This window comes from Chaetodon trifascialis, chromosome 20, assembly GCF_039877785.1.
Source record: "Chaetodon trifascialis isolate fChaTrf1 chromosome 20, fChaTrf1.hap1, whole genome shotgun sequence".
NCBI classification, from domain to species: Eukaryota; Metazoa; Chordata; class Actinopteri; order Chaetodontiformes; family Chaetodontidae; genus Chaetodon; species Chaetodon trifascialis.
The window spans coordinates 2065488-2204387 of record NC_092075.1 but is presented as its reverse complement, the minus strand read 5'-3'; the positions used below and the strand labels follow the sequence as shown (position 1 = coordinate 2204387).

The 138900-nt window shown below is 45.0% G+C and overlaps 11 protein-coding genes and 1 long non-coding RNA gene across 18 annotated transcripts in view; 3 read left to right on the top strand and 9 right to left on the bottom strand.

Annotated features, from left to right (window-relative positions):
- zswim6 (zinc finger, SWIM-type containing 6) overlaps positions 1–35371 on the bottom strand; it is a 36156-nt gene extending 785 nt beyond the window's left edge. Inside the window, exons 1-14 of the mRNA XM_070989124.1 lie at positions 34860–35371; positions 15253–15609; positions 13571–13719; positions 13335–13485; positions 11720–11899; positions 10929–11105; positions 10674–10820; positions 9838–9984; positions 8080–8340; positions 6167–6302; positions 4394–4551; positions 3536–3699; positions 3364–3445; positions 1–1779 (exon numbers count right to left, since the gene is read on the bottom strand). The exon at positions 1–1779 is cut by the window's left edge and continues 785 nt beyond it. Of these exons, the coding sequence (XP_070845225.1) occupies positions 917–1779; positions 3364–3445; positions 3536–3699; positions 4394–4551; positions 6167–6302; positions 8080–8340; positions 9838–9984; positions 10674–10820; positions 10929–11105; positions 11720–11899; positions 13335–13485; positions 13571–13719; positions 15253–15609; positions 34860–35286 (3399 nt within the window). The 5' untranslated portion in view covers positions 35287–35371 and the 3' untranslated portion in view covers positions 1–916. The remainder of the gene's footprint in view (positions 1780–3363; positions 3446–3535; positions 3700–4393; positions 4552–6166; positions 6303–8079; positions 8341–9837; positions 9985–10673; positions 10821–10928; positions 11106–11719; positions 11900–13334; positions 13486–13570; positions 13720–15252; positions 15610–34859) is intronic.
- Positions 35372–56325: 20954 nt separating this feature from the next.
- Positions 56326–74308, bottom strand: LOC139348716 (aryl hydrocarbon receptor-like). The gene is made up of 11 exons (XM_070989016.1): positions 74018–74308; positions 71134–71312; positions 63575–63681; positions 63403–63492; positions 62421–62541; positions 61383–61522; positions 61068–61270; positions 60835–60944; positions 60590–60731; positions 59021–60494; positions 56326–57948 (listed from the first exon to the last, which is right to left on the bottom strand). Exons 1-11 carry the CDS (start codon positions 74074–74076, stop codon positions 57853–57855), a joined length of 2721 nt encoding a protein of 906 aa, XP_070845117.1. The 5' UTR covers positions 74077–74308; the 3' UTR covers positions 56326–57852.
- A 1267-nt stretch (positions 74309–75575) lies between these two features.
- Positions 75576–80444, bottom strand: mat2al (methionine adenosyltransferase II, alpha-like). Its single transcript, XM_070988990.1, has 9 exons — positions 80082–80444; positions 79086–79163; positions 78458–78580; positions 78246–78358; positions 77570–77713; positions 77160–77378; positions 76870–77052; positions 76172–76305; positions 75576–76080 (listed from the first exon to the last, which is right to left on the bottom strand). Exons 1-9 carry the CDS (start codon positions 80155–80157, stop codon positions 75978–75980), a joined length of 1173 nt encoding a protein of 390 aa, XP_070845091.1. The 5' UTR covers positions 80158–80444; the 3' UTR covers positions 75576–75977.
- A 2651-nt stretch (positions 80445–83095) lies between these two features.
- Positions 83096–85027, top strand: LOC139348370 (vesicle-associated membrane protein 8). 2 transcript variants are annotated; one of them, XM_070988389.1, is made up of 3 exons: positions 83096–83166; positions 83896–84066; positions 84562–85027. In XM_070988389.1, the coding sequence occupies exons 1-3, from the start codon at positions 83164–83166 to the stop codon at positions 84697–84699; spliced, it is 312 nt and encodes a 103-aa protein (XP_070844490.1). In that variant the 5' UTR covers positions 83096–83163; the 3' UTR covers positions 84700–85027. The 2 variants fall into 2 exon arrangements, with proteins under 2 accessions (XP_070844490.1, XP_070844489.1); XM_070988388.1 differs by lacking the exon at positions 83096–83166 and adding an exon at positions 83495–83547 and having other exon boundaries at positions 84562–84739.
- Positions 85018–89623, bottom strand: hnrnpd (heterogeneous nuclear ribonucleoprotein D). Of its 3 annotated transcripts, XR_011603400.1 has the most exons (9): positions 89075–89578; positions 88737–88905; positions 88018–88179; positions 87791–87922; positions 87601–87700; positions 86921–87076; positions 86739–86832; positions 86292–86393; positions 85018–85494 (listed from the first exon to the last, which is right to left on the bottom strand). XR_011603400.1 is itself a non-coding variant. In XM_070988385.1 (8 exons), the coding sequence occupies exons 1-7, from the start codon at positions 89239–89241 to the stop codon at positions 86765–86767; spliced, it is 954 nt and encodes a 317-aa protein (XP_070844486.1). In that variant the 5' UTR covers positions 89242–89623; the 3' UTR covers positions 85018–85494; positions 86739–86764. The 3 variants fall into 3 exon arrangements, 2 of the variants coding, with proteins under 2 accessions (XP_070844486.1, XP_070844487.1); XM_070988385.1 differs by lacking the exon at positions 86292–86393 and having other exon boundaries at positions 89075–89623; XM_070988386.1 differs by having other exon boundaries at positions 85018–86393.
- Positions 89624–89786: 163 nt separating this feature from the next.
- On the top strand, positions 89787–94081 carry enoph1 (enolase-phosphatase 1). The gene is made up of 6 exons (XM_070988387.1): positions 89787–89939; positions 90755–90856; positions 91243–91445; positions 92268–92400; positions 92503–92626; positions 93082–94081. Exons 1-6 carry the CDS (start codon positions 89856–89858, stop codon positions 93219–93221), a joined length of 786 nt encoding a protein of 261 aa, XP_070844488.1. The 5' UTR covers positions 89787–89855; the 3' UTR covers positions 93222–94081.
- Positions 94082–94936: 855 nt separating this feature from the next.
- Positions 94937–98755, bottom strand: tmem150c (transmembrane protein 150C). 2 transcript variants are annotated; one of them, XM_070988949.1, is made up of 8 exons: positions 98530–98755; positions 98109–98272; positions 97389–97442; positions 97274–97309; positions 97111–97178; positions 96512–96639; positions 96235–96412; positions 94937–95705 (listed from the first exon to the last, which is right to left on the bottom strand). In XM_070988949.1, the coding sequence occupies exons 2-8, from the start codon at positions 98267–98269 to the stop codon at positions 95470–95472; spliced, it is 861 nt and encodes a 286-aa protein (XP_070845050.1). In that variant the 5' UTR covers positions 98270–98272; positions 98530–98755; the 3' UTR covers positions 94937–95469. The 2 variants fall into 2 exon arrangements, with proteins under 2 accessions (XP_070845050.1, XP_070845049.1); XM_070988948.1 differs by having other exon boundaries at positions 98517–98632.
- A 995-nt stretch (positions 98756–99750) lies between these two features.
- Positions 99751–113234, bottom strand: sec31a (SEC31 homolog A, COPII coat complex component). 3 transcript variants are annotated; one of them, XM_070988913.1, is made up of 28 exons: positions 113056–113234; positions 111623–111702; positions 111134–111257; positions 110843–111041; positions 110659–110754; positions 110305–110445; positions 110055–110197; positions 109746–109845; positions 109469–109630; positions 108928–109080; positions 108610–108840; positions 108425–108499; positions 108279–108320; positions 107816–108058; positions 107243–107357; positions 106975–107153; positions 106769–106895; positions 106521–106666; positions 106256–106429; positions 105792–106025; positions 105181–105282; positions 104103–104205; positions 103205–103525; positions 102493–102548; positions 102174–102422; positions 101903–102022; positions 101741–101812; positions 99751–101499 (listed from the first exon to the last, which is right to left on the bottom strand). In XM_070988913.1, exons 2-28 carry the CDS (start codon positions 111699–111701, stop codon positions 101320–101322), a joined length of 3966 nt encoding a protein of 1321 aa, XP_070845014.1. In that variant the 5' UTR covers position 111702; positions 113056–113234; the 3' UTR covers positions 99751–101319. The 3 variants fall into 3 exon arrangements, with proteins under 3 accessions (XP_070845014.1, XP_070845016.1, XP_070845015.1); XM_070988915.1 differs by lacking the exon at positions 103205–103525; XM_070988914.1 differs by lacking the exon at positions 105181–105282.
- A 530-nt stretch (positions 113235–113764) lies between these two features.
- On the bottom strand, positions 113765–115322 carry LOC139349066 (uncharacterized). Its single transcript, XR_011603432.1, has 3 exons — positions 115004–115322; positions 114544–114591; positions 113765–114339 (listed from the first exon to the last, which is right to left on the bottom strand). It is a non-coding gene; the product is annotated as an uncharacterized lncRNA (long non-coding RNA).
- A 378-nt stretch (positions 115323–115700) lies between these two features.
- Positions 115701–125113, bottom strand: lin54 (lin-54 DREAM MuvB core complex component). The gene is made up of 14 exons (XM_070988908.1): positions 124997–125113; positions 122378–123153; positions 121364–121475; positions 121141–121271; positions 120477–120632; positions 119633–119834; positions 119472–119545; positions 119193–119387; positions 118991–119082; positions 118767–118838; positions 118482–118584; positions 118259–118396; positions 117957–118159; positions 115701–117614 (listed from the first exon to the last, which is right to left on the bottom strand). The coding sequence occupies exons 2-14, from the start codon at positions 123131–123133 to the stop codon at positions 117413–117415; spliced, it is 2436 nt and encodes an 811-aa protein (XP_070845009.1). The 5' UTR covers positions 123134–123153; positions 124997–125113; the 3' UTR covers positions 115701–117412.
- Positions 125114–126243: 1130 nt separating this feature from the next.
- cops4 (COP9 constitutive photomorphogenic homolog subunit 4 (Arabidopsis)) lies at positions 126244–131543 on the top strand. Its single transcript, XM_070988910.1, has 10 exons — positions 126244–126356; positions 126948–127027; positions 127129–127280; positions 127399–127502; positions 127587–127740; positions 127890–128040; positions 128126–128296; positions 128540–128655; positions 128900–128984; positions 129476–131543. The coding sequence occupies exons 1-10, from the start codon at positions 126283–126285 to the stop codon at positions 129607–129609; spliced, it is 1221 nt and encodes a 406-aa protein (XP_070845011.1). The 5' UTR covers positions 126244–126282; the 3' UTR covers positions 129610–131543.
- Positions 131544–135005: 3462 nt separating this feature from the next.
- LOC139349060 (placenta-specific gene 8 protein-like) lies at positions 135006–136572 on the bottom strand. Its single transcript, XM_070989528.1, has 4 exons — positions 136494–136572; positions 136262–136359; positions 136051–136175; positions 135006–135110 (listed from the first exon to the last, which is right to left on the bottom strand). Exons 2-4 carry the CDS (start codon positions 136344–136346, stop codon positions 135006–135008), a joined length of 315 nt encoding a protein of 104 aa, XP_070845629.1. The 5' UTR covers positions 136347–136359; positions 136494–136572.
- Positions 136573–138900: the final 2328 nt, after the last annotated feature.

The window sequence follows — 138900 nt, the reverse complement described above, 5'->3', positions numbered from 1 at the left end:
ATACATTTTTTTTTTCAATATTCAGACATATACTTTCATATATACAGGACAATAAAATGCTTTTGTTCTCTTTTTTTGTCAGCTTTTTTAAGAGAAATCCCTGAGAATGCATGTTGACAGTTCCCACAAGAGCAAGCACTGTGACAGTTTGTGTTTCTGAGACAAACGTGTCCAGAAAATAAGCGTACTGGATGTTTGAGACAACACTGCAAAGCCGGAACAATCAGCCTGAAGGCGGCAGAACGAAATACGGACCCAGGAAATGAATTCTGATTGTGAATTTGGAGTTTTTCTTTCACTTCACCAAGCAGACGGGTGAGGACCTGGAGGGGAAAGAGTAAAGCTGGATCCTTAAAAAGAGGTACTTGTCACTTCAGATGGAGTTGCTCCTTTTGGTTTAAAGCCATTTGTCTTCTCTTTGAGGCTGTGAACGTTAGCTGAGGGAAGTAGGAGGAGTGCAAGGTGGACATTTTGCCACTGGACAGTACAGTTTATACTCAGTGTAAAACTCTTACTCTCGCTTTCATACATAAAGGGAAACGTCCAGGACTCGACAGTTCTCTCCTTCTCTGAACTTAATGGTTTTATACACATCAACACCAGCTGTTGCTTTTATGGTTTACAGTGTTTTTCTCCTTCTTCTTCAGTTTCAAACTTGTCCGTCTGCGCTCATGCTCGGCCACAATCAAAAGAAATATTCACTGTGAATGTATGCAACTTTTTCCGCATCGCAGTACAATTACTTGCCTCTGGTGAATTGCGTTCATCACGTTCGATCCCGCGGTGCCAAATTATAGAATAAGATTTGCATGAGCGCTGTTTTAGGAGGATTTTTGCTTCAAGTCAGAGAGGATAACAAAAGGAGACTCAAGTTAAAAAAAAAAAAAAATGGTGGATTTGGTCATTTGATCCTCTTTCAACCAAACCTCTCTCGAACGAGCATCATGAGTTTCTTCTTGCCCTTGTATATCTGTTTCAGGTTGTCTATGAACTGCGTGAACTGGATGTGTCCGTCGTGCGCCATCAGAAACGTCTCTCTGGCTTTACTGAGGAACTCGATGAACTCGCTGTAGTGGCGCGGGCTGATGTGCGTCAGCCGGGAGTGCGTCGTGTTGATGTAGGCCCCGATCGTGGCGTCCAGCAGCTGCCTGAGCGGAGCCTTGTCCAGAGGCATCAGCTTCCCAGAGTTCCTGCGACTGTGCAGCGCCACCATGCCCGGCGTCGTTAATGTGCACCGCCGCAAAATGTCCGACAAGACGGTGGCACATTTCACGCTCTTCACCACCAGGGGGATGACAGACGCCAGTTCGTTTTTCCCCAGCGAGTGGCTGAGAGCGCACGCCCAGAGCACGTCGTTGATCGCCGGGTGTGTGTCTTGGTTGTAGCTGAGGTTCAGGTGAGTCATGGCTAATGTTGCTAGTTTGTACGCCCTCATAGGGTAACCGCGGTGCTCCATGTAGCGTGCGATTGTAAACAGCTGCGTGTAGTTCATTCCCGTGGCGGCTGAGTCCAGTACAATCTGATAGGCTGTCTCAAAGGCAATGTGGTCCTTCTCGCAGAGCGTCAGAGCTGAGAGGGCACAGTTTTGGGGGTCCTTCATGGCACACTGCAGGGCCAGGGTGCGGGCGGAGTTGGCCAGGTTCTCCTGCTGATGGCAGTCCAGATGCAGGCGAACGATGGTGCTGTTGGACATGACGGTGCTCGCCACGACGCTGGTGGCTTCGGTGGGGGTGAAGAGGGTGAACCAGCTCTGCATGATGCTGTCCAGCGCAAACACACCTGGACAGAGAGGACAGGAAGGTTAGTGTCAGGTTTAGATCTCATGATGGAAAGTCTTGTGTCTTGGTGTTCCTCAGGGTTCAATCTTAGGTCCTTTGATTCTTGACGTGGCCTTACATTATATGAACCCTGATGAAACACCACTGCTGAATCCATAAACAATAAGTCTGGTAACAATATAAACAATAAACTACACTAAAGCACCAAATGTGTATTGACATACACCTGAAAATAGCCTCCAACAATTGCACAATTTTCTCCTAAGAACTGTTTGAATGTGAGCGAGTGTCTGGACAGGTTGGAAAAAACTGGGAAAACAGGAAAATGTCACCGGCCTTATCCTTTAATAAATAAATAAAATAAATCAACATGCTGAATAAAAATACTCCTTTTAGACTCTGAAGACTTTAAAATCAATCCACATCTAACGTTAACTTCAATCCTGAACTGTTGAACTCAAAGTCAGTGAGATGAAGTTCAACAAAGTGCATCACTGGTCTTTGGCCTTTTACCGTCTAATTGGAGAGTCTGTTTCTAATTCTCTGATATTCTACGGCCTGGCCTCACACTACATCACCAACTGGCGTCCTCTCAATGCATCCATTCAAACTGAGCTCACAGAAACAGGGACTCCAGTCACTCCCCCACATTCACAAGAAATCATCTGGGAGGAGGGTTTCCCCCTGTGAGCTCCGTCCCTCTGGACACCGCTTCCTGTCTACTTCAGGGAAATCAGCCGCTGGGGTTCAGTATTCAAACCAAACATGAGGCCCACTTAATCAGTCAGGAGCCTACAATCTTCCATAATTAGTGCCCTGCCAGTCATTCCTTCCCCCTGCCTGCCGAGAGCTCTCCAAAATACACTTTTAAGGTCTTGTGAAGTTCATTAAACCCCGCCCCTGAACAGGAGACGTCCAATCATATCTTAGAGAGATGTTCAGTGCCTCAGTAAGTAACTAATTACATTTACTCGAGTACTGTACTGAAGGACATTTCTAGGTACTTCTATTTTTCATGAAAAGTTTCAATTGATGCTACTTTATACTTTTACTTGACTACATTGGCAAATTGGGAAATACTGTACTTAATACTAGACTACATTTATTTGACAGCATTAGTTACTGATGAAAAACATCAATTTATAAAATATGGTGCATTGTAATAAATTAAACTTCCAAATGTGCACATACCACATGGAAATACTTCTTAAAACTGTAAAGATTTGTTTGCTCTAATGTAAGCTGCAACCGTTAGCTGCACGGCTAACTAGCTTACTTTATGTCCCACAGCCATGACCTAACTTTATTTCCAAAGCCAAATAGCATAGAATTAGCAATCTACAGGATTATGTGAAGTCTCGATCAGGGCGGATACACGTTAAGCTAGCTTCAGAGTTTAGGCTAGCATCGCAGTTTATATGATGTCTCAAGCAATCAAGGGCATGTTAGCTTGGCTGCTTGCTTTTGTTTTGGTTTTTTTTGTGTGAAATCAAGGACCAAAGTGGTAAATCTGCCGCCGTTAGCGCTGTTAGCTGCACACACGTCACACGAGGTTCGTTTTCTTTCGTGGGAAAAGCCAACTCACCAGCCTCAGTCGCACAAGTGACCAGCCATCGCACCATCTCTCTCCTCCGCCAGTTCAAGGTAGACAGCGTCATTCTCATCACCTGTAAGAGAAACACGATGCTGGCTCTGAATCTTCATGATGTGAGATGTGTGTTTCTGTGTGTGTGTGTTTCTGTGTGTGTGTTGTGTACCTGAAGACCCAGCTCCAGGGACACTTTGAGCAGCGTGATGTCTGGCAGGCTGTCCATGAGGGTGGCGATTTTGAAGGCATCCTGGGCCAGTTTGAAGATGTGGGATGCGGAGTGGATGTTCTTCTGGATGGACTCTAACACTGTTTCCAGCCTGCGAGCATCGCCTGGAGACACAACAGACCAGCAGAGAGTCATTCTCCTCTCCCAGTGCAAGCTCAGCTTTTCTCTACACGACTGATATTTAACAGGATCGTTAAATCTCCGTCTGTAGCTTCTTCTGAATCTCTATAGTTTGGAGTTTAGTTTCGTTCATAACTTTCAGAATTTCACCGATCAGTCGGATCACAGCTTCCACTTCCTGCTTCTGCTCCTTCACAATGAAAACCTTCCATGCTTTTATTGTGAAGCAGCTGTTTGTAAGCTGCTTTCATCACTGGAGCTCAAGAAACTTTATTAGCAAAGTTACTCTTCAATAAAAACTGGTCAAATGAGCTGCTCTTAAAAAGCATCCAGTTCAGCTTCATGAAAAAAGGCCTTAGAGGGTATTAAAAAGTCTTTGATGTCATTTATGAAAGTCTAAATTCTTCTTACTTAAAATGTGCTTTATAAATAATTATAGGCCTTTTGTTGCCACTGGTTTTCTGTCGTTCTTTGGCTGCTTTAATGGTGAAAAAGGTAATTAAGTGTATTCCATGTGGTTTTAAAAAGGCCTGGGAGTGAATTTGGTGAACGCTGCAGGAACTCGTCTCGTCTCCGCTCAGCTCGGCTAACCTCCACCCAAAAACAGGAGCTGGATTTTAATCGTCCTTCGAGTGTTTGAACAGCTATAAACGCTTTTGCTGGTGAATGTGTGAGTACCTTTAGCAGCAGTGAGCATGGTGGAGGCCAGTTCACACTGTTGGGTCTCTATGTGGCTGAGAGTGAACCAGCGGGGGAGGCGGTTGGGCACCACGGACACTATATGGTGAGGCCGAGACAAGTCACCGGAGGGGGCGGTGGACTCCAGGACCGGCAACCTGAGCGCAGAGAAAACAAAACTTTATTAGTCCTTTATTGGACGTAAACACAGAACAGCTGATCCGTCCACTCAGAGGAACGTTTCATGAAGGTAAAGAAGTTATGGAGGTGCAGCGTTCCTTTTATAGCATCAATCAATAGTTTTCATCCACACCTCGACTCAGGTGGATCTTCGCCTCAGGCCACGAGCGCCGAGAATAAGGATGAGTTTAAAAATAACAGCTCGATCCCTTTTCCCCCAAACGCTCTCCTGTTACAGCTGCTCTGAGTCCACGTTTCTGCACTCTAATATTCCTGCTTTGTGATTCCAGTCTGGTATTAAAAAGATATAAAGATTTACATATCATAAAAATCAAAGGGGTTTAATTTGGGCGAGAGGAAATAAAGTTTCGTAACACCCGTGGCGGTCAGGGAGGAAACCAACAGCACGTATTTATTATTCACACATTTTATAAAACTCGTTTTCAGCAGTGCTGAATTATTTAGTGAATATTCCAGCAAAAGGAGGTTTTGTCATTAAACAGTGCCCCAGATAGCTCCTAAATCTGCCTCTCCTTTCCTTCTCTGTCTCAGGATCCATCACACGCAAACCAAACGAGACTTAAAGAGAGCAGAGCAGCGCTTAGGTCCAGACCAAAGCGGGGCAGTAACTTCCTGTCGCTCTTTATTTCTCCTCCTCCTCTCGTCACCGACAGAGCGTTGGAGTCAGTCCTCCGTCCAGACTGAAACAGACCCTACAACCCTAAAATGATGCTTTTCCAAGAGCGAGTAAATCTTAAAGGAGCTTTGACAAAACTGTGTGGCAGCAAAGTTAACGCGGCTTTTCTCTTCCTGTTGTCATCGACTCGTGTTCGTGCTGGTTCTGTCTGATTCTGTCGCAGTCGTAAAATCGTGGTTTGTTGTGGATGTCTGGACTAAAACATCAGACATGAACACAGCGCAGGTTTCATCTACCTGTTAGAGCAACAGTAAGAGTTCAGGCTGACATCAGGAAGAGGACAGCTTCCTGTTTCCTCTCCGTCTGCGTCACTGATGGATTAACAGTTCGGCCTCGAGCCACTCGCAGGTATCCACCGATTTCATCATTTAACGTTAAGAGAGAGAAACGCCGCTGCCTGCTTTACAGCGTCTGAAGACGTCAAGTTTAATTCCTGCCTGCTCACATGCTTCATGGAAAGAGTTCATTCATGTGTTCATCCACACTGACGGCATGAACGCATGAAAACACAGAGATTACCACCGTGCATGTCTGAATCAGGATACTTCTATCCCATCGCACAACGAGGTGAATAAAATCGAAACAGACAATAAGAAATATCTTTGAGAATATGTAAAAATACATACACTGTACTACAATATAAGTCAAACATAAATAATAAACAATATTAACAATAGCCATATTAAGGCTACAGTAATAATAGTATATAGTAGCATATAAGAATAATAATACTAGCAGCTGTAGTAGTAGTAGAATAATGCAGTATAACCATGCAGAATAAATAATATAACAACAATAATATAATAATATATAAAATAATATAACATATATGCCACAGTAGTATAGGTGTGGTGGGACAGATCACTGTTTAAATGAGGTGGGGGGGGTCGACTCACCGCATGGCCCTCAGTGCAATTTTGTACGCCAGTTCGGCATCATGAGGTAGCAGAGAGGTGAAGAGATACTTGGCGAAGGTGTGCATGGGGACGCTCTCCCTGTAGACCAGCTCCCCCAGACCGCTGTAAGGACCAGCTGGAAGAGAGACAGACACCAGTTCAGGCTCTGCAGCGTCAACCTGAAGGGATTCACTGCAAAAACACAGATTTCAGCGAGCGGCGCCGAGTTCGTCTGCTCACACGTGACTGGACGGCGACCTTGTGCGTGAGATTATTTCCCAGCCTGTTTGATATCGCTGCTGAAACACAGGCTGGTCTGAACAGTTTGACTCAGAGCGATGATCGCTCTGTTAGTCAGCCGCCGAACACGCTTTGAACGGCGTCACAGAACGTCCAGAAACACCACGAGAGGACGAGTCCACCAGCAAGACGATCCTTCATGTGTCAGCTCAAAGCTCATTGGTTCCTCCTGAAATCCATCTTGTTGTTTCAAATAGACTAAATGTCCTCAAACAGCTGCAGATTTTTAGCAAACATTAGCGATTAAACGTTGTTTCCCTCAGCAGAAAAACATATTGTTATCATTTAGATTACAGTGAAATCTGAAGTGTTCATGGTGCACGGGGGGAGCAGAGCGGCATTAAAAACGCACTTTGGGTCTTATAAAGATTACATTTTCCTCAATTTTGCGTTTTCTTATTTAAAGGAAAATGAGTCATTGGGAGGAAACGGTGAATCTGTTGGGACTATTTTCCGCAGCGGATTAATTATTCGGTGCTCTGGTGAGTGTTTCCTGGCAGCTTTCTTCTTCTTCTCAAATGTAAGGCACATGCATAGTATTGAACATACAGCGGGCAGATTCCAGTACGTAAGACTGAAGTGGGGATGTTGCTACAAAGGCTGCTTTTCATGACAAATGCGGTCTATAATCAAGCATCAGAGGCTTAAAGGATCAGTGTGGTGCTGGTCTGGATGTTTCTGATGTGCTGTCAATAAAAAACTAAACTGAACCTTTTCCCTTGATCAGATAAGAGCAGCGACTTCCTCCGCGTTACGATGACTGCCAAACAGAGGCGGCAGAAAACACGCGTGAGGCGGAGCAGCTCTGTCATTAGTGGGTTTGAAGTGAACCACGATGAGCCACATCTTACACACACACATTCACACAACGTCAGCAAACACACTGACACTGCAAACAATACACTCACACAACTGTGAACGCACAAGTGCAAACATTCGAAGTGTAAATGTACACAAGCGGCACAGAACGCACACTAAAGTACACAGAGCTAACACAACAGCGCACACGTAGCGTAACAGACAGTTAAAGCACAAAGAGCCGGCGGTGGCTGAAGGGAACCTTCCTGTGGGGATAATGTGCTGTTCACGGGTTCAGTGGGGGTTAAGCAACAGAAATGTTTAAAAAGTTTGACATTTTGTCAATACGAAGCTGGAGTCAGGAGATGTTAGCTTAGCTTAGCACAAAGACTGGAAACAGCTAGCGTGGCTCTGTCCAAAGCTCACAAAATCCACCTAGCACCAAAAATACTTTGGTTTATGAGCAAATACCTGCAAATTAACGACATTCCCATCAGCCCCATTTGCACTTGGTGCTAATTACCAACTTTAGCATGCTAACACGCTAAACTAACATGATGAATACAGTAAACATTACACATGCAGAACATTAGCATTTAGCACAAGAGTACAGCTGCTAGCATGGCTGAAAACTCTCAGGCCTGTTGTCATGCTGTGCTGTTAGAGTGAGTTCAGAAGGAAAATATCTAATAATTAATTTCAGTATCGATTAATCGTTTCATGTGTGAAATGTCTGACCAACAGCTCAAACCCAAAGGAATTAAAATGAAAATCACACAACACGAAGAAACCTCACATCTGGGAATCAGACTCACCCTCCAGAAGGAAGACGGCTTGTTTCCGGAAGATCTTCACCAGCGCGTCGTCCAGGTCGACTTCCTGAAGCCTGGTCAGCAGCTGGTCTTCACTGCGACACACTTTCTCCTGGGCGTAGAGGCCGTCCGGCATCACCCTCTGCTGCCCTAAACCAATCAGAGCCATCTCCACGGCCAGCGACACGAACGACTCTCCCTCCTTCAGGAAACGCTGCGCCGGGAAAACGGGATGCTCCGTCCTCCTTCCTGAAGCCGGCGAGCCTGTGGGGGACGCAGAGAGACAGGGGGAGACAGGGTGAGGAATGACTGCGGGAGGAAAATGTTCCCTTTAGGCCGAGTATTGATAAATCTATTGATCTATTTGTCCATTCTGGTGTTCTTTTTCAGGGAGGGTGATCTCCTGAGGACGGTAATCATGTGTTTTAATGGCTTAATGATGTCTTGGCAGAACTCACAGCTCGTCCCAGGGGGGTTACCAGTCCCTCGTGAATACACACACACACACACACACACACGTATAAATAACAGAGTGCTCGGAGTGTTAATTGAAAACTTTTGCTCCACTTTTCCGCGCTGCGGCGTCATCGTTCGCCTCCTCTCGAGCAGAAACAAACGGTGAGCGAGACCAGACGTCACCGTCTTTTCTGGCTGAAGTCTGCTGAAATTCGTCTCGCTGAGCCCCCCCTGCATAATTAATGCGTTTTAATTGGAGTGTTTTTCCTGCTGCATTTCTTATTCATGAGCTGTTATTGGAGGATGACTGGAGGCCAATCAGCACGTCTGTGTCATCACTGCTGATTGCGACCTGAGGGCCTGCAGCTCTGACAGGAAGACGCAATCACTGCAGTGTGAACGTCTGAGATCGGAAAATGTGTGTTTGTCTGCGCTAACTGTCAGTGGTGGAAAGTACCCAAGTACACTTACAGTACTGTTACTTGAGTCTTCCCATTTACTGCTTCTTACTTCAGTACATTTCAGAGAGAAACTGCTCTGTTTCTGCTCCAGATGCTTAAGATTTCACAATAAAACACACAATAGACTTAGAAAATAAACAGTCTGTTGAGCAGCAGCTAACACGAGGCGATGCAGTGAAAAGAGCAGCCTGAGGAGGCTGTGGTGGATGAAAGGGTCAAACACACGATTTTGATGTGAAACCAAAAGCTCCTTTTTTAAGACTTTTTGTTTTCAGTTTTCAGTCACACTTTGGTAAAAAAAGCACTGCTTTGGTAGCTTTAGGAGACGGTTATAGTCTGGGTGCAGATGGCACGTCGCTGCTCACAGCGTCTGCCTCAAATAAAACCTTTTTGACTTCTACAACCTTACAGGAAAATAGTGTGAGTTCGGGGCTTTCTGCGTGTTTGAGATAATTTATTTCAGCTTCATCAACGAGATGAAGTTTGATTTGAAAACCAGCTTAAAGCCCAAAGAGGTGAAATCATCCGATATGTCAAAGAAACAGCAGAGAGGAGAGAAAGGTTTGTGCATCAGACTCTTCTTCTCTTTGGCACTCACGATTTATGGGGTGGCCCTCTGGAGGGACTCGACCCCCCTGTTGGGAACCACTGGACTAAAGTAGCTCACTGTCTATGAAGCAGTTTGAACTGGTTCCACCCCGAGCAGCCGGAAACACACGATCATCCATCAGGCTCATTTTCTGCACAACTTTTACTTCAACAGGGGTTTGAATGCAGGACTTGTACTTGTAATGCAGTATTTCCAGCGTGTTGTACTGGTACTTTCACTTAAGTATTCCTGTACCTGAGAAGTCGAGCAGGGCCGCAGCCCCGTCCTCGCTGCCCCGCCCCGCCTCCATGAGGGTGCTGAACAGTGTGCTGATGGGGTCCAGAGGGTGGCCCACCCAGCCCTCCAGGTTTGTGACCGACGTGACGCCTTTATGGAGCAGCTCTGCAGTAACACACACACACACACACACACACACACACACACACACACACACACACACACACACACACACACACACACACACACACACAGTGCAGGGTTAAAAGTTAAATTTAAGATGAAGATTTATGAAGAGCCTCCTGAACAACAATTGCATCTCAGTTTACAGACGTTTAACGTCTCCCGAATCACCAAACATGTCAGATATTATGTGCAGTACTGAGTCTGGGTGAGCGGTTTTTCTCCGTTTGTGTCTTCTCTTAATGTCTTTTTTCTGTTTTTCAGCTCTTAGCACAGACTTATTTTCCGTTTTCCTTCATTTTTTCGTTTTGCTCCCTGAAAACGTCTGAAGAGGCACATTCAGGAAAGGATATGAGCGGTTTCAGCTCCGACTATAAATAAGCTCTAACTGGATTTTCTGTGGCTGACAGAAGTGTCCAGGATGAAATCATGAAAATGTGGACGTTTATGACCCAATATTCAATGTTTTGTCTTGTCTGGTGGGAAATGTGGCTCCTGGCTGCTCGTTCTCAGTTATTTCTGTGCAGTTTTGAATGAAAAACGTTTTTCTAAGGAAACTCAAGCGATTCATGCTTTTCATTCTCAAATGGCCTTAAAATATTTTATGAGGCCAAATACATTAAAAAAATCAAAATAAAAGCAGAAGACAACAGGCTGAAGGACACACTGACCTTTTCTGTGAGCTTGGAAGAACTCGAGCTGCTTCTGCTGTTGCCTCCGCAGCGTGTTGACCACAGCGATGGCCAGCCTGAGCGCTTCCTTGGGGTAACCATGTGACCTCAGGGCGTCCACTCGGGCGCATGCGGTGGGGACGTGTTCTGCAGGAGGACAGACGGAAAGAAGAGAAGACACTTAGATGTCCACCTTCTGTTTCTTACTCGTGTTATCAGGCCTTGCCTTCAAACCGTGTGCTCCTGCTGTCTCACCGCGCCACAGGGGCCACCCGTGGCCGTCGAAGAGGGAGCTGTCGTGGTTGTCATGGTAACAGTAGTTGGCGTAGTGGTCCTCGGTGATGATGTGCTGCAGGTGGGGGTCCTGCCAGTGCAGGTCGCAGGCCTCGATCGCCCGTGTGAACACCGTCCGGTGAGGCCGAGTCAGCGAATCTGCGAGAGACAATGTCAGATGCCGCGTGAGGTGAAAGACACAGGTGCATGCTGGGAAGATAGCTCACAGAGGCTAGTACTTTAAAACCTTTAGATTGCTGTTGTGGGGGGGGGCAGCTGTCTGATAGGGGGGTCCGACTTCAGAAACCTGCACTGTAGCAGGTTTGAAAAATGTCGATAACGCAACAAACGCAGGGCCATTACAGACAAAACAGCAGCAGTAATAAGAGCCCCCGTCTCCTCATTCGAAACGGTTTTATTAGCACCCGACAGAAACATTCACGTGTCTGGATTTTCTCTGATTTAGTGGAAAAAGCTGCAGGACCTCAACTGTGTTATTAGGCTCATTCTATTAGCCACACTAAAAAGGTAATAAGGCTTGCAGGCACAGAGATTGAAGGAGGGAGAGTTGATTAAAAGAGAGGGGGGAGGGGGGAGAAGGAAGACTTAACAGTGTTAATGCAGGAGGAGGAGGAGGAGGAGGAGGAGGAGGAGGAGGAGGAGATGCTGCAGGAGAGGAGAAAAAGAAACCTGACGAGAAAGGATGTGATGTAGGAGAGGATTCTGGGATTAATAAAGGGAGGAGATGTCTCCTCGTCCGGGTGTCATCTCACCTGGGTTGCCAGGAGGACCCTGGGGCAGAGCGTTGGTCAGATTGGTCAGCTCGCTGCCATGGTTACCGTCCTCCAAGGGGCAGACGTCCACGCCGTTCCACCTGCGAAGCTGTCGGAGCCAGAAGCCCTTCTGCTCGGGTTTGTAGTGGGGGTTCAGCACAATGCACATCCACAGGGCCCCTGCAGAGACACGTCCAGAGACATAAAGACACTCGCACTCTGTCCTCCTGCAGCAGAGATGTCACGATCAGCGAGGCCAAGATCCACAAACGCAGCTCATCATCGCCTCTTAAATATCCAGTGATGGCCTGGTCTCCAGCCCCAAACTCACACATATTCACTTCACTGTGAAGTCAAGTTGAGACGCTGGAACCAGAAAATGTTTGGACAAATTTCTGTTGATCAGTGAATGGACTCTGTGACACAGGTGAGCCGTCAGCCCTGCTCTAAGCATCAATCCCAACCTGGTCTCAGCGATGCGAAGCAGCTTTTGAATGGTGGATAAATATGATAGAAATAAAAGTCTGAACACCATTTCTAATTAGACATGACAGGAGACAGGTCTGTATTGTCTTTATTGTTGTCCAGGAGTCAAAGGAGACGTCTCCAACTGTCTTATTCCGTCCCTCCGACTGTCCGACACCGAGGGAGATTCAGTTAGCGCTCGAAAACAAAGAACAGCAGTTGTTGCAGCTCTTTAAAGACGCGAGTGAAAGTGAGCAGAGATCACCTGAACCGAAGACTGTGGACGCAGAGACGGAGGAACAATGAGCGTCATGAGGGACAAATGGGGGATGACAGATGACAAAATGAAGCAGGAGAAGAAAAGAAAGGAAGTGAAGTGAGAAGAAAAGGGAGGAGAGGTGAGAGGAGGGAAGGGGGAAATGGGGGAGGGAGGCTGAGGGTGGGGGAGGGGACAGGAGGAGCGAGGCTTTATCCTCCGTCTCTTTGTTAGGGCTGCTTCAAGGACAACAGCGAGGAGGGAAAACAGAGCGCCGAGGAGAGTGATGTCAGACGCGAGTGACGAAATGCAGAGCAAGAATCCGCACAGTGGGGGGCGAGGGGGGGTTATGGGTGAAGACACGAGACACAACAGAGGAGGAAGAGGGTGGAGAAGAAGAGCTGGAGCCTACAGGCTGCTGTTGTTTACATGTTGCATCACTGTGAAGCGTTTTAAAGGGGTGGCGTTCACTGACGGCGTTTCAGGCCGTTTGATCTTCATCTGAGAGCGAAGGCGCGTCTGCACCGCTGCCATTGCGCACGTGAAACGCCAGCAAACAGAACAGGTCTCAGTTTCTGTTCATGAGAGGACGGCCAGCGTCGCTGTCCAACCATCGATCAACTTCAGCATCAATTAATCGTCCCATTATGTCCTCAATTAATCAATTAATTGCAAAGTCTTTAAAAACGTGAAAAAGGCCCGTCACAATTTCCATGGCAACATTTAAGAAATAATGGCGGCGGCGGTGTAGTAAAGTGTAGTTACACACTCTTTGAAGCAGATCTGTGTGTGTGCGTGCGTGCGTGCGTGCGTGCGTGCGTGCGTGCGTGCGTGCGTGCGTGCGTGCGTGCGTGCGTGCGTGCGTGCGTGCGTGCGTGCGTGCGTGCGTGGTACCTAGCTCATCCCACAGCTGCCTGTATTTGTCCGTGATGGTGGTCCCCTGTTGCCTCCACAGCGTCAGTCTGGGGTCGCCCATGAACTGCTCTGTGATCAGCGTCAACATGCGAGCTCCATTGGAGTCCCTCATCTTCAGCATCTCTCTCACCTGCAGAGACCGCGGGGCATTGTGGGTAAGCGTCACCGTACAGTGGCGTGATGCGTTCGGTGTGTGTGGGAAACGCTTCGGTTACCTTGCTGAACAGTAAATTGAGCTGCTTCCCCGCGCCGTGGTACCCGCCCTGGGAGAGGAAGAGCTTGACCTGTTCCTGAACCTGCTCCTCGTCCAGATGCCAGCAGTTCTCGTCGTCCACGCTGGCGCCCGCCGTCGGATCCGGAGCTCCTGCGCCGAGTGAAACGAATCAGTCAGCAGCTGATTACAAGAGCTTCACCGAACTGAACTGATTTTCAATGATTGGTTCACGTTCAGCGTAGGAAGAAGTACTCAGATCATTTACTACTGCAAAAGTATCAATCGCACAGTGTACAAATACTCTGTTACAAGTAAAAATTTAATTGCTTTTAAAATCTTTCTGAAGTAAAAGTACTCATTATTCAGCATATTATAAAGGAGGGTCATAATTATTGATGCTGTAATGTTGCAGCTGGTAAAAAAAGGCTAATTTAAATTTATTCATATTCCTCCAGAGTATCAAAGTTCTTCTAATCTTAATCTGAAGTTATGGAAGAAATGCATCAGATTCCTGCTGAAACGTACTTGCGTGAAGGTACAGGCTGGCCCTTAAATAGAAATCAGTGTTTTCAGGGACACGCGCTTACCTCAGCATAACGTTCACCTTTTTACATTATTACATTACTGCAGTGCTGGTTTGAGCTTAAACACTGATCAATACCACAAACTCTGCAAAATCAGCAGCAATAACCAGCCTGGAGCAGCGAAGAGGACGTCAGCGCTGAACACGAGGATTAAATCCATGAGATACACGAGAGTACTGAGGAGGAACAGCCGAAGTACAACCTGATGCAGAGGACACAAACAGCAGGTCCTCGCAAAGCAAATCCCCCTCAGACAGACACAATATTTACATGTACACACTCACTGAACTAGAGTCACAATCAGATTTAAGTCGCTGAATTGTTTGTCTGTGTACATGTACACAAAGTGAACGAGGAATACTGCATGTACTGTGACACAAAGTGCTCCAGGTTACCACGACACAGCAGAGTAGCACATATTCTACTACAAAACAGATCCCAAAATACTACCATTTACAACATATTCAAGTATCCAAAAGTAGCTGAGCGTGCCATGAAATACTACAAATGAGCACAGCCTACTGTACTACATGTACTCATTAGATTGTACAGGTGTTCCTAATAAAGTGGCCACTGAGTCCTCGTATTACAGGACATTCACGTTGTGAAACTTCATGTTTCTGTTCATGAACACACAAAACAACAAACTCCTCACAAACTTTTCCTCAGTTCATGCATATTCCTGCTGTCAAACACAGTGTGTGTGTGTGTGTGTGTGTGTGTGTGTGTGTGTGTGTGTGTGTGTGTGTGTGTGTGTGTGTGTGTGTGTGTGTGTGTGTGTGACGACAGTGTTTCCCTCCTGTTCTCCCTAAACAGCTTGTTTTTCCTGCGTCGTCTCCCAGGATGGCAGCGTCCAGCTGGACCTGCACCGGTGCGAGATGGAGGAAATCTCGCACAGGTACCTGCTTTGACGTGTGTGTGCGTGTGTGCGCGTGTGTGCGCGTGTGTGCGCGTGTGTGCGCGTGTGTGGCGTGTGTGTGCGTGTGTGTGCGTGTCTGTTTGTTGGTGCCTGTATTGCATGCATGTTAAAGCAGGGAGTTCAGCCTGTTCTGCCACTGAAACCCAAAATAACGACCCTGATCAGAGGCCTTGAACTCACCGTGAACCTGGTTGATCTCAGAGTTCTGGGACAGGATCTCGTCGGCCAGCTTCTGCGCTGTCGGCAGCACCTCGGTGTGATGCACGGTGATCAGGTACTGGACAAACTTCTGCAGCTGATCTCTGTTCATCTGGAATAGAGTCTCTGAGATGGGCAGGCGCAGTTTGACCTGCTCGGGCTTCCGTACTCGGTACAGCGAGAGCGCCACCACGTGGGCGCAGTAGAAGATGTCCTTGTTGCCGCAGCTGCACGTGACCGCTGTGATTTTGCAGCGGTCGAAGCTGACGCTCACGTTGCAGACCAGCTCGGGCTCTGAGGTCGTGGCGGGTTCCCTGACCGTGCCGCTGAGGTGAAACCCTGCGGAAAACACAGAAAACATTCGCCATCAGTCGTCCAAGTAGCTGCGCTGTGTAGCGTTCGTAAAAAATGAACTAAAACTGCTTCATTCAAAACAACAACAACAGATTTCTGACCTGACATGGCATCACATACATACAAATAGCAGATAAGAAGCAGTATTAGCATCAATAGTTCGGCCATGAGCGTCGGCTCTTTTAGCTCTGCTTTGGGTCTCCACCAGCTCCTCAGGGAAATATCTGCCTCTAAAATCTTCCCCATGTCCACCAGCCTGTTTCCAGCTGTGTCCGTCTGCTGTGTGGTGCTGAGCAGGTCGTGTGTGGTGGGTTTTTAGGTTTTTCTTGCGAATCAACAAAAACAATCAGCTGAAAGTCACTAAAACGCTCCGCAGAGCTGATAAATCTCTCTAGGATCATCACAATGAGGGATCCAGGATACCCAGATATTGATTATAGCCTCTTGAAATGCCCAAAAACTTCTGCCTTTGCGACTTTTTCCTGGCTGACTCTTTAAAAAACATCGGGTCAGATCCTCGCTGGCAATGTGGTTCAACTTAACTTGCGGTCAGGAAAAAGAAAGAGTGAGAGATGAGTGGAGGAGCAGGGAGTGAGCGCGAAGACCCGGAAATTCTCATTTCCTTTTCATTTCCCTTCCACAACACCTCCGGTGCTTACCTTACCCTGAACACCTCCACCCTCTGACGGACTGACGGGGTCACTTCGCCGCAGGCAGAGAGCTGCTGTTCAACACTGAACCTTCGACCTCTGACAGGATAAAACCTGAACGCGTCGGCGTGTTCAGGGAAGCTGATTTTAACATGGACGTGACCTTAAAGTCACCTCTTGAACTCTTGAAGGTTGCGTATGGGAGTCTCTGACTGGAAACTGCAAACCTTTCTGGTTTGAGGAGGAGGATACCACCCATGACCAGGCAAGAGCGCTTTCCACTGAACAGAAACCCATGACGAGCACATGCAGCAGCAGCCTGTGAACGCAGCGCGTTAAATACTGTGTCAAAGCAGATGAGGCGGAGCAGACCGACTCGTGTTGGCAGAAGATGACTGTGCAGCAAATACTTCATGACCGAACTTCTTCTGTGATGACGAGAAGCAGGCCGATGATGTGACTCTGTGGTTTCCAGTGAAAACAGAGCTGATGCATACAGAGTTTATCGTGTGTGTTTGTACATTTAGCTCCATCAGTCTGTGCTGATTCAGTTCAACAGCTCTTTGATTTCAGTATAAGTCGCAACAGTGTAACAACACTCTGTTACGAGTAAGTAAGTGTTGAGTAAAAGTCCCGTATTTAGACACATTACGCATTTCAGGATAACATGTGTATCATTGGATTTTAATTACTGATATATTAATGTGTCCATCACTTTAACATGTATCTGTATGCTTCATATACCGCTTAGTGAAATCATAATTTATTTTGAGATTCAGTGACTCAAAGATGCTGATACACGACCTCAGCAGCAGCAGTACCACCTGAGAAAGGGGTCACCTGACCGAGCGTGAGGCAGACGGTGACACATGACGGACAACATCATCAGATGAGCCAAAGAGAACGGAAAACCCAGCGTGGAGTTCAAATATGGACACCTCTGATACGTGTCATACCTCCTCTCTTATTTCCTGTCGACTATCAAACACAAGCAAAAATAATGCTGCTGCTGACATTTCCTGTATCTAATTGCTTGTGACACCAGAGGCTCAACTGGGCCTCCGGTTTCAGCATTTGCAGCCGTGTCTTCAGCACGTCCACATCAGAGATGAAGGCACGTGAGCGCGGTGAAAAGAACCCGCAGAGAGGCTGCAAACTCAGACTGTGGCGCTCATCTTTTCACGTTATGTAAGTCTGACTAACAGCTCGATATGTGCACAAAACACTATCAGCGCCATCCACCCCGGAGCATCAGCGGGGAGGTTTGATTTCCACTCTGCTCAGATGTTCTCATGCATGTGACACACACCGCAGAGCTGACACACATCGCCCCCGAACACTGCAAACAGAGTGGGCGTTTGTCGGTGCGTGGTGGGCCCGTGTGATACAGAGCTGACCAAAAACAAAAGAGTCAGTGGGACGACGAGAGTATCAGAGCGAAACTAGTGCAGAGACAAAGAAAACAGGTCTTAGTGCTGCTTTTCCTGCTGAGCAGACGCGCAAACACGCTGGATCACACTTACCGCCGAGTCCACATCCTGCCCTTCAAACACAGAGAGGTGCGGCGCTCTCTGTTACGCAGCCCTGCCCTGGTCATGCCTGGCCCACAGCTGAACTACTGACGTAACAGAAAGAGAGAGAGTGACTCGAGGAGGAGGAGGAGACCGCTGCGCTGCTGGAAAAATCGGTATGCCCTCAGCTGAGTGTGTGTGCACATGCAGGAGTGTATGCTTGGCGGCGAGCCAAAGCCCTGAGCTCAGCATTCTGTAATGCACTTCCTCTCCCTGTGTCTGCGCTTCACAGCTTGCATAATACAGCTCTGTGCACCGCATGGCAACCAAACTTAACCCCTTCACTGCCGACGCAGCGTGAAAACAGGGTTTCTGCAGCTGAGAGTCAAAGCAAAGTCCACACAGAGTGCAGTTTCATCCCGTGCATCAGTCATACCGTCCAAAGCGTGGAAGCGTGACGGGAAAGCAGCGAGGACGGCAGCACAGTCACTCCAACAGTGACAGAATTAGTTGAACATTTTGGGAAATATTTGCTTTCTTGCCAAGAGTTAGATGAAGATCACTCTCATGTTCATTTATTAAATATGAGGCTGCACCCAGGAGATGCTTAGCTTAGCTTAGCTTAGCTTAGCATAAAGACAGGAACAGCTGAGCTGGCAGGAAGCAGTGCAGAACATGGCAACCGTGAAACAACAAACTAGATATAATGTGTTAATTCGTGAGCTTTACAGGTGCTGGTAGGTGGATTTTGTTACCTTTGGACAGAACCAGGCTAGCTGTTCCACCTGCATCCAATTTTTGTGCTAAGCTAAGCTAAACATCTGCACATGTGAGTTGCATCGATCTTCTCATGTAACTCTCAGATCTGCGGCAGGACGTGCATTAAACTCCAAAAAAAGGATTCATCAGCCTTTATGCCACCGTTAAGATATTTGTAAATCAAAGTAAAGACTTTTGAACACCGTCTAAAGCTGCTATATGCAGTATGTTTCATACTTATCGAAGAGCAGCAGATAACCTGAACACACCCGCCTGGAAGCTGAGGTTTAACACTTCACTCCCAATTAAGCCTGAGGTCGACGACTTAAGGCGTCTCTATAGGATTCGGGGGGGGGGGGGGGGGGTTTAGTGGTTGAAAACAAGGCCGGGACGTTAGCCTGTGAAAGAGCAGCAGCTCAGCTCCCTACAGAGCTCCACCTATGAGACCTTGGTGCCAGAGGCTGTATTCAGCGTTGCCCACCGAAGCTGTGGCTGCAGGGGGTCACTCTGAGCTATGTGGCCAAAGCCTTCATTTAACAGCACACAAAGGCCAGATAGACCAACCAACCCCCCCCCACACACACACACACTCCATTACCCACAGGCATACACACCAGTCAGCCACTCAGGCAGCTCAGCCTCCAAAGCTGGCCAATCAGGCGTAAGGGAGAGCTTCTCAGCCAAGGTGTACTGTGTGTATTGTGTGTGTACTTTTGATGACAATGGGGAACCTAATCTCTCCCCCGTGGAGATGCAGATGCACCTCTGTGGCTGCAGGAAGGAGAAGTAAACAACCCATCAATACTGACGGTGCGTTGATTACCATCTGCCCTTAATGACTGGTTTCAGATCAGCTTCCCATCACACTTACGCAGGTTTATGGTGTAGCTGCTGATGCTAATGGTTTCCTGTGATCCTGACACTGGCACCATCAGAAGAGACAAGAGCCAGGCTAAAACATATTTCTGAGCACTGATTGGATCGTCCATCGCCACGGCAGCTAATACTGATTATGTAAAGAGGATAGCCAGGTAGCAAGCTGCTAACAATTAGCAACCAACGGCAAGCCCATCAAGCTTTGGATTTCTCCACATGAGGCTGTAGTAAGAGAAATATTCTGTATCTGTGTGATTATCTGCTTTAATGTAAGCTGCAAACATTAGCAAGCTAAGCTAACTAGCTTACTGTCTGCAGTAGCACCTAACCCAGCTTTAAGGTCAAGATGCTGCTTCATCAGGGCTAACGCTAGCAGCTCCGCTCTGATCTTTATTAGCACAAGGGGAAGTTTAAGCTACACTGTGCTATAAAAACACTTCGGAGGGGTTCCCCATTTTTAAAAAAGTCAGCTAGACATATTAAAAAGTTAACTGAAGATGGCCATTGGTGTTAGCTAGCTAGCTATCTAGGTAGCTAACCCTGTAACAGGTGCTGCTTCAGACGGCAAAAAAATCAACGTTTGTAGACGAGAGAGGAGAAGCTTTCTTTTATCTGTTTCTGTTTTAATTTGATTTCAAATAAAAGTGACTTTGGAGTGTAAAATCTGCCACCGTTACCCTGTAAACTGAGGGGGGTGGGAGCTTAGCGTCAGCTCAACTGGGTACGACAGCCAGAAGCCCACAAGGTAATGTGTTGAGGGAAAGTGGGGTTGAAAAGTGTGTGTGTGTGTGTGTGTGTGTGTGTGTGTGTGTGTGTGTGTGTGTGTGTGTGTGTGTGTGTGTGTGTGTGTGTGTGTGGGGAGGACCTCCATGCGAGCTCAGAATGAGGTCAATGAGGTCAACAGCTCATTACGGTATGAACGTGCTAATCGATGTGCCATTCGCTCGCACACACCGGTGACCGTAAATCTGCCGCCATCTGAACTCATAATTCAGCCGCTTATCTGATTCTCGCTTCTGCTTTTGAAGCACAGCTCTAGAAATAGCAAACCACACTGAAATACTACAAGGAGGAAGGAGTCGCCCTCCACCGAGCCAAATGAAATTCCTCAACTCTGTCAGAAAAACAAGAGCGTCTCGTCACGACTCCTCCGGCGGACGCCGCTGAAGCTGCTGCTTCACGGTGTCCATTTCGCCGTCCAATAAAAACGGGACCTCGGCTGAAATTTATGTCTAATTGCTGCCATTCTGGCTCCAATGAGGGTTGTCTGGTCTGCGGAGAGCGCCGGGAGGAAACTGGAAACTCTGAAAAGAGCCACTGCACTAAAAGAACGGCCGCCGGCGGGCGAGCGAGCGAGCAAGGACCTCTCAGCGGTTTTTATCAGAGCAGACAGCGATGGCCGCACGCGAATCAATTACTAAAACAACTATGAAAGCACTCAGAGATGTTGCGCTCGCTAATGCTCGCATGTAATGTGATTTGCGGACTGTGAAGGCGGCGTCACGTGAGGCAGAGTGGAAGCTGAGTTCGTGCGAGCTGTAAATCACAATCATGATGCCTTTCACTGAATTATTGAGCACTGGACTTTATTATTGATTAATCTGCTGCCGATTTCCTGGTTTATGCGATTAATTGTTTGCTGTATAAAACGTCCAAAAACAGTGAAAAATGCCTTTAATGTCTCACAGGCCCAGCGTGCCGTCTTCAAATGTTTTGTCTGACCAAAACTCAAATATATTCAGTTCACCATCACAGGAAAATCCTCATATTTGCAAAGTTAAAACCGAGCGATCGATTGATCGCTGAAGCTCTTTGCAAGTCTGTAAAACAATGTTTGTACTGTACCTGCAGCTGGCCCCTTTGTAGCATCAAAAGTATACTCAACATGGATTAAAATGCTTTAAATTTGAATAAATTATTCTTTATTCATCACTGATTTAGCGAGGACTCTTTAATGCTGCTTGAAGGCGGCTGTGAGGACGTGAGAAGCAGTTTAAAGTTGGCGAATTGAACAAATTGCTGGAGAAGATGTATTTTAAAAGGTCTGAGGTGAAGGTCAGGTGTTAACATATTCAAAAAACAGAAACTTACAGTTTATTAGGAACATAAACGAATGCAGTCTAATAGAACAATCGTGCGTCCTTCGTGCAGGTTTTAGTGTTCAGTCTTTGTTTAATCTTCACAGACAGCTCTTGTTTTATCAGCTGTGTTTATCGAGGACGGCGTGCCATCACGTCCTGCATGTATACAATATACACTGCAGACTTTTATCATGACAGCCGATTCTACACAAACCAGCACAAACCAGCTGACACTCGTCGAGCCTGTAGCTCTCGGGGGCCTCTGGAGCTCTGGGGCCCCCGGGGAAATTACCCTCGATAATTCAGCCGAGGCTTTAAAGGACTGTTGAAACAAACAGATACAGAACATACATGAGACATCGCTGTGTGGACACATGGACGGACACGCCGCTCAGACACAGGCCTCGTCTTGTCCTCGCAGCCAGCGGTGGAGGAAGTATCCAGAGGCTGTACTTCAGTAAACCACACTGTGAAAGTACTGCATTACAAGACAAAGTCCTACAAGTACTACTCAAGTGATCAGCAAAATGTACCTGAAGTTAGACAGTGAAGGTACTTCAAAGCTGAGAATGACCCCGTGTGCTCGAGTCAACGCTGCATGAACTCACGGTTCACATTCGGGCCCTGACAGAAGCTGCTCCTCCGCGGAGGATGACGGTCAGACGAACATGCGACCTCGCCGGCGTTTTGACGTCAGCGTGTCTTTGCTAAGACAAATAACGGCCATCGGAGGGTTCACATTCACGTTCTAAAGGGACAGAAGAGGATTTTCCACCGTTTAAAAGCATTTGTTTGAGTGCTGTCTGTTCCCGACGTGCTCGCCTCTGAGGACCATCAGCGGGCCAGCCACTGCCTCTCCTCACCGAATGCATTTGTTCCCACTCCTGAGACTCGGCTCGGCGTCCTCAGAGATCCTCGCGGCGCTGCGCTGCTGCTGCTGCTGCTAATGAGCACAGGAATCCCACAAAGACATAAATAAAATCAAATAAAAGCTTTTAGCGTGCTGATCTGACTGCAGTTTGTTCAGTGCTGTTGTCCAGCATGAGAGCGCCGTTCGCTGTTGATGACAATATTCTCTGAATCACGGCTGTGGTCCAATGAAAGGATCGATACCACTCTGCCGTGTTTACATCGTATGAAGACAGTTAGCTTAGCTTAGCATAAAGACTGGAACAAGGGGGAAACAGCTAGCCTGGCCCAGCGCTGTTATGGTTTTACTGCTGTACTGTTTTCTTCTATCCAAGGAAGCCAAAAATGTTGAAAATATTACTTTAAATGGCTACAAAATAGGGATTAAATGAGGATTAAACGGTGCTTTTGAGACCTCTGGAAGCTGAATAAAAAACAGAAAGTATGCTCAATCCTCTTAAATTATTTACATCACGTCTTTGATCGCATCAGCGAAGACGCTGACAAGAATAAGCAGAAAGTTAAAGGAAGAAACGAAAGTGAAAAGAGGAAAAACTCGATGTGGGAACAAACAGCGTTCGGAGACGCCGGGTCTCGACGTCGTGGTGGTGCAACTCCAGCTGTTTCTGCGTTTGGTTTTCCCGTTAATGTCCATTTCCCTCCACTGGATCGCTCGCCGTGTCCTGAGACTGCCGCCTCTTTGCACTCACAGGTTTGGGTTCACCAGCAGGTGACTCACATATCTCAGATGTCAGCGTCCATAAATGCACGAATAATCCCTGCAGCAGTTACGATTCCTAAACAACAGAAATAGACCTAAACGCTCTAATGTTTAGCATTCGCTGTCCAGGGTGGGCGACGATCTTAAAGCGGCTGTAACAGGTATTTTTATTGTAACAGTGTCTGTCCGATAATGTGGATGACAGAGCTCTGCGGTCAGTTTCAGCCCTCTGACGAGCTTTAAGGCCACAGCGTCACTGTTTTGGTTCAGTCTCAGTACACGACATGCTCAGCAGACACAGTTCGAGCCAAGCAGGTGAACATAAAGCAGAGTTCATCCTTAAATTCATCAGGTTGCTCCGTAACTGCTGGACGTGTAAATAAATAAGCAGCTGTTTGCTAACATGCTCATTACTGCAGGTTTAAATGTGCGTCTGCCACAGAGGACCGTGGTGCGCTTCATCTCGTCAGGAAGTAAAATGTGACACGAAACGACCGAAACACAAAACGAGTGAGAGCGAAAACCTGCAGGGACGAGCAAAGTCTGCAAATCTGCATGTGTCCAAACACACACACACACACACAAACACACCTGCTGCAGACTGCAGCGCACAACAACAACAGCTCCTCTTTACGAGCACCAGTGTGACCTTTGACCTCTGAACCTACAGCAGTTGCTTCCTTGAGGTGAAAAGCAGCCCGTGAGGGCGACACGAGGGCGTGCACATTCTGAATCAAACCGGGGACAAAAATGAAGCTTAGGTGTGTGTTTTCACTTCTTTTTTAAATGTGAGAAACATCTGGAGCTGAAGAAGCTCGATGAGCTTCAGGCTGAAGCTCCACGCGACGTCTGAACGGTGGAAATGACTTTACAGCAGCTGTGGTACTAAAACCCAAACAGACACGACTGAGCCGGCCCTTTCCAGTCAGTGTATTTTCATATCTTCACGTTTTCACACTGCGTTTGCATACAGACATATATAAACACAAGTGAGAGCAGAGATGTCAGAAAGCGAGAACCAAAAGATTACACTTCCCTCGTGCATCTCGCTGAATTATCAAGAGCTGGTTTTGTTCTTCGTGTGCTCACCAGGCTAAAACCATTCTGTTCATTCTCGTCCAACTATCATCAGGAAACGGAAATGACGAGATCGCAGGGCGTGAGGCGTCTCGTTCGGTCTGACTGACGGTCCAAACCCTGAAGCAACACGTCTTGAGCAGCTCTGGGTCGCTGCACTGCGGGTTTCTCTCATGTTAAACCTCCCTCTGTGTTTCCTGCACTGCACATTGGACTTCTGCATTTCTGTAACGTCGCCGCCTCGGACACAAGTCTGATCCGCCTTTTTCTCACCTCCAATGTTTTCGGAAACTGACCTTAGTCTAATGTTTAACTGTCATAAGTTTGTGACTAGGCTGCGCTGCCTGAAACCAGAAAACGCCCAATCCCCAGGACGTCCCCCGCCAGCCAGAGCATTTAGCGATCCGGTGCGGCCCAGTGCATTCTGGTTGTTGTAGGTTTTCTACTTTTTGAGGGAAAAATCAGTCCAGTTTTAGGTAAAGACCACATTCAAAAGACCACTGAGAGGCTGGAAACATCAGACATTCAGCGTTCTGTGCTTAAAAGTGAAGCCGTCGAACAGCGAGTGACTAACTTTCCTTTGATCCTCTCACAGACGAATCGTCTGATCGCTGATTCAGGATCAGCTCGCTGTCAGCAGGCCTGTTTGCTCTGGTTCAGGACTGCTCTGACGAGCTTCAGGTATGGTTACAACAAGTTTAGGCTTTTGTCAAATCACCATCAAAACAAGTGTGCATGTCTCTGCTGTGTGTGTGTGTGTGTGTGTGTGTGTGTGTGTGTGTGTGTGTGTGTGTGTGTGTGTGTGTGTGTGTGTGGAACAACTAGCCCAGCAACATTATCTGGGCTTGTCTTTGTCAGCCGACTAAAGCAGCCGTTTAACTGTCGGCGTAACGTCATAACGGCGTGCCTCTAAGAGGAAGGAATACTTTCCTACAGCGTCACGGGGTGGGGGTGGGGGTGCGGCGGGGGGGGGGGTCGCTGTCAAAACAGGATGCAGGTCACACTGCATCACAGCGGCGCATCAAAGCGGAGCCACAAGCCCTCAGCCTCCTTTCTGTTCAGGTTGCTCAACGTCTGTGGGGGGAGAAAGTCTCTGAGTCGACAGACGAAGACAAACGACTGAAGTCTTTCTCAATCCTGCTTCGACTCCTCATCAGTCTGCTCCGCACGCAGTCATTCTGGCTCCCGTCGCCTCACGTTTTCGGCCTGTTCCTGCCAACCAGCCCCGCTCGTCGCTGCATCTCATTCACCAGCTGGAGCCGCCTCCCTGCTCGGCTGCCGTGTGATTGGCTGCGCCGCCTCGCAGCGGCTGAGCGCCTCACACGTACGAAACACGGGGATGATCACGATTCACCAGCAGGCAGCTCAAACGTACTGATATTAATCTTCCTCTCTCACCCTCATCAGCACTCGTCAGGTTTATCGGGCGACCCTTCGGAGGGGCCCGACCCCCAGGTTGGGCTCCACCTGCAGCAGCTCCAGCACTAAAATGCTGCTCCAACATACCATTCATCAGTCAAAGTACTTCTACTTTTGGTACTTTAAGCACAATTGACTGATAACACCTGGTTTGAATGGCGGGCCGTCCTCTCAGCATCACGTTCATCAGACTGCGTTAAAGCCCGTCGATGTGCTTTTCAGGGAAATCCCGTTTCAATCACACGGACTGACTTTAGTCATAATGAACAGATGAAAACAATGAGTCAACCTGCAGCTGCATGCCAGGCATACCCCGGAAACATACCGGATGGGTTTGCAGGGCTTGTGGTAGCTTGTGTCATCCCTGAGGTGTGTGTGTGTGTGTCTTGTGGAGTTACCGTACTGGTTTTTGAAAGCAACAAAGAGTCAAGATGAATCATACGTGATTATGTGCTATTAAACAGAATCCTGCAGATTATTTTCTGCATTAAAGGCCGTCCACTGATTCAAATACATAAAGGTCAGTTTGCTGCTCGTGGAGCAACACCAACACTTTTATCAGGTCTTCTGTGGCTCTGGTGGGAGGAAAGTCTGAGAAAAGACCCCCTGAAGACGTCACTGGGGTTATCTAAGTCAGACCTGAGGCTTCACGCATCGATAGAAAGCCTGCGTTATCAACAGCAGCGTAGCGTTTAGAAGACGAGGGCGTTTAAAGGGCAGCGAGGTCTAAAAGTTAAAGCAATCATACGGAACGTGGACGGTTCAGGAAGTCAAAACCTGGATTTTTCAACGTGCAACTAAGTAAAACTTGTGGTCGTCACATAAACCAAAACGACCACGATGGTGATCAACCAATATGAGCTTGAAAGGTGACAGAAACGATTCATTGATTATCAAAGCAGCCTCTGATTGATCTCAGAACTTTCTATTGCTGGTGAAATTATAAAGTTTCGAGTAAACTGAGGACGTTTTCACATTTGGCAACAAAGACCAACGAAGGCACCAGTTTGCCTGGAAGTGTTGAGACAATGAAATCATGATCAAACAGATTCAGGAGGCACCTGAACACCTGGTTTTGCTTGTCTAAACTTCAACACGGCACGGAGAACGATATCATTTGCTTGTTATTACAGATGCAGATGCAAGCGCAAAGGTGCAGCGTGCAGAGGCTGAATGATAAAGTGAAAGCAGATCCTCACGCGAGGAGCTGAGGCCGAGGGCAGGAAGTGAACGGATGCAGGTCCCGTGACAACATTAAAGGGGGAAGTCTGCACGCGTCGGTTTGTCGGTGCGTTCCCATTACACAGTCTGCGCTCCTGGTAGATTTGGCTAAGCAAACACTATGATGATTTCCCTCCCTGGGCTTTAACAAGCTCGGGCACATAGATCCTGGGAGCAGATGGCAGCAGTGTTATCTGGCAGAGCAGGTTCACGTGCAGGAGGGCGGCGTGTTTGAAGCCCAGTTCTGAGTTTTTGGTGGGAGAAAATCTATTTGAATGAACAATGCAAGGAGGTTAAAACTGCTGCTATTATTATTATTATTTCTTAAATGTTTCACTCGAGTTGCTGCGTTTCCGTTGTCTGAGGAGAGCAAAGCAGAGGAGGGCCATCAGTCTTCATTAAGCATGCTCCGGCTGTGAGCTGAGCTAACGGCCCCTGATGGATGACACCTTTAAGTTCCCATTAAAAGGTAAGCATTGCTCATAAGCAGCTTCTGATTTACAGTCTGGCTCGAAGCGCTAAGCCGCCTGCTCCGCAGAGACCGAGCTCGGGCTTCTCCTTCGCTCTGCGCCCGCCACAAATACTGACACTCCTGCCTTTTATTCACGACCACGTGAGGATCGAGAACAGGCAGATTGGCGAGCTGTTATGAACCAGAGTGGTCCGTCTGCAGGAGACAGCGGAGGTGAGGGGAGCTCCTCTCTGGAGACCCCCCCCCACGAGGCCCAGGGGCCCCATGAGACGAGGGCAGCGACAGGCTTTGACCTGCCGAGACGACGTGTGGCTGAATAAAACTCCCCAGACACCCCCAAGAAAAGACCCCCTCACCATTTAAGAGGCACTTGATCAATTAGCTGATCTATAAAAACATGATCAGCAACTGTTTTCATGACTCATTAATCAAATCACTCCCGAACACGACGCAGAGATAACGAGGATTTGCTTTGTTTACTCTTCATCGTGACAGCAAACCTGAACCAGGTTACAGCAGCAGCAGTTTGGAGCAGATTTTTCACTAATTTCTAACATTTTATGGAGTTGATCAGTAGAGCAACGGTCAAACTAATGAAACCTGGGATCAATAGTGAGTCCAGCTCGAGGTGCATCCACACTAGTTGTTTCTATCAGCATTATGTGGCATTTGAGGAGGAATGAGACGAGTAAGACGAGGACAAAATGGGCTAAATGGAGCTGATTGAGGGCAGATGGAGGTAAACCAGTTACTCCCCTCCTCCATCTGCCTCTCTGCTCCGCCGCCTCTCCTCTCCCTCCAGTTGAAGGTTAATGATGAAGGAATACGGCAGAGGAATACAGATCAGGGAGACGTGGTCAGATGTGGGAAGAGCGCTAACCAACCAAGGCCTTAAAGGACGAGGTCGGCGGTCTTCAGTTTCATAGCTGATCCAGCAAAAAAGACAAAAAGGGACGATAAATTCGTCCACCTGAGATTTGAGTCCTCGGGGTCTTAGAGCTCCACTGCTGTCCAAAAACTGTCCAAAAACTGCTCCTTCACCACCATGAACTCACCCACTGAAGCTTATCATCCTGCTGCCCAGAACACCAAATGAGGATTAATCTGCCGCAGAAAGTAGTCCCTGACAAAAGCACCGTTTCCTCCTGTTTGAGTCATGCTTGATAAAACTTAGAGTGAGCAGCTGGCAGTGAGGTCATACATTTGAGAGACGCACGAAAAAAAAACACTTTCTGGTCTTTTTGTGGCATTTGTTGATTTAAAAAAAACCTTCTCCTTTAAAGGTTTTACCCCTGATTGAAAAATTAAATGTGTGTGTGTCCATGTGTGTGTGTTGTTTGTACATCTGTGTCCTGACTTCTTCTTCCCCGCGGAAGCAGAAACGAAAAAGCGAGCGACATTCCTCGTGGTGTTTGACACTGACCTGGAAAATACCTGGGCAGAACTCCAAGACTTCAACCAGCAGAGAGGCTGAGAGAGGCTCGTCTGCAGCGCATTAACATCTCACGCCTCCTCGCTTCGCTCGAGTGTGGCCGCTGTTGTGTGAAACCATTTTTCAAAACGGCAGCTTCTCTGTGAAATCCAGCCGAGCGTTTGCTTCAAAGCACGCGCCCGATGCAGCTCCGATAAAAATTGATCTTGCATGGCAGAAGCATACTGAGGCGCGATGCATACACCATTAATGCTGATCAACAGCCCGCAAGCCTGAGTGTGTGTGCGTGTGTGTGTACGTGCATACTACTGCATCATTCAATAAGTGTGCGCCGATTCATTGATTCTTCATAAGATTGCAGATGAGGGAGCTCGCCGCCAGTAATCAGTGTATACAAGAGGCCTGAGGCTTCACGGATACGTGTGCATGAGCGATAGCGCTAACTGTGATCTGACACGCTTTCCTCAGCTGTAATTAAACACAGCGTGCTGAGTTTAGCAGTAAGTGTCTCCTGCGTCACAAAAACAAAGATTTACTTAAAGAAGCTATAATCAATATTTTTATTATGACGTGACAGCTGATCCTGCAGCTTCATGGAGCCAAGCGTCGCCGTCAGCAGCAAGAAAACTCCAGCGAACGCGACGGAGACCAGATATTTACTGTCCGAGCCGGTAGAGACCAAAACCAGAGCTAAAAGAGAGCGAATGCTGGGACTTCAATTCACCAGGTGACGAATAAATGATCGTGTTGCTCCGTTAGATGAGTACATCAAATTAAAAAGTGATGTCAGATTAAGTATAAAATGCTCAAATCGTTCTTTTGAATTCTCACAGAATTGCGATGCTGAATCTAAACGTCTCAGAAGGTTTCAAAAGACATAAAATTATCCATTATTTTACAGTTTTGTCTTCTTTCATACATCCTTAATCATCTCATGACCCCTAACGAGTTATCTGGTGACCTTTAGAGGGACCCAAACCCTACATTGGGAACCTCTGGACAAAACTAGCTAACTGTATAGAAATGTAAAATCGAATAATATAAAATTAAAAACATTATCGAAGTCACAGGAGCCAACAATTACGTTTACTTCTGATACTGTGAGTAAATGTGAGTTTAATTTCTGCGGCTCAGAATCTGTCAATCAAAACCATGAAAACACGCCGCTCCTCGCTGGAGGATCCTCACCGGACCAGAACGTCCTCTCCGGGGCAGAGACGGTGAGGTTTGTTCTGGACTCGTCCCGGCCAGATTTCACCGTCTGGTGGCAGCAAACCCGAACGCGGCGTCTGAGCGCAGACGGGCCGCCTCCTCTCTCACATGACCAAATGTGAGGAAAGCCACACGTGCTCAAGACTCGACAGACGAGCTGCGAGAATCCACTGCCCGCAGCGACGGCAGACCGCCGCCCCCCGTCGGCCCTCCATCTTTGAAGCGACGGGCCTGTGACAAACCTGCGAGCCCAGTCTCCAATTCAGCACTTCAGTGTACAAAATGACAGCGATGACGACGTAAACTCAGCTCAACTCCAACTGGTTCAGACAAAAGCAAAGTGAATGTCAGCTCGGACTTTTGAGACAAAAACAATCAGAGAGGGGCCTCTGAAGGGTGCACAGGTATGAGCCTCAGCGTCACCTAACAACCAGGTGACGCAGGTAACAAACACATTACAGCACGTTTCCCACCGCAGATAGAAACCACGCGTTTGCTCACGTTACTTTACACGTTCGATTATCTTCCGTCTGTGTTGAAGCTGTTGATGCGTGCAGAGGACCACACATAAACACTGCAGCCTGTACTTTGACGTGTCCCTGAAGCCTGTCCTTCAGCTCTGAGCCGTCCCTCAACACGACTGAGACAGACTGCTTCACGTCCACGCCGTGTTTACGCCCTCAGAGTCCGAGAGGCAGCCGTCAGCCGTCACTTCCTGTCTCTTAATCGGACCACAACACCGGAGTTTTGTCCTAATGAGAGCATCCAGGAAGTGCTATCATGACACGTTTTCAGTCATTCCAGCAGCGAAGCCGCTGGGACGTGATCTCTGTCAGTCAGCCGGTTCACCACTTTGGTGAACCACGTGCCCCTCAGGACGAACTGTAAAAGGGTCCCCTGACTGTTCCCTCTAGCGCCACCATCAGGAACACACTTGCTGGCAGAGTAAAGTCCAGCTGATTCGGACGTTTGCGTCCACACACACATCTCCTCTGGTGATGTCAGGGTAGCAGCGCGTGTGGATGTTTCTCATGTTTCATCAAGTGAACATTTTGACCTTTTTAACACCTTTCCATCGGCCTCCGCTGCACTTTGTGTTTAGTGCTTTGAGAACGTAAATGTTAGCATGCTAACAAGCTAAACTAAGACGGCTGCCATTGCAAACGTCTCAGCTGCTGTAGATCGGCTCGCTGGCGTCGCCGTGGACTCGTGTAACTTGTATTGCAGCACAATTACTGATGATCTTTTCATCTGTGGACAAACTGCTTTTCAGCCGGCCGTGCTCCTGAAAACGGCTCTGAATCACAAACAGATGTTATTAAAAGTGATAAATGACATCTTGCACCATGAAGCCGCTGAGGCTGAGGGAAGTTTCAGCTTCAGGCTCTTTGTTCAGCTGCTTCTAGAGGAAATCTCCTTCAAATAGTTGTTTCGCTTTGGGAAAATCTTGCTTTGTTTGTGGTGATCAAAGCTGGACATTTCCTCACAAACTGCCTAACATGCAGCTCTTTCCCTTCTTGCTTCACTGTTACTTGACTTTTTTCATCGTAACACATCCAGAAATCTGTGCTAATGTTTCTGCACACAGGAAGCATTTCTGCCTTCTGACCCTGAGTGCAAACTGGATTAGACAAAAGGCTTTCATGTTCTCAGCTGCTCCTCCACATGAACCTCGCTGCCAAATGACTTCACAGCAGAGGAGCTCGTCTTCCTCCGTGAGCGTAAAACGATAATGGAGGATGTTGAATCGGGCTCAATAAGAGACCGTCTGTCTGCGCTCTGCTGACTGAACCTCTGCTTTGTTTTGGATCCTGTAAAATACTTAAAGTTTGACTGAACGTATGCAACATGTCTGCTTAAGCTGCACCCAGCAGCACTCGTGTTGTAATTACTAAAAATATTTTACTGCTTGCACTCTTAAAACTGATTGCAAATACATTTAAAAACAGCAGATTAATCAGTGACGCTCTTTAATGTGCAGGGGCCGTGACTTTGACTTTCCTCTTTCAATTAGAAACTCAATTAAATGTTTTTAAGGGCAATTAAATCGCTGAACACAAGCACAGCAACAATTAATGAGCAACTCTGAAGAAATAATTTGTGTATCTGAACCGCAGGAAGCGGTCAAAACGCAAAATCTGCATTTGCTTCTTTTCCGTATCTTTAATGGTTGATTTTTCAGGTTGATGCACGCAAACAGGATTTTATTTATTTATTTTCATTATTAATTAATCTGAGGTTCATCCTCTTGATCGCTTGTTTGGCCCAGAACTTAAAAACATGCAGTTCATTAGAAAGTATGAGAAGGAAAAGGGGAAATTCTCACATTTGAGTGGGCGGGACCATCAAATTACTGCTTCACAAACAGCCTGAATGATTGACTGCTTGTTAAAACAGCGGCCTTGTCGACTGCTCATTCCAGCTCTTATTACTGTTTGGTATTGAACAGTCCAGAGTGCATCTGGAGCAGCGGCACACTTCACTTGTTTCTTCGGCGCCGGTCGTCCACCTCACAGCTCCATAACATCACCATCAGCGATGACATTAGCTACAACCAGGGGAATAAAGCGGCCCCCGAGTCTCGACCGGAGGAGCCGCGGCACTCGCTCTTGTGAGAAAAAATGGCTTCCTTTATCTTTGCGCTGATTAACAGTGAGGGTTTGTTGTGGAGCACGAGGGTCCACAGCGAATGTGTGCCAATTCATTTCCTCAAGGTCTGCTGCGAGAGAGCCTCCCTCCTCCGGTGCAGCCCACACATGGGGAGATTACATCTTTTATTTATCACTTCTTGGCTCTATTTTCCCAGCAAATTCCAAGCTGGGGTGCAATCAGCCAAGAAAGAAACCCTCCCAGTGTGTGTGTGTGTGTGTGTGTGTGTGTGTGTGTGTGTGTGTGTGTGTGTGTGTGTGTGTGTGTGTGTGTGTTTGTTAGCACTACTGTTATTCCTCTTTGTAAGCATGCAGATCGAGCCCCCTCGCTCTGTGGCAGAACAGCCCAGATTCTGCTTCTTCCCTGCAGAAACATTTCCCAATATCTGCGAATGCATGGGCCTCTGGTCTTGGCAGGACGGAGGCTGGTGTGTGCTGGGACTCTGTATTCCCCGTGGCCCTTCACAAAGCCCACATGAACCTCCTGCACTTAGGAGTGGGGGAAGAGGGACGAGTCATGCAGAAACTCAAGTGTTCAGATTGTATTACAATTCAAATTAACCATGCAGAGTAATGGGATTACGGCCCTCCGCGCTCCCTGGGAAGGTGTCCCGAGTGAGGTGAAGTCAGGGGCGACAGACGCCGCAACGCAATCAAAGCCTGACCACGCAGTGATGAAGGCTGTAAACTGAAGAGCCATCCTCAACCCAACGCCGCGTCTGCTTCCCTCGCAGCCAAAGAGCTCGGCCGGCTTCTCTTCCATCAGACGCACAAAAAGACACAAGCCTGAACCAATTGGCCGTGGACTGGTGTGAATCGCGGCCCTTTTAGAGGAATGGCTGCGCTCAATACGCTTCCTCCTTCCAAATCTCTTCTACTTAACAAGGGAGTGAAAAGACGCTTTTGTTTGCCTTCCTTTTGGAGGAGACGGGAAGCTTGAAAGACGCAAATGAACATGAAAATGGGAACAAAGTGCCAAACTCACAATAGGAATGCCGGGCATTTGATATGTGTGCCGGGTAATTAAAATCTCAAAGAGGGCCACGCTCTGAGCACGTAAAGATGGTCAGAAAATTACAACTGCGTGACGTAAATCGAGCATTACTGGGTCACTGGTTCAAAGTTGTGATGCACAAACAGCTGTCAGCTCAGCACATGTGCCTGTTCCTGTTTCACATCGCCTTTCAGTGGCTCAGAAACCAGCATGCACACTCTCATTTTTGCCATTTGGAAAGAGAGCACATGAATTCCTGTAATTATTCTGCACTCAAACGCCCCAGCAACACACAGTCAGCACACCAGATACCTCTCCACACACCTCTCTCTATAAAACAGTAATAACGTGAGCCTGTTTTGTGGCTCTGTGGTTTATCAGCTTCTCCTCACTTAAGATTTCTGCTGATCAAACTAAGCTGACAAAGACACAATGAAATTATTATCCAACCACATCTCAACTGTGAGAACAACTCATTCAAATGCAATGTGTGTCAGTTGAGACCCAGCCCAACACTGAGCACTTCCCTTATTACTCAATAGATTTATGCAATCGTTTAAAACTGATTTTAAAAGGCCCGGCTGTGTTTTCAGCAGCGCCTGAATGGCGAAAGTGTGAGGAATGTAGCGAGAAATTGCGATATTAAATAGGGAAAATGAGTTTTTATGCTTTTCTACGTCACATCAGGTCAATTAATTCGATATACCAAGAGGATTTAACACATATGAAGCACTTTAGGGCGCTTCGTGAAGCTACGGTAGCCTGCCAGTGCCACGACCTGACCTCAAAGCAGCACCAAAAATCTTCTGTGACAAGAAATTGAGTTTCACATTAGCTTAATTTATTGGCGCCCCTGAACGCAGCAGCAGAAATGGTGATTTATCCTGATTCTGTCAAAGTTTCTCCGTCAGGTCCGCTGGAAATGTGGGAATTCCTCTTTGTTAAAGCCACAGCTTGATTTTAAACGCAATGAGTGGGTTTTTCAGGCTTTGTACCCTTCATTTCACACTCAAACTGCCCCGAGCCAAACAGGATTTAAATGCCCCAGTCACACATTCCCATTCATGCAGGTTTAAAGCCCCATTGTCGGCTCTCGCCGGACCGCTTCACCCTTTGTTGTCGAACCCTGTCACTTTCATCACCGCACACTCACACAATCACTAAAACAGGTCGTGTCGTTGTTTTCTGGGTGATTCGTGGACAGATGTGACTGTATTTGTCCCCGGTGTCCCCGGTCCCGTCACAGCACTCACCGACTTGCAGTACGTTGTCCACGCAGCCGCTCTCCAGCAGAGCGATGCCCCGTCGGAACGGCAGCCGCGTCTCGTCGCTGCTCTCCCCGCTACTTCCGATCTCCTCCCCGCCGGTGTTGAACGACGAGTACATGCAGATCTCCCGCTCGCTTCTCGGGAAAGACCAGTACACGATCCGTCTCTGAACGGGCTCCGGGATCCGCTCGAAACGCTCCTCTACCCTTTGAAACGGCCACTTCTCCGCGACTTTCCTCGCCGCGATGTCCAGGAGAGATTCCGGGTTCTGGGTTTTGCTCGATTCGCCCTGGGTGGAAGCCGAGCCGCCGCACGGCGTCCCCGCGGCCCGCTGGCCTTGCCTACATGTTGCGCTGTAGCCCGGTCTACAGCAGAGCCGCTTGGCTGGGGGCTGCTGTACGCGCTCCGCCATGATAGCTCCGCTTTAACGGCGACGGAGGAAGTCAACGCACCATATGAACGGGATGGGAAGGGAAGAGGTTACCCACGGCTCGATTGTTGGCCGTGTATGGCCAAATGATCCTTTTATGGAAACATGGGGCAGGGCTTCTCCCAGCTTGTCAAACCCCTTTGTTGACAAATGAAGACAAGGCGGGGTCTGTCCGGCTAGCTCCGCGCTAACTAACGCCACAAACCGGAGGGCGGAATTCCCGCTCGGCCGCTAATCCTTTGTGAGTCACGTTTGAGACCGGCGTGGAAAGGGGGAAGGTGTAATCAGGACTGTCTCCGCTCCTCGGCTGAGCTCTCGCCGGTGGGCGTTTACAGATATCACAGATGGGGAGACGGTGCCGCTTTGTTCGATGTTGAGGTAGCGCAGCCGGACTGAGGATGGGCGGTGATTGGCCTGTCAACACTGGAGCCTCGTGGTTTGGGGGGAGGGGGCAGTGAACGCAGCACCGCCCCGTGTGACGTTTAAAGGTCCGCTGGAATGTGGGTCCGTTTGAAGAAAACACAGCTCATTACGGGAAGTGCAGTACCGGATGGAAAAAGAAGTACTTTAGTACTTCACTTCTTTAAACTTCATGCGTGGAGCTAACTGTAGCTCACACCCCAAAGACTAGCCTTGATTTTGAAGTCTGAAGGGATTCTTTGTTTTAAAGGAATAATACCTTTTTTTGTCCAATGTCTCCACCCGGGCAGCTTTATGTTGTAATGTATATTCACTGCTTGCTCCTTATTGCCGATCAATAAAGCACAGGAGAGAAAAAAAAGATTAGTAACTCAGGTGACTTCCTGGAGTCTCCTCCTTAGCTCCTGTAAAAAGGTGAACCACCATTTTTAGACTTCGGTTTTTGTACAAATTCAACAAAACACTATTTCTAATTTAGAGACACTTATTTCTATCACACTTTTTTTATATATATACTTGTATATACTTACTGATTGTCTACCTCGTCTATTTTTTCTTACTGATGCTGCTGTAATTTGGAATTTCCCCTTGTGGGACTAATAAAGGTATATTGAATTGAATTGAAAATCTATCGTTACACAGAAACAGGCTGATCTACAAGCTAAGCTAATCATAAAACTGGTTGGTTAGCGCTGCTTAGCTTTGTTAGCTTGTATTCATATTTAATCTACAGGATGGTATCAGTCTTCTCTGGCTAGCTCATGTTTCGTAGGTACTTTGGAAAATAACGCAGTATAATACATAATGGTGGATGATGTACTTATAACAATAGTAACTGACTCGAGTAACTTCCTGATTTCCTGACGGCTTAGACCCAGTAGTCTGATGCACATCACCCCCACCTTAAAATGATGAACTGCCATTTTCAGACAATGCAGTGGTACCCTCTTAATGTCCTGTATTCAATCCGTAAAAGTACAAAATACTATGTTATCAAAGTATCAAGTGTAAAATTATACAGCAGAAGGCCCCCGGCAGTGTAATATCATTCAATGGGTGCAATATTATTCTATATTACACAATAAAATTATTATTACTCATCATATAAAGCAACATTTTAATACTGAAGGTTGAGGTGAAGCTACATTCATCTACTCTGTGTACTGTTGGGTACTTTCATGTATAATAATGCATCACATTAACTGATCGTATGTTTGTATGAAAGATTTTTAAGTGTAAGGTGAGTGTAGCCGTCAGATAACTCAGCAAAGTGAAAAGCAGAAAGTAGCGTACTATATGTTTAAAGTGGCAGAAAATGAAAACACACAAGTCAAATACTTCACAACTGTACTTAAACACAGTACTTAGCCCAGTGACTTGTAAAAGATTACAACACAGACGGTCTAAAGTGGCCTTGCATTGTGTCTTTGAGTCTGGTTTCTCCTCCATGAACAGTGTCACTGCAGGCCAACAGGACGGGGTTCACTTTGGATAATAGGCATGTTATTTTTTCAGGTGCCTTCAGGGCCCAACTGCTGGATTTCTGTTTTGCCAGCTGCTTAATTGCATTCACCTGGAGTCCCAGGTGTAAACTGGTCCCAGAAGAGATTCCTCCAGTTGAAACAATGGATCCAGTATGGAAACATTTTGCACCGTTTTTCAGTTTCAACTGTTGCGTGTGACACAAAGAAGCAGTTATTTGCTCTCTGAGAGGTAATTAACACTTTTTACTGCGCTGAGCATTATGAAATACAATTCTGAAACTCGTGTCAATAGTTATGACTTTTCCAGAGAAGGCCTTCATTTTGGAAAATATTGATTTTCTGGAGGAGAGTCAGAAGAGAGGGTCAACAAATACTGAAGGACAAAGACTGGACACAGAGCCAGGCTAACTGTTTCCCTCTGTTTCCAGTCTTTATGCTAAGCTAAGCTAACCAGCTGTATTTCTCAAAATATTGATCCATTCTATCAAATAACAAGAATAACATGAATGAATTGAATTTTGAAGTATGCTTTTCTGATTATACTTACATACTTTTAGTTCTGTAACATTTTCAGTGCAGGACTTTTACTTGTAATGTAGTATTTCTACAGATAAGATAAGATAAGATAAGATAAGATAAGATAAGATAAGATAAGATAAGATAAGATAAGATAAGATAAGACTTTATTGATCTGACTCTGGGGAAATTAAGTCATTACATTCAGCTAGTATTAAAACAGCAAAACCTGCAAAACCAGAAGCACAGAACAGATAAATAGTCTAAAGATACAGAATAAAAAAATCAGCCATGTGTATTTCCAGCTGAACTGCAAACCTTCATTTCATCTCACATCGCATCCACACAGTAATACTTTGTTTACTTCAAATGGTCTCAGTTGTGGTATTTTGTCGCTGGGTGATAAAACAACTTTGAGTCCTGACAGCCTCAGCCAAAGATGTCTGATACCTCCTTTTGATCAGCACCGGGGGAACATTTCAGCCGTTTTTTAAACAGTTTATTCATGCATAAACACGCTGTTTGTCACTGTAATGACTTTATCTGTCGTCCTTCTTTTTCCAGTTACAGTACCACCTGCTGCTCCTGCACGACAGACTTATCAGCAGCCTCATTTCAGCACACTCGCTTCATGCTGTGGAAATGATTCAGGCCCCCTGGTTGAAAATCTTTACTATTGTCTCATTTCGCTGTGCAGACAGTGTGGCTGAGGCGCAGTAATGACTGAGCCTCTTCACTCAGCATGGCGTTAGCAGTGGGTGGGCTGAGCGAGGAGGATGGCAGTATAGACACACGCGACGCTCAGTATTAGTAGTAGTATTACATTTAGATTTCAGAAGCTCGATATGTTAAGACGGTTCTTATCTCTTCTTCGCTGAGAGCTCAAACGTTTCATCAGGACACCTCGTTTGTTTCTCGCATGCTGCTCTGTCTCCTCATTGTTTCAGCCCTGCTAGCAGTGAGGATGAACTGCCATGACATGTTCTTTAGTTCATGTTCCCCAGAGGATGAATCCCGCTGACTCTGGTGATCCCTGAGCTCTGCTCCAGTGTCACCTTGACGATGATGCTATTTGGGATTTGAGTCTCACAATCTGCTGGATGGATTGTCTTGAAATCTGGTTCAGACGTTCATGTTCGCCTCAGGATGAACTGTAATAACTTATCTGACTTTCCATCGAGCGCCATCATAAGGCCAACTGTGTTGAATACACTCTGCACTGTAGGTCAGAGTGCAGTATTCTGACCGTGACATAAAGCAGTGGTTCTTTGCTTTCTGACCGCTAATTAACGCGACATGCACAACCGTACCGGAGAGGACATCGCCACCTGCTGGCCACCCTTTTCCAGCGCCGCTGGTTTTGCCTGCTTGGACGCCCGCTGATGTATTAAAACAGTTTCAACAACACATAAAAAAAACGTCTGAAACAAAACCGAGCGACAAGAAATGAACTGCTGTTTTACCAATTTCCTGCTTTAATGCTAATTTCTCATCAAAACTTCATAGATGCAACTCAAACATAAATAAAAACGCTGTACAGTAGCTGTTTTCAGGTTATTGATACAGAGCTGCTTTTTAAACCCCACTGACATGTTTTTTCTTTTGTTCACACCACATGAACTGTACGTGGCACATCTACAAATTTCATAAGATAAGATAAGAAAAAACTTTTTTAATCCCACTCAGGGGAAATTAGGTTGTTACAGAAAGCAAAGAATAAAAAAGACATAGAAAAGAACAAAAAAGACAATAAAATCAACTATATATATATATGTGTGTGTACATTATATACAAGGGTATAAGAATACTATTGCCATTGCCACGTTGCATAGCACGAGTCAGATAAATGCAGTGCTTTGTAGACTTAGACTGAGACAGTTTCTTTATTGATCCCAATTTGGGAAATTATTTTGTTGCAGTAGCAATTAAACATACAGCAAACACAGGATGTACACACAATTATTTAGAAAAAGTAACAAAAAATAGAAACAGGAATAAAAAATAACAATAAAAATATAACTAAGTAAAACTAAATATAGTTATATAATATGCATTATAATATATAATACATATTATATAATATCATATAATAAAAATACAATATAACTAAGTATATGAACAGCATTTACAGCAAAAAACTATTACACAGTAGAAAAATATGTAATATTGCACAAAATATTTGCACAGATGTAACTGATATGACTGAATGTTAACATAAATAAGTAGACATAACATGAACAGCAGTCTTGACGTGACTTGAACTGGACGTGCTCGTGTACCTGGATTGATTGCACCTTGCTGAATAAAGCCCAGGCAGCATTTCTTACAGCACACAGCGTCGTATGTTAAAGACTGTTCAGGTATTCAGACATAAAGAGAGTCCCATTAACATGATTTCTATGGATGGACTCTCTCTGCTCGGCTAAGATGGCTAGCACTGGTGATAATGACACTCTGGCTCACTCCTGGGGATAATCACACACACACGCACGCACACACACACACACACAACACAAACCATACTATCCTTTCACGCTGGGCTCATTTGCATTCTCATCAGTATGCATGAAATTTCTCGCTGAACTTTAATACCCTAACTGCTGCATAATACACTCTAATGAGCATAAAAGTGAGCATGACAATTAAAACTTGCATTAATCACTAAACGCTGAGGGGTGGGGACGTGGGGATGAGATGGGAGAGAGGGGAGGGAGGCTGTGGGAGGATACTGAGGGCTGGGGGATGAGGAGCACTCCAGAGAGGATGGGGGGGAAGAGAAAAGAAAGTGGAGTGAAGAATGAAGAAAGGACGGGTAGTAAAGAGCATGAAAAAGGAGGAGGGGAGGAGGAAGAGGAGCGAGGTGAGAGCTCTTATGTTTAAGTGTGGAGGAGCTGGCAGGGCATCATCAGCAGATGAATGATGTGTTTGTAGCCCTTCCTGTTAGCGCTCCTTCTGCTTCTCCTTCATCCTCTCCTCACTTTCTCCCTTTGTTCCTCTTCCTCCTCAAAGACTGACGGGGAGTATCCTCCTCAAAGGGGATTATGTTCCCCGCTAATGAAAACCAAGCACTTCTTTGCACCTTTACCTTCCCCCCACCGCGCTCCTTCCCTTCTTCGACACAGATGATTTGGGGGTTATGAATATTCAGACCTGTGATCTCATTTGGACGTCTCACACATCTGATCCGTCGCCCGAAAACAACACAGCCGAGCTCAGCTGTGAATTAGATTCTCCTCTCCGGATTCCAGATTTCTGCAGCTCGTGTGAGAGGAGCTGCAGTCTGAAAGAAAGCTGCTGATAAACGAGTACTTTTACTCAACGACTCAGATACTCGTGCTTTCATTTCATGCCACTTTTTACTCCATTACATTTGTCTGATGGATATGATTACTCATTGCTTTTCATAGAAAAGTAATAAACGTATGCTAAACTGCTCAAATAAATGACATCGTTGAAGATCAAACCAGCGCTTTCAAACCTTTTTCACTGTGACTCATTACAGAAGAAACTAGTCGTGGCTCCTTGCTGTGTTTCAGATGTCTTTGAGTTGTTCACATGACACATTTCCTCTCCAAACATCTCACATGGTTTCTTTTAAATAACGGTTCAACAACCGAAGACGTTAACTGGTTCAATGTTTTATACAAATTTTTAAAAATGAGGTAGAAATTAGACGAGAATATTTTAACCTGCCAGATGTTTGAGGAGGTGAACATCAGCTGACTGTTGAGTGGATCAGTTTTTAAATACAAGCTGAAATGATGTAGAAGACTATATCCTCCTGAGAGGCAGCCTATTCATTTGTGTCCTCTGTAGTGGACATTTGGTTTTGGTCTGTATCTTTTGACTCATTTGAGCTACTCAACTAAGTCCTGGTGTGCTCAGCAGAGGACATCCTGGCCTTTCCAATGACATGTGTTTGGGTGTGATGAGGGGAACTTTGTCTTCATGCCGAGACAAAGTGGAGACAGCAGCAACACGCAGATGTCAGGAAAAGAGAAAAGATGAGTCAAATATTGTTAAGATATTTGAATCCTAACCACTTGACCACCAGGGAAAATTATGCATTATTATTAACAATCTAATAATGTAAGATATAATAATATAATACTTCTGTACTTTTACTTCAAACACTGTAGAAACCCCACAAATACAAACACACACCTGAGCATGAATCACCTGCTGCCTACGATACTGTGCAATTTATTGTGTCCTTAAACATGTTAATTACAGCAATCAAACATCTCTCACACACACACTCACACACACACACACACACACACACACACACACACACACACACACACAGATTTAACATAGACGCATTTTGTCGCCACAAGTACAGAGAGTCTGCTCAATGTGACTGTGTAAACAGATTTATGTCCCCACAATGTGAGTAATACATTACACACACACACACACACACACACACACACACACACACACACACACACACACACACACACACACACACAGAGTTGTGTTTCCATCACTTCAGAAGACATTACTTTGACTTACAAGCAAAGTCTTCAGCCTAAAATTTAATGATTTGATTATGGGGACATGCATTTTGTCCTCATAAGGAAGGTCCCCACAATGTGAGTAATGCACACACACACACACACACACGCACGTACACACATACACACGCACACACACACACATACACAAACAGCCCATAATCTAATGACCGTTCTCATTGCAGAGTCGACATGTTTCTTACAGTGTTTGACCTACTTTGTCCTTCCTTTAGCCAGGCTGGGAAGTGTGTGTGTGCACGTTTGTGTGTGTGTGTGTGTGTGTGTGTGTGTGTGTGTGTGTGTGTGTGTGTGTGTGTGTGTGTGTGTGTGCATCAGGAGGATGCGTAATAAAAACTCCATCTGCATTTCCATAAATCAGAGAGGCAGGTTTGTTGTCACCCAGTTGAGGGGCCTGAGAGCAAGGCCCCAGGGCCTGCAGGGATTATAAGCCAGTCTGTGTGTGTGTGTTTGTGTGTGTGTGTGTGTGTGCGTGTGTGTGTGTGTGTGCATGCGTGTAACAGTACCCACAACTCATCGTCTGTGCCGCATACACTTAATGTTTAAAACATGGAGTATTTTCTCATATTTGGCCTCCTGTCTGTCTCCTCTCCTGCTTCTGTCCTCCACCTGCAGATCTCTGCTGCTCGCTCAGTCCTGCAGTTCTGTCCTCCTCTATGTCTCCTCAAAAAACACCAAGGACTTCAATGTGTATATTTCAGAATCAGCTTTACTGGCCAAGTACGTGTACGAACTCAATATACAGGACGGCAGAAAGAGACAAACAAAGCAGCACAAAGACCACTCGACGCATGCTAATATTGACCATATTTACCATCTTACTTCATTATGATAGCATGCTAATGCTAAAGCAAAGTGCAGAACAAATTAAAAGCCTGATGATGGCGCTCGAGGAAAAGCGCAATCAAGTGATTCACATTGAAGTACGTTTAAAAACCATCGCTCGTGTGCACATCCTGCGCCACTAATGCCCAAAATGCTGCATGTAAATGAGGTCCAGGTTAGACTGTAGAGATTTATCGACGTCGTTAACATTAATAAACATCAACACTGCCGAGCTCAATCGATCACAAGATTTTAAAAACCTGAACATTGACTTTGTGTGATTTTGCTCTCAGTCAATCAACACGAACTCTTCATTCATTTTGTTTAATGTGACTGGTCCTCGAACGCAGCAAACAGTCTGAACCAAAATCCTTAATAATTAATGCAAATATAACATTATTAATATGGTGAAAATGTAAGCTATGTAGCAGACATGATTTTTAAAATGAGCTGTCCAGATGAATAATGCATCGCATGAAGCTGGTTAATAAATGTTTTAATAATCTGTCCACTTTCAAAATCTATTAGCGTAACACACATGAACGCAGCTGAAAGCCTCTGTTCACATCACACACAGACAGAGTTTAGTTTTACTCATATTTGTACTTTCCGAAGAAATATCCAGCTGACTGAGAACATAATCTTCATCAGCACAGCTTAATTATTAATGCAAATGAGTTATATGCAAATATCACTTCTCGGAAACAGGGAGAACAAGGAAGTCACAGCTGGATGTTTAGTAAACACTGGACGAGGTTCGTGTCTGGAAACAAAACTGAACCTTTGAAGTAATTATGAAGTATTTCACAAGTACAATATGGGACCAAATTAAAATATACACAGTAAATACTCCTTTTCTTCCAAGCTTGTGACCTGAAAACTACATACTGCTGTACTTGGCACCGGTTAGCAGTGGTGGGAGTAACGCGTTACTCTGCTGCTGTAATTAAACACAAATTACTTTAGCAAATTAAATAACGTAATTACAGCTACTATAATTTAAATGGGTTCATGACTCATTACTTTTGTGTCCCGTGAAAACAGTGGACGGCAGCAGAGGACAGAAGACAAACGCAGCCTTGTCTTCGGATTTTACAACTCGGGGTCATTAAATAGAATAATTCATTATCTGCTGTAACAAAGCTCGTTAACACGGACATCTAGCATGTTCTTGGTGTTCTCCAATCAAATCCTGTTGTCAAATACAACTGGATACAAACGTAGCCAACAGGTGGGAGCGCTGCTCATTGCTGCCTCCTGGTGGTCGGGAGTGTTATTAACCGCTGTCGCTATATTAGCAGATAAAATCTAACAGCACAGTAACACAACTTACTTTCCCCAGTATATAATTACTTTTATATGAAGTAATTGGTGGTAATTCAGTTACTTTTGAGAGACGGAACTAGTAACACTGTTGGTGTGGTAATTTTGAACATATATGTTCTTCAGTAATAATAACAGCATCATAAAATGCCACCAGATGATTGGTACATGACAGAGTGCACATCCATGCAGATATGTCTCATATTACTCTGAGCCTGAAACATCATCTGCATCTGATTGAACTCTGGAGTTTAATTCTTGTTTTTTTTCCAGAACACTTGATAGAGTCAGATATTTCCCTCGGCAGCTGGTGGACACCAAAAGCGGAGCTAAAGGAGAAAGAATACTGGTGGCCAGAAACACGTCAGAGAGGCGTTCACAGCTTGCTGTGCTGTCCTGAAGAGGCTGAAAACATCAGTTAATGCAGGTTTAGAAAGGATTTTCTTCCCTCTCTGATTGTTGAATATTTAATGGTTGAGAAAAAGATTTGAATCCAAGTTGTCAGATGCTTTAAAGGCTTCAAACTTGTTCTTAATCCAAACTTCATAAAATTAGCTTATTCTTAGAGCTGGAACAGATAGTATTGAATCTATCCAAACATTACAGTTACATTTTTATACTTTTTAGTTCACTTAAATGGTTAAATATGTAAAATATTGTAGGACAGCCAGTTCTTCTTACAGTTTGGCTACATAATCAAATAATATCAGCAAACCTTTTTTTTTTTTTCTTTTCTTGATTAATCGATTAATTGTTTGGTCAGAAAATAGTGGGGAAAAAGTCCTGACTTATTAAAGGTGAAGATGAAACCCAAAGATATTCAGTTTGTAACCATTTAAAACAGAAAAGTTGAAAATTCTCACAAAAGAAAAGCTGGAAGCATTTTTGGAGGAAAACTGAATCCAATTTATCTCAACAAACTAATTGAATAATTGATTAATTGTTCCAGCTCGACTTCACGGTTCAACTCCAGAGCAGCTGTGCTTCTTAAAGATTCACCTCTTTGATTTGTCTTGGATTTCCTTATTCTGTGTGGAAATAGTAGGTTAAAAACAGGGACAGAGGATGGGATGGAGGGAGGAAAAAACTGACCCAGAACCTCTGGGCATGTCAAGCAGCAATTTAAATTAATTTGAGACTCAAATACGTCTCCGAGCCCATCATTTAACTCTCATTATCATTTATGTTCTTTTCAATTACACGTCGGAGTTTCAAACTGTTATCCAAGTGCAACCTCGTCTCCTAAAAGTTAATCAGAAAGTTTCAGAAGGAGCTTTTCCTGGTAAGTTTCCCGCCTGGTCTGTCGTCACCCTGCTCCTCGGAGGGCTCGCCGGAGACGGCGTGGGCGTTTTGAGTGTGTGCGCGTCCCACCTGATCTCATCCAGCGGGTTTGCTGTGGTGAAATTGATCCCTGTGGTGGATCCACTGACAGGCCCGAGGAGCCAGTGTTCAAATGAATTAGGAAGAGGAGAAGAAGACAGCGAGGGCTTTCTGTTTGTTCTGCCTCTAAATAATACAGCACGATGACAGCCAGCAAACAAAAGCGTTTGTGTAGCGAGGAGCGATACCGGGGATAGGATATAACACAGAGGAATGCTTAAATTACAGATGAGAATGGAAACATCTTTTTTGGTGTTTTGTTGTCTGTTAAACATTGATGGGAGCCAAACCAGCAGGGACGGAGGCAGCCAGTAAAGGACCAGTAAAGGAACTGGAAGCCTGTGAGCAGTAAACTGGAGCTCTGAGCTCCCAGATGGACACCCTTATTTTTAATATTTGCCAGCATAAAATATCTCCTAACTTTTTTCTTTAGCACTTAATTGCATTGCTTCGGGGTGAAAAAACAAATGACAGCCTTGTGATTGTATCCAAATTCCCTGAATGTGATTAAACATAAATGTGTAAAGTGTCGGCGGGGAGATTTAGCCCTGAATAATTGACAATGCTGTATTATATTGCTGTAGGAATTATTCTGCCTTAAAATGCTCATTTCAGTCTGCATGTGTTTTTTAACATTCATGCATCTGAAAAATAATTGAAGGGCCTGCGCACTGCTGAATATTTCATCCCCTCTGCCTCTTTTTCCAAATTTTCACAGGCTGAACGATGGCTTTTGCACCCAAAAAAAGAAGGATATGAATTTTTCAGGCATTTTAAATAATTAAGCCCAAAGTGTTTGGGGCGGCGAAGCCCTGATAAACTAATCTGAGACGGAGGAGAGAGAAAAAGGTCTGAAAGGGACATTAGAAATTTATTATTTTATCAGCAGCTATTTATTATTAACATAGAGAGATCCCATTAGCATTCATAGACAAAGGGACTCCTGGGAGGATGCCCTGTGGAGCTCAAGGTGATACATTAAAGGAGAAGTTAAAGCAGGGAAAGTATCCGCTTTTGCCACTGATCTGCATATCAGACGCCGTCTTTCAGTCAGCTGCATTTCCTCATTTTCTGAGGTGGATTTTGTGAGCGGATGGCAGATTCAGGACACGAAAACGGATCGTTCTGACTTCACAGTCTTGTGCTAAATACTTGATGTCAGGGTCTTGCAGGAAATGCAGCATCAGGGCTCGAGAGTAATTTTTCTGGCAGTGTGGGAGTTTCAGCGACCTGGGAGAGTTTTCCAGATATTAAAAATCCCTATAATCCATATTTTTAGCCACAATGGAGACGTTGCTGCAGTATTAAAAACGACTGATTGGGTTGTCACGATGATGATTTTGTGGTCATTGTTTTTGATGGATTGCTATTAAAGTTCACGCCCTCCTCAGGATGAATTGTAAACTTTTTATATCCATTACTTTGGTTTACCAAATATCTGCAAAACCAACAACATGTGTTCAGAGCTAATAAGCAACTGTTTGCATTTTAGCATTGTCATTGAGAGCATGTTAGCATGTAGCTCATAGCACCACAGTGCTAGTATCATAGAGCCGCTAGCGTTGACGTCTTGTTTAAAATAAGGCAGCGAATGAACCAGGAAATGTTTGCTGATCGTCTTTTAAACTCGCTAACATGTTCTTTCTTTCTTATTTCACCTCACATAAGCTACATGCTAACAAATCTTTGAACAGCTATCCACACCCCAGTTTCAGTTTCAACAGCTGTACTTTGTGTTTAGTGCTAATTAGCAAATATTAGCATGCTAAACTAACATGGTAAATATTATAGGTGCTTAACATTAGCACGTTAACATTGTCACTGAGGGCATGTTAGCATAGTGATAGCATGCTAACCAGCTAAGCTAGCATGGTAAACATTACACCTGCCGAGCATCAGAGTATCAGAGCAAGGTGATGCAGGTTAAAGAGCAAAGGTTGCAGGCTCCATGTTGCACACTGCCATGTTTCTACAGTAACCCAGAAAGGACAAACCCAACAGAGGGCCTTTTGCAATTTTAGCCACCGTAGGGGAGAGTGAGGGGTGTTCATTTGGTTGCAGTCTGCAGCCTCACTGCTGTCCTTTAACCCTTCATGCTGGGATATGAATCCATAATTGAACAAATATGACAACCACAGGTGATGAAACTTTTATTTTGAGACCTTCCTCGTGAAGGCTGGTCAGACTTTTCTTGTGGTGTTGGGCAGGTGGGTGGTGTTTGGGGGTGGGGGGCTGGATTCTTTGAAGCCTTTGAGGTCTGTCAGAATGTACAAAGACTGAGGAAAGCGAAGCGTGACCAGACAGAGAGGTGTGTAAGACAAAAAATAAATCAAATAAATAAATAAAAAGATCCAATATCTGTCTGCTTGATGTAAGAGAGCACCTACATTGATGGGTGGAGGAGTCTCCGCCCCTCCTCCCTCAAATCCCAGAGAGGTGGAGAACAGCTGAGAAAGACACTCAAACACCCCCATCTCAGACTACACACACACACACACACACACACACACACACACACACACACACACACACACACACGCTGCATGGCCTTTATGAAAATATCCCAAATCTAATCAGGATCTGCAAATTTCATGAGCAGGCCGTCCTCCTCCTGAATTTCTTAACGGGCTGTCAAACCAATCTCGGCTGTGACATCTGACATCTGAGCACTGGATCAGAAAATCAGTCATTCCACACTGAAACCGACTTCTCTCTCTGATTAGCAAACCTGTTCTTATCTCACACCTTCACCGCCACTGTGCTCATACTGTGACCTCTCTCTGTGTCCAGCCCCAAAATCTCATTATACTTGAAATTTGAGGGGAAAATGTAACACCATAGGATTGCCTATTATCGTCTGGTACTGGGAGAAAAATCGAAAAGAGGAAAAAAAGATTGCAGCCATGCTAGCCGCTCTGTGAAGCTGGACTCATTCGCACTGCTGCTTGGAGCCAAATGCTAATGTCTGCATGCTAACAAGCTCACAGTGACAATGCTAACGAGCAGAATGTTTCTCATTCTCGCCTTTTCCGTTTAGCGTGTTAGCATCATATATGCTGCACACGCGAGGCTGCTGCGACAGCTTGAATCAAAAGGCTTCTTTAAATTCACAGATCTGCTCCTCAGACTGGACTTCCTGGATCTGACTTCAGATCAGTGAGAGGATCAGTACAAATATCAGGATTTAACCTCTGAGAGCAACAAAGTTTTGAACCAAACCATCTGGAGATTTTTCACAGGATAAGTGAAACCTTTGACCTGCTGCTGTGACATCACAGCCTGCCAGCTCCTTACCTGCTGCCACGCTCTCCCTCATCTGCACACCTGCTCAGCCTGCACCCTTCAGCACTCGGCCACACCCACCTGAGACTCAGCTCCAATCAGAGCAGCACTTAAACGCCTCTCCCACTCTCACCCATTCATCAAGGATTCATCCTCTGGAAACCATGAATGTCGTCCGTCTTATTCAGATATTTCACTTTAAAACCACTAAAATAAACCTCACGGTGGTGCCAGATGAAAAAAAAAAAAAAAAAATCAGGTGATCACCTCAGTCACTAGGATTCATCCTCTGGGGACCATGAATATTTGTACCACATTTCATTACAATCCATCCAATAATCGATCAGATCTGAGCCATGATGCTAAAAAACATGTGACTCAAGCTACAGTTTGATGACCAGTATCTCTCAGCCAATAGGAAACCAGTGTGAGGGATAAAGAGGGGGGAGCTGAGCCGTCACCATGACAACATGTATGTTCTTGACTGCTTTGTTGGAGGGAAAACAGAGATTAAAAGAGGACAAGAACTCAAGAACTCAAAGAATCCATTTTTTTTCTATTTTCTGTATGATTTGGGAAGCGGGGAAATCTGTGGAGCCCCTTCCTTCAACCTGCGCCGTGCAGACGCTGCAGAGGATGCTGGGTAACGTCGGTGGATGTGCGCCTGGAGTGATGGAGCTCCTCTGTGACCAAATACTCATCTCTCCTCTCACCCAAAAGAACCCATTAATATTTCAAATTAATGCAAATGGCCTTAAATGATGAATAATTGCCCCCATATCAAAATTCAATTACTGTTAAACACTGACGAATCGCTGATTGAAAATTATGAATAATTTCTTTGACAGACTAAGAGGCAGTGAGAGGGAAGATGTGAGAACAAAAGAAGGATTTCACAAAGCGCATCGTTAGCGTGGACGTTTCATCACACACCTGGAACTTTACCTGCGCACACACCAGCTCGTCGCTGACAAACATGACATGTGTTTTAGAAATTTAACCTCGTCAAACTTACGAATTCACTGCTTTTTTTTAGCAAAATGAAACGCTGTGTTTTAATACGATAAATGTGAAAAACACCAAAAACACCACACAGACCCAGTGAGGACAGGTTTGTACATAAAGTAAGTATAAATACACACAAGTATGTTTTTTTCTCCCAGTTCTTCTCTTATTCTACATGGAGACGAAACACAGAAAGAACTCCAGTTTGCATTAAAAGGTTCTGTTTCTTTTTCAGGCACATCTCTTTTATTCATTTTTCACCTGAATGTTTGTATATTTGAGTGTTTTTTGTCTCTTTTTTCATTCCAGATGTTCAGCGACAGCTCTGACGTTTGTTCCCTGTTTGTCCGTTCATCAGAAAACGAATGAGGATCTGTTTACAGACATTTGGGTTTGGAGTATTTTCTAGTGGTATGTGTCTCCAGATGATTACCAAACTGCAATTAAGCCTTAAAGCAGATTAACGTCACCATAACACACACTCTTAAACCTGCTGCCCACAAAAGCCAATAATACAAAACAGATATCTCTTTTCATAGATTATGTCGTGGTATAAAAGCAAGTGGTTTTTGCAGAGCGTGAACAGAGTTACTGACAGTCTGTGAACATTTTCAATATAATATATAAACACTAAATCAATTTATTGGATCAGCCCCTCTGACACAGAAAACTGACATTAAGCTTCACAACGTTAGCATCTACTGTAAAGTTTGTATATGAGACATGATTTTTTTCTATTGTACTCTGCTGCTGCCCCAACCTCTGATTTATCTTGCAAGCCCTTAAGGGGGTCCTGACCCCGAGGTCGGGAACCACTGACCTACAGAAGTCATATTTTCATACACCATCATAATAACAGAAACTCTCCAGCGAAACAGGTTTATTCTCTGAATTTAGGCTCAAGACAAATATTTGCTCAGCTTTCTTAAATGCAGTAAAAATACTAATTGTATACTGTAAAAATACTATGTTAGAGGTAAAAGTCCTCCGAACCATCAACAATAATTCAAAGAAAAAGCAGCAAATGGGACGTTTGAGAAACTGCAGAGGATGAAGTGTCACCACCTCAGCAGAGGAAGTCTGAGTTTTACATCCTGTTTCACATCAGTATTCATATCCTGTGGTCCTGTAAGACCCTCTGACACAACGTTCAGCTCAACAACTGAACTAAACCACTCAGGATTATGTAAAGAATACATATGGACTCGTGTATCCAGCGCTCTCCTTCACCTTCAGGGGAAACTGTCAGCCTCTCACAGGTCAGGAGGTCTTCAGAGTCCTGCAACACAACAGCTGCTGGTAAACTGGAGACGGTGACACTGACCTGCAGGTCACAATGGTTTCTTTACTTTCTGCAGGCTGAACATGAAGTACGGTGGTGTGTTAGGCCAAAAGGTGGAGCGGGGGGTCCACTCTGCAGCATGCATGCTCAGTGAGGAGAACAGGCAGCGCAGGGTGGATGCCAGCGAGGATGAAGAGAAGGTTTATCAGCAAAATGTACTTATATTAAAAGAAAAGTACTGGTGTATCAGTAAAGTGTTCCTGTCTGTGGATTCATGTTCATGTGTTCATTCATGTGTTCATTCATGTTCCTGCTGTAGATGTTTCAGCTCATTGAACTCCTTTATATCCTGTTGCAGCTTTAATCTTCATCAATGCATCAGATTCTAGAAGATCATCACATGTTTGCAGCGCGGCCTCCAAAAAGTCTGATTAGCTCAGAAAAACAGGCTGTTTTCAGCTTTGTGATGATGAAAAAACTGTAATCTGAACTCCAAACTGAAGCTGCCACACAAATGTAGTTGAGTAAAAAGTATAATATTTCCCTCTGCGATGGAGTAGAAGTATGAAGTTGCAGAAAATGGGAAATAAACTGTACTTGAGTGCAGTACTTGACTAAAAGTACTTACATTCCAACAGTGTGTCGGCAGGATTTACTCAGTTTTAAATACTTTATGTACAGTTAAGCAGTTCCATCTCTAACAGTGGAAAAATCTTATGAAGGCAGTTCGGCTACAATCTGCTGCTAAATACATTTTTTAAATTAAAACAGGTGATTAAAGTTAGTGCACTGAGAGCATTTCAACCGTTTTTTAAATTCTAATGAAACCTGTCCAGCTATAGCTTTACACAAGAAGTATGAGGCGTGTTTAGAAAGAGGAAGAAGGAAAGTGTCTCAGAAAATACTTGAAACAAACTGATTTGCATAAAACCAGCCTGCAGCGTCTTTACTGCGAGGCTAAATCGAGGCCACGTTTCTAAATGTTCTATTTAGAAACATGAGACTGGTCTGGGCCGGACGGGTCTCGTCCCTTCAGCATCCTCCTCTTCATCAGCGGCTCCCTGGCTGAGCACAGAGGGGATCTGACTGCACTGTTGGCCTTCCACTGATGATGTTCAGCTCAGTGATGAAGGGATTCCCAGAAGGAGGAGCTGCAACGTGTCACATCTCCGCCGACCCTCCCGCTTTTCCTCCTGCTGCGACACCTCCTTCCAGTTTCCACATGGGTTACTGCAGCAGTGGTAGAAGGAGTACTGTGATCTCTGAGTAAAAGTACTGCTTTAACCCTCTGGATCGAAACACGACAACATGATGAAATCACTCATCGGTTTCCTGGAAACAGCTGATGTCGCTGCTCAGTCAGAATATGAATCACATGTTTGTGCCCCAAAAATAATTTCCTCTTGGGAAGGTTACTCACCAAGTACAGTAGCTGGTTAGGCCCAAACTGTGGTTCATCACGCTCATGATACAACAGCGCCATCTTCAGGCGACGCGTCTGCAGAACAGCTTCAGCTGCAGCACGATGCTCGATCAGTGAGAGGCTGAAATACATCAACTGTTGGAAGGATTAACATGAAATTAGGTGCAGATGTTTATGCTTTTATTCTGACTTTTCATCCAGCCTCCAGCTCTTACGTTTGTAACTAAAAACCTGCAAAACTTGCTTCGCTTGTTTGCTGTTTTTGTCCTTTAGAAAAACTGTTTCAGGCATCTTTAATATTACCTGTAGTTCTTTTTATCGCCACACGATGGAGCCAAAGCCGCATTTCAGAGCTGAGTTGCAGCCTGGTTTGTTTTCTGTTGCAAAGCCAAGATACTGCGGCAAAAGTACAATAAAAGTACCAGTACAACAATGTACAAATAATCCATTACAAAGTAAAAGTACACAAGTATTATCAGCTAAGTGTTCTATCAAGGTAAAATGTCCTGTCTTCTGATGTTACATATGACATTATTAGACTGTTGATGGATCAAATAAAGTTCTGCTGCACGAATCAGGGTTAATTTCTCATATTGCTGTTTTGTTAAATGTCATATTTGACTTGTTTAGGCCTCAAACACCTTAAATAAATCTCAGAACTTTAAGGTGGAAATTTCTCTTTAAAACACATAAACTGTATCAGGAGTTAATCCACATTTAAGACACGAGGAACTAAAACTTTCTGTCTGATTTCAGGCTCATCATCTGAAATGTGAAAGAAAGATCAAAGCAGCCTCTTAATCTGAAAAATAACTACAGCAGTCAAAGAAATGAAAAAACTACAGGGGAGTAAAATCTCTGAATACGGTGATGCAGAAATATAAAGAAACAGAAAATGGAAATATTCAAAGTACAAGTAGAAAGTAACAGTCAGTAAATCTAAAAGCCTGTAAATCATTTGATTTTAATGCACTCATCTCACGTTCAGACTGCATCTCTGCAGTTTTCATGCACAGTTCTGTAATGACGGACTCAAAATGACAGACAGTTAATGAATCTCTTGTGTCTGCAGCATTTCTTCTGTCATTACTGATCTCATTCATGAACTGCTGCTGAACTGCTGAGCTTTTAGCTTTCATGAACCAACTCCCAGAGCGGTTAGAGCCACTTCCTCCCTCCCTCCATCTCTCCATCTTCTTCTTCTTTCTTTTTGCTTCTTAATAGAGCATCGTATTCCTCGCGTGAGAACGACGTATCGGGTCGGGTTGATTGTGATATTGGGTTTCTTTATTTTTCCTCGTCTTTAATCCCTCATTCAGACGGACCAGTCAGCCTTTTCTTTGGGGACATCTTGGATTTCAGAGCTGGACTCAGACGAGCTTAAAAAACACCTAAAACACAGGTCTTTTGCATATTTTCCAAGAGTAAAATAATGGTTCAGCGTTGCATGAAGTGACTGCTCACTTAAAACTCTCTGAGCACAACACAAACGGTAATCTGAGGCCTCGAGATGAAACAGGAAGCATCAGTCTCTTTGTCTCCTAAATGAAGGGTATATTCAACAACTACGCCTCACCAAGAGGAAGGAAACTGCATCTGTTGTAAATTATCTCTAATTTGAAATTATAGTGCATTAAAATATGTATTTTCATAGAAAACCATCCTGGGGGACAAATTAGGAGCAGATGTTTTCCGACCAAACGACCCACTTTTATACACATTATATACAATAAATATTCATGAACGTGGTTCTTGATCAGCACAACAAAGAGTTCATGCGATTGCTCTGAAGTCTTTATGGTCATTTATCAGTTCCTCAAAGGTGGAAAGATCAGGCTGCTAGAATATCCTGTTCAAGCTGAAGTACCCTGAAGTCACTGAACTTACTGAACTTGCATTTAAAAACAGAGGCTGTGGTTAAAGGTGTGCGTCAGCAATTTTACACATGAGAAACAGTGAAGTGGATCGCTTCATGTAGGCCTGTAATGTCTTCTGTGGCTCTGGAGTGAGCTAAAAGCACATCCCACGACTTAGCATTAAGCTAGGCTACTATAGCACTGTCACAGTCATAGTGGTCGGTTTTAAAAAAGAATCTTCTTCCTTGATAAAACCCATTATCAAATGCTAGCATGCTAACGATAAAAAAAGATGAAAAACCGTCGCCATTGCGCCATGTTAGCATGCTGATGTTAGCATTTAGCTCAATGCTGCACTGTACAGCCTCTGAGCTGCTAGCGTGGCTGTAGGCTACTACGACTACTACTACTATTATTATTATATATTACTTTATGGAGAATTACTGTAAATTTCCATTTCAAAGTTTGTGCGCTACCAAGCTAATGCCCCGTATGCTAACACACTCAAATGAGAAGCTAAACATTAAGCATGTTAGCATGCTTCCATTAGCATTCAGCTGTTTTTAAAGTGAATGGGAGATGATTGGATGGATTCATGTTAAAACACATCTGTGGTTAATTAAGAGGCTAATATTAATGCCGATGATGCATTCACTTGCAAAAGAAAGGTGAACGTACTTGTGAAATTGACTTTCAACCAGGCGCCATAGATGGTTTAATCAGGGCCGTCAGCCTCTGACAGCAGACCTTCATAATGACTTTAGATCCAGCAGGGCATCCTGAGGTGAATGCTGTGTGAGGGCGGGGGGGGGGGGGGGGGGGGGGCTGCTGGCGGTTACATAATGGCCTGTGGGAACACATATATCTCAGAGGAGTGGTGATGTGGGAGCAGGGAGACTGGAACAAAAACATTGAATGTGCCATCATGCCCACTGATAACAACACAAGCTGGCACTGGAGCTGGTGCTGCAGACAGAGCGCAGGGTCACAACGGGCTTCACCTGAAACCTGCTCACACCTGAGCTCTGCAGGTACAATCACACACTGTCCTCACACGACCCCCCCCCCCCGGACAAAACGACATGCGAGGCACGGAGAGTCACACAGGAGGCCAGCTGACGGGGTTACAGTGCTTTAATGGCAAAATAAGTTAGACTTGTCCGCAACGGTTACATCTTTTCATACAAATCAGCAGAGAGTAACATTTCCTTTAAAGACAGACACACAGTCACAAGGCGACAGCTACAGGCAACAACACACACGTCCACGTTTGTCAACATGAGTTCACTTGACGAGGAACGCAAAGTTCTGCTCTGATACGGCTGAGATGGACACGTTTCACAGATTATAAATTTATTACCAGCTGCAACATGATACACACCTTTACTCTTGAGTTGTTGGACGACGTTCATCCACCAGTTTTGTGCTTGGCTTAAATGTGACTTAGCACCTGTAAGCAGCACTGCTCCATAAACAATACACTTTAACTTTTAACTCACTTTCATGTAGTTACAAGCAGATTTAAGGACATTTCAAGTGTTCATTAATGCATCTGAACTTCTTCTGTGAAACATCTGTGACTGGATGAACAGATAATTGTCATTAATAAAAACTTAATACAGTCCTTCTCGACACCTTTTATTCAATGTTTACATACTACAATAAATGCTAACTGTGGGGTTAAGTGTTTTAACTTGGCTGCTGCACTTGGGATTTAAGTGTCTTGCTCAAGAGCACATCAACAGAGGGTAGTGAGGAAGGGAAAATGCTGAACTTAAATATAGTTCACAGTATTTTAATACTGCATTTTGTCGTGCTTATTTATTACAAAACTATATTGTAGTTTTTTGTAGAACTGCCAGATAATGGGCAAGTTTAAAAGCAACCGTGACTCCGAAAGTCACATTTTCTACCAACAAAGCTGCGTTAGTGTTGGGACAAAATCAGTTTCTACATCTCACTCTTAAATTTCACAGCTGATCGAAATCCAAACGTCTTCGGAGATGAAAACAAAACCGACCGATTAAAGGAGAAGTGGCCACGTTGAATCTGGCTTTTCTGGCTATCTTCGTTCCTCCTGCTCATACTGGACGTCCATTTCTAATGTGCTTCAAATGTAAGTGAAGGGGGACAAACGTCATATGACATGTTCAGCTGTAATTTTCCACTGTGGCCTCAGCAGGTCACATGACTACCTGGTACAACCTCCTGGTCTTTGACTGGTTTCTCTGTGTGGACGTCTTGTTCACGTCTCGTCACACTGATTGATATTTGGGATGGACTGCTGGACTGGTGCAGCGTTATTGTCCAGTTTCATTCCCTCATGGTGGAAATCAGGTGCTGTGATGTCCCATAATGCACAGCTGCATTGGTGAGGGATGGACTGATTAGAGGTTTTTTGTGAAATGGGGTACCAGACCGGACCCAGCGGGGACCACAGCCTGCTCCACTCTGATACCACTAACGACAGCAGAGGTCAAAGCTCAACCGATCAGAAGGTTGGTTATGTACGGTAACTCCAGGTTCTATGGGTGTGCTGTAGTACAGGCACAGCCCTACAGTCACATAAACTTCACTTAAGCTTTTGAATACATTTGACTGTATTCTGTCATTCATCACTTACACAGAAAACACGTCCAGTCAGAGCAGAAGGAAGAGGGACAAACCGATTCACAACAGACCTGGATCTAGACTTTAAAGCTGCTAAAACTCCCTTTGGCTGAGCTCACTGAAAATAACGCTCATTGTACGTCAGCGAGAAGAAACATTTCCATACTTTTAAAATAAAGTACGAGGAATGAACGATATGATGAGCTCCTGCTCTACGATGGGTCCTCTAAATTCCACCCAAAAGAACCACAGTGACAGAAACTCCATATTTCCAAGATCCACAAGATTGCAATGACTCCTGTTGGGTCCAGCTTCAGCCAACAGGACTCTTCATTGCTGGTTAGCTGCAGCATCGATATACAAGCTGATCACTGAATAAAGCCGGCAGATAAATATTTGAGCCAGGAGATACTGAAACCTACATTAACAGAGAAAGACTGTAAAGTTTTTCAGTTTGAAATGAGACGGTTCGTATTTCTGGACAGCGACAGCAGACACAACATCTGGAAAGGGAAACTCCTCTTCTCTTCTCAAAGGGAATATTCTCAGAGGCACTTTCATCACTCACATCTGTCAGTCCGATCTGAGCCTCTGAATGGAGTCTCTACGGGCCGGTGTTCTGGGAAAGGTTGATGGTCCCAGTTGGAACGGCAGGAAAGGCAAACGGGTCCACAACACCGTTCAGGGCAACTTTGGGGATCTGTGGAGACAAAGTGTAGAAAAACTGTAAATTAAAACCTACATCTGGATTAGACTGTAGGAGGTTTGGTCCCCTTTGTCAGTCTCTCCTGATCATTAGTGGAGGAGAAACCAGGTCTGGATAATTTATCAGGACAGAATATTTGAGAGCTGTCCAGAGGTGGAGGAAGAATTCAGACTGCAGTGAGAAAACTGCAGTTCTACAGAAGGTAAACTCGACATGTCAGTTTAGTTTTATGGGAGGTTTTGCTCTGGACTACGTCCTGGACGGGTGCAGCGACTTCCTGGAGTGTGCTCCAACTCTCAGCCACTGAACAGATTATCAAGTACAATTATGCTGCACAGAATCGACTCACTCACTCACATAAATGTTTCCATCACTGAGGTTTGACTGGAGCTCTTATAATAATGCTGTGCCTTCTTCTTCTGCTGCGGTTTACTGGCACCTAAGTGGAGAATTAGCGCCACCAACTGTTTAATTCAGGTGCTTAATTCCTTTAATTCATCTCCATAAAGGGAGTGGATGGAAACGCACATTTTCTTCTGCCAGTTTTCTGAAAGTTAAAATTTGCGCTGCTCATGGATTGAAATGTTGGAACAAATGAATAAGAGGAACAGGTTTGCTTCCATCAGCTGACTGAGGCGAATTAACTTCACAAAGGTCAAAGAGAAATGTGACTTTTATTTATACGATCCGACGTTCAACGGCAATAAACGGCTCTTCTTATTGTGTGTTGAACTATTATTTGACTTATACTATAAGACTGGCACAAAATGAACAGAGAAAGTTAAATTGCTCATTGCAATGATTTTGTTTTTGACAATTAAACGGCAGCTAACATTTAATGCAGTGACAGCAGTAGAAGAGGCTCATCAAAGCAGGCCAAGAGCTGCCTGAGGCTGCATGTAATGTGTTCTCCAAGACAAACCATAACCATCTGGACCAAGAGCTGGGAAGCATTTGGACCAATAATCCTGAAATCTGATCCAGGCTTTAGATAATGAACACATTTTTAACCGTTTTTCTTCCCAAATTACTTTGAAATTTCTTTCTACCGGCGATCTTATTCTACCTGAGCGTCAGCGTTCCAGCAGAAGAACGATCCGTTTTCCGGAGGATAATCTGATCGAGCTGTTCCCAGGCCGGCGTTGTCTCCGCTCAGGTGAACCAAACTGATGTTGCCCACATCTGTACCGGACGACTGCATCATCCCCTGGTTTATGGCTGGATGGGAGAGGGTGAAGGAAGCGTTTGGGGTCGTCCCCGCAGTGTGTGTGGTCCCTCTGGGGCACGGGGGTCCCAGGAGGGGCCCGGTCTGTCTGGGAGGAACAGTAGCAGCGTTCGGTATGCGACCGTCTCTTTTTTCATACATGCAGCTGCCAGATAATCGCTGCGTTTCAGGCTGGACCGGCGGAGCTGTCGAGTTCGTGCTGCCTGGTGTGTGTGAGGAATGCGTCAGAGTGTGACGGTGAAAACTTTGCAGCTGCTGCTGCTGCCACACCGACGGGCTCTGAAGCTGTGGCCTCATGTAAGTCTGCTGTGAACCAGTGTGGTTTAGTGTATATTGTGCACTTTGGTCCGTTACCTCCAAACCAGGCTGATGCCAGCTGCGGATATTGTTGCTGTTTTGGGCACATGGAGGCCAAGAGTGTTGTGTCGCCTCAGGCTGAGGACGAACAGCATGGCAGGACTGTGTTGAAATCATCTGGTTGCCACAGTGGTGACTGCTGCTGCTTGTAGGCCACAGTCTGGAGGTGTGTCCCTGGTGAGCGTTACGACACTGTGTGGGTGTTTGTGTGTGTGCAGCCCTGTGAGACACAACCTGAGAAGCGTCTTTCAGTCCAACATCACTGAGAACGTCCTCCAACAGAGCCTGCTCCAAGTCCATCAGTGGTGGCTCAAAACTGTTCCCGGTTTGATGTGAACCCTGCACAAACCCAGTCTCTCTCCTCAGAGCCTCCTCCACGTACGAGAACACGTCATTGGCCAGGATGCGGTTTAGGTCCGTTGATGCGTCTTCCCTCTCGTTATTCATCCTAACCAGGGTGTTTTCCCAGTCCCTCAGCTCTGTCTCCTCAACTTCAAGACCCTCTATCCTCCCGTCCCCGATATCTCCCAAAATCTGCTCCAACAAGTCAATCATGGCTTCCGACATGAGGTCCCCTGTGACAGGCCTCTTCTGTGAAGTCTGGATCTGACCCGGCACACTGAGCAGAGCGTGGCTGTCCAGGAAGGCTTGTTCCAAGGACGACGGGGGTTGTTCCACATCTAGGTCCACGATTTGGGTGAAGATCGGGAGCTGGGGACTAGGTCTCTGTGGCTGGGCGTAAACTGAGTGGTCCTGCCGGTGAAGGGATCCCAGCAGGGAGGCGGGGTCCAAAGGTTTCTCTGTCGTGGGCTCCATGGTGCCCGGTGCTCCGGAGCCAGGAGGACCAGGCATGGAAAAGGCATCCATCCAAGTGTCATAGAGGACGCCTTCACCGGTGGCAAGGTTGAAGGGGAGCTGCTGTCGTCTCTGGTGCAAGTGTTCCTCTCCTTCTTCGTTTCTACACAAAGGCAAAGGCAGGGTGAGAAAATCCCCTGTGGAAATATTGACCTTGGCTTCAATACGTGAACAATAAGATAAGGAGCTGATGCTTACGTGAGGGCTTTCTGACGAGCAATGATAAAGTCTGGCTTCCCATCCTTGAAGACTATCCTGGCCGAGGCCTGAACCCACAACCAGTGCCCTGTTTTGGTCAGCAGCCGGAAGAAGGTGAAGCCACTGTCTCCAGTCTTTATCACTGAGGACAGAGCAGGTGGACACAAGACAACGAAGGAAGGTTTAAAACAGGTAGATAATTAACACGAAAACGACAGGAACCAGTGTTTTAGAGGGTAACTCACTCTTGAGGTGGTTGTCAGCGCAGTACATCATGTCAGCAGCGTGGATGAACTGATAGCCTGAGCCTGTTGTGACCAGCTCTATCTCTGTGTACCCTAAAACCAGCTTCCCTCTGAAGAGAAACGGACACACAAACACGAGGACGGACCTTTACAGAAGCTGACGTGTTTCAATCTCTTTAACCTGCCTCACGGATGGTGAAAAGGATATTTAGAGATTCACTGAAAATGCCAACCTGGTGTCTATGCCCATTGGAGCAAAGTCCATCCGGTGTTTCGTCTGGAAGATGAAGGTCTTGGTCCGGATCTCCATGACTGAAGGAGGCTGCACAGGTGTGGCGATGGCAAACAGGGCCAGCTGTGGAGGAGCCACAGCCCCATTGGGCCCAGTGGTTCCCTGCAAATGCAGGTACTTCAGGCGTCCACAGAAGTTTAGAGCCTGAAGTGGAGGAGATGTAAGGACAGTTACGCACGTAGTTAAACAAACACGCCGATCAAGTGGCGCCAGCAGCATCTGTACACTCAGTCTGACAAATGTTCTCTTATGGTACCAGGAATCCAGAGGTGTTGTCCAGGAGGCAGCGAAGGCGACAGCAGAAGCTTCTTTCCAGAAAAGACGAGTTCTCCGGAGGGATGTACTGAGGCAACAAGCTCATGGAGCTGCTCGAAGCTTTGCCGCCACACTGCCCGTCTGCGGAGAAACGGCATTCAAACTGGTCTGCACTGTGTTCCACCATATCTGCCTTCTGGGTTCATCAGCACGATACTCTGACAGTTACATCCCCATGTGGGACTAATACTGCGTCCCTCTGTGTCTGACAGAGCCATTATACAAAATAATGCTCTAATTAGTCAATGATTACTTTCCTTTTTGAGTAATCTCTATTTTGTGTATTAATTGTCCAAAAAATGCCAACATATATATGATTTTATGGACAATGTGCCGATTTTTCTTCAAAGTTTGAATCCTGCTTTATTTACAACCATGTTTACGAACAGTCTTCTTCTTCTCTGCCTTCACTGGGCATTGCAGTGTTTGTTTGGAGTGTTACCAACAGTAGCTGCACGCCGGTACAGCAACAATTCGCAAACAGGAGTCTGGGGTTGATGTGCTGCCACCTCAGATTACTGGCATGCAGGTTTTTGCTCTGGGGGACAGAGATCTGATCTCAACGAGGATAACGAGAGAGCATTAAATATACCAGGTCTGAACACAAAGGCAAGATGCTTTATTATCCAGATAACGTATCAGGACGCAGATCTGGAGCTGCTCTAAAGATGCCATCAGGGGTTTTAATGCCAAATGTTTTGGTGAGGTGAGAACGTCTTATCATTGACTCATTACAGTGTGAAAGACATGAAGTGATGTTTACTGCAGAAAACCACTTCACCAGCTGAGGTGAATACAGGAACAAACACCCAGGAAATGTCGCTCTCCCAGAACAGGTGCTGAAGAAGCCGAAGCTTTAAACACCTGAATCTGTTTGCACCTCGTTTCATCACGAGCCAAAAACGTCAGGACCCACAAACCACGGAGAATACCTGAATAGAATATGTTTTATGTTTGAACCAGACGGGTCGATTCGTACTTTCTGCTCTCACGCCTGCGTCGTTCTCGCTGGGGTTGAGGGCGAAGTGGAGCTGACACTTGAACATCTCTCTGTCGTCCATGTGGACGAGCTCATAAACACTCTGGTGGACCACGTCGGACTGAGGACAGACAGGAAGTACTTTACTTTGGGAAATACTCTACTTTTCACTTGATTGCTTTGCAAAATCGTACATGCATACAAGGTTTCTATGATAGCTGTAGTTAACACCACAATAACATTCAGGTACCAGTTGAAGTACACCTTGCTTAAACTACTGCACTTGAGTACCACTGTGCAGTAAAACTTCCTGCATGCAGGTTATACTACAACAGTTTTAGAGAGGTGCTGTCGAACTGTGCTGCATTATACAGAGAGGTGTTTCTATTATTTAGCCTACCCTCATTGATATAAATGGGGTGGACAAAAAAATAGAAACACCAGATGCAGTAATACACAGTGAAGACGCACAAGCAGAGAGAGATTTGTAGAAACAATAGCTCAATATAGAACATACGTAAAAAAAAACTTTGCATATAAATAATAAATACATCTATAGAATATTTATATAATACACAATATAAAGAATAAAACACAGCAGAATACACAAAATATAGTAAACTCTAAAATACAAAAACACGATCAAATACTATATACATAAGACAAGTAATACGTTAAACAAGTGAAAGTCGGATTTATTGCAGGACTGCTGTGTTAAATATACATAAAATGCGTCTTCTGCTTAAATGCATCAGTTGTCAGAGATCAATAATTAATCAGAAAACATCAGTCCACTCTGCAGGATGAGTACTTTTACTTCTGCTTTTCTGTTAATGCTCCTGCTGAAATATTTTGAACTGCATGCAACAGAGTATTTCTACACTGTGATACTGGCTCCTCTTGCTTCAGTAAAGCACGAATACTTCCTGCAGCACTGGCACAAAGGGAGCTGAATTTACAGCGTTTGGTGTCACAGTCTTACCTGATGGAAGCCCAGGAAGTCCTGGATGGTCGGGGACGCGTAGAAGACCGTCCCATCGGTCGTCACAACCAACACAAAACCGTTTAACGCCTACAGAAATGACAGAAATACAAAATGACACACGTGCACACGGACGAATCCACACATGTAATCCAGTGATTTGCTGCTGTACCTGGAGAAGGACTTCTCCCTCTGAGAAGCTGACTCCATCCAGGGACACCGACTGTCCATTTCTGCCGTTGGCGGAGGCGGGAGGTGCCAACCTTTTCTGGAACGCTGCTGGAAAACACAAAAGAACGAACGACTGAGTCAAAAATCTTCTCAAAAGGCTGAATTTCACGGTCGTGACGCTGCCGAAAGGGAAAAAAGTGAGATTAACACAAAAGTTAGGGAGGACAGACATGTCTCTAACTCATCTTACGTATGATCTTTGACCTCTGAGGACAAGCTCTCCTTCACAGTGATGCCCTGATAACAACAAATATAAAATACATCTAAAAATGACAAAACAATAACACTGAATTTTAATACATATGACGCAGCAGAAGTAGATGAACGATCAACAAGTTTCACAACAAACAGGCTGAAATTCGACGGCGTGAGAGATTACCACACCTACACTCACACCATCCAAACAGATTTAAAGCGATTAAAGGGATCAACTTGTCTCGTTTGCAGGGTTTCTGCAGGCTGTTCCATCTGCGTGGACTCTTTCAGATCCAGCCTCTCGCTCTCCTGGTGATCCAGGACAGACTGGAGACCTGGATCCACCTCTCAGAGTTTACAAAAGAGCAATAAAAATAAAATATGGCCTAATTCTGAATGGACTCTTGGCTCCCCTTTAACAGGGAAACTACCCGTGTCCAGGTGAGTCTGAATGAATAAACTATAGTAGATGCTACACGCTGCTGCATTCACCTCCATTGCTGCAAAGTCCACGCTACCCAGGACTACAATTCCCCTGATGTTTATCCAGACAGCTTCGACTGATTGACTCAAGCGTTCTGCATTAAGGCAAATCAGGTTATGCTGTTCTGACCTTCTGTGCTGCTGCTTCATTTATTACCTGCTCATGCCTTGAAGGTTTCTGCACAGATCTGAAAGCTTTCTTCATTCAGCTCACCAGGTGAGCTCTTTATTTCCTCCATTTTTGCATGTCACGAATAGCTCAATCCAGTCTGGAAATTTTTTATTTCGTGTGTATTTAAATATGCATTCGGTCCAATTTTATTTTGTTATACTTGTTGTGTGAAGCATAATGAGCTTACATTGAATAAAAGACACTGTATAGATAGATGTGATTTTTCCAGCATGATGAAACCATGTTTATGGGAACCGATCTGAACCCGATGGTGTCATTATTCTACAGCCAGCTGTGCAATCAACAATCACTTCTAATGATGAGTTAAAGTAAAAAGGCGTCTGCCTCCAGTTTAAGGATTCGTCACTACATGCCCTGAGAAGCAAGAAACACTCCAAAGTAAACAAAAGCACGTCGCTGTTGTGCATCTGCGTGTTTATTTGTGGAGCCGCCGGACGCATCAGCGCCGTCCTGCAGGCCAAACGCAGGCGGCTTCCACCTCCACAAGCTGTTCAATGTGCACATCTGCAAAGCGTTCATGTATTTGTGTAAGATAAACGCATGCAGATTTCCCCCAGAATTAGCTGCAAATGAAGCTCAGCAGTATCAGCAGGAAACGTGGTGCATGCAGAGTCTGTCCAGAAGACGCTGCCCGACAGTCAGCTGTATTTTACTCAGACGGGACAGAACAGCACTTTTCCTTTGTGTTAAAAATAAGTGATTTTAAGCTTTGGTTAAATTTGTGTAATCTAATCTACGATCACTGGCTTCAGTCAGCTAAGCAAAACTTTTCCTTTCCTCGCAGTAATGAGTCTATGGCACGCTAACAAACGTCCCTCCCCTCCCTCTCCCCCTCCCACCGCCTACCTCCCCCCTTTTTTAAAACAAACCCACTGGATCTGCCTCTCATCTCCCCCCCACAAACCCAGGAATTCGCCCTGTCATCTCGGTCAAGAGCAGCTTTCTACAAACTCAAAGGGCCGAAAGAATGTCGAGTTTGTTATTACAGCCTGAACTGTAACCGACTCCGGGGATCCGCTCAGATTCACCAAACACATCAACAGGCGGCCGAGTGCGAAGCTCGACGGAGAGACTGGACGAGAGCGACGACGAAGACCAAACAAGTTTGACTTAAAAGCTGATTTATCTGCTTCATGAACGCTTCAACCTGAATCTGTAACCTGGCCCCCTCCCTTCACTTCCATCCTTTCCTGCCTCCCTTCCTCTTCCTCCCTTCTCCTCTCCTCCTCTTCCTCCTCAGCTCAGCACTCTGGAGTTCTCAAGGAAGAGGGTTCACACGCAGAGCCAGAACGCCTCCCTAAAGACGAGGGCCTGGAGGGGGGAGAGGGGGCTGATGGAGGGCTGCAACCCTTCAGACTCAGCCGAGGGCCCGAAAACCAGACATATCTGGATATTTTTTAAAAAAGGAGAAAATTCTGTCCTCACAACCGACATTTTCCAAAATTTCTTTGTAGCACATGAAAATAAAAATGACTCAGAGTGCTACGAGCATGCCGGGCCAGTGGGGGGCGCTGAAGTCTGCATGAACGATGTGTTTAATAACATTCTGTGTGTGTGCAGTGAGCGTATTTTCCATTGGCTGTAGAAACTTAAAAAGTGTGTTAACATGCTAACATTTGCTAATCAGCACTCGTCGCCAGTAAAATAAAACCTGACTCAGAGCTCGAAACGTCACAATAACAAACACAAAACGAACCACATTTTCCTTTTTAATGATTCATGTTTTACTGAACAGGTTGGCTAACGTTGCTAATACTTTGTAACGTGCCGCTGATGAAGCTAGCCGGAGGTGGGCTGTGTGCGGGGGGGGGCAGGTTAAGCTGGTGGTTCACCACATGCATTCTGCTCTGGTAAGGGGGGCCTATATGCTAGGGTTAAGTGTGGTATGTTTTGAAGATATCACTGTAATCTCGTTTCAGACATCTTCAGAGAAAGAAGAACAACAGCAGAATATCTGTTCAATACAAAACTCGACAACACTGAAAATTCACACACTGGGAGTAAAATTATCATTTAAGATTGGGGTGGGCAACCTCCGGCCTCTGGGCCATGTACGGCCTGATAGACCCTTTGATCTGACCAGTGAGGTGATTCATAAATGCAAAAAACCCAATCACTTCTTTCAGCTATAAAGAAAAACTTGACATTTCAGGGCAGTCCCTGAACGCAACACACGGAGTGCCTGATATCACGTCAAATGTTCTTGTTGTTTTTGGTCTCCACCTACTCCTGTGGGAAACCCCTGCTCTTTAGCTTCAGAGTGTTTTCACTGAAAACAGTTTCCTGATGCTGCAAAACGGTGTCGATGAGAGCTGTGAGACTCAACCAAAACAACGAAATTGAATTAACTAAAAGCCGAGGCAGAAAGTAGCGTGAAAAGTAAAGTTGTCAGATCAGCGTAGTGGAGTAAAGGGTACAATATTTGCCCTTGAAATGTACTGGCGCAGAAGTATAGAGCAGTTTAAAAGGGAAATATTCAAATCAAGTACAAGTACAAGTGTACTGTTATTTCCACCCTCCACTATCAGCATCAGTCGTGCTGCATCCTTAACGCCTTTAAAATTCATCCAATGAAGCCGGACTCAGCATCTGGCCTGTTTGTGACTCAGCAGAGTGGAAACAGATTTATCTGGAGGCCGAGCTAACGACAGCGCTGACCTCCGTTCAACCTCGTTCAGCCCTCGTTATCGACCAACACAGGAAGCAGGCGTGAACATCCAGCTCTCCAGGCAACCGCTGCCCAACCCCCCCCCCCTCAGGATGTCTGGTGTCAGACATCCTGAGCGGCTCAGACTCTGGACTCTGTTGCTACGGTGACAAGGGTTCACCATGGTAACCTCCGCTCCCGGCGACGGCAGCATCACCTGGGGCTCCGTCAGTCTCGCTGAAGGAACAAGTCTGACCGTGTCTGCATCCACTGCACTAAACATGCTCAGGCTTCCCAGAGACACGCACTAGATACTCATCGTCCCCAGGAGATGATTCTTAATGATTTTGGCGACCTCCTCACTTTCCTCTGGCGCCACCGTCAGGTCAAAATTTGCAACTGTGAGCAGGAGATATCCAAAAATAATGTGAAAATCACCATGAAACGTCCTCAGCAGGTTCATGGTCCTCAGAGGAAGCATTTTCCTATTTTATAGGCTGTGTGACCTTTATGATGAATGATGATGATAAATGATGCACCTGCAGCCTAATTTCTCTGAGAGATCAGTGTGGAGGGGGGAGTTGTTTTCAAATAACATGTTCACCTGTGAGGTCTGATCTTCTCTGATTATTGATATGTGGAGGTGGGCTACGAACACAGATCTGTTTCCATCTTACAGCCTTTAACTGTAACAACAAGGCAGATCACACAGCAGCCCTTCCTGGTTTGGAAGGTTCAAAAATCAAAGGTTGCGTGAGGACCGAATGAAAGTCGTGTTATTCTGAAGGCTCTGTTGTGTTCAGCCTTAAACATGGGGCCCATTATTGGGCCGTGAACAAACATCCTCCACAATCAGAGGAAACTGCTGCGGGAGATAAGATGGAGAGTGGGAAGAAATTCAGGAGACCACCGAGAGAAAAACGACAATGAACACTGAAACGCTTTCATCCCGGAAAGTTTGTGATGGCCGTGTTTCCAGCATCGCTTGCTCCACACTGAAATATCTCAAAAACTACTGGATGGACAGCCACGAAGCTTCATATGAACATTCATGATCCGCAGAGGACAAAGCCTCCTGAAGTCAGTTATTCCCTGACGAGTTCCTCCCCACAGTTAAATGTACCTGTGAGGTGATGTGGACTCCAAACAGACCTACAGAACTGGTCTGGTTATAACCAGGTTTGTCTCACTTCAGCACAGAATCGGACAGAATAGAGAAGGTTTGCAGTGGAGATTATTTCAAAATTTCCATCAGAGGCCACACAGCGTCTGAGGGTTGTTCACGTTATTGTGTCCACCCTGTGCATAAGAGCATTCAGTCTTCACGCTTTAGCTGAAGGTGTGAAATGTTTCTTGTCTTACATTGATCGTAACAAGGAAACAAGTCCTGACCAGACCTGAACGCTCAGCCACGTTATCCCGTTAGGTGAAGGCAGGGCAGACACAGTGTTGACAAGCCGCTGGGTTACACCTGAACAAACACACAAAGCCTCTGTTTCCCAAGACCTAAAGTGGGTCAGGAAGATTTCCTATCACCGCTTTATGTCCACACCATGTTTGTTACAGCAGGGAGATAAAAGACGGAGGAAACTGGAGCGAAAGAAGCTCAAATGACCAAAAACGTTTGAGGAGTCATCAAACAGCGGTGGAAAGTAACTACATACATTTACTCAAGTCATGCACTAAAGTAACAAGTAACTTAAGTACAATATATCTCACACTGCAGGATAAAGTTGCACTTAATACACAAGTACAAGTACCTTGTGCCTGGCGGCGATCACGAGTTTGACACTTGAATGTGCGTTTTTTTTGCTTGTTTGGCGGGTGACACTGAACGCACCGCAGCCGCGTTTGACGACAGCTCGTGTGTGATGTCGAGCTGGACAAACATCAAAGTTGAGAGGAGATAAGGGGCGCGTAATGCGACGTATGACGGCACAGGGCAGAATGTGCTGATGAAGATACTGTCTTCATCTGATAGGCCTGGAAACGGAGCGACTTCCAGCGGCTTCACCGCAGACTTCTTCTCACGCTGCGTCTCTCAGCTCACGCTCTGCTTTCTGTAAACCTTCAGCTGAGCGTGTTTTAAAAACATATTCAGGACAACATGCGTCTGTGGCCGCACTTCTGTAACGAATAAACTCTCAGGTAACGCGAAGCTGCCGTCGGACTGAGCTCCATTCACAAACACTCAGCCTTGCCAAGGGCCCTCATGTCGTGCCACAGAGCCTCATCCCCCCTCTGCTCCATCAACAGCAGCGATCGGCCGGCTGATAGCGGAGCCAGAGAGGCACAGAGCGAGGGGAGAGGCCTGCTGGACTCTGCTGCTCTGTGCTGTACAATCTGGGGCCACAGCAGCTCCGGTTTCTAACAATTCAGCCAGAATGGAGCCAGTGTTTCGGTGGATTTCAGTCAGCAGCGTCTTGGTTTACTGTGACTGGATTCTAACATACCACTCAAACTGTTTTTACACCTAAATGTCAGTTTGCTGGAGGACCGCTCGGCCAATGAGAACCTGTGAAGCCTGAAAAAATGGCCGCTGGCGACATCATCAAGGTCAGTTCAGGCTTGGAGATGACAGATCTGTAGGACGAACCGTGGGTGTGGAAGATGCAGACTAACAGGAAGTGAGGGTCTAATGAAAGATGCAGCTGAGTTGCATTGTGGGAAATGTAGGATATCTCGGCCTCGGCTGCGTTGACTTGAACCATCCTTTTCGATCTGTCTCTTGTGAGTCTTCCAGCTGTGCAGCAGAGACCAAACGTCTGGAGTTCTCTTTGACGCTGACAGAAATCCTTTCGCAATGTAAATGTTTGAGGCCTGACATTTAAAGGGAAACTTAAAATGTGGGTTGTATATGCAAATCGACGACGTGAAACTTCCCACCACGCTGCCTGCGCCCAGAGCTCTGCGCTCATTTGCCTGCAAAAGTCTTCCAGATGAAGTGTTTCTTTCAGCGCCATGAGGCTGCTGTACGCCCTCAGAAACACACGAGGCCGTCTTTAGTAGCCCTTTAAGTTGTGACGCCACATGAATTCATGAACTGACGGATGCTTCGTGGTTAAAAAGACAAGTTTGGTGTCATTCTGAATTTCTCTAGTCAACAAACCAACAGCATGTCAGTCTCTTTCTGACTTCCCTGTGCTGTCTGCAGCTCTTAGCTCCAAGCCCATCAGGTGCTAATGAGTATGCAAAATAAAAAGGTCATAAATGCTCATTAATTTCCAAAACACCTGCTGACTGCAGAGGAAACAGAGCATTTCTTGGGGACTACTTTCAGCGGCGTATTAATCCACATTTGGTGCTTTGGTGAGTGTTTGTGGCAGCAGGACGGTGTGTGTGTTCGTGGTGATGAAGGAACATGTCAGCCAGAGCAGCAGAGAGGCTCACCAATGTGTTTTTAATCGTTTTTGGGACACAGGAAGAAGATCTCTCAGGCCGTGATACTCTGATAAAACTTGCTACTTTTGGTCTTTTGTCGATAATAAAATATAGAATATCATCATAGCTTTTGGTTTATGCATGCAGAAACAGGGGAATGGCCCTTTATGTCAACAGAAATGCAGCATGCAATTAAACTGATTACGTGCTTAAGCTGAACACCTTAATCACACTTTATGCTGAAGGGGGGGGCGACTCCATCGTTTCAGTGGCACAGTTTGACACCCAGACAATGTGCTGACGGTGCAGGCGACCAACTGCCGCCTCTGACTGGGCGTGTCGATCAGCATCAGAATAAAGACGTACTGTTCCAGCCTGCCCGTCTCATGTTCCTCCGCCCAGACTCCATCTGCCCTGCAGCTCACTCTCCTATTCCCCCCCCCGGCCGATCTCCCATTCATTATTCCCAGTGTCAGGTTCCCTCTCTGACACCCCAAACACTCGGAGCTCAGCCACAGAAATGTCTGGATCAACATATTTTCACACACATAGCACCTTTTCTGTGCAACCTTCACTCTTAGTTACGGCAGAGGTCACTAACCATGGAAGTAACTCTTGACCTTGAGGTATCCCACACTGAGCCGCAGCACAGACAGCTTGTCCAGGCGACCTCTGACCTCTTGGGAGAAAGGCAGCAGGCTGGTCAGGCGCTCCAGCTCCACGTTCAGACGGTCCCGGTGGCGTTTGGACGGGTTGGTCTTCGCGGGTGGAGGCTTTGAACTTTAAAACAACACACAAGACAAGAGGGAGTGCTCAGTGATGCTGCCTGCCGAAACATATTCGCTCTGACGATCTACAGCACACAGTGGAATTTCCATTCAAAGAGGGAGTTTTTGGTAGGAGGCAGATTTTTCATATCCTGTAACACGCTCACACAGCGCATCTGAGCGCGTGTGTGCGTGGACGTACGAGACATGTGTGTCACCCTGACTCTTCCTGTTCATGACAACAATACATCCGCAGAAAATTCCAGTGTAGAATTTCTTAGAGGCGATGTCGGTCGCAGCCCAAATAAACCGTGAACCACATCAAACACTGCTTCAACTTCCTGGTTTTAAGAGCGAGCAGAGGCTGAACGCGTGGTTCATCGTTTTATCATTTCAAGACTGAGAAACACACACAGACGAATGTTGTTTCTGACGTTAGTTTCCACATTCGCTCTGTTCGTCTTTGCAAAATAAATCAGGTTTGATCATCACAATAAGCCTCGGCGTTTAAAGCCCATGGCGGCGGCGGCGGTCAGGGAGCGACTCCAGCTGTAAGCCAGGCCGTGGTGAAGGGCACGGACAGGAGAATGAACCTAACATGCATGTTTTTGATGGTGGGGGGAAACCAGAGGAAAGAACATGCAAAGTCCACACAGAAAGGGCTTGAAACTGCAAGGAATCAAACCCACAACCTTCCTCTGTAAGGCAGCGGTGCTAACCCCCGAGCCACCTACTACATCTGATCAATATCAGACATGCTGAGAATTAACCACTGAAATGAAGTCAAAGCAGTTCAGTGGAAATCAGTAGTAAGATAAGATGAGACTTTATTGATCCCACACGGGGAAATTAATTAAAAGCAAGTGGAAAAAAAGCAAAAAACAGCTAAAGCAGCGGCACAGAAGGGTCAAGATGAAGAGTATAAAGGATATAAAATAAAAAATAAACTGTAGATGTACATTATGTACAGATTATAGAAACACTAAATGTCATAAAATACTATTTTCAATATACGTATGACAAAACTATGATGCTTTAAAGCCCAAACTATTCATTTAATGAATGGATTTTAAGCTCTAATCCTTTCAGTGAGGATCGTTGTATTGCGGTTGCCAGTTTGCAGGTTTAGTAGGTTAGCTATGTTGCTAAGCTACACAGCTCTATATCAGGAAAAGAAAGCATAAATAGAAAAGGAAGCTAAATCAGCTGCATCTTCACAAAAGATGAATAAATCGTCCTGCTTGTGTCAACTGTCACTACAAATAACCTCCAGCCGTGCTAGCAGCTCCGAGAGGCTGCGCTTTAGCTAAAGCTAAAATGTTAGCATGCTCATATGCTCACAATGCCGATGCTAGCACACCCATGCTAAGTAAGAATGATGTTTAATGTTGTTTTATGTTCAACATTTTAGTTTAGCATGCTAACAGTTGCTAAAGGTCAGCTGAGGCTGGTGGGAGTGGTTTTTTTTTTGTTTTGGACATAAACAAAGTGAAATTTTGACCTGATGATGGCGCTGGACGAAAAGTCAGATCACTGATAACAGTTAAAGGGAACGTGAAGCGTGTGTGTCTGTTGATCTTCCACTTGGCCTTTGCCGTCATTACTACAAATTAGCACAACGTCATTCCTCCCCGACGTGTCGGGACAGGCAGCAGCCTGTGTGCCATCTCCCCCCTGAATAAACACTGATCTAAGAGAAGAGATGGAGCGAAGAGGAGCGAGAACAAAGCCGGCAGGAACGAGGAGATGGAGCCCAAAGTCAGGCTGATGGATGAAATGGTGGCAGTCATCTCTGGTTGTAACGGATATATTTGGGGGAAAAAACCTAGCAAGGAGTAAATAAGTGAAGCCAGAGTAAACATAATGAATCACAGGATGTCACATGGAGTAAAGTTAGCTCTTTAAAAAGCACATTAACACTAATCAGCTCATCGGGTCGTTTACGGTCAAAGCACTGCACTTTGGCAAAAGTTTGAGGTACTTGTACTTTGTTACCATCTTACGCAATTTAACTTCTACTCTACTACAATGTTGTAGTTTTTACTCCACTACATTGAAACAATAACTTCAGTTTCTTTGCAGATACACAATACAAAATATAAGCATTAAATAACTTATGCTGTACTATTACAGGTTATAATAAAAATGTATTAATCACTACAAGGACATTGACAGCCACCCAGCAGATTAACTCCACCTTTACCAGCTGCAACATTAAACTAATGAACTCATCAATAATCAGAATCAATAACAGATATTACTCTGACACGGGCCACTGATTAGCACTGCAACGTTTGTAGTTTTACTTAAGTAAACACTATAATGTACGATTTTTACTTGTAACAGAGTATTTCTACACTTCTACTCCTTCCACCACAGCCACTATCACCTGACCGACTCACCTCATCTACTCTTGACGTCATATTTGCTACAGGTGAGCTACCTGCACCCACCCACCCACCAACCCACCCACCGTCCGGAAATCTCAACTCACCCAAATCTAACCTGCCTTGGTGGAAACACGAGGTGGATGTGAAATGACGGGTGGTTTTACTACGACTATTAGAAGTAATAGCAGTAATATTACGGCGGTGATGACAGTGACCAGCGTTAACTCCGCCCACTGACTGAAGGCCTGTTGAGGAGCGCTGCGACTGTTTCATACCCTGCGGTGACATATAAACGAGTAAACACAACATTTCCAACATTAAAACTCACATTTTCTGAACGGGCTTCTTCCTCCTCTTCACCGCGTATACCCCACCGCTCCCCGGCATGATGGCGCGGAGGTTTCAGCCGACTGTCTCCTTCCTTTCACTTACAAGAAAAACCCCTCCAAATGCTCACGCTGACATAAAAAGTTAGATTATTAATATATAGACACACCCTGAATGCCTCTTCTCTTATAAAACCCGTAAAACCTCCAGGTGATTTACTCAAACTCAGCTCGCGCGGATCCAGAGCAGAAGTAATCCACATGCGTGAAGTCTTGCATGATTTTGCAGCGACCCCGTCGGTCAAAGTCTAATCTAAAAAGTCGTGAACTTTTCAAGGGAAGTACAGCAGCACACACCTCGACCAGTCCTCCGCCTGTGTCGCTCCTGCTGCTTCAGCCAATCCGGTGCGCCGTAACATCGCTGCGTCTCTGTCTCGTAGTTTGTTATTGGTGTAAACCTTCGCCTTTGTTTATCATCGCCCCCAACTGTAAAACTCGCGTAGTTTACATGTAAATATGTTGTGGTTGCTTTTATGGTCGGTTATCCAGAGGGGGAAAGGTTGTTCCTACTTCTAAAGCTGTAAAGTTCGATATAAAGCGGCAGCAGCTCAACTTCCAGCTGTGTTTTCTTTTGTTTTATCGAGTCTGCCATGTTTTTCCTGCCTCCTGAAAAGATGTTATTGAACCTGTACCTCCATCCAGTGGACGTCATAGTTACCGCAGGTTTCTTTAAGGGTGCACCTACTGGCGCTTTTAAGTAACGGTGCCACTGTGAAAGTACTCCATTACAAGTAAAAATCATGCATTGAAAATGTTATTAAAGTGAATGTAGGTACGTTTTGATTGCAAAATTTACTTAAAGTATCAAAAGCAAAAATACTCAATGCAGCGGTGAAAAGTAACTCAGTGCATTGACTCCAGTACTGTACTTAAGTACAGTTCTGAGGTACATGTACTTGAGTATCTCCATTTTCTGCTACTTTATGCTAGCTGCATCACATTTTGGAGGGAAAGGTTGTGGCCTGCTTTTTACTTCACTACATTTTTGACAGCCTTATTTACTAGTCATAAAATTAATGGGTATAACTTTATGAGAATATTTTGACATTTTGTGACATAATTCAACTTCTTGGTGAGTTAAATGAGAAGATTGATTAACTGACTCTCATGACTGTGCACTAATATGTAGCTAAAGCCAGGAGCCTGTTAGCATAACGACTAAAAACAGGATGACACAGCTAACATTACCCTAAAATGTTCAGAAATTAACTTATTATATCTTATTTGTAATTGTTAAATTTTGTAGATGCTTGTAGGCATTTATCTTTAGATACAAGCTAACCAACAGCCAGTTAGCAGTTTCCAGTGTTTATGCTAAGCTAGGCTAACCACGTAATTTTCAATGCACAGACGTGTAAAATTTTAACTCCTAGCTATAAAATAAATGTGGTGGAGTAAAAAGTACATTTCTCCTGTGAACTGTGAATAAAGGAAAGTATTTGAGGAAGTCTTACATTCTACCGCTAGTAAAAAAAAAACCCCCACAACAATGAGTTTTTTTAAGGAGCTTTTTAATTACCAAATATTTATTACGTTACCAAAATACATGATTTTCATAAATTTGACAGTGTCTCATATTTACTTCAAGATTCCCTAAAAGTACCACATTCATTGCATAATGATTTTGAACAACAACTAGAGATTCTCTTACAAGAAAGTACCTTGGTCATGGTTTTTTATTAAAAAAAAAAAAAAAATAATAATAATAAAGCAAAATCAAAATGTATTTTTGAACAAAGGCACTGGCCACTGCCTTCACAGTTTAGGGTAAGAAATTAAGAAAAACAGAGAGAAGACATTTATGTTTTCAGTTATGCAGCTGTATTTAGAATACATGGAAATCTGTGATTAACAAAATGGACTCTTGATTGTTTTATAGCTGGAATGTGATCGACCACAACCTCAAAACACCAGAGACTTTGGTTTTTCCCACGGGAACTCGTCCCTGCCAAAGTGACCGTAGCAGGCAGTGGCCTGGTAAATTGGCCGTTTCAAACCCAGCTCACTGTAAAAGAAACACATCAATATTTCAATGTTAAATTTACAGGAAAACATGGAAATACAATGTTTGCAGCTATGAAAACAATTAGACATACTTCACAATGACACCAGGCCTCAGGTCAAAGTTCTTTTGCACAATCTGCAGCAGCTCGTCTTCATCCCTGTTCGACGTGCCGTAGTGAAACACTGAGATGGAGAGTGGATGGCTCACACCGATAGCATAAGAGATCTAAAGGGCATAACAGACAAGGAATCAGTGTATGTACTCCATCCAAAACATAGATAAATAACAGAAATAATATGCAAGAAAAGTTTAGTGGGACTCAGTGCTAGTGCTGGCAAGCTAGTCTAACTAGCCTCCCCTGTCTGCATGGAAGCTAGTTAGCCTAGCTTGCTAGCTTCCACTTTCCAATTGATCTGAATTTACAAAAAACTTTGGTGATGCGAGTCATTTTGTTCAGTTTAGTTCAAAGATTTGTTGTCACTGAAAATACAGTTTGTTCACTTTTTTTTTCTAATTCAGTATGAAGATCGGTAAGTGAACACATCACGCCATGACTTTACGGAGTGTCATCAGTTCATTAGCACTTGCAGTGTGTTGCTGGTTCAAGTTGTTTTCCTCAGACCCATGTAGGAACGTGTTTGCAAGATTAATAGTTCAGTAACCAAATATTGACAACAGAGTTAACACAAACTTTGATGCTGTTTCTACTTCTCATGTGAAACTGTAAAATGCTGCATAGTAGCTGCAGCAGTTTTATTTAAATTTGAGCGCAGCTTTAAACGTCCTCACCTGAACGAGGGCTCTCCTGCACAGCCCAGCTTTGACCAAAGACTTGGCGACCCAGCGAGCTGCATAAGCTCCGGACCGATCCACTTTGGAGTAGTCTTTCCCAGAGAAAGCCCCTCCTCCATGCCCACCCCATCCTCCATAAGTGTCCACTATGATTTTACGCCCTGTCAGTCCTGCATCGCTCTGGTGATACAAAAACATCAGTCAACTCCTGCTTGTACACAAACATCAGACAAATACACTGACATCTTTTTTTACCCTGTGTCCCTCTGTGGTTATTTCTTACTCACCCGGGGGCCACCTATAAGGAATTTCCCACTTGGCAGAAGATGGTAGATGGTCTTGTCATCCAAGTACTTGGCAGGAATGACGACCTTCACCACCTTCTCCATCAGATGCCGTCTGATCTCCTCCAGCGTGATTTCTGGGATGTGCTGTACCGAGAGGACCACAGTGTGAACACGCAGGGGCTCCATGGCGCCCATGTTGTCTCTGTACTCCACTGTGACCTGCAGGGACAGTCAGGATAGGGCATTTTTATACCTCAAATAGGCAGAAAATGAGGGCGAGAGGTGGTGAAAATCATGCAACAAAAGGTCAGACTCAAACCAGCAATTTTGCACTTCACGGCAATTAACCCTGAGTGCACCAGCGCAGGTTTTTAAAATGCCCCCACTGTTTTTCTTCTGAGGTGGCTCACTTGAGATTTGGAGTCTGGTAGTATCCAAGGACACTCTCCATTGCGCGACAGCTCCCTCATCCTGTAGTTGAGCTTGTGAGCCAGAAGGATGGTCAAGGGCATACACTCCTCGGTCTCATCTGTGGCGTAGCCAAACATCAAACCCTGAGGAGACAAACAAGACAGAAGTCATGTCAGCGGTTTCATTAAAATTCAAGTCTTTACACTGAAGTAGATACAAGTGAGAAAAGAGCTTTTGAACGTTATTTTTGTAAATGATAAATAGATTTTGTGTTAGCTGCACTTCCAGCAGGGCTCGAGGCAGGGAACCGTTAGCGTGTAGCATCAATGTGAGGCTGAGATTTGTGATTTTGAAATGTTTCAGCAATAACTGAATGGATTGTCACGAAAGTTCATTCAGACATTTATATTTTGTGCACATGGTGTACTCGACTTCCCATGTCACCGCCACGAGCTCACGAGTTCTCTAATGAGGCAGCACGAACCTGCTAAACATTAGCATGTTAGCATTGTCATTGTGACCATGCTACCGTTAGCATTTAGCTAGTACAGCCTCACAGAGCTGTTAGCATGGATGAAGTAGTCTTGTGAACAAGTTACTGCCAAAGGAAACATTTTTGTAACTATGTACATGTAGACTGCATGAGTTTGAGGACTTAGAGGTGAAACACTGAACCTGGTCTCCTGCACCGATGTCCTCCTGGTCCCGGCCTTCAAACACACAGTCTGATATCTCCACACACTGCGGCTCCAGTGCCAGCAGCACGTTGCAGGTCTTATAGTCAAAACCTGCGGATCACAGCTGGGACTCATTCACTGAATTTCCCTGCAAGACTCTGCACAAACGTCAGATATTCAGTCAGACTGCTGAATCCCACCACACGGCACCTTTTGCGGAGCTGTCGTAGCCGATGGCCTTGACAGTATTTCGGACCACCGACTGGAGATCCACTTTGGCCTTCGATGTCACTTCTCCAGCCAGTAAAATCATGCCAGTCTTCGCCACACATTCTGTAACGAGAAATTACATTTCTAAAAGCTGGAATTGGACTCGGACACCGAGTGTTTCTGCCTCATATGGAACTAAACGTATGATGATCAATCAGTTGATCATAAATTCCTAAAACCGTCAGCGCTTGTGTACTTTTTTCTTCACAGCTTATAGAAAATAGAGCACAACGTGACGAGGTTTATCTCTTTCTCAGAGTCATAACTCTGAACTCTGCACTGAACTTTGATTTAAAGGGTTGTTAAATCATTGGTTATCAATACCCCTTCGAAACTAGACTGACGCAAGCGCTGGCGGCTACACTTTGTTCCACGGGGCAAGAGTCTGATTTTCAATCACACTGAAGTTCTATCAGAAAGTACTTAAAGATCATGTCCAGACATGTTTTAAGACGTGTAATTACTCAACTGTGAATAATAATTTGTGTCTGATATGAGTCATAAAATAGAAACCAGGCTAATGAGAGTCATATACTAACATCAATAGATCAGAAGACAGTGAACTCACCACAGGCCACCTTGGAGTCCGGGTCCTGACTCAGGTAAGCATCAAGTACAGCATCACTGATCTGATCACACATTTTATCTGCGACACAAAGAAGAGAAGCTGTGAACATAAACATACTTGTACTGTATTTCATTTCAATAGAGGTTAATAACGGCTGTCAGATGTTCTCATTGATCTCACTGATTAAAAAGTTTTTTCCATCACTTTTCTGTGTCTGTGGTTTAATACAGTTACAAACTCACCGGTATGCATAAGGGGCATTTTTTAGGCTGTATTTTTACACCAAATATATTTCAATTTGCCAAAATTTGCCAAGGAAATACGTAAATACATAAATAAATATTAAATAATACCTCTTTGACAGCATTTATAAGAGGAAATATAAGGATAAAAATCCCAATTTAATGGAATATTTGGGAAACTGTTTGGGAAATACAAATGTTTTCTGACTGGAGTTTTCCCAAATCTTGATCTTGATCTTTAAATAAAGCTTGTGGAGAATATGTGATATGATGAAGGGGGTATGAAGCCGTGATAAAACGTCCTCTGAGGCGCAAACACAAGGCAAAGTCAACACCGGCTGCCCTCCACGTCTGCCAGGGTTTAAACACTGTTTTCAGTACTTATACTTCAAATCTGAGCCACACAATAAAACGGGTCTAACCTTGAACTGATCTCAGAGCTGTTTCAACAAAAAAGCATCATGAATCATCACATTTTTACTGTTAATACTTGTGTACTTTTACTTCAGTAACATTTGGAATATTTTTAGATCGTGGTATTTCTACTTTTATGAAGTAAAGGATCTGATTCTTCCACCAATGACCAAATCAGCATGTCCACACATGTCCATGCAGTGTACTCAGAGTACAGTAACACCGTTAACTATGATCATGTGTGTACTCAGAGTGCAGTTACACAGTTAACTATGATGTACTCAGAGTACAGTTACACAGTCATGTGTACTATGAGTGGTCCGCGCGGGGCTCACAGTACCGGAGTGTCCCTCTCCCACGGACTCGGATGTGAACAGGAAAGTCTTCCCGCCGCCGCTGGTTCCGCTCGGGTTCATGTTGAGCTCGTCGGTCGTTTCGGTTCAGATGAATTAAAACCAGCAGGTCGGACGAATAAAGTGGAGCTGAACTCTGATTTCCGCCGACGCTGATTATAAAAAGAAATAATTAACCGTGAAGGTTCAGCTGAGGAGACTCTGGCTGACCGGATGATTTAACGGAAACACAGCGGACAGAGACCGATGAAGTTTTCCACCAGGACACGAGAAATATTCCTCGAAAAGTACAAATTTTCCTCTGAGGCGGAACTTTGGTGAACGGCTGCGAGGACTGAAGGAAGAGGAATGTTTTCAAGAGAAAGTCCTTCAGGCAGCAGCCAGGACAGCCTCAAGATGGCGCTGTTATGACGCAACAGGGCGCCAATATAATATAATATAATATAATATAATATAATATAATATAATATAATATAATATAATATAATATAATATAATATAATATAATATAATAGAGCTAAAGTTATTAATTCAAAATGTGTAGAAGTGAGTGTTGAAAGTCACATAAAATGAAGTATAAGTACCTCTAATACTTCACTAAATATACTTGTGCATTCCACCCCGAAATTCAATCACATATTACTGTGTATATTGTGATAGAAGAAGGACTCAGGTCTTTTACTTGAAGTGGAAGTGGTGATACCACTTTAACAGTCCTGCATTCAAACTTCAGAAGTACTCATTATGTATTTCATAAGAACGTGTATTATATCATTGTATCAGAAACATTGATGAGTTCATCGCTTCAATGCTGCAGCTGGTAAAAGTGAAGCTAATTTAATTTCTTTCTGTATTGGTGGGAAGCTGGGAATCAATAAAGTTTATCAAATTCTAACTTATAACATTACGTCAGAATTTATTTACTGATCAGGTTTTGTTTTATTAATTTGAATCTGCAAATTAACCAGTTGCTAAAGCTGCCAGGTGAACACAGAGGACGTTATCTGAGAAAAGCTCACCTGTGTGCTCTGAGTACACACCTGTGTGGCTGCAGCTACACAAACATTCATCATCACAGCCTTCACAAAGGTCAGATTTATTGCAGGGCCAATATAACAATGTGTATTATATTGTCCAGGTGATCAGGCTGGTGTGGCCATCCCTCATGATTAACCCCTTCAATACTGGAACGTCCATGTGTTCATGTTAATCCTCCAGTATACTTGCTTCTGGCCTGATGTGATGTCTGAAGGAGGAGCTGCATGAAAGTCAAGTCTACGATTCCTAAAATTACCCAATGGTGGGAAGTAACTAAGCACATTTATTCGTGCGCTGAAGTAGAAATTAAAGCTCCTTTACCTGCATGTTTCCATTTCAGATAACTTTACACTCCTTCTTCACTCCATCTCCGATATTTTACTTTTCACTCCGTTACTTTGTCTGGCAGATCATTGGTGCGTGTGTGATTCAGGATTTAGACATGTCCAGGGTCAGGAAACATCACTGCAGATCCATCACACCCTGGACACGACCTGTTCCAACCTCTCTCCTCTGGGGGGCGCTACAGAGCTCTGTGCACCAAAGCAAGCAGACACAGGATCAGTTTCCTCTCTCTGAGCATCAGTCACAAAGCGTCCATAAACCTCGAACACTCAAACAGTCACTTGCTGTCATTACAGGTTATATTCTCACAGTTTAAATGCACCTTTTTCTTACATGACACTGTCACCATGATCCTGCACGCTGTATGTAAACATGTAAACATGCATCCACTGTACACACTCATGCACTCCACTGTGTGTATTGTTTGTACATTTTATTGATGTTGTTGGTCATTGATGCTTTTTATATTCTTATATGCACCCAGATTTTCATATATTTGTACATAATAGTCCATCCTGTTCTTTACCTTTAAACTGAAGGATGAAGTTTTCCTTCGTGGCGTCTTCAGCTAAATAAACTCTTTAAAAAGCTTATTGAAAATGAGCTCATCAGACTTTTTATGTGACTTCAAGTGTTCATACCGTTTCTTCAGTATTTGGCAAGCTTTCACTGAAGAGCAGCACACTCCCAAAGTGACTCATGACCAGATCCTCTTTATCAGGAAAGTTCATCTGTAGTACTAACAAAGTACCATAGAGACATTTCCTGCCCTGTTTAGAATTTATGTGACTGAGACATTGAATTATCTGTTGACTTCATACTACTTTATACTTATAGTCCATTACGTTTATCATGTACCTGTAGTTACTTTACATAATAAGCATATAAAATACAATGCATTATCATAAACATTATAAAAAATGAGTAACTCAACATTAACATGCTTCTTATACGTTACTGAATCAATATAATAAATGATAAAAGAACAAAGAGAGAGGCAGCGTAATGAGTACGAGTTTTATTGGGAGTTTCACTTGTAAGAAAGTATTTCTAAATTGAGGTATTGTTTTTTCTTTTACTGGAGTAAAAGATCTGAATACTTTTTCCAATTTCCAAAGAAAATTGTGGATGCAGCACTTGAACACACCACCTTTAGGTATCAGTGAAGTCAGCTCGCTGAACGTTTTAAAAGGAAACTCTTTGTCTTGTCTTATCCTGTTGTTTTAAATCTACTTTATTTTCCTTGTTTTCATTGTTTTATCGTTTCATTATTATTACTATTATTAGTTTCAGTTTTACTTCTAACAGAGTATTTATTACAGTACTGCTCCTTTAACGTCACTAAATGACCTGAATACTCTTCCACCGTCAGTTTTATTGCCACACTTCAGATTACTGACTGCTGGTTGGTGGTGTGACACATTTCATGATGTGGATTCTGTTTACAGCTCATCTCATCTTTAAAAGTTCAGTGTGTGACACCTTCCTGAGCTAAACTCTGCCCTCTGAGCAGCATGAATGAAGCACAAACTGTCAGCCGCTGAAACGAGAAGCTGCAGCACACAGGATGAGGAAATGAAGTGAAGCAACAGAGCAGTGACTTCACCCTTTATTGCCTTGCAAATATCCCTGTTGAACACAGAGCCCTTTGCTCACACTGCCAGTCCAGCGCTGCTCGGCCAGCTGATGGTACGTATGTGTGTATCAGAGAGGTTTTAGCTGGTTAGCCTGAAATGATCTTTGATCTGAAGCTGCTGTCTGATGAATATGTGGCAGCTTAGATTGGGAGAAGCAGGAAACAGAAGCGCTGCTCGTCAGTGATCGTTGTCTGAGGCAGAGATGTCTGCGTCCTGTCAGGCCAGTGGGACTTTGATTGAGGCAACAGGTTAGTTAATGAGTAACGCAGGGAAGGTGCAACCTTCAGCATACGTTTGTTCAGCTCTTAGACAGCCAGCACAGACCTGTGCGTTTGTTTATGCTGCTGTGAGGACCGGACAGCAGCACTGAGGAGGGTTGTTTGTTTGTGTGAGGCTCTTCTGTTGGCTCTGACTGAGAGACACTGCTGTTATGGTGAGTCAGACTCTCTGTGAACACTTTTCATGGAAAGTTTTCATCTGAAATCCTGCTCTTCAGGTGTCACGGCTTGTTTTCATCTCAATGTCATCTGAAATGATCCTCTGCGGGTCTGTCGGTGTTTGATAAGCAGGTTTACTTTGTGACCACAGTGCTCCAGCTCTTCATGTGACAATCACTCAGGCCTCTGCAAACTGATAGCGCCCTTTTCCTGTTATCTCCCTTGCAGGAAGTGAGGCTTGCTCGTTCCACGCTGTGCCTGCAGGGGGCGTTGTTGCCTGCCCTGCGTGCTGGTGAATAAGTAAGAACAAGAGTTTGTGATCAGTTTGTCCTCGTTTTTCACAGGCGGACACAAACCCCCAGACGCCGGCCTCCGGCTCGCCGTCTAATCTGGAACAAGTGCAAAGTCAAGTGAACGAGGTGAAAGTGATCCTGAAGGACAACATCAGCAAAGTGCTGGAGAGAGGCGACAGGTTGGATGACCTGATAGGCAAAACCGATGACCTGCAGGCGTCTGTGAGTACCTGATGAGCTGCTGATCGCTGGTTTTCAATCATGACCCATTACACAACAAGGCTCAAGTACTGCAGTTAAGTACAGTCTGAAGTACTTGTACTTTACTTGAGTGTCTCCCGTTTCGGCTGCTTTATACTCTTCTTGTACTGCACTACCTCCATCTGACAGATACAGTACTTTCATAGATTCAATGAAACATTTCCACTTTAAACTGCCCAAAAGGCTTCATTAAATCACTTTTTAAAGCCCAAAGTGATAAAACTGCCTAATATTTAACAAAAAGGCAAAGATTAGAGAAGCGCTCTGCAGATGAAAACTAATTTGTGGAAGTTTTTTTTTGGCCTCGACCCCTCACCCACAGCTACAAGTTTTTTCACTTGTGCAACAGATCTCCTCTCGACCTGTGAGCAGCCTGATGTGTAAACGTCCTGCTTTAAGGATCTGAGGACTCCCTCCATCACTTCACTAAGCCTCTTTCATGTTCCTTCTTTTCAGGCCGACTCGTTCCAAAGAACATCCACTCGGGTCGCCAGGAAATACTGGTGGAAAAACATCAAAATGATGATCATAATTGGCGTGATTGTGCTGATCATCATCATCCTCATCATCCTCTTTGCCACTAATGTGATATAGTTCCTGGCCACGCTCCTTCGTCAGCTCAGGACTGAAAGCGATGGAGGACGCTCACCTGCACACATCTTTTAATCGATCTCATGAGTCTCTGATCATTTCTGATGTGCCGCATTTCAAGATGACAACACTTCTGTAAATCTGAGGGTGAATGATTCTCTAACTTTGAACGCGTATTGATTGCTCTGCTAAAGCTGCTGATGTGAAGATGAAATGTGGAGCTGCAGAGCTGAAACTGAAAATGCTTCCTCGAACACTCCAGCAGTCACTCGCGCGTGACGCGACACAACTCACTATTTGACAAAGGATCACAATCCCAAATGAGCATTTATTACTTTTATTTGTTGCATTGATGTGTAATTACCTGTGTGTGTACATACTGCATGTTCATGAATGTCAAACTGTAATAACATATGTATTATAAGACTGATGGCTATGATAAAGAGGATAAACTGGAACAATGCTTTTCATATCTTTGCTACCACAGTACTGGATATATGTGTGATCTGCTCCAACCAAGCTAACATTTCAGTAATGTAATAAATGAAGCGATTCACAAATAGCATATGAGAACAATAAATACAAAAACGAGGAGGGATGCGGGAACGTCTAAATAAATGCAAAACATCCAAACTTTGAAGATACAACAAATACTCTGGTAAATAGAGAGGAAGTGTGCTGTAGGCCACAGTGCTCTTCAGTTATTCTCTTACAATCAGCTAGTGATCTTTGCTGGATACCATCATCTCTCCGGTCAAAGCTCCACCAGCCCACAGCTGCCTTTCATCACCCTGAAACCTGCGCAAGACAAACAGGAACCAATCAGCTGCGGATGAACCAAAAAAAAGCTCAGTTATAAAAAGAAAATAGGAATCCCCGTGTTTATAATGTCCAATGTAAAAACAATAAGAAAAAACAAACTGAGAACAATTAGCTTAACATGTTACAGTTAAAAAAAAAGTTAGTCCATAAGCTAGAAATCCTGAAGTGCAATAAATTGAAGAGGTCAAAGCCAAAATACTAAATGGAAGAAACCTTCGATTGGTCAAAAATACACGTTAAAGAAAGCATTACATGCAACTTTCTGGAAATGTGGTGACACTTGTTGTTTTACAAAAGGTCATAAGAGGAAAAGTCGTTACAAGAAAATTAACAAAAGAGGAGTCTTTTCCATCGCTGTCAGTAAGACAAAACAGAGCAATACATGTACACAAAGTAAAGCACTTTATCCCCCAACACAGTAGAGTCCAACTACGAACCAGGTTTTAGCTCATGGACTACTGGCTACAAGAGCTAAATAAAGAAACAAGCATGTAGATAAGATTAGGAATGCATATATTAACAATGGGAACTGGGAAGTCCAGAGAATGCTGTACGTATCCTTTGAAAAGCAAATAGTTATTTTTTCATACTTATAATCATTACTTGTGGGGGAGTAAGGGCCTGTAAAAAATGACAATTACATGTGTATAATTTAAGTTTTACATTACAAACAGTTGCAAACAAATTAAAATGGAAAGAAAGATGACAAAGCTGGACGTGTCCCATATTGTTTTAGTTTAGAAATGCTGATACAGGATGTTGTAAGACCATACCAAATGGCAGCATTCGAGAGCGTATGCTTCTCGTACCCGGTCCGCATTGAGCGGGCCCTGAGAGTATCTGGGAGTCAGCTCATGGCCTGCAAGGAAGCTCCGCTGGCAGGTACAAACAAGGTATGTCAGAGTTAGGAGACAACATACTTCCTTTTCTGTTTCCTTGCACATCCTTAACTTTGGCATCCATTTACTGTAGTAGCAGTACTTTACCTGTTAACTTTACAGTTTAAAAAAGAAAGAAGGTGCAAAAGAGGCAGCAGAAGGCCAGCTGTTAAAATAAACGCCACAAGAGTGTAGCCTCTATGTTACCACTACTGTAAAGCACTTGAGGGTGCTGAGAAAAAGAAATTTACAAGAGAAAATTACACATTATGTTACCGAACAGCAAAGTAAATATGACTACTTTAAGGTAACAGGAAGTGGTGTATTTTTGTTTCTACATACCTACTTGAAGACGAGGGTCTCCGCTATTAATACGGCTTGTAACTGTTGGTGTGACCACCACGCCGCGGCGACTTGCCGTATCCACCAGATTGATCTGCGAGCGCGAGGCGACATTTTTAACATTTCAAAAGCAACAGAACATAAAGGAATGCGTGACATCGAGGCGTGATGCGTTTACTTACCGTTGTAGTCACCGTATCCATAATAGTTGTTGTAACCAGGGTAATCATAGCCACCATATCCTCCATATCCTTGGTTATTGTAACCATAATTGCCATAATTCCCATAGCCTTGATTCCAGTAGTTTCCATAACCCTGGTTCCAATTCTGATTGGGACCTGAAAACAAACAGGATATAAATCAAATGCTTCCATCAAACGTTCAATCACACAGGCTCACGTCTGTTTCAGTGGGGTCGGCCATGTTTCTTTCCTCGTTTAAAAGCAGCCCAGTGGAAATGACGAGTTCTGGTTCGACCTGTATTTCCTGGGCGGATGATGTCTTGTTTGTTTAATCCATTCGAACAAAGCAGAGAAACAGAGGTGCTGTGTACCAGACTGCTTCTTGGCAAAGCGCAGTGACTTCCTGGAGTCTCTGTTTGGACTCCAGGAAGTCACTGCACCCTGCCAAGAAACAAAGAAACAAGACAGCACGTCTTAATTAGGGAGCTTCAGAGGAGCTAGCATTTCCCCTGTTTCTACTCTTTATGCTAAGCTAACGGCCTGCTGCATATTTACTGTGCAGACATGAGACTGTTGTTGAGCTTCTCGTTGAACTCTGCAGAACAGCAGATCTGACACCATCATGTTCTTATTGTCACCATTCACTGTTCAGTCGGGATTCAAATGTCTCATCCACTCACCACCACCTCTTCCTCGAGACCTGGATGAGTATCCTCCTCTTCCTCCCCAGTACTGCTGCTGTTGGTACTGTTCCTTGGACATGGCCACTTTAATTTCACACTAAAGGAACAGAAGGTAAACTGATTTGTGTCCACAGCGACCACTATAACAGCACCAAACCAGTTACCAGGACGCAAAGGTTCACTGTACCTTGCTTAGTCCGATGTTGTGGTACTTTTTCTCCATGATGCTCTTGACCGGCTCCTCCTCTTTGAACGTGATGAAGCAGAAGCCTCTCCTTTTGTTGGTTTTGTTCTCCATGGGAAGCTCAATTGACTCCACCTGATCACATGATCAATGAAATTCATACAATGGATAAAAATATGAGCCACAGCACGAACTAAAAGCTAAATCTGGGAATATTAAAAAAGGTGTACCTCTCCGAAGGCACCGAAGTACTCCCTGACTTTCTCCTCAGGAGTGTCTGGAGACAGACCACCAACAAATATCTTCTTCACGGGCTCTTTGCTCTTCATGGCCTTGGCCTTTTTGGGGTCAATGACCTTTCCATTGAGTTTATGTTCCTTCTGTGAGGCAACCTGATTAAGAAAATAATCAAATGAGGCGCCACATAAAAAACTGCATGTAAAAATAAATAAATAAATGGGATGATTTATAGAAAGATACCCGACACCAATGCAAAGGATGTTTAGTTGTTGTTAGCCTAACAAATTAGACTGGATTGGTATTTTGCCACTATTTCAATGAATCTTTATCTATTAAAAAGGAAATGTGTGGGAAAAGTTTGCAATTCAAGCTCACAGAGCCTCAGCTGACATATTCAAACTGATAATTTGGTCAGAACAACTGTCCTGAAGTCAAACATGTTCAGTTTACCATCGAGTAAAACAGAGAAAAGCATCATTGATCAATTATCAAAATAGCAGAAGTTGGCAATTAATTTCCTGCTGATAGACTAACAGTTCAGCACTGCTTCATTCACTCTTTCACCATTTAAATCAATGAATAAGTCGAAGATGTGGGCGATGATTTAGCCCCAGATTAAGATTAAATCCAGCTTCATAGATCAGCACTCAGTACTTTGGTTTGCCGTTCGTACATATGATGTAAACTACTTATTGAGCTGAAAAAGTACCTTGTCAACACTTTCAGGATCTTTGAAGAGCACAAAGCCAAAGCCCCTTGAACGGCCAGTCATGGGGTCCAGCTTTAATGTGCAGTCTACAACCTCCCCATACTTGGAAAAGTAATCTTTCAGATCCTTTTTGGTGGTGTCCCAGCTGAGCCCCCCGACAAACATCTTCCTATTGATAAAACAGCAAATTCAAGGATACCATAAGTCTGTGCAGCCTCGACAAAAACAGCAATATTTGGTGTTTACAGCACAGCTGGTGCGTCTTTAATGTTGCTGGTAAAATATGTTTAAACGTGCAGACTGATTTCAAGTGCAAGATAAGTCCAAAGACACCATACCCCTCGTCCTCTTCGTTTTTACTGGCGTCGATCTTTGATCCCTCGGCCTCGCCCCCCATCAGGCCACAGTCCCCAGCCGCAGACATCGGGTCGTCGCTGTTAGCCTCCCCATCCTCTTCCATTCTCATGGCGGTCGTGTCATCGCTGAATTCGTAGTCTTCTGACATTTTTGGCTTTTGAAATGCGCAGCAAAGTTGTTGCTAAACTCAAGCTACGTCAGAATTCCCTGCAGAAGCTAAGCTAGTTGGCTTGCTGTCGGCTAATGCTAGCTAGTGGCTAGCTGATGTTCTGTTGTCGTTCGCTTTAACTCGTGTCGACGATCAAAGCGAGCTATCTAATTAACCTAAGGGGCTCAAATTGTAACGTTAGTCTGAATCTAGGCAGGTTTTGGGTCAGTAAGGCAGAAATTAGTTTCGTAGCTAACGTTACAGTTTGAGGGATGTTATGAGAGCGTCGTTTTGTTTTCGCCGCATTTTCTTCTTCGCGTCTTTCTCGCAAAACTACGCCAACAGCGCCACCCGCCGAGCTGACAGCCCCGATCAGAACATGTGTGCACAGTTATTGGAGTCGGCTCGGCGTTAGCTGCGAGGTGATGGCAAGAATAGCTACCTAGTGGCAAACAGCTAAGGGGGTGGTACATTTCGTAACGCCCAGATAATCTCTGCTCTGCTTCACCTGTCCGCGTTAAACAACCACCGAGGAGCCGCGTTGCCTGGCTTGAACACTGTGGTGCTGCTAATTAAGCTAACGTCAGCTAACCAGCTGCAGACTCTCCTTAAAAATGGCCACTGTTTCAATTCCTGCATGTACCAGTGCACTCTTGCTGGATATTGAAGGGACAACAACACCGATCACATTTGTAAAGGTAAGTTTTATTACACGGAATTTTTTTTATATTATTTTCATATTGATTGAATAGCAGTGCTGGCTAATTATGTAGCGCTCAGAAACGACTCAACGGCCATGCTAACAGATGCTTGTCACCACTAGCGGCTCCGCTAAACCAGCACAGCTCGACGGTGTTTGACTACTGTAGACTCAATCAAACCTCAGTGTAGCGCTACTCTAATTTTTCTATTTATATACTTAGTTACTCTCTTTCTTCATTACTCCATTTAGTTGTTAGCATCTTTAGAATCACTGCCTGATAAAAACAGACTATATGCTGCATTCAATTCATAGCGGAGCTACTGTAATTACAAGTTTCCCACCTATAAATAACGTTCGCGTCAGTCGTAATTAAAAGCTCTGAAATATCCGCCTTTGTGTTTATAAAAAGGAAGTGCCTGAAAACACACCAACATGGAGAACTCATGACAGCCAGAATCGGTTTCGCAGTAGTCAGTAATTAAGCCCATATATAATGGATATGATCTTGTATTGCTACTGTACAGTATTTTAAGCTCTCACACGATCATCATAAAGGACGCTTCCTATCTTTACAGTCATTCCCATATGGCGTGAACGCAGCATAACGGATGACGTTTGAATGAAGTCCTGCACAAAATACACTAACAGTAAAACTGTTATATAAAATATGAATGAATTAAAAAGTGCTGGTTATGTGCTCAGTCTTGCTTTTGTAAATATATAAGAACCAGCACATTTTGTGATGGATGTGTTTATTGTCTGTGTGTAAGGAGCCTGTGAAAACACACCCAATGACTCTGTGGTTTGCAGGATATCTTATTTCCATACATCAGGGAGCATCTTGAGGATTACTTATCCACTCACTGGGAGGAAGATGAGTGCAAGCAAGATGTCCATCTCCTAAAGAAACAGGTAAAGAGCTGAGGCGACTTCAATGTGATGCAATCAAATTGAAGAGCAGACCAGAGCTTTTCTTCCAGTGTTACTGCAGGTTATCAATCATCTTGACAAGGAGGAATATGTCAGCGTCTAGTGCGCTATCTTCTGTAGAAGGCCATCCTCCTCCTGACCACAGTCTCTTAGTTATCTGAGTGAGCAGGGGAGGGAAGACTTTGGCCTTTGGCACATATGTCAGTGAAACCAATGATTATTATTCATTAACATGTCCAGTTTCCTGGTAAAAAATGATTATTACCAGATAACAGAAACCCTGCCGCTCAACATGTTGCCAGATCCTTTATGTTATTTTGGCGAATATGACAGAAAACAGCTGTTCTGCTCCCCGATCGTTGTGGCAGATTGAAGAGGATGTGAAGCAGAACCGCTCGGGTCCTGTCCACACCGTGGACCAGACGGTCCACACAGACGAGGAGAAGGCCATCAGGGAAGTGGTGGATAATGTGCTGTGGCAGATGGCAGCAGACAGGAAGTCAACAGCACTCAAACAGCTCCAGGGTCACATGTGGAGGGCGGCTTATTCTTCTGGGAGAATCAAAGGCGAGTAAGTACGCTGATCATTTTCCTCACTTCAAAATTCAGACGTGCAGAAGCTCCGTCAGCCCGACTGATTCCCATCGACTGTGTTTCCATCAACGCTGCATTTAAAACGGGGAAGCTGGAAAAAACAATGACTCACATGGTTTCGATGGGAAAGTGTGTCTGTGTCCACACACAGACCTTTAAAGTCCAGCAGAGTAGTTATTTTAATGTTCAGGGTTTTCTCTTCCCATTGAACTCACAGCTTTTGTCTGATTTGTCGCCGCCTTTGTTTTTAGTTCTTGTCTTTTCTCAGCAGCTGCTTTTGTTCATTTAACGCTAAGCAACCTCGTTATGCGCAGCGCTGTTAGCGTGGAGGCAGTGACACGTACACAGCGTCTGCATCATTCAGGCAAGCAGGGACTCACTGTTACTCATGAGACAGCGAGGTTTGCTTAAGTAACAGATAAATACAACTGAATGTCAAAGCTCAGCCGTTTCCTGTTTGAACTTTCACATTCTGAAAGCAGAAATTCACTGCAGTGAGGTGAGTCTGAGGTTGACGTTCACTTCAGATCCTGCAGCATCATCTTAGTCAGTTTTACTCGTGCTGTGGCTCATATATTGGCAGGAAGAGGTCGGTCAGCTGACCTCTGACCCCTCAATATCCTCCACATCATGTGACCCAGTGACTCCAAATCAAGAGTGAATGATGTGACTACGCTGGACAAATAGAAAATTATTTTCTGAGGTCTTGGTGATCTTGGGACCGAAAACAGGGGTCAATAAGCTTTATAAAAGGTAATTAATAAGGTTTATCTTCTGATTGTGGTCTTGCTGCAAACAGGATCTACCAGGATGTCACTCCATCCATCAAAAGATGGAAAGAACAAGGACTGAAAGTGTATATTTACTCCTCTGGAAGCGTGGAGGCACAGAAACTTCTGTTCGGATACTCTGTGGAGGGAGACGTTTTAGATGTAAGTCGTCATCTATTTAATCCTCATCAGCAGATTTAAGATATTTCATAGAACTGTCTTTGTGACTTGTGGCTGATGGCATGTTTTTCTTAATCATTCCAGTTATTTGATGGTCACTTTGACACCAGTATAGGAGCCAAAGTAGAAAGCAAAAGCTACGAGAGGATCGCTGAGAGGATTGGCTGTCAGCCAGAGGAAGTCACATTCTTGACAGACGTCACTCGAGGTAAGTTTGTTAGCAGTGATAACGTCTTCATGACAGACTCACACTTTGGCACCAAACGTTTGGGTTCTGTTGCTGAGTAATCGAGTAGAAACCGGACGGATGCCTTCAACGTCCTCTTCGACATTTTAAGCAAGACTAGTGCGTTATGATTGTTTTGCCAGTTAGCTCATGTTAGCACGCTAACATGCAACACAAGGTTACACCTGCTACACATCAGCATGCCAGCTCACTGTCACTCTCTAGAACAGTGTGAACCCTGGAGGTCTGATCGACGTGCTGAATGCGTTTACTTCCTCTTTCCTACGCGGTGCGTTCGTGTGTTTCTTCACACCTTGCCGTTGTTGGGATCGCGATCTCTCAGCGAAGCTTCGGGGAGGTTCGGTGGGCACAGCCTGCCAGCTCGCGTGTCTCTGCAGTTTCCATCTGCGTATTCACTCTTGGATTTGTCCTTGCAGAGGCGAAAGCGGCTGAGGAAGCCGGGGTGAACGTGGTGGTGGTGGTCCGGCCTGGAAACATGGAGCTGACAGATGACGAGAGGGCCCACTATAACCTCATCACATCCTTTAGCCAACTTGAACTGACGGGACGTGTTTAACGCAGAGCGTGGAGGAAGACTTCATTTCATAACGACCTGCTCCTTCTCTTCTTTGCCCCCAACCCCCCCCCCCCCCCCCCCCCCCCCTTTTTGCAACTCTGATGTTTTGTGTGTTCCACGTTGACAGTTCAGGAAGTGTAGGAGACGCCGCTGGACTTCAGGTAGCCACAGGTGGGGCTGCTGGGGTCCTGCGACGAGTTCATCCACCTGGCTCTTTCAGGAGGCCGTTCACAGGTCTGGAAACAGATCTACGGAGCGTAAGAGGAACTCAGAGGAACGTCTCAGTGGACCATTTGATTGACTGGGAAGAGAAGAAGGAAGCAACAGACCTGAAGGACACTGCACACGACCTGTGACGTTACTTTACCTTTTTACCTTTTAGATGAAGCGTGTTTGTCGCCCGTTCCTCTCCAGCGTTACCCGGAACTTTCCAGCTGTGCGTGTGCGTGTCTGTCGCCGTTTTGTAAACATTTCCATTCACGTGCCGTTTCCTCCCTCGACACACACGCGTGCTGCAGTTTTATCCCGTGACTGAACTGTTTGACATTGTAATGTTTTAGAAAGTAGAACCACAGTATATAGATGCACTCAGCAGCGGAGATGCTGACAGAAAGTTCTCATTTCAAACTTTGTTCGAATGTCTTAATTAGCCCCTCGCAGGTGAACGGTGTCTATTTAAACGTGCCATCCTCATTGATCATCTGTAACATCTGTAGGTGTCGGAAAGTTACCTAAAAATTGCCAAATTGAGGATTTGTGTGTGTGTGTGTGTGTGTGTGTGTGTGAGTGAAACATAATTGGTATTATTCAGGAGCGATGATCTAAAAACTTCCAATAAATGCCTTGTGTCACACAGAATCTGTCTGCTCTCGGTCCAGATGTTAATGTTTGTCTGAAAATAAAAAGCTAAACTTGAAGGGTCAGTTAACACAAATCAACGCTAAGAGTTAGAGAAGTTTGATACTACTCTTATTTCTGTACAATGAATATAATGTGCTACTCGCTGAGCTTTACAGGTGATGGCGGATTAATTTTATGACCTTTGGACAAAGCCAGGCTAGCCATTTAGCTACATGACTTCATATTTAGCACTCAGACATGAGGATGGTATCAATCTAATGCTCAGTTAACGAGTACATTTCCCAAAATGTAACATTTTTCCTTTTATAAACGGTCTCTGAAAGGTGAGCTGACCCCACGATGGAGGTGATTTAACAGGAACAGTCAGATGAGATCAATACCACACAGTATGGCAGCCAGTTAGCTTAGCATCATGACTGCAAACGGGGAAACAGCTTGCCTTACTAACACAATCCGCCTCCCAACACCTCTGACGTTCACTAAATGTTAATATTACACAAGGTTTGTTTTTAAACTCTAGTTTTTGTGCAGATGAAACAACTTGTGGATTCTCCATGTTTCCAGTCTTTATGCTAAGCTAAGCTAAGATAACTGGCTACTGAATCCTTTTATGTACAGTTTTTAACGATGTAACTTCCCCCAAGAGCAAGGCTAGCTGTTCTCATTCTTGATGCTAAGCTAACTGATTTGTGCATCCAGCTTCATATTAAATGGACGCACATGACAGGAATTTTGGCAATTTTCTGCAAGAAATGAGTGAGTTTATTGCCCAAAATGCTAGCTAAGCTAAGGCTGGCTTCAGCTTCATCCCTCCAAAAATGATATTTTAGTTACTCTGAATAATCCACAAACCTCACTTGACAAATGAAAGTTTATTGTTTAGGATACTGATTGCGCATTGTGCAAAGCTGCGTTTGAAAGAGCTACATTAAACTCTCAACATCTGCAGATTCGTACGATCTAAAAATAAAGATTCAAAAAGAATTTACCAGTAAATAATGTTAAAGATGAACTGTTGGAAAATGGTAACAGTGATTGGACGAAACATTCGGCAGCCAACAGATTGTGAACTACGAAGATTTTTGCTGTTGCTTTTTTCAGAAGAAACTGTTAAATTGTAGATAAAAAATGTGCAACGGTCAAACATGAATACATATCATCAGTCAGTGGTTTGGTAATTTTTAATGGGGGGTGAGCCAATGGCAGCAGGCCCCTGCCCCCACAGCAACACCCCCCAGACAGAGTCACAGCAAGCCTTAAGAATGCAGATTAACCACAGACAGCACTGTGGATTAATCAATCCACAACTCACAGCAGAGTCAGACCCCCCCTCTGCCCCTGCATTCATCATGTGTCACTAAAGGTAACAGCGATGTCAGTAATCGGTCTAATCCTTAAATTTGTTGCCCGTCCACGTGTCTGATGAGTCCCCACCTGAGTATTTTCCAGCATGAGACAGCGCAGCACCTCTGCCGTTGGTCCGGCTGTCTGTGCACACGAAGTCGAAGTGGCTGTGTCGGAACTCGATGGCGAAAGTGCTGAGGAAGAAGAGGAAGGACATGACCAGCGCCCACTGACACTGAGCCCCCTCTGTGTGCAAGCTCAGACCACCCAGCGTGAAGTCTGCGTCAGGTGAGTTAAGGAAGCAACCTGCGCTCATTAAACTGTTGCAGATCTGTAGTTTCATAACATGCTTATTTAGGACAAACACTGAGCTCACTTAGTTCCTGCTTCTGATTGGTTAAAATGTAGAACAACAACTCTTGTTATTACCCTAAATATGAAGCTAGAGCCAGTTAGCTTAGCTTAGCATAAAGACTGGAACCAGGAGAAAGGGGCTAGCCTGTCTTAAGGGAACACAATCCACCAATAAAGCTCACAAATTAACGCATTCTATTTAATCTACACAAAAACTTCAGAGTAAGAACGACAAATTTTGGACAGTGCAAGTTTCCCCTTTTCCAGTCTTTATGCTAAGCTAAGCTAACCAGCGTCTGCTGACTTTGAAAAGTAAAGTTGGTGGATCCCTGCAGAGCTTTTGGTAAAACAATGCTAACAGTGGGACAAACAAAGCTGAGGTCGTCACTTTAAACCCATGACCTCCCGCCCATCAGACGTTACCTGTGAACTGTGCAGGTGAGTGAAAGGATACAGAGAATCGTGCAGAAAGTGATGAGCCCAGACATCAGGAAGCGAGCGATCCCGACCTTCCTCCCCTCGTTGTTGATGTTGACCCTCATGGTGATGTAGGACTGCGCCCAGCAGAACAGCGTTCCCAGTCCGAACGTCAAGAGGGTGCCCACGTTGTGAGTCACCTCGTCCGTGAAGAGCTGAAACACCAAAATCAATCAACCGACTCGCTCTCTACCTGTCGGGTCTCTGCGGCCGAACGTGCAGGTGAGTCCATCTGGAAATCTGTCAGCGTTTACCTGGAAGTTTCCTACGAGCGTCATTCCAAAGCAGGCCAGGCAGAACAAAACCAGGCAGCAAACATTCAGCCACGCTTTGTCTAATAAGGGTTTCAGCTGCAGGTATCTGAGGAAGGCGCTGATGAACCCTGTGATGAAGAAGAAGCAAATAAAAATCCACGGCTGGCTTAATGAACATCTGCATGGCTCACTGTGTGCTGACGGGCAACGAGGCGATATCCCACGTGTCCCATGTACCTTGACCTCTGACCCTCTTCCTCATACTTCTGTTGCAGTCTGAAGCGCAAAATATGAAATAATACGAAAAAATGCGATTTGGAGCGAGTGCCAATCGCTGAGCAGAGGATTGTGGGTAAGAAGAGCCAGAAAAACATGCTGGCTCACATACTGCAAATTGCGATCGGGTGCAGGAGGACTTCCTGGTTTTTCTGGCTCGCTGCATTTGACACACGGTGTGTTGGGACAGACTAAATCTTTCCCTGGCCTGCTAAACATCACGGCAGTGCTGGAATGCTGTTTGTGGTGTTTTCGTGGGGTTTGTTGACAATAAGAAGAAAGTGTTGAATAATCAGTGTCTGCTGGAGACTCGCTGCTCTTACCCAGAAACGCAGAGATGTTCATGAGCTCGCTGAAGATGCAGCTGGCCTCCGGATAGTTACCCGCGATGCTGAAGGAGGAAACGTGAACCATTTGCAAAATTTACTAAAATATAATAAATAAAAAGGCTGCTTTTATTTTGAAAAGGGAATGATAAGTATCTACCTAATGTATGGAGGGTAGAAGGAGCCATTCAGTCTCCTAAAAACAAGAAAAAATATATTAATCCAAAGATTTATGAAAGCCATTAATGCTGGATGTAACGTTGTCTAATTCTTACCAGTTTTTTGCACCCAAAGGTACGATTTTCTCATTCTTGACAGCAAGAGAGTATCTATTAAAACACAAGAGGGGACGTACATTATCATCAGAAATGTGCTGCAGTGTCACCTGGCTCAGGTGTGAGGATGATGAACATCACCCTGAAGCCTCCTGTGTAGAAACAAGATGATGCAATGTGTCGTTTGTGTACAGTCTCAGTCTCTCTGAAGTTACTTTTCTATCTTTGTAGTAAGATAGTGTCTCTTTGTTGTAGTTTTGTGTCTCCTTGTCGTCAGTTAGTATTTTGTAGTTTTTTGTTTCCTTGAAGTCATGTTTCACGTCTTTGTAACTGTCAAAAAGTGCTCTGTGGTCATTTTGTGCCTATACTCTTTTTTGTCTCCTTGTTGTCTTTTGTGTCACTTGATAGTTGTTTGTGTTTCTTTATAGTCATTTTTGTCTCTCTGCAGTACTTTTGTGTCACTTTGTAGCTGCTTTGCATTTCTTTGTGGTTCCTTTTGCATCTCTTTATAATAATTAAAGTTTTTGGAGTACTTTTGTTTCTTTGTAGTAATTTTTGCATCACTTTATAGTCGTTTTGCATCTCTCTCACTAATGGAAATTACTGCTGCACACTGCAGTAACAAACATTACAGAAAAGCGTCAGAGACAGCTTGAGATGTGTTGTCCGAGCTTGTCTTCAGTCAAACTGGTAGTTAGTCGTGTAATTATCGGGACTTACACCAGAAACAGTCCAGCGGCGGTGAAGGCGGAGTTGATGGGAGGCAGAAGAGCCCACAGACTGAACTTCACCATCGTTGGTCTCCGCTTGTCCGGAAGCGCGGAGATAATATTATGTGAATGACGTGCCACGTGATCGGGGTGACGGTGAGAAACGGGCATTGACTTAAAATGAGACACAGACATGTCAAGCAAGTCATTTCAGATGAATGACACTATGTTAGTACAGCTTTTTTTTTTTTTTTTTACGAAGCTGCATCAAAAAGAGACCTGGAGGAAAAACAGAAACCGGAAGTGAACGATTTAACACGTCCAGAGCCGAACGGCACAGCCCACATCAGCTGAATGTGAATGTAAACGCAGGGGACAGGAAACAGGCTGTTCACGTTGGTTTGTAAATAAAATATACCTGTCGGCCTCACCTGTCCGCGCTGTGTTACTCTCACCGGTCCCAACGACTTAGTTCTGGTTGGAGGCTGGAAAAACTGACCACTGATAAACGGCTCAGCTGCTTCCGCGTTATTTAACCGAGTAATTCATGTAGACATGGATTTAGCTGGAAATTACCGCTTAAGATACAACGACTACGTCTTGGCGTATTCCCGCACAGGAACGAGACGAGCAACACCGGTTTGGTTGTTGTTCTTCAAAATAAAAGCGTGGAAATTTCAGCATAAATACACTGGTGTAGTTGCACACCATTTACTTAACAAAAGTAGCGATACTATAGTGTCAAAATACTTTATTGTACTTTGTTCCAAGTAAATCTCCTGCTTTCAAAATAGTGTACTCACGCATACAATGTACCACCACCACAAATATATGTACTAACTAAAGCTGCAAGACAAATGTAGTGGAGTAAAAAGTACAATGTTTACCTTTGAGATGTAGTATTCTAGAAGTACTAAGATGCACATCGAATTTGTTCTTAAACAGCAGTACTTGAGTAAATGTACTGTTTATATATTTGGATATACAGCATAGCTGCCTCTGTGTCCACTGCTGTGTTCATTTTAAACCATTTTAATCCTTTAATTTATATTATGTAAGGATTTAATGTGTAATTTTAATACAGAGGGACGTACAGTACTATCTGTGGTACAGAGACTACAGGTGGTAGATCATAGCTTCTTTGGCAATAACGACAATAAAAAGAAGCTATCATTCGTTATCTAAATGAATGTGTTATTCTGGCGCCATCATCAGGTCAAAAGTTTAATTTGTCTGCTGTTGGTTCTCTGAAAAGCTAATTACTTTCCCATCAGCCTCAGCTGTACTTTGAATTAACTGCTAATTAGCAGTTGCTAGCATGCTAACACGCTTAACTAAGATGTGCATAATGTCAGCTACACATCAGCATGTTAGCATGCTAACATTAGCATTTAGCTGAGCTAATCTCTATTATTTTTAGAACAACTACACACTATTAAATACAGGCTCCTCCAGGTTGAGTGGGAAAGGCTCTGAAACAGCAGTTAAACCCTCATGGACGATAGAAACTAGAGATAATTTCACTGAACAGGTGTGTCTTTGTGTGTCTGTGTACTCTGCTTATCACCTGCACTGCAGTCCACCTGAACCATGTTTGACCATCAAATCTCACTCACAATCTTTCATTTCATGAATGTAAAAGAAAGCAGCTGAATTCATATTGTAAATAAATACTATTTATTGAAAATATTGCATGTAGTCAATCTAAAACAAAGACTTGTTTTCCTTTATTAACAACATAAACTGAGGTCGACCACTCAGACGACAGCCCTCATCGTAGTTGGAATGACAAAGTCTCCTTCCAGTTTCCTTCTGAGGTCTGATTAATTAGCACATAATTAACCTCAAATGCCTTTAAAGACGACCATTAGCGTTTGTTTGAGCATGCATACTTTAAAATTCCATAAAAGCACAGTCTCTTTTTAAAAGTCATTGCACTCTGCTGAGCTCCATGATTACACTGGAAAAAAAAAAGAATAAAACAAATAAAATGAAATGAAACAACATTAAACGTCCTCGACGAAAGGAACTGCATTGCTTTGCATCGACATTTCCAACACACTGACAATGTCTTGGTCCAACGTGTTGTGTGCAGTGACACCAGTGGTGAAAGTAAGCCAGAAAAGCAGAGAGAGGGTTTAAAATATTAAAGTAAAAAAAATTTATCTTGAAATGTCTGTGAGGGAGTTTTAAGTTTAACGTCCGAATAAGAATCTGTATTCTGTTTATCGCCTCGTTTGCAGGTCTACTGCAGAACGCATGCAGGCGATGATGCATATACGGTTAAAAATAAAGCCCGATTTTGTACTTCTAGGATAGATTTCTACATATTTATGGATTCAAGTGTATCTGAGCTTTGTTGCAGTGCACAAATATTGAAGATGAACAAGCTAATATTTCTAACATGATTGTTTGCATGATCGCGCAGTCGTGAGGCAAAAGCATGCTGCTAGTGATACCTAATCCATTGACACTGGCTTAATTCTTTACGGTGACTACATTTAATTTGATCATCTCAACACAAGTAGACAGAAATGCCCTTAAAATTCCTGAATCTCCCGTTTCCTTTTTGTTTTCATTGATTAATAACGCTCCATTGATTAAGTTCCTCTGTGTTTATTCTCATATCCAATTGGCTGAATCTGTGTCTTCCTGACGATCTGAGTCGAGCCCTTTGTTGTCGTGTGCTTTTGTTTGCACAGGGCTCAGGATTTACAAGCCTGACTCCAAAAAGTTTGGACGCTGTATAAAACATAATAAAACAGAATCAGTCATTTGTGATCAAACTGTCAAACTTCATCAAATCAAGTGGATCCTCGCTCCGGAGTGACTGAGCCTTCCCAGGATGCCCCTTTCATACCCAATCACGATGCTCTCACCTGTTATGAGCCCGTTTAGCTGTGGAATGATCCAAACAGGTGTTTTTGGAGCGCGTTGCTGCATCACTTTCAGGATATCACATATGCTGTTTTAATTACGTTTCACACAGCGTCTCTGCTCGTTTGGAATCAGGTCGAACTTTCACCACCGAGTGCGACTGTTAGCATGGCTTGTGTTCGCGTTGCGTCAGAAAACATGAATGGCACATAGAAGAATTTTTTAGGATTTTCATACATCTCAGAATTCTTCGTCATTTGCAGCTCGACCTCTGACCGGTCGCTCTCCCCCGTCCCCCGCTCTCAGACCCGGAGGAGTTCGGAGTTTGGGATTTTTCTGCCCGTTCAGACTCCGAGTTTGTTGGCTTGCGTCAGCACCACCTTCAGCACGGGCATGAACGCTGACGTCTCGCTGAAGTTGCTGCTGCTGACGATGTGGGTGTGGATGTTCAGGCCCTCCGTGTAGGATCTGGACTCTATACTCCGCGCTATGTTATGTAGTCCTCCTACGATGGCGGGAGAGAGCTGCAGAGATGACCAGCAGACAGAGACGTTAGAGACGTCCTTTGTGAAGCTTCACAAACGCAGATATTATCAGTCTGATTTGTCTCAAGACATTTGGCCTCATGCAAGAACATTTCGATGTTCTCATCTCACCCTAAATCTAAATTTGCTCTTACAAGCTTTCAAAGGCGGATTCACCAAACGCTCTTTCACCAAACGGACATTTAAGGGTTAGTTCACAGCAGAAGTGCAGGACACTCACCGTCTGCTCTCTGAGTTTGTCATAAAGCGCCTCCAGACGTTTGTTGGCATCGTCGAGCTTCCTCTTAGTTTGCTGGGAGGAGACAAAACAGAGTGTGATTAAAAGTCTGTGGATGTCTTGGTTGAGATCATCTGAACTGTCCTCTCCGTCGGGAACACTCACAGGGTCGGTCGCTACAGCCAAGCACTTCTGGATGAGCCCCTCGAAGGTGGTCTTCAGGACCAGGTGCTCGTCGGGGATCGGCTTCTTCATGATCTTCTCAGCAGGGATGGACTGCAGAGGCTGGAAGGGTTAAATAGGGTCAGAGGAGTCTGATGTGTGTTTTCATGTGTTCATGGCTGCATTATGAAGGTTAGAGCTCTCATCTGGTGAATCCAGCGACAGAGCAACACGCCCCCCCTCCCCATGTCAGACTCTGCAGAACACGGAGTACCTGTATCACATCTCCAGTGGGGGCTCCTGGTGCCCCCTCCATACTGGTCTTGGGCATCGCAGGGTTCATGGCTGGAGGGGAGAACTGCTGCTGGTGCATGCCTGAGTAGGGGACCTGGGCAACGTGCGCGCCCTGGACCGTGGCCTGAGGGGCCCCGGAGGACGCCGGCTGGGCCTGAGGGTCGCCGCCCAGAGGGGCCATGATGGGAGCGGTGATGGGGGCAGGAGGGGTGAAGTTCCCCCGAGCCGACTGAATGACGAGAAACACAATGTGAACATGAAGAACGGTTCTAGACGATGTGACGCGACGCGACACTCACCTTCTTCTTTGGTGGTCTGTTCAGGGCCGGTGGGTCGTTCCAGCCATTCTGAGGCCCTACACGACAAACACTAATGAGTTTTTATTTTTTAAAATGTGTCAGAAAATGATTTCTTAGCTTTGATCCCAAACGTTTGCAGAAAACAGGACTTTTAATAAAATGAAACACGTTTGCTATCGAGGATCAAATCTGTCTCTGCTGCTTCCTGCAGCGTCTAACTCTAATCAATACACTGATCAATGTAAAGATCCATCATAAACACATTCATCTGTTTGAGATTTAAATGGTGCCTTCATCATATTAAAGAAAGAAAAGGTCAAATTCAGCGTGATAATAATTTGATCTTCCTACTCTGATTTTATACGATGAATTAAATACGTTTATTTAATTTAGATCAATTATTTTAAAAGGTTTCTATGAATGAAATCAGAATGTTTATGTGAATGAAATTAAACCCTGTAAAAAGCCTGTAATTATCAAAGTGCTGACAGTGATCTTTTGTGTTTGTGTAATTATGTCAAAGCCGCCATGAACTGACTGACGCTACAAGCTGTTACTGCAGGAAATCGGCTGGTTAAAGGTTAAAACGAGGCCACGCTTGTGTTTTAACGCTGAGTGAGCCTGTGAGGAGGAGGATGACGGCGATGAAGATCAGAGCCATGCAGACCTGTTCTCTGAGAGGAGGGAACCAGGCCGGGGTCGAGCCGTGTACCTGAGACTCCGCTCGGTGGAGGAGGAGCAGGCATGTACGACACAGGAGATCCCGGACCGCCATGCTGGAAAGACGCTCCGGAGGACGAAGGAGCGGAAAAGGAGGAGGAGGACGGAAAGAAAGGAGGATGGGAGGGAGGAGAGGAGGACAGGCACTGGCTGCTGGGAGGCTGTCCGGGATAGACCGGAGGCGCTGGCTGAGTGTACTGAGAGAGGAAACCAGGAGGCTCTGCAGGAGGAGCAGCTGCAGGGGAGTACTGAAGAGGCTGATAGATAGACACCCCCCCACCTCCAGGTGGGTACTGGCTGACCTGGGGGTAGGCTGGGGGTCACACAGGACACAACAGGCGCTGTTAGTGAAACACTGGTGCATGTTATACCGACAGCATCGTGCAGCTGGACGGAGTGCTGATGAACAGGTGAACCGACATGCTTCATGCTCAGGTTACAAAGACTGAACAGGAAAAACATTCAACGTGTCACTCATCTTCTGTTAGGAGGAGGAGGAGGAGGAGGAAGAGGAAGAGTCAAACATGTCCAGAAGGAGATGTTTGACAGGGTTTTAAAGGGGAGAGGAAAGGCTGGAGGTCCACCTGCTGATGAGACCTCATCTCACATAAGTGATGTTTTAGCATGAATGTGAGGAGTCACATGAAGAGTGAGTGAAACAAGGCGACCATGCAGTCATTACCCGCCCGCCTCTGTAACATGATGATTAAAAAGCCTCTTTTCTTTAGTTCCTCAGCTCAGAGCGAGTAAACCAACCTGCAGGTCTAAGAGCGACCTAAACCAGGTTCAGGAGGGTTCGCTTTGTTAGGAGATGAGGCTGCTTCACGACTCTTTTCTCTCTCCGGTCAATAATGTTACAGCAGAGCGAGCCCTTCAGGTCGAACACTTACGCTGGTACTGGTGGGACATCATGTATGCGGGGGTGGAGGAGTTCGGGGGCGCGGTGGCTGAGCCGGCAGGGGGCATCCCATACATGGGGTTTGAAGGCTCCACCTGCAAAGACACACAAAGAAACCTGACGCCATGTTTGAACACAGAACAGAGAGAAATGACCTCTGATGACCGAATGTGAGCTACAGTGGAGGGTGAAGCCAGCAGAGACGCTCCACCCTGATCCAAACCCTAAAATATGAGTTTGTTTTTTTACTAGCATCTCCATCCAGACACTGAAGGTCCTCCTTCAAAACTCTTCAGTTTCTAACATTCAATTCCTGACGTGACAGGAGTAAAAGATTATCTGTGATGGATCAGCTGTCGTTTTATCAGGAGATGTCTCACTCCTTTTTCAGGAACTACAAAAACACTCGTGGAGTGGAGGTTCCTCCCATCACAGATGATCTTTGACAGACACTCCAGTCTCACCAGTGACAACTGATATGATGTGCCAAATATTATTTTACTTTCAGGCCGGCTCGGAGCATCTCTAGAAGGCTTTTTTCCCCCGTGTGACGTAAAAAAAAAAAAACAGAGGGCAGGATGGTCTCAGATCTGCTCTTCTGTGAAATGAAGCTGTCTTTGCTAACGAGGAACAGCATGCGTGTCAGGAGAGGTGCAGCTCGTTTGGACGAGCAGAGTGAAAGAGTGAGAGCTGCAAATGAGCAACTGAGAGGAGGCAGTGAATGCATCACAGGAAGCTATGAGGAGAGGCAGTGAAAGCATCACAGGAAGCTATAAGGAGAGGCAGTGAATGCATCACAGGAAGCTATAAGGAGAGGCAGTGAATGCATCACAGGAAGCTATAAGGAGAGGCAGTGAATGCATCACAGGAAGCTATGAGGAGAGGCAGTGAATGCATCACAGGAAGCTATGAGGAGAGGCAGGTTACCCAAACGCACCACAGCAGCCAAACACAGTCTGGGATATTCACAATCATTAAGGTGGAGTCTGCGTGCGAGAACATCTGCAAACATCTGCAAAGGTGTGTGAGTGTGTGTGAGTGTGTGGAGGTCAGGTGGGCGGGCGGGGTACCTGCTGGTCTGAGGCGCTGCCTACTTGGAGAGGAGGAGGGACATTGGGGAGGGCTGTGGGAGTTTGGTTACTCCAGGAGGTGACAGTGGAGGCAGCCCTCACCTGAAGCACAGAGACACACGGCACATACTGAAGATGGCTGCAGCATGGTGAGGTGGGGGGGGGGGGGGGGTTGGGGGTTCAAGGGTTCAAATTACAGAAAGAGCCAAAACACATACTGGTGGTGTACAGCCCCTCCCCTGACAAACAGCACATTTCTCACCAACGTTTCACAGCGTTTAGAGAACAACCAATGAAATGACGGCAACACAACAGCAATGAGCTCCACCAGTTAGTGTGAGATGAGGATGGGGTCTGACAGCTTTTTAGAAATCCAGTCTCTGTTTTAAGCAGCTTCACGTGTTTTCCACTGAGAGAAGAAGAAAGGTTTGTGATTTGTTAGCGAGCTATTGGACCCTGCCCCCCGTATGTTGTCAGATTACAGAGGAAGAACATGAAAAGACCAGTCTGCCCTCAGATTGAATGATGTCTGATGCTGAAAGCGAGGCAGAGTAATTCTCAGACCTGGTGTGAACTCTTGTGTGATACAGTGCAAACTCAGAGAAACGTACTGGCTGGTAATACTGCGGCTGTGCGGGGGCGGAGGCGGCCGGCGTGGGCATGGGGACTGGAGCGGCTGCGCGGGGCTGAGGCACCATGGCGGGCTGGATCGGGGCGAAGGGGTGCCGGGGCAGAGCCTGGGTCTGGGCGGGCAGCTGAGGCTGAGCTCTGTGGGTCTGCACCGGAGCCGCCGCCTGCTGCCCCAGAGCCCGACCGAGACGGTCACGAAGCTGCTGTACGGCAACCTGCGTGGTCCAAACGAGAAAGGTGAGGTGAGGTTAGTCGATGCACCTGCTCTCTGCACCTTCATGACCACGAGCAGCAGGGTTCAGCTAGCACCTCTGAAACACATCTGTGTTTGCACGTATGAATAAAACAACTTCGTTATCACTAATAACTGATGAAGAACTGAACACGCTGGCTTAGTAAAGGCTTTACAGACGGCTGGTGCAGCTCAGCCTGCTGTGTCACACACCTGGTTGGTGTTGTCCGGCAGGTAGGTGATGGCGGTGGACAGACTGCCCTGTGAGGCCAGCAGGTTGGCGTACTGGCTCATCTTCTCGGCCAGCAGGATGCCGATAGCGGCGGGACCAGAGCGCTGGGTCTGCTCGACCGCACGCCGCAGCACCACCACCTTCTCCACCAGGTCCTGCGTGGTGGAAACACAGAGTGTTAGCAGGACTGAACGCATCGGATGGGCTCTGAGGGTGAAGGGAAATCATTCAGCTCAGGCAACACACCTGGAGAGACAGTGGACAGGCTCCGTCCTGCGCTCTGGTCCAGCAGGACACGAGTTTCTCCACGTTTCCAGCACAGATGTAGCACAGGCAGGCCTGGGCTTGCAGCTCGGCGTCCTCTGCTGCCTCCAGTCTGCCCCCGAGGAGGTCTGCCGAACAGAGACGCCCAGTTAGAGAGTTTGACTTTCAGTGATAACGGTCTAATAATCCGCTGACTTCATGCTGAAGTGTTTCAAACAGGCTAAACTGACCGCAGAGGGAAGAGAACTCCTCCGGCTGAGCGTAGGTCATGACGGCAGCCAGAGCCTCCCTCCAGTTGTGCAGGTCGCAGGTCTTCAGGATGTCGTGCCAGTCCTTCATCACCACGGCGCTGATCAGCTGCAGGACCGAAACACAGATTATCAGTGATGACGAGCTGAACTCCCCGACGCGCAGTGGAAACCCTCCCCGTCGTTACCTTGGATATCTTGCTGTGTGTTTTGGTGAAATACTTCTTCTGGGTTTTCTCTAAGAGCTCCGCCCCCCCGGCGATGGCCAGGATGATGCTGTCTGCCATTCGGTTGTCATGGAGACAGAGCTCCACAGCTCCCTCGAAGTCTCCGGTGAGCAGGGCCTGTGTGATCAACCCATCCACATCTGGAACGAAAAGCGGCGACGCTTTAGCAACATGACAGCCGTGCTCAGGTCTCTGTCTGCACATCATGAGACGTTCAAAGACTTGTTACCTTGACTGATGCTGAGACTGACTTCTCCTGAGGGAGCCGGAGCCTCGGCGGGATGCTCAGGAGGAGCTGAGGTCTCAGCGGGGCTGGGCTCCTCCTCCACCGGCGCCGTCGTCTCCTGGGACACCAAATAAACATCCCATCATGTCTACGTACTGTACCCCAGCTGGTCCCTAACTGTCTGCTGTTTGGAGCTGAGCTGGATTTCATTGATCTTTAATAACCGCATTGATCCTCAGCTCCTGCTTTTAACGCTGAACAGCTGTCGTGTTTGTTCAGTGAATCAAATGAAATAAAGACATCTGAGCTCAAGTGAAGCATGAATTCACAGGACTGACACACGCTCTCGTTAATAATATGATGAAGCTCAGTTTGAAAGGTCGCTGTGGACGGACCCGGTCTGAACACGTCCACACAGTCCTGAGAAAAGGTCTAATCAAGCAGAATTAGAGATCACCTGTGCGTGTTCACTGTGACGTGCGGTGCATCACATGAAACGAGCTCAACAGCCTTTTTGAGGACACGTCAACTGAGCCAGAAGACAGAATGAATGAAAATATGCTGAGATGAAGATACCTCCTCCAAGGGGATCTCCTCCTCCTCATCCTCTGGGAGATCTGGGTCCAGCTGTTCTTCTGGTTCGTCCTCTGGATCAGCTGCTGGCTCCTCTGGGTCTGGAGTGGGGTCCGGTTCCTGGGTGGCTTCCGGCTGAAGGTTCGCTGCAGCGATCATGTCGAACGCTGCCTCGGGAGTGTCGACAGGAGGCGCGAGGCTGAGGTCTGGTAGAGGCTGGAGGCTGGCTGGAGCAGGCGCCTCCACCTAAATATGGAGGAAGAGAGACATGTTTTCTGGTCTTGTCCAAAATGAAATAACCTTTGGAAGGACAGGTGCGACTGAGGTACAACTCAAGTTACAAAGAGGAGTCTGCAAATGAGTAGTTTCCCCAGTTTCCAGTCTTTATGCTACGCTAAGCTAACATCTCCTGCCTGTAGTTTCATATGTAACAGACCAGAAGAGAACCTGCAATCAGCAAGCTTACCTGCAGAGGGTCAGCAGGCTTCTCCTCTAGTGCCGAAGAAATCTGACAACAAGAAGATCACAGTTACCACAAGATGTGCTGAAAGGGACACGAGACAGGAAGTGCTTTGAGCAGGTGTCATATAGAGCCGAGATCATGCAGCTCACCTTCAAGGCGATCTCCTCTTTGTTGTAGCCCAGAAGCTCCAGGTATTTGCTGCGGACGTCACTTTCGAAATTAGCCTGAAATCACGAAACGGTCACACAACTTCAGGACTGACAGCATATTTACTGAAAGTATAATGACAGATTATTCAGATTTTCTAGACTCAGGCTCGTCCTGAATTTCCCACCTTGAGGAAAGACCAGACCGTCTTTTCAAACTTGTTTTCAGACGCATCGATCTTCTCCTGGCAGAAACCCACAAAGCTGCCTGCGCTCAGCGTGGCCTGCAGCTGATCGGAGCGCTTCAAAAAGGCCGTTTCTGTGACGACCTGACTGATGTGCACGATGGGAGCGGCGGGCTGCTGAGGCTGCTGAGGGCTCGGCTTGGCGTTCTCCAGAGAAACCAGCTTCCCACCGAACTACGGGGCGAACAAAAGCACGTCAAGCATCTGGGACGGCAGAACAAAGACACTCTAACCTCGACGTCACGACGAGCAAAGACTCACAGCAAACGATGCTCCGACGGGTCTGCGGATCCACTTGGGGGGCTTCTTCAGGGGGGTGACTGTCGCTGGAGGGGCGGCGGTCTGAGGCAGCTGCAGAGGGGGCAAAGTCTGCCCTGTTCCGAAAGGATCCATGTTCCCAAACGAGTTACTGATCTGCAACAGACACAAAGACACGATGCTGAAGATGTCAGAGGTCGTGTTTATGAGCAGCGGGAACGCATGAGGTCAGCTGCCGCAGCATCTCCAACACGCTGTCAATCAATATTAAGCCTTAAATGTGGGCAGCGGGTTATTTTCACACAGCGTTTCCAAAAATAAACCTCTTTGTCTCCTCGTGGTACCTTCCATCGATCGAGGCTGCCTCTCATCTATACGCTGTCCTCACGGCAGACAGGCGTCTGTGAAGCAGCTCTCTACACAGGCAGCTGAATGAGCTCCAGGACAGCAGACACTGACTCATTTGCAGCTTTTAATTGAGCACACAGACGAACATTTTCCCTTTGGAAGACTCATGTTTTTGGCTCAGGAGATTCAATCCCACCTGGTCAGCGTGTCTCTGGCTCTGCGCCTGGCTGCTGCCTCCCATGATGGAATAGATGTCAATGTGTCCGTCGAAGCCGGCGGCAGAAAGCACCGCCGGGTTCCTGGGGCACCACTGGATGTCAAAGCACCAGTGGCTGCTGGTGGGCAGCTCGTACAGCACCTGCAGGTTGGAGCAGATGGTTCAGCAGCAGCAGAACATGTTTCCTTTCTTTGGTTGTGCAAACATCCGACCTGTAACAGTGACCTGTAACCAGACGTCTACAGTAAACATTTACCTCTCCTGTGTTTGGATTCCAGCACAGGATCCTGCTGTCCTTGCCGCAGCTCAGGAGCAGCTCGGGATCCGCCAAGCTCCAGGCAATGGCCAGGACCCCCCTGTCCACAAATACAGCAGCTATGTCTTAAAAAGCCACATGAACTTTCATGGAACGAGGCGGGAAATGTTCTAGATTTCTCTTACTGTCACAAATCCGATTAAAAGACCAAAAACAACAAAGTGTTAGTCTGACTCTGAACTACTTCTGACTTCCCTGGCCAGCTTCAAGCCAAAAACCAGACAGATGGTCTGTGCTCGGTGTGTTTACCGTGTGTGATTCTCAAAAATCTTGAGAGGAGAGGTAGCAAAACGCAAGTCCCACATCTGGATGACCGGCATCCTGTCGTCCTCCGAGGCCAAGACCAGCTGAGTGGCCACTTCTGGGTTCCAGGCCAGCCCAGAGCAATGCATCTAAACACAGAGGCATGCACACATCAGGACTGTTTCAGCAGCAGACAGCACAAATCCAACAGGACAGCGAGTGTGCGACTCGTCCGAGCGCGGGAGAAGCAGCGTACTCTGTTGCTGTGGTCGCTGACTTTAATGATGAGGTCGTTCTTGCGAAGGTCCCACACTGAGGCACGGCCACTCGGGCTGGCCGAGGCCAGGATGTGTTGGACCTGTTTGTTCCACGACACACAGCTGATGTCCTCCAGAGGCTTTAAGACAAAAACACAAGCTCTTATATTCATTATACGTCCGTTACAGTCATTCAAACTGTTAAAAACATCATTTACATGCATGAGATGATGCAGCTGATGTCCACAGACATCATCTGACAACACAAACACAGACACAGATGCACACTCAGCATCACATTTTGACAGCAAGGACACAATAATTAACAGAAAAATGTAAAATGTAGTTGATACCTGGGTTTTCGCTCCTGGTGTCATCGGAGAGCCGAAGTTATTCATGTCCCAGATGTAGATTTCAGACTCATTTCCACCTGATGCCACGAGGTTTGTCTGCAGCAAAGAAGACAAGACGTCACTGCAGCTGGTTTCAACCCTGAGTGAGCTCAGTTTAAAGTCCCTGCAGAGAAATGGATCATACCTGGAACGGGTTGACATCGAGAGCTCTCACCGGCCCCGTGTGCCTGTCGCTCTCAGCTATAATCACGTCGCTCTCTCCGGCCATGATCTTCGCCGGGTCGTACAGGATGACGTTGCCATTCTCACCTCCTGCGATCAGAACCCCTGATGGGTGAGCGTCGCTGTCCATCCCATATGGACCCCAGACCAGTTGGTGATATCTGCAGAGAGAAAGGAGAGCGAAACGTGTGTGATGAACAGCAGCACTGGAGAGAAAAAGGTCAAACATGAGCGCAGTCAGCAGCTTTAGTACCTGTGAGAGGAGGAGAGGCTGCCACACGACTTCATGTCCAGAGACGGCTCCGTCAGGTCCAGCTCGAAAAACTCCAGGGAGGCGTTGGTGCTGAAGGAGGCATCCAGCTGCTGGGCTGATGTTCCTGCAGGGAGAGGTCACAGGGATGTCACATAGCACACGATGCTGCTGCGCTACACAGGCTCATATTCATCAAATGACCAAGACGTGCACTTAAGAATGCTCTAAAGTGCCGACTAAGGAGTAAAAAAGGCTTTTCAGACAACATTCAACACACTTTATAATGCTGGAAATTATGCAGCATAATTTTCATGTTCTCCTGTGATTTGCCACCGGACCAAGATGGAACATTAAGTGAGATGCATGCTGTGCTCCTCAGATCAGTGTCAGTGGCCGTATGCATGGCTGCAGGACTTGATAGAAATGATATGACGTCGCAGCAGCTGCAGCAGGCCTCTGCATGCATGTGTATGAGCTGCATGCTCATACCTGTTGCAAGGTAGATGGGGTGGTGCTGCGCTGGACTCCAGCTCTGGATGGCTGTGCGGTTGATCTCTTTAAGTTTCATCCTGGAACAATAAGCGCAGAGTGTTACAGCAGATTATTTTGGTTTCTCTCCAAAGACAACAGAGCACACGATGTTTGAGGGGTTTTAGTTCTGACAGTGTGGATTAAAAACAGCTTATGCTGCTGGAATGACATTATGTTCATGTGTTCATGGATAGATTCACTTTTTAAGTGCATGCCCACACGTACACTGACGAAGTCCAAACAGAGATCCTTTATTAAAGTTATTAAATGCATGTATTTAGTATGACATCCTCTTTGTGTTTCCATCCTGAGCCTCGGTGGCAGGAAGGAGAAATGTTGCACTGGAGAGAATAAGTAGTACGAGTGGATCCGTCACCACCAGCATGGAACAATTACAGTAACTGACGACTCTTTCATACATATGTGCATGTGCACTCAGCTGCCAGTTTATTAGGTACACCTTGCTAAAACGAAAGCAGCCTAAGAGTCCTGCAACAAATCCTCTCGTCATGAAGAGTATAACGTCCAGCTCTTTTGTCCTCTGTTCAGACAGGTGTTTGTGCTGCACTGTGTTATACTATTATTTTGTCCACACCATTCATATCAGTGAGGGTGGACTGAATAACAGAAACACCTCTCTGGACAATGCAGAACAGTTCACCAGCACCACAAACTGCAGCTGCAATTGAATTAACACCTCTGTAAAACAGTTTTATAAAACCCTGCTGCACAATTCTTTCATTAGACTGCATGAGATGCACCTAATAAACTGGTAACTGAGTGTAAGAGTTGTCTTAATTGTGAACCTATCCTTTAAATCTAAGATCAGCACAACTAGTCCAGACACGAGGTGAAGTTGTTATGAGTTTCAACCAAGCAAGTCAGGTTTAGCATCCACTTCTGCATCGTGCTTTTTCACATAAATCCACTAGTGACAGAGTTACAGACAAAGGCCTACTTTGACTGACACTAATTATCACACGGACACTGCACTGAGGAGCTGCACTGGAGCTAAGACATGAAAAACTGAACTCAAGAAACCGAGGAACCAGTCAGCGGAACTTACTTCTCCCATTCAGGTGTTAACATTAGCAAACAAAAAGTACAGTCCAAGCTAACTTAGCAGCAGGCTAACAGCTGACTGTCCAGTTAAAAGCCACACGGCAGCGACGATGAGGAGCCTCAGCAGTGAGAAGACCCAAAGTCAAACAGCAGAAGACGGACTGTCCCTTCTTGTACTGGGACATAGTTCAACATGTCCTCAAGCTGCAAGGGGACATTACGTTTTGTCGCCTGCTAGCTGCTCGTGCAGACGGAATCTAACAGTGAATACAGTAACACAGTGCGAGAAACCCACACACACATCTCAGTACTTCACCAAAGCGGCTTACCTTCCTTCCTTTGCTCCTTCTCACATGAACGCACACATACAATTTGTGACAAACACAAACAGCCTGCAGCCGCGCGACTTCCCCTTTCGGTTGTGCTTGAGAAATAACGGTTGTGAAAACAGAAGAAGAGGCTACCGGTTCCCGGCTACGGACTCAAGACAGATTTCCACGTCCCCACTGGTCTCCATCAACGTGGCACTAAGCAACAATCTCCTCCTACCACGAAGAAGAAGAACAGCTTCCGGCGGACGTCAACACGGCTACTCCTGCTAGCATGCTAATTAGCAAGAAAGCTAACCGTAACAGCGGTACGTTTTCATAATAAATCTACTTCCAAACCTTAAATGGTCCAGAGAAAATTATATTTAGAGGTATTCAGTATAGTAGCCAGTGTGATCTGGTCAAGTATTTCATACTTCAATGCAAATATTCTTGATTTCTCTCCTTTAACTTTAATTTTCATCATTTAGCAAAGACCTTGTACAGATTAATAATCCCTACAATAAAAATGGCGATGTTTGCCAACTAAATACAATCTCAATACTCCCATGAATTCTTCTCTATTTTCATTTAATACTCCTCATGAACAGTGATATTTCACTTTATTTTGTTCATGTATCGTGCTCAGTATTTTGTATAACATTGAAACCCTACATTTATGCATATATGTGATATTAAGACAAAGACAGGACTTACATATAAAAATATTGAATTTAAAGTAAAAGTCCTTTATTCAAAATTGCACAAACAAGGCACAGAAATATTATCAGCACAATGCGCTTTAGTACTGAGAGTGCAAAGAAAACATGTTTACATACTAATCCATCATTGTGTTTTACTGTCACAGCCGGTCAAGGTAGTTAGTTTTAACTACCTTATTTTGATTTCATTTTATTGACTTTCTCTGCACTCAGGTCCATGGCCGTTTTCTCATTTCTTCTGCCTTATCTGACAAAGTCTGGTTATGAATATATAAAATGTAAGATACGGCTGATAAATTACATTTCCCCAAAGACACCTCACCATCTATATATAAAAAACAAAACACAAAACAATTTTGCTTCCCAGTCTGTATTTATTTCTTAATTAATAACTTTAAATAAATCCATGAAATCAGGCATAACATTATGACCACCTGCCTAATATGCAGGCATGGACTCCACTCGACCCCTGAAGGTGTAATGTGATGTCTGGCACCAAGATGTGAGCAGCAGATCCGGTGTGTCGTAGATGCATTTGTGTAAGGACATCACCTGAACAGGCTTTCACTTCAGCAGGTCGACCCTGAAAGGACAGAGCAGATATTTAAACAAACTTAAGTCAGCCATAGAACAGCAACATGTTCTTCAGAAGAGGAGAGCCAAAACCCTCAGAGCTTCATCAATAATCTTTCCCAGACACATGACTGGGTCAGATGGGTAGTGATTGATATCATCATTGGGATGGCCTTTCACATTATTACAGAAATCACACAACTGCAATACTTACATGTATGGATGTATGTCAGGTTCACTGCAGCCCTCTTCTTCCATTGAGCTGTCAAAACAAGAAAAAGGTTTAACATTTCAAGCCCTTGTGGTTAAAATCATTTGTGCAATAGTGGAATTACACAAATCTCTATGAACACATTTGGACACTGAATAACCGTAGAAACAAAAAGCGTCAGGCTTTAGGATGTACGCCGAATTGAGCAGGTGATGCTTAAACGTCAGAAAATGTTTTGAGCTCTGTTGTGTTGGCTAATGAGCCTTTATTAACTGGAGAATTCACACAAACGACTACATTCAAATAAGAGTTTGGCGCGACGCACGTGTCTCACTGGAGCGCGCCGACTTTTCTTTCACGTGCTCTGGCGGTTGTGGCTTTACAACGTGGAGCAGGCTAACTATGCGATCCACAGCACATTATCACAAAGAACAGAGCAATAAGATATTTAAAGTTTACTTACCTAATGACTGAAAAGGACGCCAAAGACATAGTTTCAGCTAACGCTGTTCACCGGAACTTCGTTTGAAAACCACACTGAAAAGAGAAAAACGGCCTGGCTAGCTAGCTACCCGTACTGACTTGACTAATTTAAAATGCACAAAGCTTTTTCTAAACGCTTGTAAGTGAAATATAATTGCTCCCGTCTCAAAGTGACATTTCCCCAGCCTAACCTGCTAACTACTAATCTATAACTCCCCGAGCCTCAACTTCAATTCTTCGCTTTGTCTTCTTCCTCCTGTTTTCGTGTTGGCGTTGCCTGCTTTACCGCCACCTACTGTTTCGGATGTCTTACTGGGACTGGGCATGCGCATTGATGTGCCTTTCTCCCGGAATTATGAAGCTGATGAACATTAGAGGGGAAGCCCACCGATTGTACACACCAAAGCCCGTTCACAGGTGTTGGGGGAACTATAGGACGTGTTTTGCATTGAAACACTGAAATGTGTTCTGCATCAACCACATGACAAGACAGGAACTTTCAAAAGTTTGGGAAGTTTCAAGTTTAGAGTATTTGTCAGGAACTTCAGAGCTGACAGACATTTTGACTTGTTAGAGAAGCAAAAGCACCAGATTAAACTAATAACATTAATGAGGGATTAAAGCTCGTTAAGACTCTGAACTGTCAGGAGTCCAAACATGAACACACGACCTGCTGCCAAAGTTAAAACAGTTCATTTATTTCACATGATGCAGGTCATTATGAAGCATTGTTACGTCTAGAAACTGTCAGGAAGTCCTGAAAGGTGTCTGCTATAAATCCCCAAATAATAAGATAATGTCCAGAAATATTCAGTTACAATCAGACAGGACCAAAAAAAAGCAGCATGTCACCACATCTGAGAAGCTTTAATTACTCAGTTATCAAATTATTCATTTTCTTTTTAATTAATTTAATTTCAACTTAAAATGTTTTTTACTTTGTTGCTTTTGGGGTCATGAATATTGAATATTAGAGTTTTCAGTCTTCACGTTGTAACTAAACAAGCATTGTTAAGAGTTTAACAGTTGAAACTCTGCTGTGGTCAGATTCTGACTCAAACGCTGCTGATCGTCTCCTCCCTTTCACGCCTGAGCCGCCGTGAAACAAGCAGAATCGCTGAAGCTTTGGCAAAAACGTGTGTTCATGGGGGACGCCATCACTCACATTAGGTGACTGAACAGGTCTTCAGGGGCTTTCAGAGTCCACGTCAGGGCAGCTTACACTAGAAAATCACTACTTTGCGTGATAAGTTGTGTTTATGGGTGTCAGGAACAGCCACACTGGAAGGCGGAGGAAAAGATGGCCGCAATATCGTTTAAATATCGGGATTACGATGAAGGCGATGAGCTCAAATCCTGAGAGGGAACATCTGAATGCCAGTAAACACAAAGCCACAACCTTCGAGCGTGAACAGGAAATGAAACACATTTTCTTTCCTGATGTGAAAGGTCAGTTAGCTGCTCTCCACCTGCGGCCTGCACCTTCAGACCGGCCTCGGACGGATCAGCTGACTGTCGCCTGACCTGCTCGCCTCCAGTTAGCACCAAGAATCACCTCACAAGCATCCAGGTGACACTTCTGTTCCCATTCCTGGTGTTTTTAATGTAAAGTAAGCATGACGTGGGTAAGAAAAGAGAAGAACGGTGCACCTCCACCAGCCCAGCCATGTTTCAACTACTCTGAGCAGTGTGTGTGTGTGTGTGTGTGTGTGTGTGTGTGTGTGTGTGTGTGTGTGTATAATACATTACGTGTGTGCGTTCATCATATCTAAGATCGCCTCTACTCATTTTCATTGAAGCAGTTTAGCCTAGCCTTGGTTAATTATTAACATTTTGCAGCACACAATATTAGCGCTCACAATGATTACAAATAAATATCAAAAGATACAGGTGGTGTCCGTCTACTGGAGCAACAAAAGATGACAGAAAATTACAGGCGTTTCTTTTTTCAACCTCAAAAAGGGGAAAAGGTAAAACAGTAAAATGGAAGAACAGAAGTCTGAGGAGGAAACGGATCTGATGGAGCGTCGGAGGGAAAATAAAGTGAGGAAACGACTTCCTGTCCAGCGACACCTCGCTCCGTCAGCAGCCAGGTGGACGAGTGTGAGGACAGCTTTGAAGGTCCAGCAGAGGCGATCTGCTCCGTCCATTTGTCCTTCAGTCTGTGAACGGCGCCTCTTCCTCATTTGTTATTCCAGCTGGCCTTAGCTCGCCTGAAGCTGGGGATCTACCGTCAGGCCATTGTTCTGCCTTCAGATGAGGGAGACGACCCGTTTCCCTGCAGGACAGGAACCCCGGGGGTCCGACGCAGAGCGCGGAGTAACGTCCCTGCTCCTCGGCCCCCACAGCCGGGGCGGGGTGGAGGGTGGGGAGAGCCACCGTGCTCCGCCTAGCAGTTGATGGAGGCGCAGTCTGCTTTGGCTTTCCCCGCCGAGCTGATTATCCTCATGAGGCAGTATCCGAACTCCTCCAGGATCAGGCGCTCCGCCTCGGCCTGAGGCTGATGAGTCTGTTCCGCCTTTTTGGCCTGTTCCAGCAGACACTCGCACGTCGCCTCCAGCACCTCCTTCGTGACGAACGTGTACGGCAGCCTGTGAGGGGACGAAAAGGAGACCTCAGTGAGAAAACACACCATCCTTCATGTCGTCAGATGTGAGCAGAGGCGGCGAGATGCAGGCATGATGCACACTGACCAAAGTCTGACTTCAGACGACTCATCGTTCGCTTTGATTTTGTACATTAAGATGGTTCAAAAAGTGCGATGAGGGACAAAAATCCTCCTTCAGGTCATCAGTGTGTTTCTGTCAGATCTGCTGCTGCTAGAAGTCAAAGAACTTCTCACTTTAACTGATAAAGGTCAGGAGGAAACACTCCTCATCGTAAAAACTCCAGCTGTTCTAACACTTCTTAAGCAGACAACAGTGTTGCAGTACCTCCCGCCTCCGCTTGAGATGACAGGCGTCGTCCGCATGAGCAGGTCTGAGATCTGTGATGACAGCTTGGTCTTGGCCGCCGTCTGCTGCTGGACTCTCACTTCTGCTGCGTCGGCCAGGTGCATCAGCGTCTTCCTCTCGGGGCTCTCCTCGAAGTTCTTACAGCCGATGCACTTACAAATGGACGAGCACATGATCTTGGCCTGCAGGGTGAAACGGAGGACACGTGTGAATGTTGACGACTTATTTAACCAGCTACACGAAAGCGGCTCCTGCAGACGGCGGCGGGAGGGAGAACCCACCTCGTAGCACTCGCAGTAGTTCTTCAGGCAGCCGGAGCGCTTGCAGTTGCAGCCTTTGCTGTGTCGCCGGTCTGATTCTCCCTCTTTGCCTTTACCGATCTTAGGTTTGAAGGCCTCTGGGTTCCGGTCCAGACACGTCTGTGAAAAAGACATTTTCAGCTCGATTCACCCGTCTGACGAAGCCGCTCAGTCCAGTGACGCAGCTCACAAATCTCCATCTTACCTTTATGGCTTTCTGACGTTCTGTTTCATGTTCCAGGTTGTTGAAGCAGTTGTTGCAGTTACAGTTGTTGCAGAATTCTCCGTTTGCAAAGCAGTCGCAGTATCTAAGAGAAGAAGAGCAGCTGTATTTAATGACCTGCCTGAATGAGACGGTGAGCTCGCAGCTCGCAGCCTGAATGTCAGTGCTCAGAAGTGGACTGACGTGTTATGAGACCAGGCTGTCTCCACACTTTTGTCAAATAAACAAACAAACAACAACAAACAGCTTCAAACCGGAGCCACTTACAGTTTGAGACACTGGGACTTGGTGCAGTTGCATGGCTTCCTCGGTCTGGAGGTTGTTTCTGCTGTCGACAAGCTGCGAGACAGTAAAGAGAAAACTCAGTATCACCAAGCACAGCTTCCTGAAAATATTATTTTAATACCGGCCTGTTTTCAGTCAAACAAACAAACCATTTGTTACTTTCATTTACAGTTTGTTCAATAAATTCACTTCCTGTCCCTCCTCACCCATTATGTGGCAGTTTGGCCTGAGTCTGGATCCCAGTGGACGCAGGGAAGCCCGAGCTGCTGGCGAGGGTCACGAACGGTGACTGCTGGAGCTGCAGGAGACCAAAGCAGCACACAAGGAATGAAGCACGGGAATATTGTTATTAATTTTATTATTATTATCTGTATTTGTGCAGAACGTTCTTTAATGAACGCCGCGCACCTGTGTGACATATTGTGCTGGTACGACTGCGTAGCCCACGTTCCCGCCCCCTGGTGCTGGTGCCAGAACGGTGCCTGGAGGGAGGTTGGTGAAGTTGGGCTGGATCTGGGGGAGCGGAGTCGCGGGCATGATCAGGCGCTGCTGGGTCTGAGTGGAGGTTACGACTGCTGCTGACGTCAAAGGCTTGGGTGCCACCTGAGAGGAACACCATCCATGAGCGCAGCTCGACAGACGTTTCACAGAAAGCTGTCTGAATCAGACGGCGCTCAGAGGCGTTACCTGTTTGATGGTCTGTGCTGGGACGATCGGGACGGACATCCTGACCGCTCCTGTGCTCACCACCATGGGTTTAGCTGCAGGACATTCAGCATCATGAGCTACAGACGTTCAATCTGGGTTTGTTGTCAGAAAAACTATGAGACTGTGTGTTTGGAGGTCACCTGTCTGTATGGAGCTGGTGCTGGGACCACTGGGCTGCCCTGTGCTGCTCGCCGTGCTTGCTGTGACGAGGCGGACGTACTGGAACCGGTTCCCTGACACCTGGATCTGCTGCACATTTGGCTGGGTCGCCAGCGGGATGATGGTCTTGAACTGGGAGCCACCCACTCCTCCCACAGCCACAGACTGCACTGGTTTAATATTCTGGAAACAACAGGAGACGGAAGGATGAATCGATTTGGATGAAGGGAACACGAAGCAGCACACAGACCAGCGATCAGTGGAGTGAGAAGACACAGCTGAAGTCTAACGAACAGAATCTGTTTTTTCACATCTTTAATTAGGCTGCATCGTTTAATACATCAGTCACGGAGTGCCCACGACACCGGGTTTCCCATACAGTACATTCAGGTATCTGTGGCAGCCCGCCACCATGTTAACACCGCCTGCCACATATTGATTTTCTATTTTTGGAGCTGCACAAGAGTTTCTCACAGACAAACAGAGTAAACTCTAAAATAATGTGGACGATTCAGCAGAACTCAAAGACTCTGCTGGAAACTGGGTCATGTATTCTTTCACATATCTTCAACAGATAAATCAAACATTTTCTGACATTTTCTAAACCAAATGAAGACTCTTTTAATTTGAGAAAACTATTGACAGATTAATCTATGAAAAAGGGTAGTTGTATCTCTGCTAACCATGAAGGTAGAAAAAGGAGTCATGCTGACAGACTGTCTGCAGGACGTGTCCTCTGGACTAAAGGCCATCGCTGCACGCTTCACTGATGACAGAATAAATCATCAGAGCAGACAATAAGCCGGCTCGGTGCCTTCATCTCACCTGAGTCGTGGTCTGGCTGGTGGCCACCTTGACTGGAGACGCGGACGTGGACTGCTGGACCGTGAGGATCTGCTGGCCGAGTGCGACATTAACAGGCAGCGCCACGGACTTCTGGGAGGCGTTGGAGGTCGGGGAGGCGACAGACACCACAGTCACCTGACAGACAACAAAGGAGAGTGAAGTTTGATCAGCCACAGCTACTGAGCTGATAGATATCTCCTATCAATATCATATCGATGTTTGAACCGCACATATCAGCAAACAACCTGCTTAAATATGGGCAACATAATGAAGAAGTAACGTGTCGGCAGAAACTGAATAAACGCTGAAATGCGGCTGTGGCGCTCTGAGCCACTCACAGTGGATATTTTGAGCTGTCAAACACAGGTGTACATAATAACATGGCTGATTGCTGTGTTCTGTGAAGGTGTGTCAGCTCAGAGCGCTGGGATCATCTGAACAGAACATCATTAATGACACCTGTGCTCTTCCTGCTATAACAAGTCAGCAGGTTGAGAGCATCTGAGGGAAGGATGTGGATATTTCTCAGCACCTGCAGCTCGTCAATACTGGAATAAAGTGAAATAAGAGGGAAACAATGCACCAATATAACAGAAAAAAGAGTCCTTTGTTTGGTAAATGAGGAACAGGGAGTAGACGTTACCTTGCTGGGAGTCTTTAGGGGTGAAATAGCAATCTTTTTGCCAGGGAGACTTTGTATACTGGTGTTGTGGGGCTCAGAGAGAGTAATGGTCCTCGGGGGCATCACTGGGGAATTCTGTGTCAGGACCCGTCCTTCGGCACGAGAAGGAGAAAATGTTAATTACAGCGGAAACAGAACTTTGTGGTCTTAACTAAAAAAATAACCACACTGCAAATAAACGTACCTGCAATAACAGGAGACACTGATGTCTGAGGACTCAGACCTTTGCTGTTCACAGTTTTTGTGATGATAAACTTGATTGGTGCAGCTGAGGATGTTGGTGTTTTCTTGGCAATCTGTGGAGATATTCAGTAAGAACGACAAGCATTCACTTCACACAGTCACCATCTGCAAGTTATACCCAGTTTATTCTACTTAGTTCTACTTTGTTTTGTTGTGTTTTCATCTCATCTGTATACCACACCTGTTCACACACCAACACTCTGTCAGCTGTGTCGATAATAATGATATGACTCCTGTGGCTAACACATAATATTTAACAGAAATCTGATCCACTTAATAATACACTGGATGGTACGAGCAGCACCGGTGTGTCTGATCTGTGCTTCACTAATTCCAGTCATTGCTGGGCTGGGACAGTCAAATACGCCATCTTTTAATATTCAGATATTAGTAAGCTCAGCAGTACTTGTGCTGACAGTAAACACACATGTCAACATGACTTCAGCACAGCTTGTGATGCAGTACTTCATGTTAAGGATTATTAAATACCAAATCCAAAACACAGGACTGAAGCTGCTGTTTTCCAAACAGACGGCTGTTCTTTCACTGCACACATTAGACACAAAAACAGGTGTGCTAATACTGGACAATCAGGTGTGTGCATGTCCTCTCCAAGGTTACAGTGACAGACGTACTCTGTCTCCTGGCTTTATCTACCTATCCAGCAGGAGAGCGACCTCAGCAGATTAAACAGCTGTCTAATGTGAGCTTAATGTTTACTTGCTGGACAGCCCATTGAACACTCAAACACTGAAATCCAGTCTGACAGAGCCAGTCAGGTTTGTATTACAATGGTTTAGTCAGTTAATAGTTTGTAAACAGTGTGTGCGGTCTTACTGGCCGGAGCTAAAATCTAACACTAACATGGCAAACAGTCAGAGAGCTCCAATATTAAACTGTCAAATAAGATCAACTTCCTGAAATATTGTACTATAACAAAAACATCCAATGTTACCTGTACAGTCTTCAGCTGCTGGGCCTGTAACGTGGTCACCTGGCTGCTGGCACTTCCCACCACTGGCTTCAGCTCCGACCTCCCACCAATAGTCACCACTTTATACTGTGGAGCTTGAGATTTGGTGTCTCCTGAGGTCTGTGAGACGCCAGGCTTGCTGCCTGCGTGGGGTATCTGCAGCACGATAGGCTGCCCCGACTTTCCTATTGCTGTGACCAAAAGTTTTTGTCCTTCCTGCTTGATGACCTGGGGCTGATTACCTGCAGACTTTGCTGCCTCTGTGGCTTGAGATGAGGCCACTTTGTTGAGAATGATCTGGTGGTTTGCAGCAGAGATGGTGAACGGAGCCGTGAGCTTCTGTAACCCAGTGGTGGTGACAGTAGTCCCAGTCACACTGTCTGTGGTTTTGGTCGTGGCAGTGGAAGTAGCTGTGGATGGTTTGAGGGCAAGAAGGGGTGAGGATGTACTGGACATTGAGACAGGAAGCTGACTTGCTGCACTGATGCTGAATGTGGAGTCTGTGGGGGTGGAGGTGGTCAGAGTCTGAGTAAGTTCTGTTGAAGTAGCATCTGAGCAGAGGCTCAAATTTTCTGAGGCCGCGGGCGTATCTGTTTCCATCGGGACTGATGTGTCATCGCTGGGCTCTGACTGGGCCGCGGTGCCGTCGGGTTGGGAGTGAGGGATGTCCTCGATGGCCTCGGTATCCATGATCTCATCAGGAAGGAGGCTGTTGAGCTCTGGTGACACCACATCCATGCTTGCAAAGTCTCAGCTCTCTGTTGGTCCCAAAAGAACAATGATTTTCACCGCAAAATGTGTCAAAGATATGCACATTTTTCAACTGACTACATAAATCTTATCTTAAAACACTGGAAACTTTTGAGAAATATTCTAACCAGATTTAGGAGAACTATGCATTTACTGAACTAAACGCATCACATTCAGGGAAAAATCAGACAATACGCAGACTACTTTGCACACAGTTATTGCAATTAATTGCTATAAACATGATGTACAATTCAAAAAATGTGTTAATATTAATAATTAGACAATAATTAAAGAAAAACAAACAAGCAAGTCAGTTAAAGCTAACGAGTTAGCCGTAAAAAATACTAACTTTACGCCCGTTAATTAGTTACCAATCATCACGTGAGATGTAATCAATGAAGGGGTGCACAGGAGCCACGCTCGAGCTCTGGTTTTGACAGAGCCTGACAGCTGATGCGGGGTTAGCTAGGCCGCACCGACCATCACAGGCTGCACTCTGCTCAGCATTAATCCACTGAAACGCACCTATGAACCATACCCACCCCGACCCACACACACACACACACACACACACACACACACACACACACACACACACACACACACACACACACACACACACACACACACACTCATACACACACATACACACACAGCTAACTGCTCTGACTGCTTTCACGTCCGCAGATGAAACTGTGCTGAGCCGCAATCATTTACGGAAAAACAGCCGCAGAAGTGCTCCCAGTCGGGGCAAAGAGCGAGAAAAGGCGACAAGCTGTTTGCTGGCTGCGTTACTATTTCAGGCCCGGGTTGGATTTCGAAAGATCCGCCATTTTTACATCGTCATCAACTCTGTTAGCTCTGCGGCTAACACTGAGCTACTGACAATGAGGGAATGCAGTTACTGTTATTTACGTTAAGCTGAGACACTTCACCGCAACAATGCCCCGCAAAACAGAGCAGCTACACCACAGCTGAAGATGGGAAGTTACTTGCTGGTAACTGTGTGCTACTAGCAAGTCACAAACTCTTTTAGCAGGTCAACGTAAACAATGCTAGCTTTCAATAATTCCTCCTGTCACTTGAGACATCTATCTGGATTACAACATTTTAGCCAGACGATGCACTTAAAGCCATTATCCCGGATAGATTTACCTAACGGCCAGTGGAGCCCCAGCTTTGGGGCTGTGAGTCAAGTTAGCTTGGCCTAACCAGTTAAAACTCACGTTAAATTACACATTTTAGTTAAACGTCAAGTAAATCCTATTTTTGACGCGTTCAAGGTACACATACAAGAAACCGGGAAAACGTCAGTTACAACACCGGGTTTTCAGTTAAGTAATAAAGAAACAGCTAACAGTAACCGCTAACTTATGCGCTTATGATTTTAGATGGCACACAGAAGAAACAGTTACTGCAGAAGTGGCTTCACGATCCCATCAAAACAACTCAATACACGTCTCGGTGTTCAGCTAAGTTAGCCTTCACTTTTCATTTGCGAACGCAGTAACTTCACTTAGCAGGCGGTTCACATGATATTTGTACTGTTATTCAACTGTCTGTTAGTACACACCAAACTTTGTCTCACACTGGATACTATAATTGATCAGTTCCAGGGAATATCGTAGCCCCTATGCGCTCCATTGCCTTAACCATCGTTATCATCATCATCATCAGCCTCATCAAGCCAGCCCAGCGGGCAGGACAACTGTACTAGCAAACTTGCTGAAGCTGCTAACCCAAGCTAGCTAGCATAACATTCTCAACATGGAACACTTTCTTAAGTGTGCGGCTTTCGACTGAATGCCGTGTAGCGAGCCCGAGAACGGGCCAACACATGGGAATGCTTACCCGAGGTATTTACGCTGGGCAACGTTTCCAGATAAAACGAGGAAAGCAAAAGGCGATTGTTCAAAATACCGCGCCGAGCGCCATTCCTCCCTGACATTTCACAAGTCTACCACGCCCTCCGCGCCCTACGTCACTGCTGCGTAATTCTTAAAGGCGCAGCGCGAACCCGTCTATAACTTTACCTGTATTTTAATAAAAGCAAATAAAAACTTCAGTTTTCCTATTTTATGTATGTTTATTTTAGTGAAAGTAAAGAAAACAAACAAAAACAGAACCTAAGGTAATTCAAACGGTAATTTACTGGAGAGCGTTGTATATTTAATGATGTCAGTCAAATTTTAGATAAATAAATGACAAGGTGGAAGAGATACAGTTAAGTCTACAAAAGGAAAAATTAAGAAACAAATTATACATGGAAAAGGAGGAAAGAAAGAAGGAACGGGAAAATCTACATTAAGTATTAAGAGTAAAAGTACTTGATGAAGACAAACATAATCGTACATTATATGATGAAATTCTTATTAATCAATGAATGTAAAAGCAGAATTTTACTGATGTACTAGGTTGATGTGGAGCTTACTTTTGTGTAGGCCTGCAGCTCATGATTACTTTCATTTTGGATTAATCGGCACATTATTCTATCCATTAATCGATTGAAAATAGTCATAAATAACACTTGCAATTACCCAAAGCCCAAACTGACACCTTCACAATGCTTGTTTTGTCCAAACAATAGTGCAAACCTAAAAAATCATTAAAGAATATTTAAGACTATTAAAATAGTTAAAGGGAGAGGCAGAAAATACTCGCATTTGAGAAGCTGGAAGAATTAAATGTGCATAAACGATGATCAGAATAGCTGCCAATTATTTATTTATTTATTTATTTTCAATTGATTAATCAACTAATCATTTCAGTTGTACCTGAACATTTTCATTTTTTTGTGGTAAATGTCTCCTTGTAAAGTAACTAAAGCTATCAGCTACATGTGGCTATATTAAAGTACAATATCTCCCTCTGCTTTGGAGTGTAGACGTGTATAGTGAGTAGCATCATTAGTGAAGACTATGTCTTTGTAAAACAGTCATTTCTACTAATATTCCCATGCGCGCTCCCGCGATGGCACGCACTCGTCGTGCACCCGTCGTCTCGGCGCGCAGAACTCGTTCGCGTCATCACTGGTGGTTGGAGGACCAACGAGCTCCGCGCGCCGCTCACGCAGACCGGAAGTCTCGCTCCCCTCTTGGCACAGGAAGCCGCAGTTGTTGACACTTCGACGGGCGACAATGGCAACCGAAGTGAGACAGGAGCTTGCACAGCTGATGAATTCCAGTGGATCCCATAAAGATCTTGCTGCCAAGTATGTAACGCTAAGTTTTAAAAAAAGATATTACTTGCTAATAGCAGCCATAGACTTTTTCAAATTGAGAAAGAAACCGCGCCGCTAGCGGTTAGCTAGCAACGAGATAGCTGTGACAGACCAAGCTAAGCTATGTTAGCTGCGTATCAACATTAGCAATACACTCTGCAAGGTAAACTCGTATTTGATTGAAAAAACAAAACGTAGTTGTCTGTCTAAACACTTTGTTGAACAGATATTATGGAACAGATTGTCCTTCAAGCGATATAAAAGCGGCGTGGTCAGCACTGACGTTTCTGATGTCTTTTAGCACATTAATGTCTCCATAACAGCTAATACTTAACGCTATCAGTCACTCAGCTGGTGCTGGACACATCGCAGCTTCAGCAGCTTGAACCTGCTCTTGTCGCGATACTCCTCGCTGAACAAGAAGTCTACGGTTCAGAAATGTCTGCTGCTGTTTCACAGTGTAGTCCTCTAGATTGACTTTTTGTTTCCATTTTAATAAGAGCCCAATTAAATACGACTTTTAATGCGCCGTTAAGCTTCATATTCAGACAGTCTTGACTAAGTTGTGTGTTTGTTTTGCAGATATCGCCAAATTTTGGACAAGGCCATTCAGTTTACAGATGCAGATCAGCTGGAGTCCTTGAAGGCCTTTGTTGAAGCAAGTATGCTGAGCCTGTACTCTTTTAACGCCATCAGCACTGTTTACATGCTAACTGCATCGCAGCTGAAACAGGGTGTCTTATGACATTTCTTTCTTTTTCAGTGGTCAATGAAAATGTCAGTCTTGTCATCTCGAGACAGCTGCTCACAGATTTCTGCACACATCTGCCCAACTTGCCTGACGCCACAGCTAAAGCAGTGTATCACTTCACCCTGGAGAAGATTCAGCCAAGGGTCATCTCCTTTGAGGAACAGGTAAATGGCCGCACGCTGGCACGGCCCTGATGTGTATTTGCTGTTGATCATTTGGTCAGTTAAACTTCAGTGTTGTTATTGAAATGCACAATTAAATAATGTTCTTACACCTCTGCAGGTAGCCTCAATCAGACAGCACTTAGCAACCATTTATGAAAAGGAGGGAGACTGGAGAAACGCTGCTCAGGTTTTAGTTGGTATTCCTCTGGAAACAGGACAGAAGTAAGTAAACTACTAGCAGATATATTTCCTGAGCTTTATGTGATATTTCCAGGTCTTAACATCCCTTTTTATTTCCTCTCTTAGGCAATACAATGTTGACTATAAGTTGGACACGTACCTGAAAATTGCCCGACTCTACTTGGAGGATGATGATCCAGTGCAGGCAGAGGCCTACATCAACAGAGCCTCACTGCTGCAGAACGAGTCCTCGAACGAACAGCTGCAGATTCACTATAAGGTACTCCATCCCTCAGTGATTCACCCGCAGGATGTTTCAGCACGACTGCGAATGCAAACAGAGACCTTAAACTAAACAGCATGCGGACTCTGCAGTAAACAGTGTCTGTAGTCGCTTGGATCAGGGTTTCATGGTGTTTTCCTTCTTAGGTGTGCTACGCCAGAGTCCTTGACTTCAGGAGGAAGTTCATCGAAGCTGCTCAGAGATACAACGAGCTGTCGTACAAATCGATTGTCCATGAGAGTGAACGTCTGGAGGCGCTGAAACATGCCCTGAACTGCACCATACTGGCCTCTGCAGGTATCACCTGAACTCAGTCTAAACGACACACTTCACCATAGTTCAGATGTGTGTCTCATACTAAAAATATTGTCATCTGTTTCAGGCCAGCAGCGCTCCCGTATGTTGGCCACCCTCTTTAAGGATGAGCGCTGTCAGCAGCTGGCCACCTACGGTATTCTGGAGAAGATGTACCTGGACCGTATTATCAGAGGAAACCAGCTGCAGGAGTTTGCTGCCATGCTGATGCCTCATCAGAAAGCCACCACAGCGGACGGTGAGTGAGAAAATAAGTTGTTGGATCAGGCAATGGTGCGACATTTTCAGATTGACAGCGTCACTTCATCAACTGGTGATAGTTGATATATTTGATGTAAAAGGTGTGTTGTTTGGAAAAAGTTCAGTACTCTCTGACTGTGACCTAACATTTAACCACGTGACGGCTGCAGGCGTTTCATGCTGTCTGGGACCGTGTAGAGGTTCATGATGAGTAATCGACCTTGTGTTTTCTCCCTCGAAGGCTCCAGCATCCTCGACAGAGCTGTGATTGAACACAACCTCCTGTCTGCTAGCAAACTCTACAACAACATCACTTTTGAAGAACTAGGAGCACTATTGGAAATTCCCCCAGCAAAGGTGAGACGCAGACTCGATAAATATGTTTTTTATTTTGGAAGAAACTGGATTTCAGAAGCCATAACTGAAGCAGACAGCTCAAAGCAGTTTCTCTTCTTCGTCCTCCTTCAGCTCTGTGAGGAGCTGATTGGATCCAAAAATTCATTGTCTGAATAAATGAAACATCCTTTTTACTTTCACATTTCTGTGCAGCTGTTTTTTTCATCACATATGTGGGGATGGTGTTTTCTTTCGTTGTCTTCAGGCTGAGAAAATTGCTTCGCAGATGATCACTGAAGGACGCATGAACGGCTTCATCGACCAGATCGATGGCATCGTACACTTTGAGAGTGAGTAACGACAGCCCGTGTGTTTTTACAGGACTCACCAGCCCGTGTTCCTGAATCACAGACCAGTTTCACAGTTTCAGTTTGGCGCGCTGAGACAGAAAGAGCCCCGATCTTATTGAATCTACACGTTAAGGAGAAAGCAGACACTTAAAATAATCGATTTAGCTTCTAATTATTAAGCTGCATTCAGCCTGCAGCTCATTCGACCTGTCGTTTTTTTTTGTCACCTGACTGTTGGTCTTTTAAGGGTTATTGTTTGTTGTTTATCAAAATATTTGACCCAATAAACCACCGGTGGCCTGTAGGGGGCAGCATCTCCAAACAGGACTGACCAGACGGAGCTTAAAACGCCCTCCCTGCTTCTGGAAAGAGGCAGCGCTGAGACGGACAAAGCCAGCGTCCATGACAGTCTCACACACAGTCTGATTTTCATGTGGTGAAGTTGGAACGTGTTTGATGGACTCCGACCCTCTTTTCTTTATCTCTGGCAGCCCGTGAACCCCTTCCCACGTGGGACAAACAGATCCAGTCTCTGTGTTTTCAAGTCAACAACCTCTTAGAAAAGATCCGTCAGGCGGCTCCAGAGTGGGCTGCGCAGGCGGTGGAAACCCAGATGACCCAGTAAACATCCCCACCCCTCCCCAACATCCCCAACCTGCTCCGCCTGTCCCAAAGTGTCGCCTTCCTTCAGTCCCAGTGACGGACACGCCCGAGGAGAGAAGCCTCTGCTATCACCATCACTTGTTTCAGAGAACACTGTTTCTTTTCTTTTGCCCGCAGGGAAAACAGTTCAATGTGAATCTTTCAGATGTCTGGCAGAGATGTAATCGCAGGAGGGACAGAATGTAACACGTAGGTGTGACTTCACATTGATTACTCGGCTTTTTAAACATTTGGATATGTTCGTTCGGATAGTTGACATGTAATGAGGTCAAAAAGAAGAGAAAAAAAGAACAACTGGTCTGTTTGATCTTTGGTTTTCCAGCACGTTCTGGTGTTTTTAGCTTAGCTTAACGACAGGTGGGTCTTCATTTATTCATACAAACATTCTCCGTCTACAGTCACGACATTTCCACAAAGAGAATTAAATTCAAAGCCGAGAGAAAGCGCTCAGCGTCACGATCGTGTCATTGAAGTTTATTTTGTGCTTCAGTAACAATTCATTAAAATGTCATCAGAGTTTAAATTAGCATACGTACACAAAGCAGCTTTCATTACAGCACAAACATAGAACTGTACGTCATAGCTGGAAAGACTGAGGCCAGCGTAATGTCACACAGTCAAGTTTCCTGAAGAGACCAAAACCAACGAATGTGTGAAGCGTAGACCTGCACGCCAAAAAGCCCAAAAAAGCGAATGGAAAGCAGCTAATTTTAATGTTCTGAGACGCATATGAGGCACATGAACGTGTCTGCTGTGACTTCAACACTATGAGCACATGAAGTGTAGTTTATTCCTGTCAGAGCTGCAGAGTTTAAACAGGGACGAGGATCACAGCTACGCACCACAACTCCAACGATACCTGTTAGCAGCTCGGTTCATTGTTGGTTTTCTTCTTTTCAAAGGATTTTTTTTCTGATGATAAAAACGCGATAACACTTCAGTTTATATATCAGCAAAAACAAAGACGATGCAAAGAGTCTGCAGCCACGTTTGCAGCTACGTGAGGCCGTACTTAAGGGATGAATGAAAAAAATGCTAATCATAGCATGCTTATAGCGACAATACTAGTTTAGCATGTTAGCATGCTAACCTTTGCCAGACGTAAAGTTCAGCAGAGGCTCATGGGAATATTAGTTTTTCAGGTATCTGGATGTAAATCAAAATTACTGAATTAGAATTTCACCTCATAAGATTTAAGGATCAAAGTCTTTACAGTTCACGCTCACAGTGTCAATGCTAACATGCCGTGTATCATGTTAGCATGCTAACATTTACAGCACAGGGCCAGAAGTAAAATCAGAAGCCTTCATCCATCCCATAGTCGATGAAATATTTCAGTCTGGACTAAAGATCGTGGACTGTCAGACCTTCACCTGTAGTGTGGCTAATAAAAAAAAAACATTTCATACCACAGTGCAGAGAAATATCCAAGAGATCCGAGGTCGAGTAGAGGGAAGATAAACAAGGGAATGCCTCAATTAATTCAATTTAAAAAGTTTTTATTGACATACATTTAGTATCTATGTGAGACGTTAATCAGGATCCATCTAATCTAAGATCAGAGGTCAGCAAATGAAAAAGTTCATGTCAGCAGTCACATTATGACATCACTTGTTCTGATAACATTCTTAACAGGAGCAATAAAGTTGTTTCCCAGCATACTATTGTTTAACTGCTCAGAGAATCAAAGTTTTATCTTAATATTTCCATGCATGGTCAGTTTACAACAACATTAAAAGTCATATGACACTGATGCTCGTCAAACACGGTCAGAAGTATGAGCAAATAACAGAACAGCAGTCCAGCAGGTTTACAGCTTGTCTTGTGCAAGGACAGCATCTGGAGGACATGAAATAAGAATAAAAGTTCCATTATTACGTGTAAAGATAACACGACAAACCTGGAGTGGAATATATGAGTCATTTTTAAAGCAGGGGGTGTTTCAGGGCCATTAGGAGACTCACCCATTCAGAAAATGCCAAGTTCTTTCCTGTGGTCGATGTCTCTCTTCAGCTGGCAGGTGGCGCACAGACCTAAGAAGGTCGTCACCAGGTAGTCGGTACACAAGGAGCCCTGGCAGCAGAAACACTGACGGTTAGAGAGTGAATCAGAGGGCAGACGTCTGTGTGATGATGACAATGATGATGATGGTGACGGTTCGGTCCCAGTGTGGACAGAGACGAGCCCAGCCAACAACTGAGCAGGTTTAGGTCAGGAAGTCTGTGCAAGGCTGTAAACACGTGAGCTCTACAGCTCATAGAAGTGTGAGGCAGCTGAGAAGTGACATCATGACACTTAACTAACACTTGCGACTAAGCGTTAAACACAAAGCCCAGGTGAGCCTGATGGAAATTTGCTGACTTTACCTCTTCAGGCCTCTGAAAACGGTTCAAACAAAAGTCTTTGAAGTACAGTGTCGAGGTAGATTTACTGCTACTTCACACCTTCACTACATTGAAGGCAGTTAATATTAAGATTTCACTTTATTAATCACTGCACACACATGCTACAGGGAGGAGACTGCACACACGCCACGCTTCGTGAAATTATTTTCTCCGCTTTTAACCCATCCTGGTAAGTCTTCCTCCGCGGCAGACCAGGAGCGGTGGGCTGCCAGCCGACGGTATGCTGCGTAATGCCACATCTGTAGGCAGCTGGAATTATGTTCAGATCAAGACTTTACATCGTGACCTTTGTGGCTTACGTTAAAGCAGCCTATGAGGAGCTCCTCTGATGTTTCCACCAAACCACTGGATTTACAGTGTTTAAAGTAGCTCCATCATGAGCAGTGAAGAAGTAAAATCCTGCACTCAGACGCCTTCTCTCTGCAGAACGAGTACTTTTGATACTTTAGTATTTATATAGCATCATCATCATCATCATCATTAGTACTTGCAGAAGGAGTACTTTTCCTTTTACACAGTGTCAATGCTAACATGCCGTGTATCATGTTAGCATGCTAACATTTACAGCACAGGGCCAGAAGTAAAATCAGAAGCCTTCATCCATCCCGTAGTCGATGAAATATTTCAGTCTGGACTAAAGATCGTGGACTGTCAGACCTTCACCTGTAGTGTGGCTAATAAAAAAAAAACATTTCATACCACAGTGCAGAGAAATATCCAAGAGATCCGAGGTCGAGTAGAGGGAAGATAAACAAGGGAATGCCTCAATTAATTCAATTTAAAAAGTTTTTATTGACATACATTTAGTATCTATGTGAGACGTTAATCAGGATCCATCTAATCTAAGATCAGAGGTCAGCAAATGAAAAAGTTCATGTCAGCAGTCACATTATGACATCACTTGTTCTGATAACATTCTTAACAGGAGCAATAAAGTTGTTTCCCAGCATACTATTGTTTAACTGCTCAGAGAATCAAAGTTTTATCTTAATATTTCCATGCATGGTCAGTTTACAACAACATTAAAAGTCATATGACACTGATGCTCGTCAAACACGGTCAGAAGTATGAGCAAATAACAGAACAGCAGTCCAGCAGGTTTACAGCTTGTCTTGTGCAAGGACAGCATCTGGAGGACATGAAATAAGAATAAAAGTTCCATTATTACGTGTAAAGATAACACGACAAACCTGGAGTGGAATATATGAGTCATTTTTAAAGCAGGGGGTGTTTCAGGGCCATTAGGAGACTCACCCATTCAGAAAATGCCAAGTTCTTTCCTGTGGTCGATGTCTCTCTTCAGCTGGCAGGTGGCGCACAGACCTAAGAAGGTCGTCACCAGGTAGTCGGTACACAAGGAGCCCTGGCAGCAGAAACACTGACGGTTAGAGAGTGAATCAGAGGGCAGACGTCTGTGTGATGATGACAATGATGATGATGGTGACGGTTCGGTCCCAGTGTGGACAGAGACGAGCCCAGCCAACAACTGAGCAGGTTTAGGTCAGGAAGTCTGTGCAAGGCTGTAAACACGTGAGCTCTACAGCTCATAGAAGTGTGAGGCAGCTGAGAAGTGACATCATGACACTTAACTAACACTTGCGACTAAGCGTTAAACACAAAGCCCAGGTGAGCCTGATGGAAATTTGCTGACTTTACCTCTTCAGGCCTCTGAAAACGGTTCAAACAAAAGTCTTTGAAGTACAGTGTCGAGGTAGATTTACTGCTACTTCACACCTTCACTACATTGAAGGCAGTTAATATTAAGATTTCACTTTATTAATCACTGCACACACATGCTACAGGGAGGAGACTGCACACACGCCACGCTTCGTGAAATTATTTTCTCCGCTTTTAACCCATCCTGGTAAGTCTTCCTCCGCGGCAGACCAGGAGCGGTGGGCTGCCAGCCGACGGTATGCTGCGTAATGCCACATCTGTAGGCAGCTGGAATTATGTTCAGATCAAGACTTTACATCGTGACCTTTGTGGCTTACGTTAAAGCAGCCTATGAGGAGCTCCTCTGATGTTTCCACCAAACCACTGGATTTACAGTGTTTAAAGTAGCTCCATCATGAGCAGTGAAGAAGTAAAATCCTGCACTCAGACGCCTTCTCTCTGCAGAACGAGTACTTTTGATACTTTAGTATTTATATAGCATCATCATCATCATCATCATTAGTACTTGCAGAAGGAGTACTTTTCCTTTTACACAGTGTCAATGCTAACATGCCGTGTATCATGTTAGCATGCTAACATTTACAGCACAGGGCCAGAAGTAAAATCAGAAGCCTTCATCCATCCCGTAGTCGATGAAATATTTCAGTCTGGACTAAAGATCGTGGACTGTCAGACCTTCACCTGTAGTGTGGCTAATAAAAAAAAAACATTTCATACCACAGTGCAGAGAAATATCCAAGAGATCCGAGGTCGAGTAGAGGGAAGATAAACAAGGGAATGCCTCAATTAATTCAATTTAAAAAGTTTTTATTGACATACATTTAGTATCTATGTGAGACGTTAATCAGGATCCATCTAATCTAAGATCAGAGGTCAGCAAATGAAAAAGTTCATGTCAGCAGTCACATTATGACATCACTTGTTCTGATAACATTCTTAACAGGAGCAATAAAGTTGTTTCACAGCATACTATTGTTTAACTGCTCAGAGAATCAAAGTTTTATCTTAATATTTCCATGCATGGTCAGTTTACAACAACATTAAAAGTCATATGACACTGATGCTCGTCAAACACGGTCAGAAGTATGAGCAAATAACAGAACAGCAGTCCAGCAGGTTTACAGCTTGTCTTGTGCAAGGACAGCATCTGGAGGACATGAAATAAGAATAAAAGTTCCATTATTACGTGTAAAGATAACACGACAAACCTGGAGTGGAATATATGAGTCATTTTTAAAGCAGGGGGTGTTTCAGGGCCATTAGGAGACTCACCCATTCAGAAAATGCCAAGTTCTTTCCTGTGGTCGATGTCTCTCTTCAGCTGGCAGGTGGCGCACAGACCTAAGAAGGTCGTCACCAGGTAGTCGGTACACAAGGAGCCCTGGCAGCAGAAACACTGACGGTTAGAGAGTGAATCAGAGGGCAGACGTCTGTGTGATGATGACAATGATGATGATGGTGACGGTTCGGTCCCAGTGTGGACAGAGACGAGCCCAGCCAACAACTGAGCAGGTTTAGGTCAGGAAGTCTGTGCAAGGCTGTAAACACGTGAGCTCTACAGCTCATAGAAGTGTGAGGCAGCTGAGAAGTGACATCATGACACTTAACTAACACTTGCGACTAAGCGTTAAACACAAAGCCCAGGTGAGCCTGATGGAAATTTGCTGACTTTACCTCTTCAGGCCTCTGAAAACGGTTCAAACAAAAGTCTTTGAAGTACAGTGTCGAGGTAGATTTACTGCTACTTCACACCTTCACTACATTGAAGGCAGTTAATATTAAGATTTCACTTTATTAATCACTGCACACACATGCTACAGGGAGGAGACTGCACACACGCCACGCTTCGTGAAATTATTTTCTCCGCTTTTAACCCATCCTGGTAAGTCTTCCTCCGCGGCAGACCAGGAGCGGTGGGCTGCCAGCCGACGGTATGCTGCGTAATGCCACATCTGTAGGCAGCTGGAATTATGTTCAGATCAAGACTTTACATCGTGACCTTTGTGGCTTACGTTAAAGCAGCCTATGAGGAGCTCCTCTGATGTTTCCACCAAACCACTGGATTTACAGTGTTTAAAGTAGCTCCATCATGAGCAGTGAAGAAGTAAAATCCTGCACTCAGACGCCTTCTCTCTGCAGAACGAGTACTTTTGATACTTTAGTATTTATATAGCATCATCATCATCATCATCATTAGTACTTGTACTTAAGGGAAGGACAGGGAGTACATCTTGTGACATGGGAGCTCAACAATCACACTGGGTGCTACTCCAGAGTGGGTCCTGCGGTCACCCAGGTCCACCTCCAGACTGAGAACTTACTCTGATGTTGTATCTGGTCCTGTAGACGCTCCGGATGGTCATGCCCAGCCCGCACATGCAGCACTCCTTCATGTCGTTGGCAATGCAGATGCCCATGCACGGGCAGCACCACAGAGTAAGGCAGCCTGATTCAGAGGGAAAACCAGTGAAACACAGAATCTACACCTGACTCTCCAATGTGGTCTCGACTGGGTGCTAGAGGAGCACTCACAGATTTTACAGTCTTGGCAGCAATCGCACAGGCCGGAGTGGAAGTCAGAGGACTCGTATTGGCCCGGCTGGTTGGTCACAGCCATGATCAGGATAATTCTGTGTGGGATGGAAAGAGACTCTGTGATCAGCGCGTTCCCCAGCACAGATAACAATAAATTACACCTCTTTGAACATCAAACCATATCTGTTTGGGACTGAGAGTCGAGCAGTCGTTAGGAGGTAAAGCTTACCAGATGGGTGGAGAGTTGACGGATGGTGAAGCTGATGGAGGACTTCTGCTGGACGGCAGGCCAACACGGGGGCCTTTATAGCCGTTTAAAGCAGGTTATAAATGCTTTTATTGTAGAAATATTCCCAGCAAAGAAGTCAATAAACACTCCCATGTGTCACAATCACATCACATTACAGTTAACCTTACATAACACACACGCACACACACACACACACACACACACACACACACGTTTGTTGACCTTGAGTTTTTTTTAAATGATTAATTTTCTGATATCTGAGGTTTTATTGTGTAGGACATGCTGTTAGATCAGCTCATGATACAGTTAGTTACCACATTCACATTTACATTTTTCATATTTCTTATGATTTATGCTTGATTTATGTTCCTGTACAGTGAATATTTTTTTTTTTTTACACATTTTTACAATCTCTAAGATATTTCTTACTTCCTTTTTCTATTTAATTACTGTTGTACAATGTGGAAGTGACTGCGCGACCTAAACTCCTGTAGGATCAGTTATTTTAGTGATTCAGATTTTAAAAAGCATTAAAATTCAGCTTACACGTTAATGCAAGATTGATCATTATCCTGTGGTGTAATATTTAACCCCTGACAGAGCCAGTCAGCCTGCAGAAGGAGTACTTTTCCTTTTATACTTAAAGTACACTTTGGTAATTACACATCAGTACTTTTGATTGAGTAGAGTCTTCAATTCAATTCAATTCAATTCAATTCAGTATACCTTTATCAGTCCCACAAAGGGAAATTCCAAATTACAGCAGCATCAGTAAGAAAAAATAGATGAGGTAGACAATCAGTAAGTATATACAAGTATAAATGAAAAAAGTGTGATAGAAATAAGTGTCTCTAAATTAGAAATTGAAATGCAGGACTTTTACTTGTAGTAGTACTGTAGTAGTCAGTGTTTTCGGTAACACCTCGCCCTGATGCAGAGGTTACTGCAGCTCATCTGACCTTGTATCACCTCTGGATGAACACGCAGGTTTATGATTTAATGAGTTTTCCTCTCACGCGTTTTGAGCCCTCGCGATGCTCCTTTCAGACACACGGTGGCGCTGCTTCCCACAAACTGGACGCACCTACTCAGGCTGTGTAGGAGAGCACGTAATGACGAGCTGACTGTAATGATATAGGCTCCTACATAATGAGCAGCTGTGACTGAAACTCAGGAATAGGCATGATTTTCAATTTCCTACAGACTAAAGATAGACGTGGGCTAAATTACAGCAAATCCACGAGGTTACCATTAGCCTGCGCCGCTCAGCAGACCCCGAAAACACGACCAGGCCGAGCAGATCCAACACACTCTGAAACCTAATTACTTATTGGCAATAATAATGTGCAGTCCAAAGGGCCTGGAGCTGCACGGCTTTGATTTATGTCCCGATGACAAAGGGTTAAAGATAAAATCAGACAAACTGGTCCATGTTTTTTTAGCCTGACAGCAGTTTTCATTAGTTAAATTCAACATTAGTGCCAGACAGACGTCAGAATATGTTCTTTTTTTCTCATATTGTTCCTTGTTGATATGTGTGGTTGCTGGGTGATCGTTCTGGAGGTCATATCATCATCTTCTGCGCTGAATTACACCTTCAGGAAGAGGACTTATACTGCAGAATATTCCTACATTACTGCAAATACATTTTCTCAAGTACAGCTTTGAGGCACTTTGCTCGAATACTTCCATTTTATACTTCTACTGCACTTTTTACTCCATGTATCTGAGAGCTACTATGACAATATTGAAGTTAAACTAGCAAAAATAGTTCAGATCAGCTCCTCTGAGTAATCAGAATTCAAGAACATGTGATTCTGCATGAGAAGTATTTTTACTTTTGATACTTTAAGTATATTTTATTCATTTCAGTAAAAGCATAAAATATAAATACTCTGTTACAGTACAAGTACACGTCCTGCATTCAGAAGTAAAAGAAATATCAGCAAAATGTACTTAAAGTATCGAAAGTACAAGTACTCATTTGTCAGAGGGGGGGTCGGGCCCCTCCAAAGGGTCACCAGATAAACCTGAGGGGTCGTCAGATGATTGAGCTCCGACTGACACATTTCTTTTCAATTTTTGCCTTTTTTGGGAAATATTGGAGAAATTTACCTCTTTGGGCCTCAAACATTTATTTCTATGAAGGGCCACAAGTTGTTTTGAAAGGTACTACGTTTACTGAAGTACTGTGCTGGAGATGTCTATTTTGTGCTCCTTTACTTGTTCTGTACTGTTTCAGAGGAAAATACTGCACTTTTTACTCCATGATTTAACATGTGAACCTCTTATAAATGCTGACGCATCGTTACAGATAAAACTGTTTATAACGTAGTTAAATTTAGCTCCACCTTGACTAAAACAGTGAAATGCTGCCTACACATTA

Bases quoted from the DNA above. Each gene is read 5' to 3' on its own strand.
- LOC139348716 (XM_070989016.1), bottom strand. From the start codon at position 74,076: ATGCCGGGGAGCGGTGGGGTATACGCGGTGAAGAGGAGGAAGAAGCCC. The intron at 62,542-63,402 runs GTAAGACTGTGA...GTCTGTCCTCAG, and splicing joins ACTTCCTGGGCTTCCATCAG to TCCGACGTGGTCCACCAGAG. The intron at 61,523-62,420 runs GTACGAATCGAC...GTTTCTCCGCAG, and splicing joins CGCAGGCGTGAGAGCAGAAA to ACGGGCAGTGTGGCGGCAAA.
- mat2al (XM_070988990.1), bottom strand. From the start codon at position 80,157: ATGAACCCGAGCGGAACCAGCGGCGGCGGGAAGACTTTCCTGTTCACA. The intron at 79,164-80,081 runs GTACTGTGAGCC...TTTGTGTCGCAG, and splicing joins CGTGGGAGAGGGACACTCCG to ATAAAATGTGTGATCAGATC. The intron at 77,714-78,245 runs GTTCAGTGTTTC...TTGTCTCCTCAG, and splicing joins ACATCGGTGCAGGAGACCAG to GGTTTGATGTTTGGCTACGC.
- LOC139348370 (XM_070988389.1), top strand. The intron at 84,067-84,561 runs GTGAGTACCTGA...CCTTCTTTTCAG, and splicing joins CCGATGACCTGCAGGCGTCT to GCCGACTCGTTCCAAAGAAC.
- hnrnpd (XM_070988385.1), bottom strand. From the start codon at position 89,241: ATGTCAGAAGACTACGAATTCAGCGATGACACGACCGCCATGAGAATG. The intron at 88,180-88,736 runs GTACTTTTTCAG...TTTCTTAATCAG, and splicing joins ATCCTGAAAGTGTTGACAAG to GTTGCCTCACAGAAGGAACA. The intron at 87,701-87,790 runs GTACAGTGAACC...CTGTTCCTTTAG, and splicing joins ACAACATCGGACTAAGCAAG to TGTGAAATTAAAGTGGCCAT.
- enoph1 (XM_070988387.1), top strand. From the start codon at position 89,856: ATGGCCACTGTTTCAATTCCTGCATGTACCAGTGCACTCTTGCTGGAT. The intron at 89,940-90,754 runs GTAAGTTTTATT...TGTGGTTTGCAG, and splicing joins CACCGATCACATTTGTAAAG to GATATCTTATTTCCATACAT. The intron at 92,627-93,081 runs GTAAGTTTGTTA...TTGTCCTTGCAG, and splicing joins CTTGACAGACGTCACTCGAG to AGGCGAAAGCGGCTGAGGAA.
- tmem150c (XM_070988949.1), bottom strand. From the start codon at position 98,269: ATGCCCGTTTCTCACCGTCACCCCGATCACGTGGCACGTCATTCACAT. The intron at 97,443-98,108 runs GTAAGTCCCGAT...GTGTTTTAATAG, and splicing joins GCCGCTGGACTGTTTCTGGT to ATACTCTCTTGCTGTCAAGA. The intron at 95,706-96,234 runs GTATCCTTTCAC...CACCTGACGCAG, and splicing joins CACTTTCTGCACGATTCTCT to ACTTCACGCTGGGTGGTCTG.
- sec31a (XM_070988913.1), bottom strand. From the start codon at position 111,701: ATGAAACTTAAAGAGATCAACCGCACAGCCATCCAGAGCTGGAGTCCA. The intron at 109,631-109,745 runs GTAAATGTTTAC...TCCAACCTGCAG, and splicing joins GGAATCCAAACACAGGAGAG to GTGCTGTACGAGCTGCCCAC. The intron at 101,500-101,740 runs GTGAGTGTCCTG...TCATCTCTGCAG, and splicing joins ACAAACTCAGAGAGCAGACG to CTCTCTCCCGCCATCGTAGG.
- lin54 (XM_070988908.1), bottom strand. From the start codon at position 123,133: ATGGATGTGGTGTCACCAGAGCTCAACAGCCTCCTTCCTGATGAGATC. The intron at 119,388-119,471 runs GTAACGCCTCTG...TGTTCCTCTCAG, and splicing joins CAGCACAGACCATCAAACAG to GTGGCACCCAAGCCTTTGAC. The intron at 118,397-118,481 runs GTAAGATGGAGA...TCTTTTTCACAG, and splicing joins AACGTCAGAAAGCCATAAAG to ACGTGTCTGGACCGGAACCC.
- cops4 (XM_070988910.1), top strand. From the start codon at position 126,283: ATGGCAACCGAAGTGAGACAGGAGCTTGCACAGCTGATGAATTCCAGT. The intron at 127,281-127,398 runs GTAAATGGCCGC...ACACCTCTGCAG, and splicing joins TCATCTCCTTTGAGGAACAG to GTAGCCTCAATCAGACAGCA. The intron at 128,985-129,475 runs GTGAGTAACGAC...TATCTCTGGCAG, and splicing joins TGGCATCGTACACTTTGAGA to CCCGTGAACCCCTTCCCACG.
- LOC139349060 (XM_070989528.1), bottom strand. From the start codon at position 136,346: ATGGCTGTGACCAACCAGCCGGGCCAATACGAGTCCTCTGACTTCCAC. The intron at 136,176-136,261 runs GTGAGTGCTCCT...CCTCTGAATCAG, and splicing joins CTGCCAAGACTGTAAAATCT to GCTGCCTTACTCTGTGGTGC. The intron at 135,111-136,050 runs GTAAGTTCTCAG...TTCTGCTGCCAG, and splicing joins GGACCAGATACAACATCAGA to GGCTCCTTGTGTACCGACTA.